Source organism: Leucoraja erinacea, chromosome 8, assembly GCF_028641065.1.
Source record: "Leucoraja erinacea ecotype New England chromosome 8, Leri_hhj_1, whole genome shotgun sequence".
Taxonomy (NCBI): domain Eukaryota; kingdom Metazoa; phylum Chordata; class Chondrichthyes; order Rajiformes; family Rajidae; genus Leucoraja; species Leucoraja erinaceus.
The window spans coordinates 70026679-70170857 of record NC_073384.1 but is presented as its reverse complement, the minus strand read 5'-3'; the positions used below and the strand labels follow the sequence as shown (position 1 = coordinate 70170857).

At 49.1% G+C, this 144179-nt stretch overlaps 3 protein-coding genes across 4 annotated transcripts in view; 2 read left to right on the top strand and 1 right to left on the bottom strand.

Moving 5' to 3' along the window:
* The window catches only part of dnajc27 (DnaJ (Hsp40) homolog, subfamily C, member 27), a 15490-nt gene extending 11846 nt beyond the window's left edge, over positions 1-3644 (top strand). For both annotated transcript variants that reach the window (XM_055639952.1, XM_055639950.1), the window contains one exon: positions 3369-3644. In XM_055639952.1, coding sequence (XP_055495927.1) covers positions 3369-3374 — 6 coding nt within the window. In that variant the 3' untranslated portion in view covers positions 3375-3644. The remainder of the gene's footprint in view (positions 1-3368) is intronic.
* A 25183-nt stretch (positions 3645-28827) lies between these two features.
* Positions 28828-109956, top strand: LOC129699829 (adenylate cyclase type 8-like). Its single transcript, XM_055639949.1, has 18 exons — positions 28828-29960; positions 35038-35187; positions 38536-38660; positions 47604-47715; positions 53985-54112; positions 55553-55711; positions 68270-68597; positions 71642-71836; positions 76192-76292; positions 78550-78751; positions 80972-81073; positions 84095-84261; positions 87358-87439; positions 91339-91497; positions 93269-93415; positions 94602-94697; positions 103028-103142; positions 107173-109956. The coding sequence occupies exons 1-18, from the start codon at positions 29100-29102 to the stop codon at positions 107547-107549; spliced, it is 3606 nt and encodes a 1201-aa protein (XP_055495924.1). The 5' UTR covers positions 28828-29099; the 3' UTR covers positions 107550-109956.
* A 3041-nt stretch (positions 109957-112997) lies between these two features.
* LOC129699215 (uncharacterized) lies at positions 112998-118679 on the bottom strand. Its single transcript, XM_055638832.1, has 2 exons — positions 118148-118679; positions 112998-113819 (listed from the first exon to the last, which is right to left on the bottom strand). The coding sequence occupies exons 1-2, from the start codon at positions 118614-118616 to the stop codon at positions 113305-113307; spliced, it is 984 nt and encodes a 327-aa protein (XP_055494807.1). The 5' UTR covers positions 118617-118679; the 3' UTR covers positions 112998-113304.
* Between the last annotated feature and the right edge of the window lie 25500 nt (positions 118680-144179).

Here is a 144179-nt window from a genome sequence, read left to right as displayed (position 1 = left end):
GAAAAAGGTTTTCCTCATCTCAGTCTTAAATGGCCTATCCCTTATTCTTAAAATGTGACCCCTGGTTCTGGACTCCCCCAACATTGGGAACATTTTTCCTGCATCTAACCTGTCCAATCCTTTAAGAATTTTGTATGTTTCTATAAGATACCCTCTCATCTTTCTAAATTCCAATGAATATAAGCCCAGTCGACCCATTCTTTCATCATATGTCAGTCCCACCATCCCGGGAATTAACCTGGTGAACCTACGCTGCATTCCCACAATAACGTCCTTCCTCAAATTATGAGACCAAAATTGCACACAATACTCCAGGTGTGGTCACACCAGGGCCCTGTACAACTGTAGAAGGACCTCTTTGCTCCTAAACTCAAATCCTCTCCAATGAAGGCCAACATTCTCTGGGAACAAGGCCAACCAGGCAGTGGAGGCCAATTAGATTAGAGATCAACTCGGGAGCGGGATCTTCGAACGCACCGACTGCGGAAGATTCAACTGCCCTTAAGGGGTTGGACAGGCTAGATGCAGGAAGATTGTTCCCGATGTTGGGGAAGTCCAGGACAAGGGGTCACAGCTTAAGGATAAGGGGGAAATCCTTTAAAACCGAGATGAGGAGAACTTTTTTCACACACAGAGTGGTGAATCTCTGGAACTCTCTGCCACAGAAGGTAGTTGAGGCCAGTTCATTGGCTATATTTAAGAGGGAGTTAGATGTGGCCCTTGTGGCCAAGGGGATCAGAGGGTATGGAGAGAAGGCAGGTACGGGATACTGAGTTGGATGATCAGCCATGATCATATTGAATGGCGGTGCAGGCTCGAAGGGCCGAATGGCCTACTCCTGCACCTAATTTCTATGTTTAACATGCCAATAGCTTTCCTCACTGCCTGCTGTACCTGCATGCTTACTTTCAGTGACTGATGTACAAACACACCAAGGTCTTGTTGCACCTCCCCTTTTCCAAATCTGACACCATTCAGTAATAATCTGCCTTTCTGTTCTTGCCACCAAAGCGGATAACCTCACATTTATCCGCACAACACATTTATCCACAATGGCCTGTTTCCTTTATCATCGTTACTTTTTTGCATATCTTTCATTCATTTGTTCCATATCTCTCAAGATCGTCTATATCTCTCGTTTGCCTTTCCTCGGACTCTCAGTCTGAAGAACGGTCTCGACCCGAAACGTCACCTATTCCTTTTCTGCAGAGATACTGTCTGACCTGCTCAGTTACTCCAGGTTTTGGTGTCTATCTCTGGTTTACAGTTCCTTCCTATACAATTCACACAGCTGTCATCTTGACGATGTCAGATGACAGTTATAGAGTTATAGAATAGAATGATAGTGTGTAAACTTGCCCACACCGGCCAACATGTCCCAGCTACACTGGTCCCACCTGCTTGCATTTGGTCCATATCCCTCTAAACCTATCCCATCCATGTACCTGTCTAACTCTTTCTTAAATATTGGGATAGTCCCTGACTCAACTACCTCCTCCGGCAGCTTGTTCCGCACACCCACCAACCTTTGTGTGAAAAGGTTACCCCTCAGATTCCTATTAAATCTTTTTCTCTTCACCTTAAACCTATGTCCTCTGGTCCTCGACTCCCCTACTCTGGGCAAGAGACTCTGTGCATCTACCCGATCTATTCCTCATGATTTTATACACCTCAATAAGATCACCCTCATCCTCCTGCACTCCATGGAATAGAGTCCCAGCCTACTCAACCTCTCCCTATAGCTCAGACCCTCCAGTCCTGGCAATTTCCACGTAAATCTCCTCAGCCTGCTAACATATTTCCTATAACATGGTGCCCAGAACAGAACACAATATTCTAAATGCGGTCTCACCAACGTCTTATACAACTGCAACGTGACCTCCCAACCTCTACACTCAATACTGTGACTGATGAAGGCCAATGTGCCAGATGCCTTTTTGACCATCCAATCTACCTGTGACTCGACCTTCAAGGAACCACGCACCTGTACTCCTAGATCCCTCAGCTCTACAACACTCCCCAGAGGCCTACCATTCACTGTGTAGGTTCTGCCCATGTTAGACTTCCCAGAATGCAACACCTCACATTTCTCTGTATTAAATTCCATCAACTATTCCTCAGCCCACCTGACCAATCGATCCAGATCCTGCTGCAATTTTTCACAACCATCTTCACTATCTGTAAAACCACACACTTTTGTATCATCAGCAAACTTGCTAATCTTTCCGTGCTTGTTCTCATCCAAATCATTGATGTAGATGACAAACAGTAACGGGCCCAGCACCGAAGCCTGAGGCACACCATTAGTCACAGGCCTCCAGTCCGAGAAGCAACCTTCCACCATCACCCTCTGCTTCCTTCCATGGAGCCAATTTTGTATCCATTCAGCTATCTCTCCATGGATCTCATGCGATCTAACCTTGTTGATACAAACTACATTGCTGTGAGTGGGGCAATACTCCATAAAGTCCCAAACTCGCTGTGTTATTCACTGTGTCCTCCACTTAGGGTAGTAAACCTGGTGGATTATGATATTTCATAGTTTCACTTGCATCTTTACAAGTAGCAAATTTATATGTATGTTACATAGAAACATAGAAAATAGATGCAGGAGGAGGCCATCCACAATCAGTACCCCGTACCTGCCTTCTCGCCATATCCCCTGACTCCGCTATCTTTAAGAGCTCTATCTAACTCTCTTGAAAGTAACCAGAGAATTGGCCTTCACTGCCTTCTGAGGTAGAGAATTCCATAGATTCACAACTTTCTGGGTTAAAAGCTTTTCCTCATCTCCGTTCTAAATGGCCTACCCCAAATCTTAAACTGTGGCCCCTGGTCTGGATTCTCTCAACATCGGGAACATGTTTCCTGCCTCTAGTGTGTCCAATCCCTTAATGATCTTATATGTTTCAATGAGATTTCCTCTCATCCTTCTAAATTCCGGAGTATGCAAGCCCAACCGCTCCATTCTATCAACAAATGACAGTCCCGCTATCCCAGGAATTAACCCATTGAACCTAAGCTGCACTCCTTCAAAGCAAGAATGTCCTTCCTCAAATTTGGAGACCAAAACTGCACACAATACTCGAGGTATGGTCTCACCATTTGGGCCCTGCACAAACTCCGTACAGACTACAAACAAACTCCGTACAGACTCTGTGTGCTTCCTTAATCTGAGAATGTTTGATCAATCAGAGTGCCTAACAGGAACATTTCCGGAGTTGTACCTCTGCTGAAATGAGCCATTGCTGTGAATCATTTGCGCGGGAAATAATGGAAGCGTTAGTATGTCAGAGCCGAATGTCCTGTCAGAGCCCAGTAGTTAGTTATTTGCGCTGGTGGACCCTGACATTGCTCAACATTTGCAGGGATGATGTAAACAAGGCGTACCGGAAGCTGGCGATGCTCCTTCACCCGGACAAGTGTCTCGCACCGGGGAGTGAAGATGCCTTCAAAGCAGTTGTCAACGCGCGGACCGTGCTGCTGAAAAACATCAAGTAAGAACGGGGTGATGATTCTGAAACAGAATGAGAAGCATCCTCTCCACCTGCTGTGTGTTAACATTCACTGGAACTAAGGAGCTAATAAATGTCATTTAATGTTTGGCATGAGCGCAGGACAAATAAACATGAACGTTTACGTGGTGCAAGTTTTAGTGATTTGCACAATCAACCTTCACTGATCAATAACCATCAATAAGAGACGAGCAGCAACTGAGTCCTGTAAAGGGACAGTGGTTTGGATGCTGGGCTGATGCAACGTGTCAAAGGTAGGCTTTGAAAATGCCTATTCGGGGCTGACAAAGGTAGGCTTTGAAAATGCACCAGATATGCTAAATGCAAGTACTTCAATTTGAACTGATGAAATTGGGGGTATTGGTGTCTGCTTTCCTCTTCATTTGCAGGCTCATTCCCCTAATTCAAGTCTGTTCTGATGAAAAGTCATTAAGCTGAAACTTTGGTTTTGTTTGTCTCCAAAGAATCTTCCAGTACTTTCTGGTTTTTTTTGGTCAGGTGTTCTGCTTAGCAACCAAATTTCCTTGAATATACAGTACAATCCACTTACCCCAGAGCTACAGTGCTTGAGGTAAGTTCACATCCTGTGCAGAAGGTTTTCTGTTTGTGAGCCACCGTTACAGAGTATAGTATCGGTAACAACATTAGTGGGTTCATGTAACTGTACAAAAGATTGGGAAGATAGATTAAAATGTTGGATAGGAGACAAACAAATAAAAATATTTAAAGAATTATTTCAAAATTCACTAAAAATATGCGTTTAGTTGAGCAAAAGGAAAATCGGACGAAGTTAACAATGCAATTTAAGGATCTTCTGTTCCATAGGCAGTCCCTAGGAATCAAGGATAGTTTGCTTCCACTCTAAATCCATGCTTCTTTGTTGAGTGTTGAGGCCACTGTGAGAACCACATGCTTCCATACAAAGGGTAGGAGGTGCCTGAGAGGGTGGGTGTGGGGAGATTGTGAACTGGTCTCATCCCCATTCATGCTGGTCTTTTATGTGCTCCCAGTCAGTGGACTTGAGGTTCTCCTGCCATCCCAATCACTGTTGTGGACCAGCAATTTCCAGGGTTGGGGATGTTGCTGTTCTCCCAAGGATCCTCAGCATATCCATGAGTCTCCTTTCTCAGCCCTACGCCAGCATATAGGAATAAAGGGTCATCATTAGAAGTTGGGTATTGGGTAGACCCAACAAACTAACTGAGCAACAAACAATCTGCTAGAAGAACTGAATGGATCGAGCAGTATTATGGGGGGGGATTGTCATTGTTTCAGGTCAAGATGCTGACTTCACAAAACATTCTCCGTTACAATTCTCAACACTGGTGACCCACAAGACTCTCATCTCAGCCCCTTACTATGCACTCACGACTTGTGGCCAAATTCTGCTTTAACTCCATTTACAAGTTTACAGATGATACCACCACAGTGGGCCATATTACGAACTGTGACTCGACGGAGTACAGGAAGGAGCATAGTGTCAAGACAACATCCTTTCCTTCAATGTCAGCGAAATGAAGGACTGGTCACCGTTTCAGAAGTACATGCCCTAGTACACATCTGCATCAAAGATGCTGAAGTAGATATGGTCAAGAGCTTCATGTTTCACATTCAAGTTATGGCTAAGAAGGCACACTCAGAGGACTTGGGGAAATTCGGCATGTCTCCAAAGACTTGCTAATTTCTATGGCTCCAATATAGAAAACATCCTATTGGAATGCATCACAGCTTGGTTTAGCAATTGCTGCGCCCAAGACCACAAGATATTACAGTTATAAAGGTAGCCACTCCATCATACAAACCAATCTCCACCCAAAGACTCCATCTATATCACTCTTCCTGGGGAAAGTAGCCAACACTATCAAGGAACATTCAGAGCACAGTCATTCCCTCTTCCCTCTCCCTTCAGACAGAAGAAATAAAAGCTTGAAAGTGTGTACCACCAGATTCAAGAACAGTTTCTTCCTACCTGTATCAGACGGTGAAAGGACCTCTCATTTGCTGAGGATGTATTCCCCATCTCACAATCTACCTCACTGCAGGCCTTGCACTTTACTTTTATCTGCACTATCTCTAGCTGTAACACCATATTCTGCACTCAGTTTATTTTCTCTTTTGCACTACCTGATATACTCATGTATAAATGATTGGCCTGGATAGTATATAAAACAAAGATTTTTCCTGTATCACTGTAATAATAAACCAATACCACATGATTTGTTGTTCCAGAGACCAACGTTTCAGTGTCTTGATTCTCCAAAGCTGATTGAGTGTAACTTGAGTCTCCAAAGCTTGAGTGTAATTAGTCTGGGAGGGGAAAGTGACTTTAGTTTGCATGTCCATCAATGAATTTGCAGGATTTGTGGAGATGGCATTGGTGGTTACTTTCCAATGCCTTGCTACAGGTTGCAAGTCGCTCGAAGTCGGGCAAGGTTCACTACTGCTCAGTGCACTGCATTGTGTATCATGTTTAGGATTGTGACCTTCAAATACTTTTTACCTCAATTAACCAAAGCCTTTCCCCTCCGCATTCCCACACTGACCTGTCTGTTGGTCTCCACAGAAGAGGCGAGGCCAGACGCAAACTAGAGGATCAACATGTCATATTCTGTCTTGGTAGACTGCAACTCAATGGCATAAACATGGAATTCCCTAATTTCAGGTCACCTCGATCCCTCAGATCCTCCCATGCATACCCTTGAGATGCCCCCTCTCGCCCAACTTCTTCCCCATCCATTGCATCACTCCAAACACTCCAATCAAGCCCCTCTTGTTCCCATCTGCCCACCCACTTCCATTATTCGGTCCCATACTCCATCTTCCTTTCCTATCCGATTCCATCATCTCACCGACCAAACGGGTCCCAGCCTCGTGTTTGTTATCACCACCCTCGACCCCCGTCTGATTCCATCCACCAGTGCACACTGGATCCACAGGTCACAAGCCAGCTCCTGCCCCACCGCTTTCACGTCCTTTGCTGGCTGTCCTCCCTCTATTCCAGTCCAGAGGAAGGACTGGGCTGAAACATCATCTCTTCCCCTCCATTCGTTTCACATCCTTCTGTGAATATGCTGACAATGACTTGGAGCTCAGCATCTGAGCATTTATCATCTGCCTAGTGCAGCTCACTCTAACTTGAGGCTGGGGTGACCATAGTTTCCCCACATTTGTTACAAGGACAGAGTCCCCCTTGTCTTCAGCTTCCACCCCATCAGCCGTCGAATGCTGAGTACAATGCTCCAACATTTTCGCCACCTCCAACGGGAAACCACCACTAGCCATAATCTTCCCATCTCCACCGCTTTCTGCTTTCCGCAGAGACCGTTCACTCCGCAACTCCCTGGTCAATTCGTCCCTCCCCACCCAAACCACCCCCTCCCCAGGTACTTTCCCCTGCAACCACAGGAGATGCAACATCTGTCCCTTTACCCCCTCAACTCCATCCAAGGACCCCAACAGTCTTTTCAGGTGAGGCAGGGGTTCACTTGCACCTCCTCCAACCTCGGTACATCGCTGAGACCAAGCGCAGGCTCGGCGATTGTTTCGCTGAACACCTTCGCTCAGTCCGCCTTAACCTACCTGATCTCCTGGTTGCTCAGCACTTTAACTCCCCTTCTCATTCCCAATCTGACCTTTCTGCCCTGGGCCTCCTCCATTGTCAGAGTGAGGCCCAGCGCAAATTGTAGGAACAGCACCTCATATTTTGCTTGTAGACAAAAATGCTGGAGAAACTAAGCGAGTGAGGCAGCATCTATGGAATGAAAGAAATAGGCGACGTTTCACGTTGAGACCCTTCTTCAGACTGATGGTGGGGATGAGTATCTCTAACAATGGGCTGCAATGGTGGGGATGGTGTTTCACTTTGTAACTGTGGATCCAATATCACTGAGGTGTCAACAGCAGCTGCACACGGTGAGATTAGAGTACATTTGTTCATGCTGATCTATTTCCCAGTAGTTCCCATTTTGCTACTGTATTAAGTTGCCAACTTTCACGGGGCCAAGTTTGGCCCCGTTCCCCCAATGCAATAATCCACCACTCACCCGTTCCCCCAATGCAACCCATTTCCACCTCTCACCCGTTTCCCTCAATGCAACCCGTTCCCCCAACGTAATATTCCAGCACTCACCCATAGCCCCCAACATTTGTTCATGCTGATCTATTTCCCAGTGCGCATCCATGTATGAACAACAATGTAATAAATCTCTCATTGCACTGGGTGGAGCTCACCCCAACACTGTTGATTGGCAGCTGAGGTCCCATTGTGATGTCATTGTGGGTGGAGCACTGTTCACGGCAGCTTATGTAAATGAGATCCCATTGTGATTGGAGGACTGTGAGATCCCATTGTGATATCATAGCTGCAAACTGCCAGAATTTCTCATCAACTGCCACAACAGTTAATGTTCTCAAAGAGGGGTTTTGTAAATTTTTAAATGTCAATAACTTGTGAAATATAACATCCATCTGAATGAAACTTGAAACAAACGACCATAGGTCAATGGTGAATAAGGTGGTGCAATAATTTTAGCGCTATCGTGTACCGTTTCATTCCGGGATCACATGGATGCGCACGCACGGATAGATAGATAGAAACAAACAAGATGATAGTTTTAGTAATACATACTAGTCCAAGTGGGACCCGTTGGGTCCATCACACGGGAGGCCTGGTCCCCCAACGCAACCCGTTCCCCACCGCAATATTGCTCCACTAACCCGTAGCTCCCATGGAAGGCCTGTCCCCCAACTCAACCCGCTGCCGAACGTAAAATTCCAGCACTCCCTGCCTTTTCCTACGCTGGACTTCCCCAATTCCAATACCAATTCACCCTCCCCCTCCTGTCCTGACAGGAGCTGGAGTAGGTATTGTATGATGGCAACATTGTTGCAAATGTCGGGTGGAGAACTGAGATATCCCTTCAAGTGAAAAGTTGGTGGAAGCACAGAGTATTGCAACTTTGTATTGAAGTTTGTTGGAAGCTGGCAGGTAGGATTTTAACAGTAAAAATCTTGTTAAAGTTGGCTTTTTTAAACCTTGAAATATCTATGAATTGTGAAATATAACATCAAATGTCAAGAAACTTGATATGAAACAAAAAGCTGAGTAAGATTTTGCAAAAGATTTTGCGCTATAGTGTGCAGTTTTGGCATAGCGCCTGAGATCACAGACAGACAATCAAGTCAAGACTTTTAATATTATACTAGACCAAGTGGGACCCTTTGGGCCCCGTCCCCCAATGCGGGGGGGGGGGGGGGGGGGGGGGGCGGCATGGCGCTCACCCAAGACAGGCGGCCCCTGTCAAGGAAAATTACGGAATTTATGGAGGCAATCAATCGTCCCCACGTTGGGGGTGGGGCGAGGGTGGGTGGGGTTCGCGGGGCACAGGGGGGCAGGGGTTCGGGGAGGGGGGGGGGGGGGTTCCTGCGAATGGAATGGGCACCGACAGGGAGAACCGACCCCCCCCCCCCCCCCGATCGACCCTCCCCACTCCCTGCTTTGTGTCCAAACACCAGGATCGTGGGACTAAAATTCAACCAGAACTTGAGGAGCAGCCCCTTCAGATATTCGTACAGGGGCAGCAACCTCACACATTTATATCTCTCTGTCTCTCTCTCCCTCTGTGTCTTTCTCTCTGTCTCTGTCTCTCTGCCTGTCTCTGTCTCTGCCACACACTAACACCCCCCTTGATATTATATTAATATCTATATAACTAAAAGTCATTTTGACCACTTCCTGTCTGTGCTGTATACTGATTTTATAAGAAACGGTACCCTATATAGCTATGATTTTTGGCCATCTTACTCACTGTCCTCCTCCGCTGCGGCAGCCCCAAGGACTTTTCCAATCGATGAAAATAAAAAAACTTATGAATGTTAAAAAAATCTTGACATCAGCAGATTGGTCCTCTCGCCCGTCAATCACCATGATGAAGTTAATGCCCCTTCCGGGGGGCAGTAGGACTATAAAACCCCGGATGCTTGAATGTGAGTCAGTCACTCTGGAAGATCGCGAGGGAGAGGCCACAACTGTGATTCTGCTGTGTCAACTGAACTGTGAGTCTGAACTGTGAGTCTGCAATGTATTTGCAATAAATGATTTGTTAGCCCTTAATGAAAATAAAATGAGTTGTTTGTCCTGTCCTGTGCTTTTAAACTAAAATGGCAATGGAAATGAAATGAAATGAAAATGAGATGAGTTGTTAGGCCTGCCCTGTGCTTGAAACTGAAATGGCAATGGAAATGAAATGAAATGAAAATGAGATGAGTTGTTTGGCCTGCCCTGTGCTTGAAACTGAAATGGCAATGGAAATGAAATGATATGAAAATGAGATTAGTTGTTTGGCCTACCCTGTGCTTGAAACTGAAACGGCAATGGAAATGAAATGAAATGAAAATGAGATGAGTTGTTTGGCCAGCCCTGTGCTTGAAACTGAAATGGCAATGGGAATGAAATGAAATAAAATGAAAATGAGTTGTTTGACCTGCGCTGTACTTGAAACTGAAATGGCAATGGAAATCAAATGAAATGGAAATGGAAATGGAAATGAAATTAGTTGTTTGGCCTGCCTGATGTCACTCATTTCGGCTCATAAGGCCTCCTTTAGCCAAGAAATCAGTCCTTTTTGCCCAAAATGCCCGTATTAGCCTATTAGCCCGTATTGGCCTAAAAGTCCAGAAAAAGTGCCTTTCACTGAGATCTCATTTCAATATTGGAATTGGTGGCGAAGTGGAATAGCCCTCCTGTGTGAACATGGGACCCAACGGGTACCACCTAGTCTAGTTATTCATTGGCTCCTTTTACCCCATCCCCGCTCTATCCACTGACGCATAGCACTCATCTCACAGGCACGTCTAGAGGGGGGGTGGTAGAGAGAGAGGGCAGAGAGAGAGGTGGTAGAGACAAAGAGGGGCAGAGAGAGTGGGGTCGATTAAGAGAGAGGCAGAGGGGGGGCAGGGAGAGGGGGGTGGAGGGAGGAGTGGTGGGGGGAGGAGAGGGAGAGAGGAGGGGGGTAGAGAGAGGGGGGGAGGAGGGGGGGGGAGGAGGAGAGGGGGAGAGGGGGGAGGGAGGAGGAGGAGAGGGGAGAGAGGGGGATGGAGGGGGGGGGGGGAGAGAAAGGGGGTTATGGAGGGGTTAGAGGGGGGGGGGGTGGGAGGGGTGATGGGGTAGAGAGGAGAGGGGGGAGTGGGGTAGGGGGAGGGGAGGGGGAAAGGGGAGGGGTGGGGATATGGGGGGATGGAGGGCAATGGGGGGGTGAAGGGGAGTGGGGTAGAGGGAGAGAGGGAGGGGAGAGGGGGAGGAGGGGGAGGGGAGAGGGGGAGCGGGGGGGGGAGGGGGGGGAGGGGAAGGAGGGGAGGAGGGGATGGGGGGTAGATAGATAGGGGGGAGAGGAGTGGGAGAGGATAGCAGTGGGGGGAGCGGGTAGCAGTGGGGGCGAAGTGGGAAGCAGCGGTTAGCAGCGAGGGGGAGGAGCAAGATAGGAGTGGGTAGACAATAGATAATAGGTGCAGTAGGCCATTCGGCCCTTCGAGCCAGCACCGACATACAATGTGATCATGGCTGATCATCCCCAATCAGTACCCCGTTTCTGCCTTCTCCCCATATTCCCTGACTCCGCTATCTTTAAGAGCCCTATCTGGCTCTCTCTTGAAAGCATCCAGAGAACCTGCCTCCACCGCCCTCTGAGGCAGAGAATTCCACAGACTCGCAACCCTCTGTGAGAAAAAGTGATTCCTCATCTCCATTCTAAATGGCTTACCCCTTATTCTTAAACTGTGGCCCCTGTTTCTGGACTCCCCCAACATCGGACTCCCCTAACATTGTGTCCAAACCGTTAACAATCTTATATGTTTCAATAAGATATCCTCTCATCCTTCTAAACTCCAGAGTGTACAAGCCAAGCCGCACCATTCTCACAGCATATGACAGTCCCGCCATCCCGGGAATTAATCTTGTAAACCTACGCTGCACTTCCTCAATAGCAAGAATGTCTTTCCTCAAATTAGGGGACCAAAACTGCACACAATACTTCAGGTGTGGTCTCTCTGGGGCTCTGTACAACTGCAGAAGGACTTCTTTGCTCCTATACTCGACTCCTCTTGTTATAAAGGCCAACATGCCATTTGCTTTCTTCACAACCTGCTGTACCTGCATGCTTACTTTCATAGACTGATGTACAAGGACCCTCAGATCCCGTTGTACTTCCCCTTTTCCCAACTTGATGCCATTTAGATAGTAATCTGCCTTCCTGTTTTTGATACTACATTTATCCACATTAAACTTCATCTGCCATGCATCTGTCCACTCCCCCAACTTGTCCAAGTCACCCTGCATTTTCATGGCATCTTCCTCACAGTTCACACTGCCACTCAATTTTGTGTCATCTGTAAATTTGCTAATGTTACTTTGAATCCCTTCATCCAAATCATTGATGTATATTGTAAATACCTGCGGTCCCAGGTACTTGCGGTACCCCACTAGTCACTGCCTGCCATTCTGAAAGGAACCCGTTTATCCCTACTCTTTGTTTCCTGTCTGCCAACCAATTTTCTATCCATGTCAGCACTCTTCCCCAAATACCATGTGCCCTAATTTTGCCCACTAATCTCCTATGTGGGACCTTATCAAATGCTTTCTGAAAGTCCAGGTACACTACATCCACTGGCTCTCCCTTGTCCATTTTCCTAGTTACATCTTCAAAAAATTCCAGAAGATTAGTCAAGCATGATTTCCCCTTCGTAAATCCATGCTGACTCGAACCGATCCTGTTACTGCTCTCCAAATATGCGGCTATTTCATCTTTTATGATTAATTCCAGCATCTTTCCCACCACCGATATCGGGCTAAACTGGTCTATAATTCCCTGTTTTCTCTCTCCCGCCTTTCTTAAAAAGTAGAATAACATTAGCTACCCTCCAATCCACAAGAACTGATCCTGAATCTATAGAACATTGGAAAATTATCACCAATGTATCCACGATTTCTAGAGCCACTTCCTTAAGTACCCTGGGATGCAGACCATCAGGCTCTGGGGATTTATCAGCCTTCAGTCCCATCAGTCTACCCAACACCATTTCCTGCCTAATGTGCATTTCCTTCAGTTCCTCCTTCACCCCAGATCCTCTGGCCACTACTATATCAGGGAGATTGTTTGCGTCTTCCTTAGGTAAGACAGAACCAAAGTACCTGTTCAGTTTATCTGCCATTTCCTTATTCCCCATAATAAATTCACCTGTTTCAGTCTTCAAGGGACCCACATTTGTCTTAATTATTTTTTTCCTCTTCACATACCTAAAGAAACTTTTACTATCCTTTATATGCTTGGCTACCTTACCTTCGTACTTCATCTTTTCTCCCCATATTGCCCTTTTAGTTATCTTCGGTTGCTCTTTAAAAGTTTCCCAATCCTCTGGCATCCCGATCATCTTTGCTATGTTATATGTCTTCTTTTATTTTTATACTGTCTTTGAATCTTTCTTCCTCTTTGGAATGAAATGACCCTGTATCTTCTGGATTATTCCCAGAAATTCCTGCCAGTTGTTCCACTGTCATCCCTGCTGGTGTCCCTTTCCAGTCAACTTTGGCCAGCTCCTCCCTCATGCCAACGTAATCCCCTTTGTTCAACTGCAATACCCACACTTCCAATTTTACATTCACCCTCTCAAATTGCAACTTATCATATTGTGGTCGCTACCTCCTAATGGCTCCTTTACCTTGAGTTCCCTTTATCAAATCCGGTTCATTACAAAACACTAAATCCAGAATTGCCTTCTTCCTGGTAGGCTCCAGTACAAGCTCCTCTAAGAATCCATCTCAGAGGCACTCTGCAAACTACCTTTCTTGGGGTCTAGTACCAACTTGGTTTTCCCAGTCTACCTGCATGTTAAAATCTCCCATATCCGCCGTAGCATTACCTTTGCTGCATGCCAATTCTAACTCCTGATGCAACTTGCAACCTATATCCAGGCTATTGTTTGGGGGCCAGTAGATAACTCCCATTAGGGTCTTTTTACCCTTACAATTTCTCAGTTCTATCCATACTGACTCTACATCTTCTGATTCTATGTCATCCTCGTAAAGGACTGAATTTCATTCCTTATCAACAGAGCCACCCCGTCCCCTCTACCTACTTTTCAATAGGACGTATAACCCTGAATATTCAGTTCCCAGCTCCGATGCTCTTGCAGTCAAATGTCTCTGTAATTCCCACAACATCATACTTACCAATTTCTAATTGAGCCTCTAGCTCATCCACTTTATTTCTTATACTTCGCGCATTCATATACAGTGGCTTGCAAAAGTTTTCATACCACTTGAACTTTTCCACATTTTGTCACGTTACAACCACAAACGTAAATGTATTTTATTGGGATTTTATGTGATAGACCAACACAAAGTGGTGCATAATTGTGAAGTGGAAGGAAAATGATACATGGTTCTCAAATGTTTTTACAAATAAAAAACTGAAAAGTGTGGCGTGCAAAAGTATTCAGCCCCCCTGAGTCAATACTTTGTAGAACCACCTTTCGGTGCGATTACAGCTGCAAGTCTTTTGTGGTATGTCTCTACCAGCTTTGCACATCTAGAGACTGAAATTTTTGCCCATTCTTCTTTGCAAAATAGCTCAAGCTCAGTCAGATTGGATGGAGAGCGTCTGTGAATTTTCAAGTCTTGCCATAGATTCTCAATTGGATTTAGGTCTGGACTTTGACTGGGCCATTCTAACACATGAATATGCTTTGATCTAAACCATTCCATTGTAGCTCTGGTTGTATGTTTAGGGTCGTTGTCCTGCTGGAAGGTGAACCTCCGCCCCAGTCTCAAGTCTTTTGCAGACTCTAACAGGTTTTCTTCCAAGATTGCCCTGTATTTGGCTCCATCCATCTTCCCATCAACTCTGACCAGCTTCCCTGTCCCTGCTGAAGAAAAGCATCCCCACAGCATGATGCTGCCACCACCATGTTTCACAGTGGGGATGGCGTGTTCAGGGTGATGTGCAGTGTTAGTTTTCCGCCACACATAGCGTTTTGCATTTAGGCCAAAAACTTCAATTTTGGTCTCATCTGACCAGAGCACTTTCTTCCACATGTTTGCTGTGTCCCCCACATGGCTTGTGGCAAACTGCAAACGGGACTTCTTATGGCTTTTTTTCAACAATGGCTTTCTTCTTGCCACTCTTCCATAAAGGCCCGATTTGTGGAGTGCACGACTAATAGTTGTCCTGTGGACAGATTCTCCCGCCTGAGCTGTGGATCTCTGCAGCTCCTCCAGAGTTACCATGGGCCTCTTGGCTGCTTCTCTGATCAATGCTCTCCTTGCCCGGCCTGTCAGTTTAGGTGGACGGCCACGTCTTGGTAGGTTTGCAGTTGTGCCATACTCTTTCCATTTTTGGATGATGGATTGAACAGTGCTCTGTGAGATGTTCAAAGCTTGGGATTTTTTTTAATAACCTAACCATGCTTTAAACTTCTCCACAACTTTATCCCTGACCTGTCTGGTGTGTTCCTTGGGCTTCATGATGCTGTTTGTTCACTAATGTTCTCTAACAAACCTCTGAGGCCTTCACAGAACAGCTGTATTTATACTAAGATTAGATTACACACGTGGACTCTATTTACTAATTAGGTGACTTCTGAAGGCAATTGGTTGCACTGGATTTTATTTAGGGGTATCAGAGTAAAGGGGGATGAATACTTTTGCAGGCCACACTTTTCAGTTTTTTATTTGTATCATTTTCCTTCCACTTCACAATTATGCGCCACTTTGTGTTTGTCTATCACATAAAATCCCAATAAAATACATTTACGTTTGTGGTTGTAACGTAACAAAATGTGGAAAAGTTCAAGGGGTATGGATACTTTTGCAAGCCACTGTATAACACTTTTAATTAGGCATTCACCTCCCCTCTCACTCCGGTTCCTATTTCACCTGACCTTACTCTCTTTATCGCTTCTTCAACTTTCCGTCCTATTTATTTGGGTGTCCTTCGTAACTTTTCCTGTATTCTCTTCCCCTTTAACTCTATCTTTATACTCCCAATTGATCAACTCCTCCCCCCCACTATTTAGTTTAAACCCACACGTGTAGCCCTGGCAAAACTGCCTGCCAAAACGTCGGTCCCTCTCCAGTTAAGGTATAGCCCGTCCCTTTTGTACAGGTCACCCCTACCCCAAAAAAGATCCCAGTGGTCTATAAATCGAAATCCCTGCTCCAGCCCCTCAGCCACGCATTCAGATCCCCTATCTCCCTGATCCTGCCCTCACCAGCACGAGGTACGGGAAGCAATCCAGAGATAACCACTAGAAGTCCTGCATTTCAGTCTTCTTCCTAACTCTCTAAATTCACATTGCAGAACCTCCTTTCTCTTCTTCCCGATGTAGTTTGTGCCCACGTGCACAACCACTTCCGACTGCTCACCCTCTTGAACCCTGGCATCAGGGAGGCAACAGACCATTCTCGAGTCTTGCCTGCCGCCACAGAATCTCCTGTCTGCACCTCGGACAATGGAGTCACCCACCACTATAGCTCTGCCTGATGTCGGTCTCACCGGTCGAATCTCATCGCTAGGATTGGAACCACCAACGTGTCCGGCCCTCTGACTGGAAGCTTCATCTACCCCAACAGCTCCCAAGAGGGCGTACCTGTTTTCATTACGCACAGCCACCAGGGTTTCCTGCACTCCACATTTACTCCTCTTTCTCATAGTCACTGTGGTGGATGTTTAGGTTAAAATGTATTATGTGTGTTCTGTTGCTTTTTATTGGTATGACTGTATGGCAAATCAAATTCCTCGTATGTTGCAAAACATACTTGGCTAATAAAGCATGATTATGATTATGTTCCGCAACATACGAGGAATTTGATTTGCCATACCCATAAAAAGTAATAAAACACACCAAAGATATTTTAACATAAACATCCACTACAGTGACTCCTCCACATTTTTCACTGTGATGGAAGGCGAAAAAAAGTTCAACCTCTTCCATTCTTTGTTCTCCCGTGGGTGGGGGCCTCGAGCCTTCTGTTGATGGGACGTTCTTGGCTCCTGTAGCCGGCGGTCGGGCCCTCCGCGTCGGAACGATCAAGCTCATGCATCGGGGGAGAATCTCAGTGCCGGGTGATCAGACCTCGAGTCGGGGCTGGTCTAACCTCATGTGGCTAGGAGCTTCCCGACATCAGTCTCTACCCGAGACTGCGAGCTCCTCAATGTTAAAATCTGCAGGCGTTGGCGTTGGAGCGTCGATCGCAGGCAAGGGATCGCAGGCTTTAATGTTAAGCCCACGGCCCCGCGGTGGGGCTCAAAGTCAGTCCCGAGCGAGGCCTCCAGCTCCATGATGTTAGGCCGCAGAGCGACCAGAGATACGATCCGGAAAACAATCGCATCTCCGGCAAGGTAAGAGATTGAAAAATAGTTTCCCCCGACCGCCTCCCTCATAAATCAAACCAGAGAACACTAACACAAACTTTTTAAAAAACACAAAAAATAACAAAAAAGACAGACAGACCGTTGGCGAGGCTGCCATTTCTGATGGCGCCACCCGGTAGATACTTTATTAAAATAAAACACCATTTAACATTCTCCTGCCACTTGCAGAACCAGTCCTTGCTTTCAACAACTTCTCTTTTGACTCCCATCACTTTTTTCAAGTTAAAGGTGTAGCTATGGGCATTAGTATGGGCCCCACCTATGCCAGCCCTTTTACTGTTTACATCAAATGGTCATAGTTCCAAATATACACTGACTCCTCCCCCAACTCTTTCTCCGTTACATTGATGACTGGATCGGGGCTGCCTCCTGTATCAGTACAGAACTCGGGCAGTACAGTAGCGCAGCAGTAGAGTTGCTGCATTACAGTTCCAGAGACCTGGCTTCGATCCTGACAATGGGTGCTGTCCGTATGGAGTGTGTACGTTCTCCCTGTGGCCGCATTGGTTTTCTCCCGGTGCTCTAGTTTCCTCCAACACTCCAAAGACATACAGGTATGTAGGTTAATTGACTTTTGTAACTTATATTTTGTCCCTAGTGTGTAGGATAGTACTAGCGTCTGGGGTGATCGCTGGTCAGCACAGACTCGGTGGGTTGAAGGGCCTGATACCACATTGTATAGCTACACTAAACTAAACTTGTTTTAATTGACTATTAATTACCATTAACTTCCATCCTGCCTTCAAAGTCACTTGGACTGTGTCTGATACATCTCTCCCCTTCCTCTATCATGGGACAGGCTATCGACTACTGTTTACAATAAACCCGCTGAGTCCCGCAGTTGTCTGGATTACACTTCCTATCACCCTGCCTCTTCGAAAGACATAATCTCATACTCTCAATTTCTCCATTTTAGTCGCATCTGCTGCCAAGATGCGGTGTTACATCTAAGATGTCTTTTCTTCAGTAAACGTGGTTTACCCTTGCTGTCGTGGATGGATTCTTCCCCTGCATCTCCCGTAGTTCTGCCCCTCTTCCCCGCAGACGGGACAAGGATGGAATTTGCCTGGTCCTTTCACCCATCAGCCTCCACATCCAACACATTATCCCCTGACATTTCTGCCACTTTCAGCGTGATCCCACCATTCACATTTTTCCCTTCCCACTCCTTCATGCCTTCTGCAAAGACTGCTCCCTCTGTAATTCCTTGGTTCACATCCCTTCCCACCCAAACCACCTCCTCCCTTTCCTATGCAATTACAGGAGATGTACTGGGTAATACTTGTCCCTAGTCACCAGTGCGAGGGGGGGCGTCATCGAGTGTGGCTGCCCTGCCAGCAGCTGTTAGTCCTTTCACCCTTTTTAAAATTTTTAGTGAGTTAAAAGTGTCTGTTTTGGAGGTCTTCTAGTCTTTTATGTTGTGTGTGGGGGGTGGGGAAGGGGGAAACTTTATTTCCTAGTCCCTACCTGGTCGGAGAGGTGACCTCCCTCTGAGCTGCTTCTTCACCCCCTCCTCGCGCCTACCATCGGACTGGAGCCGCCTTTCCTGTTGGGACCATCAAGAACCCCAGCTTCGGCGGCGGCACAGCGCTGGGACACCATCACGGAGCGGGTGATGCCTTACCCGGGTCGCCGAGCAGTAAGCTCCGGAGTGCTGTGACCGCCGACTCCAACATCCGAGGAGCTGTGGCTGCGGGCGTCCAGCCGCGGGCGGCGCTGGATTTAAGACACCGCGGAACCTGGGATCCGAGATCGCCAGAGTCGGAGCTCCGACCAGCGCAGCCTGAGGACTTTGGGTGCCGCGGTCTCCGCTCCGGACAAGCCGCTGAGGAGTGTTCACCCGACGCCGGAGTTCCATCTTCCCGGCAAGAGGGCCTGGAGCATCAGACTGCCGTAGCGGCTACTGTGGACGCAACAATAGGCCCGACTATGGGTGAACAGGGGACGGGACTGGACTTTGCTGCCTTCCCCCACAGTGGGAACCATTGTGAGGGGATGTTTTTATGTTTATTGTTAAATTCTTTAATGTTGTGTCTTATCTTTATTGGTGTGCTGCATTGGCAAGTCAAATTTCACTACACCAATTGGTATATGTGATAATAAATGTCCTTTGTATCCTTGTATCCTATGCTTCCTCGCTCACATCCATCCAGGGACCGCAGAGTCCTTCCAGGTGAATCTGACGTTCAGATGCACTTCTAACCTCAGCCACTGGATACAGTATTTCCCATGTTGCCCTTTACACCAACAAGACCAAGCATGGACGAGGCGACAGTTTCACCGAACACTTGCACTCGGTCTGCCAAGACCTGTTGGATAACCCCGCGGATAACCATTTTAACTCTACTTCCCATTCCCAGACCAACCTTTCTGTGCTGGGTCTTCCTCATTGGCAGAGTGAGGCCATATGTAAACTGGAGGAACAGTACCTCATATTCCACTCGGGTGGCTTACAACCCAATGATGTGAACATTGAATTATTAAACCCCCCCCGTCCATCCGTCCATCTTCCCTGTGCCCACCTAGTAGTCTTCTCATCTCGAGTCAAGAAGGACACTGGCCCAAAAAGTTGTCCATGTACCGCAGTGTTGCTTCCTGACTCGCTTAGTAAATCCAGCACCTTATCTTTGTAAACTAATCGCATCTGTCTATAAATGGTCCAAATCCCCCTTCATGTTCACGTGTCTAAGTACCTCTTAAACACCACCATCATATCTGCTTCCACCATCTCTGTTGGCAGAATGTTCCAGGAGATCTGTGTAAAACAAAAACTGTCTCTGCACATGTCCTTTGTACATATGTTACGCTGCTGCAAGTGAGAATTTCATTGTTCCATTTGGGGACATATGACAATAAAATATTCTTCACTCTTAAACATTCCCTCACCACTTTAAAGCTCATCCCTCCAGTATCTGACATTTGCACCCTGGGAAAGGAAATATGTCTACCCTGTCTACACCTCATAATTTATATACTTCCATCCTGTCTCTCAACCTCTGACGCTCCAGAGAAAACAATTCAAGTTTGTCCAACCTCTCCTTATAGCTAATTCCCTCTAATCCAGAAGTCGACAACCTTGTTCTGCATAGGGGCCAGGACCCATGTCTGTGTGCGGATGGCAGGCCACATCTATCGCCATAGTGTGACACTTGGTGTTGTTTCTTGCATTAGTTGTCACGTGTTTTTCAATTAGTTTTCTGCAGTTCCCAGGCCCCTCGCGTGCCCCGGGACTGGCTGTAGCGCCCAGGTCGCCTGCATGCCCCAGGATTAGCTGCAGTTTCCAGATCAGTACAGTTTTGGTCTCCTAATCTGAGGAAAGACATTCTTGCCATAGAGGAAGTACAGAGAAGGTTCACCAGACTGATTCCTGGGATGTCAGGACTTTCATATGAAGAAAGACTGGATAGACTCTGCTTGTACTCGCTAGAATTTAGAAGATTGAGGGGGGGATCTTATAGAAACGTACAAAATTCTTAAGGGGTTGGACAGGCTAGATGCAGGAAGATTGTTCCCGATGTTGGGGAAGTCCAGAACAAGGGGTCACAGTTTAAGGATAAGTGGGAAGTTTTTTAGGACCGAGATGAGGAAAACATTTTTCACACAGAGAGTGGTAAATCTGTGGAATTCACTGCCACAGAAGGTAGTTGAGGCCAGTTCATAGGCTATATTTAAGAGGGAGTTAGATGTGACCCTTGTGGCTAAAGGGATCAGGGGGTGTGGAGAGAAGGCAGGTACAGGATACCGAGTTAGATGATCAGCCATGATCATGTTGAATGGCGGTGCAGGCTCGAAGGGCCGAATGGCCTACTCCTGCACCTAATTTCTATGTTTCTATGTTTATGCCCAGTGTCTGCAGTAGTGATGATTCTAGAAGGCAGGTACAGGATACTGAGTTGGATGATCAGCCATGATCTTATCGAAGGGCCGAATGGCCTACTCCTGCACCTATTTTCTATGTTTCTATGAGCTCACGTCCCTGGCACTGGCTCAGTTCCCAGGTCGCGAAAACGAATTGAAAAAAAATACACCTGCGGATTTTGGTTTCCGGGCTGCATGTTGTGACCCCTGCTCTAATCCAAGCAGCATTCTGGTGAATCTCTTCTGCACCCTCTCCAAATCCTCTACATTCTTCCTGTAATGGGGCACACAATACTCTATATTTTGCCGAACCAAAGTCCGAGAAAGCTGCATCATCACTATCTGACTTACTCGATGCCCCGACTGATCCTTTTTCAGCTGTCTTGTTAAAAGTGGGGATGTTTGCTAGTGCTTGCACCATGTTCAAATGTGTTTGCAAGTCCTCAGTTATTGAAGCATGACCTGCACAACATGCAATCGGGGTCTCATGTGGAGAATAATAACTGCATTCCAAAGCGCCATGCAACGACGGAGTCGAACCATTTCCATTGGACACATCTCTCTGGTAGTACATGTCTCATCGAAGCTCAATTGTACTGGCTCTGTAGATGCTGTGCTGGTAAGAGGGTCAGTGACTGGCCACCCAGTAGAGCAGGAACACTCAAGCCTTCACACCAGAAGCTGACATGCCTGGATGAATGCAGCTGCAACAATTCTGATGCTGGCTTCCATCCAGGACAAGGGCAGCAACCTGAACATTTACTTACGTCCTCAGCAGGTCAGACTGCCCGTGATCTCCGCCCCTCCCTACAGGTTCCCCTCCGGCTCTCCCGCCACTCTAATCCCGCCTGGGCCCGAGCTCGCCAACATTGCTCTGGGGGGTCAGTGGTTGAAATGTGAGTCTGCACCACCTCAAGGACAATCAGAGATGGACAGTCACACCCATTTACTACGGAAATAAAATAAAACAACAAGGATTTCAAAACATTTCTTCGACCATACATCATTGTGCATTCTTTGATATTTTCATAAGGGATAGAAGTACAATTAGGCCATTCGGCCCATCAAATCATGGCTGATCTATCTCTCTCTCCGAACCCTATCTGACTTCTCCCCATAACCTCGGACATCTGTACTAATCAATAATCTATCCAACTGCCTTAAAAATATCCACTGACTTGGCCCCCACAGCCTACTGTGGCAAAGAATAATAAGATTAAATGAGAACTTACCAGTTTGAAGTTTAATCTGTATAGTATGAGGAGTTACGATGTTGGATTACGTGAAGATCCCGTCCAGCATGCATGCGCAACATACTTCAAAGCAGTGGTGTGGAATCACAGAAACAACACAGTAATTGAAATAAACATAGTAAAGATAAGGAGAATTAAGTTACCAGTTGATATCTGTAATTGAGGGTGGGAGCGGAGGGCACGTAATCCCTCATCGTACCTCCTCATAAAATACAGATCAAACTTCAAACTGGTAAATTCTCGTTTAATCTTACTATTTTACTTCGGAGTCACGTGAGTGACTACGTGAAGATTTTAAAGCTCTGTGATTTCAATCCGTGTAACAGTTCATACATCATTCGCTGCCGAAGTCATCCAAGGGAGGAAGTATGTTATCGTAATCAACCATGAATCTGTTTATAAAACAATAATGGTATTTATTTTGAAAACAATAACAAAGTAAAATAATGCTCCCCCGGGCTTAAATTATATGTTTGCAGAGTCCAAAATTCTTTCTGCAAATAAAACAGGTTCTGCTAATGGCTTGTCGTAGACAGTTTGGAAGGTTTTCTCCCTGGACCACCCTGCTGTTGCCAAGATGTGGTCTAATGGCATGTTCATTCTTTTTGCCGCCGATGTGGATGCTGCCCTGGTGGAGTGAGATGTGTAAATGTCAGTATCCACTCCAGCAGCTCCCAGTACCTGTTTGAGCCATCTAGAGATGGTTTGGCTCGACACCCGACCATGTGGTTTCTTGTGGCTGACCCATGAAGCTTTTTCTCTCCCTCAGGAATCTTTAGTTGTGTTGATGTATAACAGCAAATGAGTCATGACACATAAACGGGGGTCAGGTGGGTACGCCCGGAAATCCATAACAAGACCTGAAGTTCCTGGTCTGCTTTGTTTTACCAGCTCCTGAATGGTGAATGTTATTTGGTCTGGTGTTATGACCATGTTGTCCAGTCTGAGTAAGTGAAGGGACTGGACCCTTTGTGCTGATACTAACGCCATCAGCATGACCGTTTTCAGGGTTAGCTGTTCCAGAGTGAGGGATCTGGCTGGTGACCATCCCATTAGGTATGTCAGGACAACACTGACATCCCAGATCTTGGTATACCTGGGTCTTGGGGAGTTTGAATTGAAGATCCCAGTCATTAATTTGATCACCAGCGGATCAGACCCAATGGCCTGTTGTCCTGGTGCCTGTCTTAGGTAGGCTGACAGTGCACTTCTAGCACAATTGATAGCGCTATAGCTCAGACCTTCATCATGGTGAAGGCTGGCCGGGAATTCCAGTACATGTGTTATGGTGGTTGATGAGTAGGTTGTCCCTGTTCTCGAGCAATATGTTTCCCATTTTCTTATGCTCGAGAGGTATTGTTTCTTGGTGGAGAGTCGGTGAGACACTGTCATCATGTCCATGGTCCTGTTTGACAGTCCCAGGTCCAGCAAAGGTCTTTTTAGAATCTGCAACCCAGTAGGTTAATTCTGTCATGGCATGGATGACTTTCGCCTGACACAGGGTGAATCAATAGGTCTGGACTACTGGGAATGGTCATTGGTGTTTCAATGACTCTGTCAAGGACCATTGGGAACCATGGCTGTGTAGGCCAGTCGGGTACTACCAAGATGCCTGAAGCAGAGTCCATCTGTATTTTGCGTAGTACCCGACTGATGAGGCAGAAGGGGGGAAAGGCATAGAAAAAATAGTTCCCCAGTCCAGCGCGAATGCATCCATCGCCGCTGCCTGAGGGTCTGGTTCCCAAGAGACATACATTGGTACCTGGTGATTCAGTCGGGATGCAAAGAGATCGATATCTGGTGTGCCATATTGCTTTGTAATTTCAGCAAATACTTTTGGATTTAACATCCATTTGGTGTTATCATTAAACTTGCGTGACCTGGTGTCTGCCACTGTATTTAGCTTACCTGGTAGGTAAGTTGCTGATAGCCAAATATGTTTATCGACACACCATTGTGTTGACCAAATTGTCACATGATATCAATTTTATCCCGCCCATATAGTTAATATAGGCCACCACTGTGGTATTATCAATCTGTAAACAAACATGCAAATGGTGCATATTTGTACAATATGCTTTTAAACCATAGAACGCATCCAACATTTCCAAATAGTTTAGTTATGTTAGCTTTCATAGCAAAAGGATTTGAGTATAGGAGCAGGGAGGTTCTATTGCAGTTGTACAGGGTCTTGGTGAGATCACACCTGGAGTATTGCGTACAGTTTTGGTCTCCAAATCTGAGGAAGGACATTATTGCCATAGAGGGAGTGCAGAGAAGGTTCACCAGACTGATTCCGGGGATGTCAGGACTGTCTTATGAAGAAAGACTGGATAGACTTGGTTTATACTCTCTAGAATTTAGGAGATTGAGAGGGGATCTTATAGAAACTTACAAAATTCTTAAGGGGTTGGACAGGCTAGATGCAGGAAGATTGTTCCCGATGTTGGGGAAGTCCAGGACAAGGGGCCACAGCTTAAGGATAAGGGGGAAATCCTTTAAAACCGAGATGAGAAAAAAACTTTTTTCACACAGAGAGTGGTGAATCTCTGGAACTCTCTGCCACAGAGGGTAGTTGAGGCCAGTTCATTGGCTATATTTAAGAGGGAGTTAGATGTGGCCCTTGTGGCTAAGGAGATCAGAGGGTATGGAGAGAAGGCAGGTACGAGATACTGAGTTGGATGATCAGCCATGATCATATTGAATGGCGGTGCAGGCTCGAAGGGCCGAATGGCCTACTCCTGCACCTAATTTCTATGTTTCTACCCAGTGTCTGCAGTAGTGATGATTCTAGATTGGTCCATCTACCACCTGTGCTGGATATGGTATTAGTTGCTCCCCAGCCTTGAGCACTGGCATCTGTTTGTATAGTTAACGTTGGGTTATTGATGATGATAGGACTGGAACTATGCCAAATGTTCTCTATCCACCATTGTAACTCTGATATTGCTTCAATGGGCAATTTCATGGTTCGGTCAAAATGCCCTGCATGTCGTTTTAACATAGAAACATAGAAATTAGGTGCAGGAGTAGGCCATTCGGCCCTTCGAGCCTGCACCGCCATTCAATATGATCATGGCTTGCATCTTTGCTCTTTGTAAGTTTTGATAGTGCAAAGGTCCAAACTGGGTAGCTGGAAATGCTGCTACTTACTCTTGCCACTTGTCGGATGGTTGGTCGATTGTTAACCATTAATTTGCTACACGATTGTGCCAATTCTGTTGATTTCTCTTTTGGCAACGTTACAGACATGTGGACTGAGTTAATTGTGAACCCCAGATAGTCCATGGTTGTGGATGGCATCAACTTAGATTTATCTGGATGTATGACAAAACCCAGGGTTTCAAATAAATGTTTAGTAGCTAATACAGCTGAATTAGCTAATTCCATGGTTTTGCCTATTATTAAAATATCATCAAGATATGCCATGACAATATGTTTTTGTTTTCTTAATATTGCCAAGGCTGGTTTTAGTATCTTGGTAAACAGTCTTGGGGCTGATGTTAGCCCATTAGGCAACGATTTAAACTGCCATTGTTGCCCCATCCAGGTAAATTTTAGGTATCTACGATGATCCTTGTTAATAGGTACTGAATAGTAGGCATCTTTTAGATCGATGCTTGCCATAAAGTATCCTTTGGAAATCAGTTGTTTGGCAGTCACAAATATTTCCATTTTAAAGTGTATATACTTAACGAAAGTATTCAATGTAGTTAAGTCAATGATGATGCGACATCCACCATCTTTTTTGGTTTTGGTAAAAATATTTGAAACAAATTCCAAAGGTTCATGTTCAGATTTCTCAATGATACCCTTTGTAAGTAACCTCACCAGTTCTACTTGTCCCTCCAGTTTTTCTTTTAGGGAGAGGGTAAAACCCCTTTGGGGTGCATGCTGAACTGGTGGCATGTTTTCTTGAATAAATTCAATTTTGTATCCTTGAATACTGTTAAGTATATAACTATCAAGTGTGATAGTCCTCCATGCTTCCATGAACAGGTGTAGTCTCCCCCCTGTTAGCACAATTCCCCCGCCTGTTATGTACTGGTAGGAACCAGACCCACCTACCTCCATTGTTATCGGTGGATTTATTTCTTCTGTTTCTGGTTCTTTGTCTGTCGGGGTGGTGCTGTGTGGGGGTGGCGCATTTTCCATGGGGTCCGCTCTGGGCCCTGGCCTAAAAAAGGCTTCCGGGGATGGTGTGCGGACCCCGAGCTTTCACCAGTCCCATGGAATTGACGTCGACTGGTGGATGCGATGGGGTACTGCTGCTTTGGTTAAGTGGTTCTGCTCGTTCCGGGTCCTGGCCTCATGAGGCCAAATGCTTTTGATTCCTCATCCAGGTCTTTGACTTGTTTGGGCAAGTCCTTGCCAAATAGCAGGATCTGTGGTTCTGAGGCCGGTGTTCTGCATAGTCCTGCGAATTTCGGATTGAGGGCAGGTCTTATTGCTTCCTTGCGGAGGTTATTAATCTCGTACTGTGTGTTACACAGTAGAGTCAGGGTATCTTGCTGATTAGTTGTCATGTCTACCCCATCCACGGAACGAGCATAGGAGGTGATAGCCGACGTCAGGAACTTCAGTATTCGCTGCAGTTTCAATTCTTGGGTTCTGATACCCTGTCCAATGTACCCCCAGAATTGGCTGTTGACAGCAGGTACATTTAATGAAATGCAGTTTTCTAATAGCGTGTAGAGGTCCTGTTCTTGCAGCGGTTTGAATGAGAGGTCGTCAATGCTGGCCGCCAGTTTTGGCTGTAACGGCCGCCCCGCTCACGGTGTTGCCACGTAGCGGTTCACCACTCCCAGCAGCTCTTCCTGTTCCTGTACCCCATGCATACTCCCGATATCTTCGGCCAGTGACCCCTGTTCTGGACCAGCCCAGTCCTGGTCGCCAACGCTCCCCTCTGCTGAGGAAGATGCGATGGCCAGTGCGTGGTAGTGCACTGGGGCGGGAGTGCCCTGTGCTCCTTTGGCGAGCTTGCCCCATCTCCCGGAGTAAGTCACGCTGGAGCATTTGCTCCATGAGCCTCTCCATTCGGCTCAAACGGCCACCTTTGCTGCTCTCGGGCGGTGAGTCTTCCGTACCAGACTCATCTGAGTATACCGGCCGGTCCGACTTCCGTTTTGCCTTACCTCCAGCCCGCTGCTGATGTTCAGGCTGTGCTAGCGGTGCTGGGCTCGGCTCGGAATTGGTGTCGGTGACTGTGGACCAGGTGCTGCCGATTGCCCCCCACTGATGGAACTCTCCTGTTCCGTCGGAGTCGAACGGGGAATGACCTTTCTTGATTGTTTTCCCTTGTTTATCATTTGAGTATTACAAACAAGAGCAAGGGTTTGGGAAAACACGACCTCAGAGTAAGTTACTTACCTGGAGGTCCCATTTTTAAACTTCTAGCCGGAGCGCCTGTACTCCCGTTCGTCGCTGTTGCACTGCGTGAGACGCTATGTCGCGCATGCATGGTGGACGGGGTCTTCACGTAGTCACTCACGTGACTCCGAAGTAAAATTCCACAGATTCACCACCCTCTGACTAAATACATTTCTCATCTTCTTCCTAAAATAAATTTCTCATCATCTCCTTCCTTTAATTCTGAAACTCTGACCTCTGGTCCTAGACTCTCCCACTAGTGGAAACATCTCCACATCCACTCTATCCAATCCGTTCACTATTCTGCATGTTTCAATCAAAGATCTTATAGCTTCGCTATAAGATCTTTGGTTTCAATGACCCCCCCCCCATTCATAATAATAATAATAACTTTATTTATAAAGCACTTTAAACAACTGCAGTTGCCACAAAGTGCTGTACATGAGAACTCATGGACAAGAAGTTATTACAAACCATTAAAAACCGTAAAACAAAGGACTATAAAACAGTAAAAATTAAAAGACATTAAAAGCACTAAAAACAGGAGCAATGTCTCGGCCAGTGTCGAAAGCCAGAGAATAAAAATGAGTTTTTAGGGTGGATTTGAAGATGGACAGTGAGGGGGCCTGTCTGATGTGCAACGGCAGGGTGTTCCAGAGTGCCGGAGCAGCAACAGAGAAGGCTTTATCCCTTCTGAGCTTCCGCTTAGACCTTATTCATCTAATCTCCAGCGAGTACAGGCCCGGTGCCGACAAATATTCATCACAGCTTAACCTACTAATTCTTGGGATCATTCTTGTAAATCTCCTCTGGACCCTCTCCAGAGCCAGCATATCCTTCCTCGGATATGGTGCCCAAAATTGCTCACAGTACTCCAAATGTGGCCTGACCAGTCCCTCAACATTACACCCCTTTGTATACTAGCCCTCTTGAGTTTGATTTATTTACTACCGATTCGACTTCATCTTGGCTGGTGAACCCGTTACAACTGCGTGTGGATTTATTTCACGTGGACCAGGAACGTCGCTGCAAAGAGGCAGCATCTCCGTCAAGTACACGGCGGACACACCCGCTGAGTTACTGAGTTACTGCAGCACACTTTTTTTTTGTAAACCAGCACCTGCAGTTCCTTCTTTCTACATATCACTCTGTGGAGGTGACTTCAGCTCTCTGCTCCTGACGGGGAAGTTTACTGATCATTGTTATTTCACGAAATCTCAAGTGGTTGGTTGAGGCACAATGTTGAGGCGAGTCATTCAGCAGCGGGCTTCGTGCCGACCTGGGCTTTTGAGCGTCGTGCAGAGTGCTGGACTGAACGATTGAGTGCGTTTAGGGGTGACAGAGAGGTGAGCCAGTGTCGCAGCCGCTCCGGGGGAGGGAGTTGAGGGAGGTTGTGCTGCACAGGCCGGCTCTGTGTGTCAGCTCTCGCCCGTCATCAGTAGGTCGGGTGCGATGCCAACGATAGGCGAGGCCACGGCATTGTGAGCGAACAATACCGGTGAGGTGTCACACTCGCCCAGCGCTGGAACAGAGTAGCGGATGCGAGCAGCTGAACGTTGTCTATGTAATGAGTGGAGCTCGACCCTTGCGTTGATGTTAGTTTACGTTGGCAGCGGTGCCGGGAGAAATGGCGCTCGCCCATAACTTGTCACACGCCCACCGCGGCTGAAGCTGTCAAGATGGACCGGAGCGCGGGTGGTCGTGGTGGTGGCCGCTCGCAGTCTCTCTCAGGCATGGACACCTTAGTCGAGAGCACCGAGCTGGAGGTGCCCATCCAGCAGCTCTCCACCAACTCCGTCGCTCAGCAGGAATTCCATTGGGAGAACATAGTCAAGCTCTTCGGCAAGAAGTCGGACCAGCTGACCGCACCCGACAGCTTCCCCAAGTATAAGTTTTCCATCAAGAATGAGTATATTACCAACATCAACCAACGTATCCTGAACAATATCCGCTCCGAACGCGGTTCCATCCACCCGGGCTCCATGACGGAGGTCATCCCCGAGTTCTTCGTGTCGACTGGTTACAACTGCCGTGGCTTGCTGTTCCCCACCATTAACCACTCCTTCCGATCCCAGGAGTTGGAGAAGCTGTACCAGCGCTACTTCGCTCGCCAGAGGCGCAACTCTGTCGTGGTGATGAACCTGTTGGACTGTTTCACCAAGTTCACAGTGCTGATGGTGTATTTCTTCCTGGTGCCCGACATGATCGAACCCATCAAGAGCGGGCTGACGGGCCTGATCATCTTCTTCTCCACCACGCTGTGTTTCATGGTGCAAGCCGGCAAGGACGCCATCTCGCACAACTACTTGCAGTATATCGGCCTGGCCACCTGGTTCTACCAGACGATGCAGATTCTCCTGAACGTGGGGATGGGCCTGGAGACCAACGAGACCTGGTACATCCTCTTCATCGTGTTTGGCACGTACACCATGCTGCCCCTGCCGCTGCTCTGGAGTATCCTGGCGTGCACCACCTCCACATGCGCCCACCTGCTGATTGAAACATTCCGCTTCACCCACACCCGCGCGATTATTCACCAGGTACCACACCACATTTCCATTCGAGACTTTACACCCCTTCTGTCCTCGGTCATGTATAAAGACATGAAGGAAATATATATGGCGAATGCACCGTTTTTTTCCCGAGGTAGGGCAATCAAGAACTAAATGGCATAGGTATAGGATGAGCGCAAAGGATTGAATAGGAAACTGAGAGGCAACTCTTTACCCCTTCACCTTAAACCTATGTCCTTTGAGTCTCGATTCCCTCACTCTGTATCATGAGACTCTGTGCGCCTACCTGATCTATTCGTGTCGAATTTGGAAAACTGTATAAGATCACCCCTCATCCTCTTGCACTTCAGGGAATAGAGTCCTAGCCTGCTCTGCCAATAGCTCAGGCCCTCATCCTGGCAACATCCTGGTAAGTCTTTTCTGCATCCTTTCCAGCTGGACAACATATTTCCCATAACGTGATGTCCAGAACTGAACACAATATTCTAAATGCGGCCTCACCAACATCTTATATAACTGCACAACCAATTCAACTTCTATACTCAATACTCAGATGAAGGCCAATGTGCCGAAGGCGTTTTTGACCACCATATTAACCTGTGATGCCATTTTCAATGAACAATGTACCTGCACTGCTAGATCCCTTTGCCCTACAGCACTCCCTACAGCTCTCCCATTCATTGTGTAGGTCCTGCCCATGTTAGACTTCCCGAATGCAACACCTCACATTTCCCTGTATTAAAATCCATCAACCATTCCACAGCCCACCTGGCCAATTGATCAAGATCCTGCTGCAAATTTTGACAACCATCTTCACCATCTACAATGCCAATCACTTTTGTGTCATCTGTAAACTTGCTAATCATGCCATGTATGTTCTCATCCAAATCCTTAATGCAGATGACAAACTGCCATGGGACAAACACCGAACCACTAGTCACAGGCCCCCAGTCCGAAACGCAACCTTCCACCATCTCACTCTGCTTCCTTCCATGAAGCCAACTTTCTATCCATTCAGCTATCTCTCCTTGGATCCAACCTTCCAGAGCAGACCACCATGCGGAACCTTGTCAAATGCCTTGCTGAAACACATATGTACAATGTCTACAGTTATGGTGTCTTCAACCTTTTTGGTCACATCATTAAAAAAACTCAGTCAGATTCATGAGGCCTGACCTCCCCTGTAGCGCACCATGCTGACTATCCCCAATCAGCCCTGATCCATCTAAATGCACATATATTATTCCCTCAGAATACTCTATATGAATTATTGGAAGTGGTGGCATTGCCCAAGCAGCTGCGGCTCGCCTGCAGTCTGTCTGTCTTTCTTCTATTTGTCATCTTTTGGTCTTGTTAGATGTATGTTTTAGTCTATTTTCAGTTGTGTATATGTGGGGAGTGGGAACTTTTTAAAATCTCTTCTTTAACCGGGATGCAACATTTTCCTTGCCGTATCTCTGTTTGCGCTGAGGCCTAACATCGCGGAGCTGGGGGCCTCCAACTGGAATCGACCTTGAGGGCTCCGGTGGCAGAGTCTGTGGACATTCCATCGCGGAACTGGCTGACTTCGGAGGTTGTGGTGGCGCTGTGGCTGCGACCCGACTTCGGAGCTACAGAGGCTTCGGCCGTGGGCCCTGTGGACGGTAACGTCGGGAGTTCGCAGGTCCCTGGTTGGTGACCAATTTTCGGGAGCTCCAGCAACAGCAGCTTTGTCTGCCCTGTTCGCAATTTGAATCGGCCTGTTTGCGGGGCCTTTCATCGCCTGGCTCGGCCGGCGGGGGCTTCAACATCGGGAGCCTTGATCGCCTCGACGAGGCTCCCTGACCACAGGAGAAGAAGCAGGGAAGAGATAAACCTTTTGCCTTCCATCACAATGAGGATGTGTCTGGAGGAGATTCACTGTGATGGATGTTTGTGTTAAATTGTGTTAATGGTGTGTTTTGTTGCTTTTTTACTGTCATGACTGTATACTATGAAATAAAGGAAACTTTCCAACCACAGATGTAAGCTCACTGATGTGCAGTTCCCACCCTTTTACCAGCAGCCCTTCCTGAATAGAGGCACTACATTTGCCACCCTCCAATCTTCCAGCACCTCACATATTTAATGACGATACATCAATCTCAGCCAGGACTCCTGCAATTTCCTCTCTAGCTTCCCACTGAGTCCTCGGATATATCGGATCAGACCCAGGACCTACAGCATCTCCTTGACCGTAATACTGACTGCTCTCAAGACACTTACAGTGACCGCCCCAAGTTCCTCGATCCTCCAAGGAGAAAACAGAGTAGAAAGACTCATTGTGGACCTTGTCCATCTTGTTTGGCTCCACGCACAGTTGACCTACAGGGTCCCACTCTTTATCTGGTTACCCTTTATGTACTTATAAAATCTCTTGGGATTATCCTCAATGCTATCCGCCAAGGCAATTACCTGTCCCCTCTTTGCCATGAATTTTTTTAGTTTGCTCCTTAGTTCCCAAAACTGCTCCCAGGATACACTTGACCCCAGCTGTCTATACACTTTGAAAACCATCCCACTCATCAATATCATCTCCAGTCTGATTACATCTCTCTCCTAGGCTTTGAATAATGGCAGCCTGGTGGTCTTAGAATACTAGCCTTACAGCGCAGAGGGGCCTGTCGGCTTGCTTAAGTCATGTCGACATTGATGCCCATGTACACTGATCCTATCTGCCTGCATTACAACATATCCTAGTCTATTTCAGTGTCTGTTTAAATGCCTCTTAAACATAGTAGAACAATCAAGCACAAGCACAGGCTCTTCGGTCCACAATGTCTGTACCAAACATGATGCACACGCCATTTCTTATCTGCCTCAACAACAACAGCTGCTAAGATGGTGCCCAAGCCAGGCGACTCCCTGCATGTTGTTCCCCAAAGCAGTGCTGCAAACATTAACTTTCTGGGAACTATCATCTCCAAGGACCTTAAATGGGGGGCTACCATCGACTCCACAATCAAAAAGGCACAACAGAGGATGTACTTCCTGCGGCAGCTGAGGAAACACAATCTGCCACAATGATGCAATGATGGTCTAATTCTACATGGCCATCGTAGAGTCTGTCCTCACCTTCTCCATCATGGTCTGGTTTGGCTTAGCCACCAAGCACGACACCTGGAGGCTGCAGCGAATCGTCCGATCAGCTGAGAATGTTATTGGCTGCAACCTTCCCTCCATTGATGAACTGTACACTGCAAGGGCCAGGAAGCGAGCGGGCAAGATCATCTCTGACCCCTCTCACCCTGGCCACAAACTCTTTGAATCACTTCCCTCTGGAAGACGACTCCGGACTGTCAAAGTTGCCACAGCCAGGCATAAAAACAGCTTTTATCCACGAGTAGTTGCTCTACTCAACAGCCAAAAATCTGTAGCCTCTTTTTGCTCTGGTATTTTATTCAATTCACATGTTTAATCGATAATGTTTTATTATTAATGTTTAACATTTTATGTGTCATTCCTAACTGTCACTGTCTGTCATGTTGTCACTTGCGGGCGGAGCACCAAGGCAAATTCCTTGTATGTGAATACTTAAATACGATAAAACTTTATTCATCCCCGGAGGGTAATTGGTCTGCCAACTGTCACAACACACAAGGGGCACGAAAAAGTTGGAATTATAAGTGAAAACTAAAAGAAAAGGACAAGCGCCTGTTGTCAGGCTGTTGTGTGCACAGCACCTTCACATGAACAAACACACACAGACTTATCCCCCGGGCAGAGGATTCTAAAACTAGAGAGCCCCCCCTCTCCACCACACAGGGTTCCCCTTTGTTTTCCCACCGTCCCCCATGGCGGTCCCGCCACGCCGGGTCCCCCATTGTTCTTCACAGCGTTCTCCCCATGCCAGGTCCCCATTGCCTTCTCCTCGCGCTCATTGTTCATTGGTGTCCAATCAGTAAAATTAATCAGAAGGACAGTGAAACTAATGGGAGAACTAGGGAGGGGGATGGATGGAGGGAGAGGGAAAATAAGGGATACTTGAAGTTAGAGAAGTCAATGTTCACACCGCTGGGGTGTAAGCTGCCCAAGCGAAATATTTTTTTTTTTTAAATTTTATTTTTATTAGAAGTACGGTAAATTACAATACTACACAACACATATATCTTAATACATTTTTTGTACCGCTTCATTTTTTTTGAGCTTTAAGAAAAAGATAGAAGTAAGGAAAGTAAAGAAAGTGGGCGAGAGTCGTGAAGTGCAAGAGTGTTGGGAAAAGAAAGCCCCTTAGAAAAGAAGTTAGAGAAGGAAGTAAAGTGAGAAAATAGATCCTAGAAACGAAAGAAAAAAAAATAGGAACAATCGCTCTATTATAACATTAAACTCCGCAGAAAGGGGACTACCAACCAAGTCTGTTTTTGTTGTTTTACCTCCCGTTACCAGGTCCTGATACCACTTATTTATTTATTTGTTTATTTAAATTACTATTGCACCTCATACTTGTAAATAGGTCCAGAAACTATTACGCCCAAGCGAAATATGAGGTGCTGTTCCTCCAATTTGCGCTGGGCCTCACTCTGACAATGGAGGAGGCCCAGGACAGAAAGGTCAGATTGGGAATGGGAGGGGAAGTTAAAGTGCTGAGCCACTGGGAGATCATGTATATTTCGGCGGACCAAGTGGAGGTGTTCAGCAAAACGATCGCCGAGCCTGCGCTTGGTCTCGCCGATGTACACGAGTTCACACCTGGATACAGTCGATGAGATTGGAGGAGGTGCAAGTGAACCTCTGCCTCACCTGAAAGGGCTGTCGGGGTCCTTGGACAGAGTCGAGGGAGGGAGGTAGAGTGACAGGTGTTGCAATTATGTACAGTCTTTTCGTTGACTAGACAGCTCTCAAACAAAAGCTTTTCACTGTACCTCAGTACATGTAACTATAATACATAAACTAATCTAAACCAAAGCTTCTGAAACACCTGTAAATCTCCATTGCCCTTTGTTGATGTTCTCAAATTTGAATGGCAATAGGTGATGTTACCTCTCAAATATGTCATACATCTAAAGCGCCCGCAGCATATCAACACTGAAAAACCTGCCTCTGTCCGAGCATTTTCAGAATAGATTCTGGTGTCTTTCCATTGCAGTTGATTGTCAAAGGATTGTTGCTGATCACGATGAACATAGGCAGTCTCTATATCAGTTACCTCACCGACCGAGCACACCGATTGGCCTTCCTGGAGACCAGGCGGAGTATTGAGGGCAGACTGCAATTAGAGGAAGAGAATGAAAGACAGGTAATATCATGGTCAAAGGACATTGGCAGCCACAGACCATGATCTCATTCAGTTCTCTCTGCCCAGTGTCGATACTTTACCATTTCTGTGTCTCCCTATTTGCCTCGAAAACAATACAGAAGTTTCCACTTTTCCTAGACCCGCCATCTCTCTGTTCCCCCACTGCATCTCTCTGTTCCCCCACTCCCACCATCTCTCCATTCCCCCACTCCCACCATCTCTCCATTCCCCCACTTCCACCATCTCTCCATTCCCCCACTCCCACCATCTCTCCATTCCCTTCTCCCACCATCTCTCCGTTCTCACTCCATCTTTCCGTTCCCTTCTCCCACCATCTCTCCATTCCCCCACTCCCACCATCTCTCCATTCCCTTCTCCCACCATCTCTCTGTTCTCACTCCATCTCTCCGCTCCCTTCTCCCACCATCTCTTCGTTCCCTCACTCCCACCATCTCCCCATTCCCCCACTCCCACCATCTCTCCGTTCCCTTCTCCCACCATCTCTCCGTTCCCTTCTCCCACCATCTCTCCCTTCCCTCACTCCCACCATCTCCCCATTCCCCCACTCCCACCATCTCTCCGTTCCCCCACTCCCACCATCTCTTCGTTCCCCCACTCCCACCATCTCTTCGTTCCCCCTCTCCCACCATCTCCCCGTTCTCCCACCATCTCTTCGTTCCCCCACTCCCACCATCTCTCCGTTCCCTTCTCCCACCATCTCTCCGTTCCCCCATTCCCACCATCTCTCCATTCCCCCACTCCCACCATCTCTCCGTTCCCTTCTCCCACCATCTCTCCGTTCCCCCATTCCCACCATCATCTCTCCGTTCCCCCACTCCCCCGTCTCTTTGTTCCCTTCTCCCACCATCTCTTCGTTCCCTCACTCCCACCATCTCCCCATTCCCCCACTCCCACCATCTCTCCGTTCCCTTCTCCCACCATCTCTCCGTTCCCTTCTCCCACCATCTCTCCGTTCCCTCACTCCCACCATCTCCCCATTCCCCCACTCCCACCATCTCTCCATTCACCCACTCCCACCATCTCTCCATTCCCCCACTCCCACCATCTCCCCATTCCCCCACTCCCACCATCTCCCCGTTCCCTTCTCCCACCATCTCTCAGTTCCCTTCTCCCACCATCTCTCCATTCTGCCACTCCCACCATCTCTCCATTCTCCCACTCCCACCATCTCTCTGTTCCCCCACTCCCACCATCTCTCCGTTCTCACTCCATCTCTCCGTTCCCTTCTCCCACCATCTCTCCGTTCCCTTCTCCCACCATCTCTCCGTTCCCTCACTCCCACCATCTCTCCGTTCCCCCACTCCCACCATCTCTCCGTTCCCTTCTCCCACCATCTCGCCGTTCCCTCACTCCCACCATCTCTCCGTTCTCCCACATCTTTCCGTTGGCTTCTGCCACCATCTCCCCATTGCCCCACTCCCACCATGTAGGCGAGGGAGATGGTGTAGAGGCAGGCGTTAGATCTCCGGCAGTACCTGGGGCGGGGTGGTTTGGAAAGGAATGACTGCATCAAGGATGTGCGGACGGAGCAGTCTCTGCGGAAGGTGGAAAGGAGCGTGGATGGGAATTCCCCCCTCACATCTGCCTATCCCTTCCCAGGCTTTGTCCTGCCCCTCCTCTTGTAGCTTTCTGATGCTCGCAACAAGCAGTCTAAAGAAGAGTCCCAATCCAAAAAGCCACTTATCCATGTTCTCCAGAGATGCTGCCTGAACCGCTGTTGCTCAGCATTAAATGTCTCTTTTGATTTCCTTGTATCTCCCGTTCAACTGTCTCTTGATACCGATGATAGACACAAAACGCTGGAGTAATTCAGCGGGACAGGCAGCATCTCTGGAGGGAAGGAATGAGTTTTCTTTTCTCCAGGTCGGATCGAGGCCCTTCTTCAGACTGAAGAACACCTCCTATTGAGAGTGGGTGTTGGGATAGATGCTGTGTGAAGGAGAAATGTATGGAGGGCAAGTCAGGCTTCGGCGAGGAGGCTGAGCAAATGCTGAGCAGAGGGGGACAGGTGGTCAAAGTACAGTCTGTGTGTGATTGTAGGGCTTATTTCCCTCTTGGTTTAGTGCAGTATTGATGGCAGGTAGAATGGTGCAATGTTCCTCCTGCAGGATGTAGGAAGTCAGGGAAACTGCCCATGTCCCAGATGACTACATCTGTGGGAATTGTATCCGGGGCTACTCCTTGAAGACCACGTTAGGGAAGTGGAACTGGAACTGGAACTGCGGTTGGATGATCCTTGGATAGTCCGGGAGAATGAGAGCTTCAGAGATAGGAATTATAGTGAGGTGGTCACACAAGGTCCAGGAAGACAGGTGCCTACTCCTCTAACTTTGTCAGGCAGCCCATCCAGATATGGACCACTCTCTGTGTGAAAAAGTTGGCCCTTCAATCTCCCCCTCTCATCTCAAGCCTATGCCCTCCAATTTTAAAATCAAGTACCCTGGGGAAACAGACTTTATCCATGCCTGTTGTCAACTTGTAAACTTCTAAGACGACGTTACAGTGGGCAAATCTAGAATGCAGGTAAGTTTGTCTACAGTGTAGGTAAGTGGCCAATTAATGAAAGGAGTGTTCATGGCGTGTGTGAAAGGGACAAACAGGGAAGCAAGCAGAGTGAAATGCCGTTGCTCTGCTGGGAGCCAGCATGAACCTGCTGGGCGGAACGATCTTTGTTGGAATGCCTATTGCTGCTCCTATTGACAAAGTTAAGGGGCTGTCCCACTGCGGCAACCTAATTGGCGAGTTTAAAATCGTTTAGGAGAGTTTGAAAAACGTTATGTTGAAGACCTCCTTCGACTGTGTTGAAGACCAGCTTCGACTAGTTTCGGGAAAATTGGACACCGAATAGTGGAGAGTGAAGACGACCTCCTTCGACCTCCCTTCAACCTCCATTCGTCCTCCTTTCGACTATGTTGAAGACTATCCACGACTACCTTCGATTACCTGACTAACATGCTGACCTACTACAACCTACTTCGACTAAACCTACGAGTAAAAAAAGTATCGATTTTTTCCGTGGTGACCTTTTTTTACTCACGGGCATTTTTCAGCATGTTGAAAAATACACCGCCGCCTAGCTGAGGCCTCGAGTACGCGGGGTACTACTCTCGAGCATGAAGGAGAGTTACAAAGACCTCCTAGGACCTCGTGTCGACCAAGCTGCGAGTATGAGTCGAGGGCAAAATCTTCTGAACTCGCGGATTAGGTCGCCGCAGTGGGACAGCCCCTTACTCTGTTTATAGGGGGATGGTGAAAGACACTTGAATTCCTGCTTGTCTCTTCAGATCGCCTTTGTGAAGATAATCATCCTTTATTTGCTTTATTAAGGAAAAGTTGGTACTGTCCGTTCTGCCACGGTTTATGATGCAGGAGATACTCAAGGACATGGCTATAGAGGTGAGAACACTAGGAGGCTTCCACAAGATCTACGCCCATGAATATGCTAACGTCAGGTGAGTCTGTGCACAATGGGAGCAGGGCAGCAGGAATGGGAGCAGGGCAGGTGTGGGAATGGAAGCAGGGCCAGGGGTGGGAATGGGAGCAGGGCAGGTGTATGGGAATGGGAGTGGGATAGGAATGTGGGAATGAGAGCAGGGCAGGATTGTGGGAATGAGAGCAGAGTAGGAGTGTGGGTATAGGATTGGGTCAGGAACATAGGATGGAAGCAGGGCAGGAGTGTGGGAATGGGAGTGGGATAGGAATGTGGGAATGGGAGCAGGACAGAAGTGGGAATGGGAGTGGGTTAGGAGTGTTGGAATGGGGCAAAATTGTGGGAATGGGAGCAGGGCAGGGGCGTGGGAATGGGAGCAGGGCAGGAGAGTGGTAATGGGAATGGGACAGGTGTGAGAATGGGAGTGGGGCAGGTGTGGGAATGGGAGTGTGGTAGGAGTGTGGGAATGTGACCAGGAGTGTGAGAATGGGAATTGGTGCGCGTGGGATTGTGGGAATGGGACAGACCAGTAGAATGTGAATGTGAGCAAGGCAGGAATGTGGTAAAGGGAGTGGGTTGGGGAGTGGGGCAGAAGCGTGGGAATGGCAGCGGGGCCCGAGTGGGAAAATGTGAGCAGCTAAGGGGTGTGGAAATGGGAGTGGGGGCAGGAGAGTGGGAATATGAGCAGGAATGGGAGCGGGGCAGGGGTGGGAATGGGAGTATGGCATGAGTGTGGGAATGGGAATGGGAGTGGTTCAGGTGTGTGTGAATGGGACTGGGGTAGGAGTGCAGGAATGGATGCAGGGCATAAGTGTGGGAATAGGAATGAGGCAGACGTGTGGAGAAGGAATGGGAGCAGGGAGGAGTGTGGGAATGGGATTGGAGTGGGATAGGAGCGTGGGAGTTGGATTTGGAGCGGGGCAGGATTGTGGGTGTGGAAGTGGGAGCGGGATAGTGCTGTGGGAATGGGAATGTAAATTGGAGAGGGGCAGGAGTGAGGGAATGGGAGCAGGGCAGGAGTGTGGGAATGGAAATGGGAGAGGCGCAGGTGTTTGTAAGTGGGATTGGGATCTGGGCAGGAGTGAGGGAATAGGAACGAGACAGGAGTATGGGACTGGGAGCGAGTCAGTACTGCGGGAATGTGAGCGAGGCAGGAGTGTTGAAATGAGAGCGGGGTCAGGAGAGTAGGAGCAAGGCAGGGTGGGGATGGGAATGGGAGCAGGGCAGCAAGTTGGAAATGGGAGTGGGGCAGGAGTGAGGATTGGTGCGGGCGGGAGTGTGGGAATGGGGCAGAACAGTGAAGTGTGAATGGGAGCAAGGCAGCAGTGTGGAAATGGGAACGGGCATGAGTTTCGGAGTGGGTTGGTGAGCGGGGCTGGATTGTGGGATTTTGAGCTGGTGTGGAGATTTGGAACGGGGCGGGAGAAAGGGAATGGGAGCAGGGCAGGTGTGGGAATGGGAGCAGGGCAAGAGTGTGGAAATGAGAGCGGGGTAGCAGAGGGAATGGGAGTGGGCTGGGGAGCGGGGCAGGAGTGGGGATGGGAATGGCAGAGGGGCAGATGTCTGGGAGTGGGATTGGGAGCTAGGCAGGCGTGTGGGAGCTGAGCAGGAGTGAGGGAATAGGAACGGGCAGGAGTGTGGGAATGGGTGCGGGCGGGAGTGTGGGAATGGGTGCGGGCGGGAGTGTGGGAATGGGTGCGGGCGGGAGTGTGGGAATGTAAGCAAGGCATAAGTTTGGGTGCGAGTTGGTGAGCGGGGCAGGAGTGGGAATGGGAGGGGGATTATGGCAGCAGTGTGGGAATGAGAGCTGGGCTGGGATGTTAAAATGGGAGGAGGTCAGTAGTGGGAATAGGACCGGGGCAGGAGTGGGAGCGGGGCAGGATAGCGGGAGTGGGAGCAGGGCAGTTGTGGGAATGGGAATGCGAGCAGGGCAGGAGTGTGGGAATGGGACTGATGCAGGAGTGTGGAAATCGGAGCGGGACATGTGTTTGGGAGTGGTTTGGGGAGCGGGATAGGGGTGGGAGTGTGAGTGGTGCAGGAGTGTGGGAATGGGATGGAGAGAGGGGCAAGTGTCCGGGAATGGGATTCAGAGTTGGGCAGGAGTGGGACCGAGACAGGAGCGAGAGAATAGGAACGGGCAGGGGTGTGGGAATTAGTGCGTGCGGAAGTGTGGCAATGTAGCAGAATGGGAGCAAGGCAGCAGTGGGGAGATGGGAGCGGGCAGGAGTTTGGGAGTGGGTTGGGGAGTGTGGCAGGTGTGGGAGTGGGAACGGGAATGGGGCATGTGTGGGACTGTGAGCAGGGGCAGGAGTGTGGGAATAGGAGCGGGGCAGGTGTATGAGAATTGTGCGGGCAGGAGTGTGGGAGTGGGAGCGGGGCACCAGTGTTGAATGGGACCAGTGCAGGAGTGTGGGAATGGGAGCGGGGCATGAGTTAGGGACTGGGTTGGTGTGCGGGGCAGGAGTGTGGGAGTGGGAGTAGGGCTGGTGTGAGTGAATGGGAGCAGGGTAGGAATGTGAGGTTCCGAGTGGTGCAGGTGTGGTGGAATGGGAGCGCGGCAGGAGTGTGGGGATGTGTGGAGCAGGGCAGGAGTGTGAAATGGGAGCGTGACAGCACCGTGGGAATGGGAGCGGAGCAGGAGTGTGTGTGGGATTAGTAGTGGGAATGGGAGCGCGGCAGGAGTATGTGACTGGGATTAGGGGCGGGGCAGGGTGTGGGAATGGGACGGGAGTGTGTGGGGGGGTCAGAATTGTGGGTGTGGGATTGGAAACAGGTCAGGAATGTGGGAATGGGAGCGGGGGAAAATTGTGGGATTGGCAATCGGAGAGGGACAGGAGTGTGGGAATGGGATTGGGCGAGAGTGTGGGATTGGGAGCAGATGAGTGTGCGATTAGAAGCAGGACAGGAGTGTGGGAATGGGAATGGGGCAGGAGTGTGGGAATGTAATCGGTGCAGACTATCGGAATGGAAGCAGGGCAGGAGTGTGGGTCCGGAGCAGGAATGTGGGATTGGGAGCGCGGCTGGAATGTGAGATTGGGAGCGAGGTAGGTGTGGGAATGGAAGCAGGGCAGGAGTGCGCAAACAGGGCAGGAGTGTCAAATTGGGAGCAAATCAGGAGTGTAGGAATGTGAGCGGGGCAGGGATGTGGGAATGTGAGTGAGGCAGGAATATGGGTGTGGGTGCAGGGAACAGGGCAGGAGTGGGAATGTGAGCAGGGCTGGAGGTTGGGCGTAAGAATAGGGTAAAAATGTGGGAAATGGATCAGGGATGGAGTGAGGGAATGGGACCTAGACAGGAGTGTGGTAGTGGGAATGGGAGCAGGGCAGGAGTGTATGTGTGGGAATAAGAGCGGGGTAGGTGTGGGAATGGGAATGGGGCAGGAATGTGGGAAAGGGAGCGAGGCAGATGTGTGGGAATGGGATCTGGGGAGAATTGTGGGGATCGGAATGGGGCCGAAGTGTGGAGCGGTTACGGGAGCAGGGAAGGAGTGTGGGAGTGGGATCATTGTGGTGGGGCAGTATTGTGGGAGTGGGAATGGGAGCGGGACATGGGTTTGGGAAAGGGAGCGGGGCAGGAGAGTATAGATGTGAGTGGGGCCGGAATGTGGTAATGGGAATGGGAGTAGAGCAGGAGTCTGGGAATGCGAAGGGGAGCGTGGCAGGACTGTGTCTGTGAGATTGGGAGCGGGGTGGGATTGTAGGAATGGGAGCAGGGAAGGAGTGTGGGAGTAGGAATTTGGGAGGGGCAGCTGTGTGGAAATAGGAGTGGAGCATGAGTGTGGGAATGGGAGTGCGGCAGGAGTGTGGGAACGGGAAAGATGTGGGTGAGTGCGAGAGGGGCGTGAGTGTGGCTGTGGATGCGTTGCAAGAATGTGAGAGTGGGAATGGGAGCGGGACAGGTGTGTGGGAATACGAGTGGGAGCAGGATCAGTAGTGTGGGAATGGGATTGTGGCAGGATTGTGGGATTGGGAACGAGGCAGCTGTGTGGATATCGCGAGGGGCAGGAGTGTGGAAGTGGGGTAGTATTATGGGAATTGGTGAGGTACAGGGGTACGGAAGTGGGTTTGGGAGCGCAATAGCAGTGTGGGAATGGGAATGGGGAGCTGTGAGGGAGTGGGAATAGGAATTGGGCAGGAGTGTGGGACTGGGAGCGGGGCAGGAGTGTGGAAATGGCGATGGGCAGGAGTTTGGGAATGGGAGCAAGTCAGGAATGTAGGAATGTGTGCGGGGCAAGGATGTGGGAATGTGAGTAAGGCAGGAGTGTAGGTGCAGGGAAAGAGTGTGAGGTGTGGGTGCAGGAACGAAAATGCGATATTCCAGCATGGATAGCAGGTCGGCTGGATGGCTGAAGGCAAAGAGTGGCAATAAAGGGGGCTTTTTCTGGTTGGCTGCCAGTGACTAGCGGAGTTCTACAGGGCTCGGTGCTGGGGCCACTACTCTTCACGTTGTATATTAATGATTTGGACGAGGGGATTGAAGGCTTTGTGGCCAAGTTTGCGGATGATACGAAAATAGGTGGAGGGGCAGGTAGTGTAGAGAAAGCAGGGACACTGCAGAAGGACTTGGACAGGTTGGGAGAGTGGGCAGAGAAGTGGCAGATGGAATACAGTATAGCAAAGTGTGGAGTCATGCATTTTGGTAGTAGGAAGAAATACTTAGATTATTTTCTAAGGTGTTAGAATCCAGAAATCGGAGGTGCAAAGGGACTTGGGATTGCTGGTGCAGGATTCCCAAAAAGTTAATCTGCAAGCCGAATTAGTAGTAAAGAAAGTAAACTCAATGCTAGCATCTATTTCAAGAGGGCTTGTATACAAAAACAGGGATGTAATGTTGAGGCTCTATAAGGCGCTGGTCAGGACACATTTGGAATATTGTGAGCAATTTTGGGCACCATATCTGAGGAAGGATGTGCTGGCTCTGGAGATGGCCCAGAGGAGGTTTACAAGAATGATCCCAGGAATGAGTGGGTTAACCTCCATAATGTTTGAGACAAAGACCCATAATTTATTTATTTGGGTGGCAGGTTGACAGCTGAAGAAGGGTTTTGCCCCAAAACGTCGCCTATTTCCTTCGCTCCATAGATGCTGCCTCACCCGCTAAGTTTCTCCAGCATTTTGTCTACCTTCGATTTTCCAGCATCTACAGCTCCTTCTTAAACATTTATTTATTTGCCTCTGTACTCCACAGTTTGAGATTTGTAATAGAAAAAAAATCACATGTGGTTAAAGTGCACATTGTCAGATTTTATTAAAGGCCATTTTTATACATTTTGGTTTCACCATGTAGAAATTACAGCTGTGTTTATACACAGTCCCCCCATTTCAGGGCACCATAATGTTTGGGACACGTGGCTTCACAGGTGTTTGTAATTGCTCAGGTGTGTTTAATTGCCTCCTTAATGCAGGTATAAGAGAGCTCTCAGCACCTAGTCTTTCCTCCAGTCTTTCCATCACCTTTGGAAAATGTTATTGCTGTTTATCAACATGAGGACCAAAGTTGTGCCAACGAAAGTCAAAGAAGCCATTATGCGACTGAGAACCAAGAATAAAACTGTTAGAGACATCAGCCAAACCTTAGGCTTGCCAAAATCAACTGTTTGGAACATCATTAGGAAGAAAGAGAGCACTGGTGAGCTTACTAATCACAAAGGGACTGACAGGCCAAGGAAGACCTCCACAGCTGATGACAGAAGAATTCTCTCTATAATTAAGAAAAATCCACAAGCATCTGTCCGACAGATCAGAAACACTCTTCAGGAGTCAGGTGTGGATTTGTCAATGACCACTGTCCGCAGTAGACTTCATGAACAGAAATACAGAGGCTACACTGCAAGATGCAAACCACTGGTTAGCTGCAAAAATAGGATGGCCAGGTTACAGTTTGCCAAGAAGTACTTAAAAGAGCAACCACGGTTCTGGAACAGGGTCTTGTGGACAGATGAGATGAAGATTAACCTATATCAGAGGGATGGCAAGAGCAAAGTATGGAGGAGAGAAGGAACTGCTCAAGATCCAAAGCATACCACCTCATCTGTGAAACACGATGGTGAGGGTGTTATGGCCTGGGCATGTATGGCTGCTGAAGGTACTGGCTCACTTATCTTCATTGATGATATAACTACTGATGGTGGTAGCATAATGAATTCTGAAGTGTATAGACACATCATATCTGCTCAAGTTCAAACAAATGCCTCAAAACTCATTGGCCAGAGGTTCATTCTACAGCAAGACAATGATCCCAAACACACTGCTAAAGCAACAAAGGAGTTTTTCACAGCTAAAAAAAATTCATTTTTTGAGTGGCCAAGTCAATCACCCGATCTGAACCCAATTAAGCATGCCTTTTAGATGCTGAAGAGAAAACTGAAGGGGACTAGCTCCCAAAAACAAGCATAAACTAAAAATGGCTACAATACAGGCCTGGCAAAGCATCACCAGAGAAGACACCCAGCAACTGGTGATGTCCATGAATCGCAGACTTCAAGCAGTCATTGCATGCAAAGGATATGCAACAAAATACTAAACATGACTACTTTCATTTACATGACATTGCTGTGTCCCAAACATTATGGTGCCCTGAAATGAGGGGGACTATGTATAAACACTCTTGTAATTTCTACATCGTCTTTTTTTCTAAATGGCCTTTAATAAAATCTGACAATGTGCACTTTAACCACATGTGATTTTTTTCTATTACAAATTTCAAATTATGGAGTACAGAGGCTAATAAATAAATGATGGGTCTTTGTCCCAAACATTATGGAGGGCACTGTAAGATGAGCATTTATCACCACTGGGCCTGTACTCGCTGGAGTTTAGAAGAATGAGGGGGGACCTCATTGAAACATACAGAATAGTGAAAGGCTTGGATAGAGATGATGTGGAGAGGATGTTTCCACTAGTGGGAGAGTCTAGGACCAGAGGTCAGAGCATCAGAATTAAAGGAGATGAGGAGACATTTCTTTAGTCAGTGGGTGGTGAATCTGTGGAATTCTTTACCACAGGCGGCTGTGGAGGCTTAGACAGTTGATATTTTTTAAGGCGGAGATAGGTAGATTCTTGATTAGTTTGGGTGTCAGAGGTTATGGGGAGAAATAAGGAGAATGGGGTTAGGAGAGAGAGATAGATCAGCCATGATTGAATGGCAGAGTAGACTTGATGGGCAACTAGCATAATTCTACTCCTTTCCCTTATGACCTTATGGCAATGGGAACAGAGCAGGAGTGGGAATGGGAGCAGGGCAGGAGTGTGAGAATGGGAGCGTGTGCAGGAGTGTGAGAATGGGAGCTTGTGCAGGAGTGTGGGTGTAGGAATGGGAATGGCACAGGAGTGTGGGAATGGGAGTTGGGCATGAATGGTAATGTTAGCAGGGAAGGAGTGGGAATGGGAGTGGGGCAGGAGAGTAGAGGTTAGGGTCAGCAAATTGGAAGTGTAAGGGTGGAGTTAAGGCTGTAACGTAACAAAATGTGGGAAAAAGTAAAGGGATCTGAATATTTTCTGAATGCACTGTATATAACACAGTTGAGGCTCCATAAGGTGCTGGTCAGGCCACATTTGGAATATTGTGAACAGTTTTGGGCACCATATCTGAGGAAGGATGTGCTGGCTCTGGAGAGGGTCCATAGGAGGTTTACAAGAATGATCCCAGGAATGAGTAGGTTAACCTATGATGAGCGTTTGTCGGCACTGGGCCTGTACTTGCTGGAGTTTAGAAGAACGAAGGGGACCTCATTGAAACATGCAGAATAGTGAAAGGCTTGGATAGAGTGGATGTGGAGAGGATGTTTCCACTAGTGGGAGAGTCTAGGACTAGAGGCAATAGACTCAGAATTAAAGGAGATGAGGAGAGATTTCTCTAGTCAGAGGGTGGTGAATCTGTGGAATTCTTTGCCACGGAAGGCTGTGGAGGACAAGTCAGTGGATATATTTAAGGCAGAGATAGATAGATTCTTGATTAGGACGGATGTCAGGGGTTATGGGGAGAAGGCAGGAGAATGGGGTTGGGACGGAGCGATTGATCAGCCATGATTGAATGGTGGAGTAGACTTGATGGGCCGAATGGCCTAGACAATAGGTGCAGAAGTAGGCCATTCGGCCCCTCGATCCCGCACCACAATTCAATGTGATCATGGCTGATCATTCCCAATCAGTATCCCGTTCCTGCCTTCTCCCCATATCCCCTGACTCCACTATCTTTAAGAGCCCCATCTAGCTCGCTCTTGAAAGTGTCCAGAGAACCTGCCTCCACCGCCCTCTGAGGCAGAGAATTCCACACTCACCACTGTGAGAAAAAGTGTTTCCTCGTCTACGCTCTAAATGGCTCACCCACCATTCTTAAACTGTGGACCCTGGTTCTGGACTCCCCAAGATTGGGAACATGTTTCCTACCACAAGCGTGTCCAAACCCTTAATAATCTTATATGTTTCAATAAGACTTCCTCTCATCCTTCTAAACTCCAGAGTGTACAAGCCCAGCTGCTCCATTCGCTCAGCATATGATAATAAGATGCCCTCTCATCCTTCTAAACTCCAGAGTGTACAAGCCCAGCTGCTCCTTTCTCACAGCATATGACAGTCCCGCCATCCTGGGAATTAACCTTGTAAACCTACGCTGCACTCCCTCAATAGCAAGAATGTCGTTCCTCAAATTAGGGGACCAAAACTGCACACAACACTCCAGATGTGGTCTCACTAGGGGCCTGTACACCTGTAGAAGGACCTCTTTGATCCTATACTCAACCTCTCGTTATGAAAGCCAACACGCCATTTGCTTTCTTCACTGCCTGCCTAATTCTACTCCGATCCCTTGTGGCAATGGGAAGAGGGCAGGAGTGGGAGTGGGAATGGGAGGGGGGCATGAGTGTGGGAATGAGAGTGGAGCAGGAGTGTGGGAATGGGAGCATGACAGTGAGTGGGAGTGAGTGGAAATCATGAAAGGTTATAACCAACAACCTGTTTCTCTCCAGTATAATATTTGCAGATATCAAGGGTTTCACTAATTTATCGATTCTCCTGGCGCCACATGAACTGGTCCACTTGCTTGATGAACTCTTTGGGCAGTTTGACGAGCTTGCTGAAGTGAGTTGGCTTTGGTTCTCCTGACTGGGGGTGTGAAGGGGGAAATTGGCCTGCTGTTTTCCTCTTGGGAATAGGGGCCTACAGTCACATGGCATGGAAACTGGCCCTTCGGCCCAACTTGCCCATGCAGGCCAAGATCCTCCATCTACACTAGTCCCACCTGCTTCATATTACTGTACCGATCCTATCCTATCCTTGTGTCTGTTTAGACAATATACAATAGACAATAGGTGCAGGAGTAGGCCATTTGGCCCTCTGAGCCAGCACCGCCATTCAATGTGATCATGGCTGATCATCCACAATCAGTACCCCGTTCCTGCCTTCTTCCCATATCTCCTGACTCCGCAATTTTTAAGAGCCCTATCTAGCTCTATCTTGAAAGTATCCAGAGAACCGGCCTCCACTGCCCTCTGAGGCACAGAATTCCACAGACTCACAACTCTCTGTGTGATAAAGTGTTTCCTCATCTCCATTCAAAATGGCTTACCCCTTATTCTTAAATGTGGCCCCTGGTTCTGGACTCTCCCAACATTGGGAACATGTTTCCTGCCTCTAGCGTGTCCAAACCTTTAATAATCTTATATGTTTCAATAAGACTTTCTCTCATCCTTCTAAACTCCAAAGTATACAAGCCCAGTTACTCCATTCCCTCAGCATATGACAGTCCCACCATCCCGGGAATTAACCTTGTAAACCTATGCTGCACTCCCTCAATAGCAAGAATGTCCTTCCTCCGATTAGGGGACCAAAACTGCACACAATACTCCAGGTGTGGTCTCACTGGGGCTCTGTACAACTTTCCAAATATGTCAGCAGAAAGGTTGATGAGAGCAGAGTTGTAGATGTTGTATACATGGATTTCAGCAAAACATTCGACAAGTAGACTGCTCTGGAAGGTTAGATCGCATCGGATCCAAGGAGCGCTAGCTGAATGGATAGAAAATTGGCTCCATGGAAGGAAGCAGAGGGTGATGGTGGAAGGTTGCTTCTCAGACTGGAGGCCTGTGACTAGTGGTGGGCCTCAGGGTTCGGTGCTGGGCCCGTTACTGTTTGTCATCTACATCAATGATTTGGATGAGAACATACAGGGCAATATTAGCAAGTTTGCTGATGATACAAAAGTGGGTGGTTTTGCAGATAGTGAAGATGGTTGTGAAAAATTGCAGCAGGATCTGGATCGATTGGCCAGGTTGGCTGAGGAATGGTTATTCATCGAGTGATACAGTGTGGAAACGGGCCCTTTGGCAGACTTGCCCACACCAGCCAACATGTCCCAGCTACACCAGTCCCACCTGCCTGCATTTGGTCCATATCCCTTCAAACCTGTCCTATCCATGTCTAACTGTTGCTGAAATGTTGCGATAGTCCCAGCCTCAACTGCCTCCTCTGGTAACTTGTTCCATACATCCACCATCCTTGGTGTGAAAAAGTTACCCCTCAGACTCCTATTAAATATTTTCCCCTTCACCTTAAACCAATGTCCTCTGGACCTCAATTCACCTACTCTTGGCCTGAGAGTCTGTGCATCTACCCAATCTATTCCTCTTCCATTAGTAAATTTGCAGATGACACAACGCTGGGTGGCAGTGTGAACTGTGAGGATGATGCTATGAGAATGCAGGGTGACTTGGACAGGTTGGGGGAGTGGGCAGATGCATGGCAGATAAAGTTTAATGCGGATAAATGTGAGGTTATACACTTTAGTATCAAAAACAGGAAGACAGATTATTAACTGAATGGTGTCAAGTTGGGAAAAGGGGAAGGACAACAGGATCTGGGGGTCCTTGTTCATCAGTCTATGAAAGTAAGCATGCAGATACAGCAGGCAGTGAAGAAAGTTAATGGCATGTTGGCCATAACAAAAGGAGTTGAGTATAGGAGCAAAGAGGTCCTTCTGCAGTTGTACAGGGCCCTAGTGAGACCACACCTGGAGTATTGTGTGCAGTTTTAGTCCCCTAATTTGAGGAAGGACATTCTTGCTATTAAGGGTGTGCAGCATAGGTTTACAAGGTTAATTCCCGGGATGGCGGGACTGTCATATGCTGAGAGAATGGAGCAGCTGGGCTTGTACACTCTGGAGTTTAGAAGGATGAGAGGATATCTTATTGAAACAGATAAGATTGTTAAGGGTTTGGACACGCTAGAGGGAGGAAACATGTTTCCGATGTCCAGAACCAGGGGCCGCAGTTTAAGAATAAGGGGTAAGCCATTTAGAATGGAAACGAGGAAACAATTTATCTCACAGAGAGTTGTGAGTGTGGAATTCTCTGCTTCAGAGGGCAATGGAGGCCGGTTCTGTGGATAGTTTCAAGAGAGAGCTAGATAGAGCTCTTAAGGATAGAGGAGTCAGGGGATATGGGGAGAAGGCAGGATGATTGGGGATGATCAGCCATGATCACATTGAATGGCGGTGCTGGCTTGAACGGATGAATCGCTTACTCCAGCACCTACTGTCTATTGTCTCTCATGATGTTATACACCTCTATAAAATCTCCCCTCATCCTTCTGCGCTCCAAGGAATAGAGTCCCAGCCTACTTAACCTCGCCCTAAACAGCAGACCCTCAGGTCCTGGCAACATCCTCGTAAAAGATGCAGAGAAATGATACAGAAAAATATGAGGATTATTGTGATATCTGCACAAAGCATGCAGAAAATTTACTGCACAGAAATGTGAGGTGTTGCATTTTGAGAAGTCTGACGAGGGCAGTGCTCTGGGGAGTGTTGTAGAGCAGAGGGATCTTGGAGTGCTGGTACATAGTTCCTCGAAAGTGTTGCAGGGAGATAGGCTGTTCAAAAAGGCTTTTGGCATATTGGCCTTCCTCAATCAGAGTATTGAGTATAGAAGGTAGATATAAAATGCTGGGGTAACTCAGTGGGACAGGCAGCATCTCTGGAGAGAAGGAATGGGTGACGTTTCGGGTCGAGACCCTTCTTCTGACTGATGTCAGGGGAGAGGGCGGGACAGAGATAGAATGTAGTCGGAGACAGTCAGACTGGTGGGAGAACTGGGAAGGGGGGGAGGGGATGGTGAGAGAGGGAAAGCAAAGGCTATTTGAAGTTAGGGAAGCCAATGTTCTCCCATCCCATTCCTTCTCTCCAGAGATGCTGCCTGTCCCACTGAGTTACTTCAGCATTTTGTGTCGACCTTCGATTTAAACCAGCATCTGCAGTTCTTTCCTACTCATATTGAGTATAGAAGTTGGGAGGCAATGTTGCAGTTATACAAGACTTTTGTGAGGTGGCATTTAGAGTACTGTGTTCATTTTTGGGCAGCGTAACACAGGAAAGATATTGTCAAGCTGGAAAGGGTTCAGAGAAGATTTACGAGGATGTTGCCAGGACTAGAGGGTGTGAGGTTGAGTAGGCTGGGACTCTATTCCTTAGAGCACTGGAGGATGAAGGGTGATCTTAAAGAGATGTATAAAATCATGCAACGAATAGATCACAATCTCTTGCCCAGAGTAGGGTAATTGAGAACCAGAGGATATAGGTTTAAGGTGTGGGGGGAGGGAAGGATTTATTAGGGACGTGCGGGGTGGTGGGTGAATGGAACAAGCTGGCAGAGGAGGTAGTTCAGGCATCGTTCAAGAAATATTGAGACAGGTACATGGATAGGACAGGTTTAGAAGGATATGGGCCAAATGCAGGCAGGTGGGACTAGTGTAGATGGGACACGTTGGCCGGTGTGGGCGTTGGACCCATTTCCATGCTGTATCACTCTGGGACTTTCTTTAATCTGACATTTTCAGGCTCCTCTTGGCCCTTCTAATTCCGTACTTTTGTATAAGTTTGAGAACACTGGAAGTAATGCATGAAAAGACCATACCTGCTCTGCCATTCAATGAAAGCAGGAGGTGGCTTCTTCAATTTCAACACCATTTCCCTCCATCATTCGTAGCCCTTGTTTTACCCCAAAATCCATCTTAAACAGGGTGCGTAAATAGCCTCTATTGTAGCCTGCTGTAGCTACAATTTCGAAGATACATCAACACCTGGGTGAAGACATTTCTTTGTAACTTAACCCCTAGCCCCTTGCAGTGAGACACAAAGCCCTGGTCCAGGACAACTTCGGCCCTCATCCAGCAAGCAGCTTGTGCAGGCAGCTGGGGTTATCGTGTAGGGAATGTGGAGGTCCAATAGGTCATAACATCATAAGGAATAGGAGTAGAATTAGGCCATTTGGCCCATCAAATATAGAAACATAGAAACATAGAAAATAGGTGCAGGAGTAGGTCATCCGGCCCTTCGAGCCTGCACCGCCATTCAACATGACCATGGCTGATCATCCAACTCGGTATCCTGTACCTGCCTCCTCTCCACACCCCCTGATCCCTTTAGCCACAAGGGCCACATCTAACTCCCTCTTAAATATATCCTATGAACTGGCCTCAACTACCTTCTGTGGCAGAGAATTCCACAGATTCACCACTCTCTGTGTGAAAAATGTTTTCCTCATCTCGGTCCTAAAAGACTTCCCCCTTATCCTTAAACTGTGACCCCTTGTTCTGGACTTCCCCAACATCGGGAACAATCTTCCTGCATCTAGTCTGTAAGTTTCTATAAGGTCCCCCCTCAATCTTCTAAATTCTAGCGAGTATGTACTGGCACATTCAGTCATGGCTGATCTATCTCTCCCTCCTAACCCCATTCTCCTGCCTTCTCCCCATAACATCTGACACCTGTACTAATCAAGAATCCACTGACTTGGCCTCCGCAGCCTTCTGTAACAAAGAATTCCACAGATTCACCACCATCTGACTAAAGAAATTTCCCCGCATCTCCTTTAAGCTATGACCTCTGGTCCTAGACTCTCCCACTAGTGGAAACATCATCTCCACATCCACTCTATCCAAGCCTTTCACTATTCTGTATGTTTCAATGAGGTCCCCCCTCATTCTTCTAAACTCCAGCGAGTACAGGCCCAGTGCCGACAAGTGCTCATCATAAGTTAAACCACTCATTCCTGGGATCATTCTTGTAAACCTCCTCTGGACCCTCTCCAGAGCCAGCACATCCTTCCTCAGATATGGTGCCCAAAATTGCTCACAATATTCCAAATGCTGCCTGACCAGCTCCTTATAGAGCCTCAACATTACATCCCCGTTTTTGTATACAAGCCCTCTTGAAATAGATGCTCGTATTACGTTTGCTTTCTTTACTACTTATTTGACTTGCAGTCATAGAGTGATACAGTGTGGAAACAGGCCCTTCAGCCCAACTTGCCCACACTGGCTAAAATGTTCCAGCTACACTCGTCCCACCTTCCTTTGTTTGGTACCTACCTTTCCAAACTTGCCCTATCCATGTAACTGTCTGACTTTTTCTTAAACGTTGGGATAGTCCCAGCTTCAACTACCTCCTCTGGCAGGATGTATAGGAAAGAACTGCAGATGCTGGTTTAAATCGAAGGTAGACACAAAATGCTGGAGTAACTCAGCGGGACAGGTAGCATCTCAACACTGGAAATAGGAAGAACAGCACCTCATATTCCGCTTGGGTAGTCTGCATCCTAGTGGCATAAACATTGAATTCTTCCAATTCCGTTAGCCCTTGCTGCCCCCCCCCTCCCCCCCATCAGTCTGAAGATGGGTTTTGGCCCGAAACGTTGCCTATTTCCTTCGCTCCATAGATGCTGCTGCACCCGCTGAGTTTCTCCAACATTTTTGTCTACCTTCGATTTTCTAGCATCTGCAGTTCCTTCTTAAACATGTTGCCTGCCCCAGCACCGAGCCCTGCGGAACTCCGCTAGTCACTGGCAGCCAACCAGAGAAAGCCCCCTTTATTGCCACTCTTTGCCTTCTGCCTATCCAACCAACCTGTTATCCATGCTAGTATCTGCCCTTTGATACCGTGGGCTCTCATCTTCCTTAGCAGCCTCACGTGTGGCACCTTATCAAAGGCTTTCTGAAAATCTAGGTAAATAACATCTACTGGCTCTCCTTTGTCTGTCCTGCTATTTACTTCCTCAAAGATGCACCTGGACACCCCACTCTTCCTGAAACTGGCGCAGCACAAAGCCAGTGATGATAGTACCGCCCAGTGGGGGAGGCAGGAAGGATCCCTGTGTACTCTGGTAGATCTGGTGGGTCAGATAGCTAGGGAGAATCTGAGCTGAAAGACTCCTCTGTCTCATGTTTAGCAACATTAGACACAGGATCGGAGTCATTAAGGCACAACAAAGCAGTGACTGAATGCAGACTGAGGTTGTGCTGCAGCAGGAATGGGTACTGGGACAGTCGAGTGAGCTCCTCCATCTTCTGCTTCACAGGCGAACTCCTGCTTACGAATTAAGATTCTTGGCGATTGCTACTATGCGGTTTCGGGCCTACCTGAGCCCCGCGCTGACCATGCTCACTGCTGCGTGGAGCTGGGACTGGGAATGATCACTGCTATCCGGTAAGGATGCAAAGCCCCTCGACTGGAATAGCACTCACTCAACACTTGCCTTGACAGCACCAGTGACACATGTCTGTCTGGCCATTTCACTGTATCTGTAAAGTTGCCATTCACTGGGATTTGATTCCAAGGGAAAGATAAGATGTGCATATCCTTCACACCAGAGACGTCCCCAACTGATAAATAGCCAGTGAGTTGCTTTCAAAAATGATTCCAATGTAGGAACAGAAGAAATGGAAGCATTTGGTTGCTCACACTGACCCCACCATTCAACAGGACCGTAGCTGATGGATTGCTCTGACACCCTGCTCCAGCAACAATGACCCAGGTTCTGTCTGGGTGGAGTTTGCAGGTTCTGTCTGTGGCCACTTAGCCTTTCCCCGTGACTGCTCCAGTTACCTCCCACATACCAAAGAGGTAGTCAACATTTCAGGCCGTGACCCAGCATGAGGACTGCAAGTCTAGAAGAGAGATGGGGTACGACAAACGAGCGGTCAGGCAGCAATCAGCAAGCCATTGGTGTGGCGGCAGTGGCAGCGGCAGCGGCAACAGAGAGACCCGAACCGTCGGCCCCGGAACCGTGGCGGCGGCAACGGAGACCCGACTGGGGCCCTGGAACCATGGCGGCGGCAACGGAGACCCGACTCGGCCTCGGAACCGTGGCAGCGGGCAACGGAGACCGACTCGGCCTCGGAGATGGGTACGACAAACCGTGGCAGCGGCAACGGAGACCCGACTCGGCCCCGGAACCGTGGCAGCGGCAACGGAGACCCGACTCGGCCCCGGAACCGTGGCAGCGGCAACGGAGACCCGACTCGGCCCCGGAACCGTGGCGGCGGCAACGGAGACCCGACTCAGCGTCGGAGCTGTGGCGGCGGCAGCGAACACCCGCGGAGCACGGTTGAGCCGCGGGATTTACCATCACTCGGTGGGGTCACAACATCTGGAGCCTGGATCGCCTCTGCGCAGAGGGAGAACAAAGAGAGACGAGACAGAGACTTTAAGATTTTGCCTTCCACCACAGTGAGGAGGTGTTTGGTGAACTCACTGTGGTGGATGTTAAATTTGTGTTGATTGTGTGTTTTTGTCATTTTTTATTATATGTATGACTGCAGGGAAACAAAATTTTGTTCAGACCGAAAGGTCTGAATGACAATAATACGAATCTAATCTAATGATGGATCCATGTTTAGTTCAGTTTAGTTTAGAGATACAGTGCGAACGAAACAGGCCCTTCGGCCCACCGGATCCGCACCGACCAGCGATCCCCGCACATTAACACTATCCTACACACACACACGAGGGACAGTTTACAGATACACCAAGATAATTAGCCTACAAACATGTACATATTGGGAATGTGTTGGGGGGGGTTGGGTCCTGGAACTGTGGAGGGAATGTGGTGACGATGAATCTGACAGCTGCTTCTCTGTTGTTTAGGAATATCCGCTTGTGTTGCCGCTCAGACATCGACATGCGGATTGGAATCCACTCGGGCTTCGTCCTGTGTGGCGTGCTGGGGCTGCGCAAGTGGCAGTTTGACGTCTGGTCACTCGATGTTCACATTGCCGATGAGATGGAGAGCTCCGGCCATCCTGGGTAAATATTCACTTCACTGGGAGCAACAGGAAAGGTGGAAGGGTCACAGTTTAATATCAAGGGGGGGGGGCCATTTAGGACTGAGATGAGGAAAAACGTTTTCATCCAGAGAGTTGTGGAATTCTCTGCCACAGAAGGCAGTGGAGGCCGATTCACTGGATGTTTTCAAGAGGGAGTTAATGCCCCTGTCCCACTTAGGAAACCTGAACGGAAACCTCTGGAGACTTTGCATCCCACCCAAGGTTTCCGTGTGGTTCCCGGAGGTTGCAGGAGGTTGCCGGAGGTTGCAGGTAGTGGAAGCAGGTAGGGAGACTGACAAAAACCTCTGGGAACCGCACGGAAACCTTGGGTGGGGCGCAAAGTCTCCAGAGGTTTCCGTTCAGGTTTCCTAAGTGGGAATTAGATAATCTTAGGGCTAACAGAATCTAAGGTCTAACAGAAGCTTTAGTAGAGCTCCCCTCCCCCACTCACCATCAACAACACCACAGTCACATCTGTGGAGTCATTTAATTTCCTTGGAACCATCATCTCCAGGGACCTTAAATCTTAAATGGCAGGCCACCATCAACTCCACAGTCAAAAAGGCCCAACAGAGGATGTACTTTCTGCGGCAGCTGAGGAAACACAATCTGCCCCAGGCAATGATGGTCCAATTCTACACGGCCATCGTAGAGTCTGTTCTCACCTTCTCCATCATGGTCTGGTTTGGCTCAGCCACCAAGCACGACACCTGGAGGCTGCAGCGAATCATCCGATCAGCTGAGAAGGTTATTGGCTGTAACCTTCCCTCCATTGACGAACTGTACACTGCAAGGGCCAGGAAGCGAGCGGGCAAGATCATCTCTGACCCCTCTCACCCTGGCCACAAACTCTTTGATTCACTTCCCTCTGGAAGTCAAAGCTGCCACAGCCAGACTTAAAAACAGTTTTTTTTTCCCCACGAGTAGTTGCTCTACTCAATATCCAAAAGTCTGTAGCCTCCTTGCGCTCTGCTATTTTATTTAATTCTTCACATGTTTAAATTATAATGTTTTTTTCTTGTATATGGTGTTGTTACTTGTGAGCAAAGCACCAAGGCAAATTCCTTGTATGTGTACATACTTAGCTAATAAAATGTATTCAGTTCAATCAATTCGATTCAATCAGGGGACATGGGGAGAAAGCAGGAATGGGATACTGATTTTGGATGATGAGCCATGATCACATTGAATGGCGGTGCTGGCTCGACGGCCCGAATGGCCTCCTCCTGCACCTATTGTCTATGTTTCTATGTTTCTAAACAGGAGATGCAAGGGTCATCGGGTGCTGGAATCTAGAGTAAAATACAAAGTGCTGGAGAAACTCAGCAGGTCAGGCAGCATCTGTGGAAGGTTACTTTTCCGGTTGGACCCTACCCAGTCGACAGGAGCTAGAGGAGCAAATATGTTGGCAAATGTTGCTTGTCAGAAGGAACCAGTGTGGTGGTAGAGGGTTGGTTCTGAGATGGGAGGCCTCAGGGAACTGTGGTGGATATCCTGCTGTCTGCCATATACATACATTAATGGTTTGGAATGGATGTAGCTTGAATGAGTAGTAAGACTGCAGATGACAGCAACATTTGTGGTGTGGTTAAGAGTGAAGGAAGCTGTCTAAGGTTACATTAAGATCTAAGCTTATTCGATCAACTTGGAATCCAGGCAAAGGATTGGCAAATTGAATTTAACAAGTGCAAAGTGATGTAATTTGGCAAGTTAGAATTAGAATTTAGATGGCGGCTCCTAGTGGCTGCGGCTCGCCTGCCGTCCCTGTCTTTTTTCTTTCTTTCTTTGTCTTATCGTTAATAGTAAGATTAAACAAGAACTTACCAGTTTGAAGTTTGATCTTTATTTTATGAGGAGTAACGTTGAGGGATTACGTGAAGAGCCCGCCAGGACGCATGTGTGTCAATCTTCAAAGCAGTGGTGTGAAATCACAGACAACAGTAAATGAACTGAACATAGTAAGATTAGAGAAATAGGATATCAGTTGAACTTTATGATCGAGGGTGGGCGTGGAGGGCACGTAACCCCTCAACGTTACTCCTCATAAATTAAAGATCAAACTTCAAACTGGTAAGTTCTCGTTTAATCTTACTATTGTACTTCGGAGTCACGTGAGTGACTACGTGAAGATTTTAAAGCTCTGTGATTTCATGCCGTGGAAACGAGTCCAGACATCATACACTGCATCAGTAGGCCAATGATGAGTGAACACTAAGAATGCATTCAGACATGACATAGATATAGACATGTTGATGCTATTAATGAACAATAGTGGCAATAGTAACCTCCCCCTCCCTCAACCTGGAGGAAGTATGAACCATACCTAACATAGAGTTGGCAAATACCCCCTGATCTGGCAATAGGTTTATTCTGAATATTTGGACAGATCAATAGTTTGACCATCCTGCAGCCGCTAGGATGTGGTCCATCCCTGCTGCTGAGGTGTTGCGGTCCTGGTGGAGTGAGACTCAAAATGTCAATGTTCATTCCTGTATATGCCAGACCCATATAACCCTCTGGAGAAGGTTTGTAGTTTCCTTCTAATGAGGTTTTATGTAACTAACAATATTGCTGTCAGAGCATATAAGGCTCTTAGGAACCTTGACATACTGGTGTAGATGCGTGATCACACGCAACCCAAGGTCCATGGTATATGCAACATCTAGTTTGGTCTTATGTCCCTGTCTACTCTGCTTGACTAATCATAAACAAAGCATGTTATTATAGCCCGCAGATATGATCATCCTATCCAGTGTAGCAATGACTAGACCCGTAGCACTGTACTCAGCGCCATGGCATAACCACTAGTAAGTGAGTTTGACCATGGACAGGGATGTTGCTAGTGCCTATCGGCGAAGTGACGTAGCACAATGTTAACAACCCATATCTCTGCGTCCCTGGGCCTGGGAGGTTTTAGATTGACGATACCCTTATAATCTAGATATCAGAGGGTGAGACCGAACAGAGTGGTTTATGGTCTCTGCAGCCAAATGATGATGAGGTATTTCAGGCACTGTAATGGAATATTAACTTAATGTTATAATCCCATAAAACTGAATTTCAATGTGTCAGTCATCCGTGCCGAGTTAAACATAAAGAAGCATAAACAATACTTCCCATCTCCTATGCAGATTTTTGCTATTTGGTGCTATCCCTGCAATCTGCAGTGAGCACTCCTAATGCTTATGGTTTGACAACCCGAACTGCAGGAAACGGTCTCTCAGAGTCTGTAAGTTGATGATTGATTATATCATGCAGAGGATGGTTTCAACATCACAACTGAACCAGCATCTTTTTTATCCGGAAATGACCATGTAAAGTTTTATGCTCATTCCCCGCCTCAGCGGGAGCCATAGGTATATAACCCAGGCAGGCACGATGAAAACCCGGAAGCGGGAATCTTGCTGAATTTTGCAAGTCCCGTCTAGCAAAGGCCAAATAACCATATAACAATTACAGCACGGAAACAGGCCATCTCGACCCTTCTAGTCCGTGCCGAACACATAATCTCCCCTAGTCCCATATACCTGCGCTCAGACCATAACCCTCTATTCCCTTCCCATCCATATAACTATCCAATTTATTTTTAAATGATAAAAACAAACCTGCCTCCACCACCTTCACTGGAAGCTCATTCCACACAGCTACCACTCTCTGAGTAAAGAAGTTCCCCCTCATGTTACCCCTAAACTTCAGTCCCTTAATTCTCATGTCATGTCCCCTTGTTTGAATCTTCCCTACTCTCAGTGGGAAAAGCTTTTCCACGTCAACTCTGTCTATCCCTCTCATCATTTTAAAAACCTCTATCAAGTCCCCCCTTAACCTTCTGCGCTCCAAAGAATAAAGCCCTAACTTGTTCAACCTTTCTCTGTAACTTAGTTGCTGAAACCCAGGCAACATTCTAGTAAATCTCCTCTGTACTCTCTCTATTTTGTTGACATCCTTCCTATAATTAGGCGACCAAAATTGTACACCATACTCCAGAATTGGCCTCACCAATGCCTTGTACAATTTTAACATTACATCCCAACTTCTATACTCAATGCTCTGATTTATAAAGGCCAAAAGCTTTCTTTACCACCCTATCTACATGAGATTCCACTTTCAGGGAACTGTGCACAGTTATTCCCAGATCCCTCTGTTCACCTACATTCTTCAATTCCCTACCATTTACCATGTACGTCCTATTTTGATTTGTCCTGCCAATCAAATGGAGGAAGACATTAAAAAAAATTCCTCCCTAGTGCAGCGAGAATGCACCCTCCAACTGTTGATTGAGCCGGGATGCAAACATCTCAATTGTTAGTGTTCCATCGATCCACAATGTCATTAAATTCTTTGTGATCGCACATTCATTCTGTGTTGTCATTGATTTTGCATAATAATACATCAGTGCTAAATGTGTTAGGTAAAACTATCACCGGATACTTTGATTTGATTGTACCTTTGTGATTAACATATACCACCACCAAAGTGTATCACCTTGGACTTGTGCATGCAGATTATGCATATCCACACATTACAATACAATACAATTTATTTGTCGTTTGGACCCCGTTGAGGTCCAAACGAAATGTTGTTTCTGCAGTCATACATACAAAACGAAAAAGACCCAAGACACAACACAATTTACACAAACATCCCTCACAGCGCATCTTCTCCTCGCTGTGAAGGAAGGCAAAAAAGAAACATATCTCTCCCCTGCACTTCCCTCTCCCCCCCATGTCAGAGTCAAAGACAGAGTCTAAGCCCCCAGTGGGCGATGTTAAATGTCCCGCAGCCATTAAAGCCACGCCGTGTGATGCAAGGCCAAGCACCGGGTCTTGGTGTTGGAGCCCCGGCGGGTGCTCACAAAGTTCCGTGGTAATTCCAAGCCACGTGGGGCAGATATGTAAGGCCCCGCTCTAGGTGCTCTTCAACCCCGCAACTCGGGCGGGGGAAGTCGCCGTTGCGGAAGCCCCGAAAAGCGCTCTCCAACCAGGGACCCGCGGGCTCCCGGTATTTCCGTCCACAGACCTGCGGTAGGAGCTTCCGAATCTCCGGGGGTCGGGCCACAGCAGCGCTCCACTACAGCTCCACCCGCTCCGGACTCGGCCAGCTCCGTGAAGGTGAGTAGGTCCGCAGCTCCGCGACTGGAGCCCCAGGTCGTTCCTGCTGGAGGCCGCTCCACGTAGCAGCCCCAACGACAATGGAGACCCGACAAAGAAAAGGTCGGGGCTCCCGTGCAGGGGAAAGAATTTAGAGTTTCCCCCACGCACATACCCTGCCAAAAAATAATTAAAAACTACATTTAAACGAAACAGAAAATAATTTTTTTTTTAAAGAAAAAAAAGGAGTGCATCCTTTAATGCACAGAATGCACCTGGTGTCCATTGGCAGTTGATACCATGACTGAACACTTGATAACTCATGCTAATCCCATCTGCCTCCGTAACTAGAGATGGTATTGGTAAATTTCCCATCTTTGGGCAATAGCATCAGTTTGGAAATGACTGAAGATTTACGGATGAGAGGTTTTAGTGGAGCAAAGCTGTCCATCATTGTGACTTTGATAGTTTCAGCTGAAAATAGCAGAGGTCTAATCTTTTGTCAGAGCTGATCCCAGACAAATAAATTGATTGATTGTATCCCAATAATTTAAATTTAACTGGACGGGTGAGAACCAATTTCTCAAATATAGCTATGTGTCTGATAAGGCTAATTTAGTAAAATACAGTATGTTCAATATCATCCAGATTGGCCATGCCACTTATTTGTTAGCTCTGTGCAGTCGAAGCACTGATTGTAGTGATTTGGTAAATAATCTGGAAACTGGAGTTAGCCCATTTTGCAACGCTTCTGAGTGTATCGTTGCCTCATCCAGTTAAATTTCAAATATCTTCAACCCTGTGAGTGGAAATGATCACATGGAAGTTATTCAGAAAAGTCTATACTGCACATGCGGGTTGAGGCTGTTGACAATGATCAGTCCACATCCCATTATTGTGAGCCTGCCATACCAACCATACCTATGTGCAGTATAAACTAATCTTATGTTATCCCAAACCAGTGTAAATATTACCAACTTGTATCCGTGACAGGAGACATCATCGATGTGGCTCCATACCTTTATCCGAATGGGAGGACTTATGCAACCCAACCCAGGAGCTGCCTCAACCATGTGTGCATGATTTTGCACTTCTGCTCCTGGGAGGTAGAGGAGCACGAGTACGGGGTTGGCGCATCTTCCAGGAAGGCCGTTCTGGGCTGTGGCCTAAAAAAGACCTTTGTCCTGTTTGTACGGCCTTCAAGCTTTCACCAGCTCCTCTGTGGTCCTTGTAGAAAGGCTTCCATTGTCGGGTTATTTCTCCCCCGAGCTTATTATCCATAGTCCCTTCTAGCAGGGCTTCTCCGCGATGTTCTCCAGTCGGGGCTCCCCCCCCCCCACCCCCCGCCCCTGATCTGGGTATCCCCGCAGTAACTGCAGCCGGGATATCCACGCGGTCCCAATAAAAGGGATAGCCGCGATTTACAAAGTCGGGAAGGAGGTTATCCTGCTTCGGGGGGTGGGGGGTATATGAAGCCACTGGTTTTACCAGCGGCTCGGTAGTCGACTTACCACCGTCCGCTCCCTGCATCCGCAGTCTACGGTGCGGTTTTCCACGTGCCCCCTGCACCAATATGAAGCCGCTGTCTCTACCGCCAGCGGCTCGAAAGCGAATCCACCGCCGCCCGCTCCCCGCATATCGCGTCTTCCGAGCGGGTTCTTCACCTATGTGAAGCCGCTGGTTCTACCGCAAGCGGCTCAAAGGTGAATTCACCGCCGCTCGCTACTCGCTACTCGTCTTCCGAGCGCCTAGGTCCGTGGGCGGAATTCCCCGTGACTGGGGTTCCCTGAAGTTCATGACTGGGGTCTCCCCTCCGTCCCGTCTTCGCCCCGGACTTTTAGCAGGACCTCGAATTAGAGGTTCCTGCAAGAAGATGTAAACCTGGAAAGTTTAAAAAAAACTTACCTCAGGTCTGTTGCTGGCAGGAGAATCACGTCCACCCTGCTAGTCGTAACGCAATGCGATAGACGATGTGGACACGCATGCGTCCTGGCAGGTTCTTCATGTATTCACTCACGTGACTCCGAAGTAAAATGTTAGATATATGTTTTAGTCTATTTTTAGTTGTGTACTAGACTAAGTGGAACCCATTGGGTCCCATGTTCACACGGGAGGGCTGGTCCCCCAACGCAATATACCACCTCTCCACCAATTCCAATATTGATGGCCAGTGGGGGGGTGGGGGGATTTCTGGAGTGCTAGTATGGGTGTTGTGGGCTGAAGGGACTGGTTTCCAGAGGGCTAGTGTGGAAATTGTGGGCCAAATGGATTATTGGGCGGGCAGCTCACTCACAGCTATTCCGTGAAATTCCATTTCAAGCAGGGTGCAAGACCACCAAATTCAAATCCATTTTCCTACCATTTCAAGCAGGGTGCAAGGCCACCAAATTCAAGTGCAGCTTCCATACCAGCTCCATACCACTTCAAGCAGGGAGCAAGGCCACCGAATTGACGTGCAGTTTCCTACCACTTCAAGCAGGGAGAAAGGCCACCAAATTTAAGTGCAGTTTCATACCACTTCAAGCAGGGTGCAAGGCCACCAAATTTAAGTGCAGTTTCATACCATTTCAAGCAGGGTGCAAGGCCACCAAATTCAAGTGCAGTTTCATGCCATTTCAAGCAGGGTGCAAGGCCACCAAATTCAAGTGCAGTTTCATGCCATTTCAAGCAGGGTGTAAGGCCATCAAGTTCAAGTGCAGTTTCATGCCATTTCAAGCAAGTTGCAGGGCCACCAAATTGAAGTGCAGTTTCATACCATTTCAAGCAGGGTTGCAAGGCCACCAATTAATTTTTTCTAAAAATCAATATACAGTGCGAACAGGAAGTGGTTAAGGTTAAAATTATATATATTTTCAAACCATACTTTCATTTTCAAACCAACCACATTTTAATTTACAACCAACCACATTTTCATTTTCAAACTTCATTTTCAAATCACATTTTCATTTTCAAACTTCATTTTTAGAACCACATTAAGGGCACTCACAGGTCAGTAAAACCACGCTGACGGTTTAGTGATCAATGTTATTCACAGCTCAGACTGATAGTCGTGACCTCTCGCTCCCCATCTTGCAAGGACTGAGGCACGTCCACAATTCTGGGTTTTATAGTCCCTCCACCCTCCCACCGGAAGGGGCGTGGCCTTCATGGCATGCATGACAGGAGAGAGAATCTCAACATTTTTTATTAATTCATTTTTTTATTTTTCATCGATGGGAAAAATCCTCTAGCCCTGACAGCTGGAGGGGAACTCTGAGTAAGATGGCGACAAATCACAGCCGTAAGTGGTAGCGTTTTTTCTAAAATCAATGTAGAGTGCAAACAGGAAGTGGTCAAGTTTAGACTTTTAATTATATAGATTACTAGACTAAGTGGAACCCGTTGGGTCCTATGTTCACACGGGAGGGCTGGTCCCCCGATGCAATATTCCACCAATTCCAATATTGGTGGCCTGTGGGGGGGGGGGCTTTCTGGAGTGCTGGTATGGGTTATTGGGGTGGCAGCTCAGTCCCCCAAGCCTGATGTGCTTGCAGCTCACTCACGGCTGGTGGGCTGGCAGTTGACTCATGGCTCTTCCTTGAAATTCCATTTCAAGCAGGGTGCAAGACCACCAAATTCAAATCCATTTTCCTACCATTTCAAGCAGGGTGCAAGGCCACCAAATTCAAGCAGTTTCTTACCACTTCGAGCAGGGAGCAAGGCCACCGAATTCAAGTGCAGTTTCCTACCACTTCAAGCAGGGTGCAGGCCACCAAATTCGTGCAGTTTCATACCACTTCAAGCAGGGTGCAAGGCCACCAAATTCAAGTGCAGTTTCATACCACTTCAAGCAGGGTGCAGGCCACCGAATTCAAGTGCAGTTTCCAACCACTTCAAGCAGGGTGCAGGCCACCAAATTCGTGCAGTTTCATACCACTTCAAGCAGGGTGCAAGGCCACCAAATTCAAGTGCAGTTTCATACCACTTCAAGTTGGTTCCAAGGCCACTAAATTCAAGTGCAGTTTCATACCACTTTCAGCAGGGTGCAAGGCCACTAAATTCAAATGCAGCTTCATACCATTTCATGCAGGGTGAAACCACCATAAAACCACACAAAACACCAAACTCACAGTTCAGTAAACATTCAGTGTGTTCAGTTGATTCACACCTCAGACAGCCATGACCTCTCCCTCCCCCATCATGCAGAGACTGAGCCACACCCACACTTCCGGGTTTTATAACCCCTCCCCCTCCCACCGGAAAAAAGGTGTGGCCTTCACGGCGTGATTGACAGGAGAGAGATTCTCAACATTTTTTAAACACTAATAACACTTTTATTTTTCATTGGTGGGAAGAATCCTCTGCACCTGCTGAGCGGAGGGGGACTGAGTAAGATGGCCAAAAATCACAGCCGTAGGTGGTAGCGTTTTATCTAAAATCAATATACAGTGCAAACAGGAAGTTACCCAAACCACCCAAACCACCATTTGCAGTAGTGCCTTTTAACTTCAAGCCAAAGCACCCAAACCAACATTTGCAGTAGTGCCTTTTTACTTCAACCCAAAGCACCCAAACAACCATTTGCAGGCAGTGTCTTTTTACTTCAAACCAACCATATTTTCATTTTCAAACCACATTAAGGGGACACAGTTGAGTAGACATGTGTTCAGTGTTATTCAAAGCTCAGAGAGACGTAACCCTTTGGCTTCCTCTATCTTGCCGGAACTGAGTGAGGCACACCACTTCCGGGTTTTATAGTTCCTCCCCCCTCCCACCAGCAGGGGCAGCAGAGAGAATGACAATTTAAAAAAACCCATTAATATCTCTCTGATTTTCCATCGATGGGAAAAATCATCCAGTCCCGGAAGGCGGAAGGAGGCTCTGAGCGAGGTGGCCAAAAATGACGGCCGTTGGTGATGGCATTCTCTTGGAAATCACACCACAGCGGGCCAAAAGCGGTCAAGATCAGACTTTTAGTAATATAGATGTGGGGGGAGGGGGGTTATCTCTTCCTTCAACGGGGATGCAACCTTTTCCATGTCGTATCTCCATGCGTGTTGAGGCCTAACATCGAGAAGCTGGCGGCATCCAACTGGAATCGACCTTGAGGACTCTGGTCACAGAGCCTGTGGACTTACCATCACGGAGCTAGCTGACTTTGTAGGTTGTGGTGGCGCTGCGATTGCAGCTGCAACCAGACTTCGGAGCTACGGAGGCCTCGGCCGTGGGCTCTGTGGACTGTATCATCAGGAGTTCGCAGGTCCCTGGTTGGTGACCGATTTTCGGGAGCTCCAGCAACAGCAGCTTCGACCGCCCTGTTCACAATTTCAATCGGCCCGTTCGCGGGGCCTTTCATCACCCGGCATGGCTTAAAATCGGCCACGGGATCTTCCATCGCCCGGCAGCGGCTTCAACATCGAGAGCCTCGATCACCTCGACACAGCAGTTTGACTGCCTGACCGTGAGAGAAGAAGCAAGGAAGAGATATCTTTTTTTACCTTGCATCACAGTGAAGAGGTGGCTGGAGGAGATTCACTGTGATGAATGTTTGTGTTAAATTGTGTTAATTGTGCATTTTGTTGCCTTTTTACTGTTATGACTGCATAGTAACAACATTTTGTTCAAACTTGTTTTTGAATGACAAATATAGAAATTCTAATTCTAATTCTAATATGTATAAATAACACAAAAATTCTAAAAGAAAGAGGGTTGTGCAAAACAAAAAGACAAAAGACTTCTGTGTAGCACTTTGGATACCAGGTTTTGTTTTGCACTAGTATTAGGCTTATTAATTTATTGAATATTTTGCATATGATATATATCCGTGGATTGTCACCTTGTCGTGGTGGCGAAGATTGTGTGGTCCTGAGATCCAGAGAGCGATGCCGTATGGAGCTATGCTCCTGGTAGGGCCACCCATAGCGGTAAGGTCGAGGGGGAGGTCTCTGACAAAGAGCAATCCAACCAAGACCTCAACGGTGGAACAGGCGGAGGACGATGGCTGACCTTAGTGGAGCGTCACAACAGCTGGGAAGGCGGATGGAGGCTGCAGCAGAAAAGGGTCTCCGGTCGTCTTGGACACCATGCCACTGGATCCTGACCCAGATCTGTCAAGGATAGTGTGGTGGCTGTCTGTGCACCAGTCTCCCCACGTTAAACAAAGTCACGCACTGGCGTCCTCCAACCCTGGAGCCACCCATGGTTAACCATGACCGAGGGCGGCCAAAGATAAGAACATATTAACTATGTGTATGGGTTACTGGCTGGTTAAGCTGCTGCACAGAGTAATTTAATTGCTCCGTTGTCAGTACATATGACAATTAAATATTCTTGCCTCTTTAGCATAATTAGAGAAACAAGAGCCGCTTGATATTGTTGACTTTGAGCGAGAGTTTGTTGTTGCATCAACACAACCAAACAACTCTCTCTCCTATCTGTCGTGTTCCATTTTCAATGTACTGTTAGGGTTGGGACTATTCCTATGTGTTGGAACGGTCATACTCATCCAGGGTACTTTCTACAGTGCACCTGTACGTAGACGTTTGTTAGGTATTTAATGACATGCTGGATCTCTTTCACCTTGTGAGAAGGTAGAGGTGCTGGTGAGCCGCCTTTGTGATTGCATCCATGAACTAGGTCCAGAACATTGAAGCTGCTAACTCTCTCCATCGCTGACCCACCAGGTGGCGGTGTGGTCTCTCAACTACCTCTTTCTGAAGTTAATGAGTAGTTTCTTGGTCTTAAGGGGCCGTCACACTTGGGGGTCATTTGTGGGTCACGCAGGAGCCGCGCGAGGATTTTGTAAGCCGCGCGTCACTGCCTACACCACCACGTGCCATGTGCGCGTCGTGACGTGTAAATGATGACGCGCAAATGACGCCCAAGTAGGACAGGCCCTTTAGACACAAAAACCTGGAGTAACTCAGCGGGTCAGGCAGCGTTTCTGGAGAAAAGGAATAGGTGGCGTTTCGGGTCTTGACCCTTTTTCAGTCTGACCTGCTGAGTTACTCCAGTTTTTTGTGTCTATTTTTGTTTTCAACCAGAATGTGTAGTTCCTTCCTTACACAGTTCCTTGGTATGGTTGACTTTATGCAGCGCTTGATACATCACCTCTCAACCAAATGTTCCATCTTTCTCCTATCCACTTACTCATCACCATTAGGGTGGTGAAAGCAGGGCCTTTAAGTACTATTAAGACACTTGGGTAGATTATTGATAAGCAAAGTGGCGATAGGTGACCAGAGATACATTGGGATACAGAACTGAGGTTACAATGAAATTAGCTGTGATCTGAGTCAATGGCAGGGATGTTGAGTGGTCCACTTCTGTTCAACAGACAGACAGATTCAGAACAAAAAAAAGGGCTGAAATAGTGATAAAAGATTCAAATTATCTGTATACATTTGGCAAGAAAATTGAGAATTGATATTGAAGTAAGGGTTAGTTAATAAATATCACCTGTTGTGTCTCAGACGAATCCATATCTCTGAAGCGACCTTGAACTGCTTAGAAGGTCATTATGAAACTGAGGAGGGTTTTGGCAGTGAACGGAATGCAGTGTTGGCAAAGTACAATATCCGGACCTACTTCATCAAGCGGCCATTGGTTTTATCCGTGCCCGAGCAAAGGCAGGCGAGCCTGAAAAAAGAGCCCAATATCCCCCAGAGATTACTGCTTGCTAACAGGAGGACAGAGGCTCTCCGCATCAGTGCCCAGAAGCTTGAAAGTAACCTGCTCAATATGGCCAACGCTCCCTGGAGGCTGGATCACCCCTTCGACAGGATCATCAGCTTGAACAGAGTGAGTAACACGCTGGGACAGGATGGGAGGCACTCACTTCACCCCTAAACTGGCTATGGCATAGAGTGGTACAACACGGTAACAGGCTCCGCGGCCCAACTTGCCCATGCTGACCAACACTGATCACACCTGCCTGCGTATCACCCATGTACATGTCCAAGTGTCTTTCAAATGTTGTTCTAGTCCACTGGCAGCTCATTCCATATACCCACCGCTATCCATCCGAAAAAGCTGCCTTTTAAATCAAGATCCTTTTAAATCTTTCTCCTCTTGCCTTCAATGTATGACCTCTGCTTTCAGACAATATACAATAGGTGCAGGAGTAGGCCATTCGGCCCTTCGAGCCAGCACTGCCATTCAATATGATCATGGCTCATCATCCCCAATCAGTACCCCGTTCCTGCCTTCTCCCCATATCCAATCAAATTTTCAATTTAAAACTTTATTGGCATGATAAAAAAAATTGTTATATTGCCAAAGTATAAAACATGACATACATATTTGAAATGCATAAGTATAAATACAAGTATACAGTATCCACTGACTCCGCTATCTTTATCTCTTGAAAGCATCCAGAGAACTGGCCTCCACTGCCTTCTGAGGCAGAGAATTCCACAGGTTCACAACTCTCTGGGTGAAAAAGATTTTCCTCATCTCCGTTCTAAATGGCCTCCCCCTTATTCTTAAACTGTGGCCCCTGGCTCTGGACTCCCCCAACATCGGGAACATGTTTCCTGCCTCTAGCGTGTCCAAGAAGATAACATCCCAAATACCTGACTCAATACCCTGCGTGATAAAGGCTAATGTGCCGAAGGCCATCTTGTCCATCCCATCTACCTGGGATTATTCAAGGGATTATGTACCTGTACTTGTAGATCCCCCTGCTCCACAACACCTCCCCTGGCCCTGCCATTCATGGTGAAGGTCGTGCCCTGGTGTCAATTTCCAAAATGCAACACCTCACACTTATCTGCATTCAACTCCAGTAACTGTAGCTCTGCCCACTTGCCCAAACGATCAAGATGCTGCTGTCATTTTGATAACCATCTTCACCATCTACAATACCACCCACTTCAGTGTTATGTCCAATATTACTAATCATGTCTTTTACATTCTCATCCAAATCATAGCTCTAAACCAGGAGTTGGCAACCTTGTTCTGCATCGGGGCCAGGACCCATGTCTGTGAGCGGATGGCGGGCCACATCTATCGCAATAGTGTGACACTTGCTGTTGTTTTTCACATTCATTTTCACGTGTTTTTCAAATCGTTTTCTGCAGTTCCCAGTCCCTCGCGTGCCCCGGGACTGGCTGTAGCGCCCAGATCACCTGCGTGCCCCGGTACGGGCTGTAGCGCCCAGATCACCTGCGTGCCCCGGGACTGGCTGTAGCGCCCAGATCACCTGTGAGCCCCGGGACTGGCTGCAGTTCCCAGATCACCTGTGAGCCCCGGGACTGGCTGTAGCGCCCAGATCACCTGCCTGCCCCGGGACTGGCTGTAGCGCCCAGATCACCTGTGAGCCCCGGGACTGGCTGCAGTTCCCAGATCACCTGTGAGCCCCGGGACTGGCTGTAGCGCCCAGATCACCTGCCTGCCCCGGGACTGGCTGTAGCGCCCAGATCACCTGCGTGCCCCGGGACTGGCTGTAGCGCCCAGATCACCTGTGCGCCCCGGGACTGGCTGTAGCGCCCAGATCACCTGTGAGCCCCGGGACTGGCTGTAGCGCCCAGATCACCTGTGAGCCCCGGGACTGGCTGCAGTTCCCAGATCACCTGTGAGCCCCGGGACTGGCTGCAGTTCCCAGATCACCTGCGTGCCCCGGGACTGGCTGTAGCGGCCAGATCACCTGTGAGCCCCGGGACTGGCTGTAGCGCCCAGATCACCTGCCTGCCCCCGGACTGGCTGTAGCGCCCAGATCACCTGCCTGCCCCGGGACTGGCTGCAGTTCCCAGGTCGCGAAAACTGATTGAAAAAAAATACGCCTGCGGGCCAGATGATTTTGGGTTAGGGGCTGATCCGGCCTGTGGGCCGTTGGTTGCCGACCCCTGCTCTAAACCATGGCTTCGACAATATCTACAACACCTTGGGTGGCGGAGTGTCAGGACGGGGATGGGTTTGGGATGGAGATTGTGAGATGGGGACGGTGGGTTTGGGATTGCAACGGTGATGCAGCGCTCCCTCAGTACTGCCCCTCCCACAGTGCGACGCTCCCTACCACTAAGTGGTGGTCGGTGTTGCCTTCCGGTCGCGAGGGGGGCCCCCAGTGGGGTCCGTGTACACAGGGATTCTGCCCCTCTACATCGGGGACCTGGGGTGGAGGGTACTGCATTGAGGTGTTCCCTGCAACCTGTTTCTCTCGCGGTTCACAGACTCGCCAGCCGCCTGCCACTGTTGCTGGCTGGAAGAGTCTGTGTACCACGTGTACATGGAGTGTGTGAGGCTGCAGCCCCTGTTCCAATATCTAAAGGGGCTGCTCCTTGCCTTCTGGCTGCACTTCACACCCTGGGACCATCCTCATCTTTGGACACCCTGTGCGTAGGGGAGAGGGTTTGGGGCTGAAGATGTCCTGGTTGGGTTGCTCCTGGGCCTGGCCAAGCTGGCCATCCGTGAGTCACGGCGCCAGGCGGAAGGAGGGCTCTGCCCGAGCCGGATGCCCACCCGCCCCTTTCCCGGGGTTACGTCCGTGCCCGGGTGGTGTTAGAGAGGGACTACGCCCTGTCCACGGGCACCCTGGGGGATTTCCGGGACTGCTGGGCACCGCGGGGGGTGGAACTCATCCTCGATGGGGATTGTAACATAGTTGTACACGAGTTCATTGTCTGTCTTGTATTATGGTGGTGGTTCTGATTTGTTTTATTGTGTATTGTTAATATTATTTTTAATAATTGATTCAACTATTTTTGGTTAAAACAAATAGTGCGCAGCTCCCTCACCCTCTGTGCCTTGCTGCATCTCCAGCATGCATTGTCTGAAGGCCACCTTGGTTGCAGGCCGCAGCCGTGTTCAGCTGAGCGTTTACCGTCTGTTTGAATCACTCCCCACAGGTGCTCGCCGCCATCTTGAGGAAGCCCAGGCAAACCGTCAACATATCCAGAGCCCTCTCGTTCACTTCGGCCAGATTCTGCTCGGTGAACGTGAGAGTTGAGAACGCCATCGAGCTGCGTAGCAGTGACAGGCTGCGGGCCTGCTACATCAACGAGATCACCTTGGTGTTCAAGGATGAGGACATTGAAAGGAAGGTGAGATGACCCGGTCTTGGTGGGAGCCCTGGAACGGTGTGAATCCAGCGTTAAGGCCAGAGCCACAGGGCCTGAGGCCACACAGTGAGAGGAGGCTGTAGCTCTGCTTTTGTGCTCAGACAGGTTTGCTCACAAATTCACTGGGCTCAGTAGAAATGGCATTTGTGCCATTTTCCATTATCTTTGTACCAATCCCCTCCTCCTTCCCACACCATCCCTCTTTCCCCATCCCAGTGGGCAAGCATTCCCCCCCACCATATCCCACCATCCTCTCCCCTGCTCTGTACGCCCATCTCCCATCCCTGTCTTCCCCATTTCCTATTTATTTCTCCTCTTTCCCCTCCCTCCTACCAACTTCCATCTATATCCCTCCTCCTGGCTTTTCACTCCTCTCCTTACCTGACCCCTTGCATCCCTCGTTCACCTTTAGTCTTTGTCCACTTACTCCACCCACTTGCCAACCCCCCCCCCCCCCCCCCCCCCCCCCCCCCACCTCACACCCCACTCACCCATCCATCACGTGTTGGAAGGAAATGGAACGAGCGGCCAGAAAAAGTGGTAGAGGCAGAACTTGTGATGTTGCCCAGACGTTCTTCCAGACCTTCACCTTGAGCCTAATATCCACACACAGGTTCAACCCTTTAAATACACCTGTGGCAGCTTGTGGTATCTGTGGAGGAATTTGTGGTTCATTGCACAATGTGCTAATCCTGGGATTCAGATTCTAAACAATTCAAAATGATACATTCCTTTAAGAATGCTACCTTACAGTTTCCTGAGTGTCTCAATTATTCTCCCTGTCAACCTCCATTTTCCTCTTCTCTGTCTCTATCCCATGCTACTCTCTCTGTGTTTCTCTGTCTCCTCTCTTTCTCCTTGTCCGTTTTTTCCTTCCACTGATTCTGTCTTTTCACCTCTCTCTCTCTCTCTTTCTCTCTCGCTGTCTCTGCCTGTCTGTATCTCTGTTTCTCTCTCTCTCCACATCTCCCTCTCCCTGCATCTCTGTCTGTCTGTCTTTTTCTCTGTCTCTCCCTCCCTCCCCTTTTTCTCCTTCTTCATAAGGTCATGTCACAGGAGCCGAGTTCAGCCATTCGGCCCATCATGTCTACTCTGCCATTCAATCGTGGCTGATCTATCTTTCCCTCCGAACCCCATTCTCCTGCCTTCTCCCCATAACCTCTGACTCCCGTACTGATCAAGAAGCTGTCTATCTCCAGCTTTAAAAGTATCCACTGACTTGGCCTCCACCCCCTGCTAAATAAATTCCTCCTCATCTCCTTTCTAAAGGTGCGTGCTTTAATTCTGAGGCTAACACTCTTAGGCTCTCCCACTAGTGGAAACATCCTCTCCACATCCACTCTATCCAAGCCTTTCACTATTTAGGAAGTTTCAATGAGGTACCCCCTCATCCTTCTAAACTCCAGCGATTACAGGCCCAGCGCCGACAAACGCTCATCATATGTTCACACACGCATTCCTGGGATCATTCTCGTAAACCTCCTCTGGGCCTTTTCTTTTAGACCCTTTAGAAGAAGCAATGAATATTAAGGCTGATTCACAAAAACTAATATCATACTTTTATAACAATATATTAAATAGAGAATTACCCTCAACAGAAGCACTAAGAGAAGATTGGGAACATGAGTTAATGATAAAGATCTCAAAGGATAGATGGGAAAAGTATCTGATGAACACACATAATTGTTCTATTAATGCAAGACATAATTTAATTCAATTCAAATTATTACATAGACTATATTATTCAAAAACGAGGTTGAATAAATTTTATCCAAACGTCTCTCCCAGATGCGATAAATGTTTGTTTCAAAACGCTAATATAACACACTCATTTGTAGGATGTACAAAGTTGAATAAATTTTGGAGCGATATATTTGATATATTTACAAAGCTTTTTAAGTCCACAATAGAACCTAAAACGGAATGGATTATATTTGGAATAATAGTAGAAGATATCAATTTAAATAAAGACCAAAACGTTTTTTTTAATTATGGATTCATAATTGGAAAGAAATTTTGGAAAAATACAACCATACCAACTGTTAAAATGTGGATTAGGAATATGATGGACATAGCACGCCTTGAAGAAATGAGACTCCGACTAATAGATAAATATGACCAATTCTTAAGGAGTTGGTCTCCTTTCATCGACTTTTTGGAATCATGTGATGCAGCGGTCCCGTAAAGATTGCTGATTTCAGTTCATGCCGTGGATAGATCTACATCTCCGAATACAGATTTGAAAATTTCTCTTTTAAGGGGCCTTCTCTCCTATTTCTACTTTCCACTTTCTCTCTTTTTTATATACACACTTCACGTTTTTCTATTCTCTACCATCTATTTTTTCTCTTTTTCCCCTTTCTATTGTTTTCTTTTTCTTGTCTTGCATTCTTTCTTCTCAAAACATAAAACTAGAGGTTGTACATAGAATGGATTACGGTATGACATAGTTGGCACCTAAAATTAGGTTCCACTGTACTGTTTTGTACTGTAATAAAATAAACAAAACATAAAAAAATAAAAAATAAACCCTCCTCTGGGCCCTCTCCAGAGCCAGCACATCCTTCCTCAGATATGGGGCCTAAAACTGCTCACAATATTCCAAATGCGGCCTGACCAGTGCCTTATGGAGCCTCAACATTACATCCCTGTTTTTATATTCCAATCCTCTCTAAATAAATGCTAGCAGTGATTTGCCTTCCTTCCTACTGATTCGATGTAAATTAACCATTTGGGAATCCTGCACCAGCACTCCCAAGTCCCTTTGTATCTCCGATTCCTGGATTCCCTCCCATTTAGAAAATAGTCTACGCCTTTATTCCTACTTCCAAAAATGCATGACTCCACACTTTGCTACACTGTATTCCATCTGCCACTTCTCTCCCCACTCTCCCAACCTGTCCAAGTCCTTCTGCAGAGTCCCTGCTTTCTCTACACTACTCGCCCCTCCACCTATTTTCATATCATCCGCAAACTTGGCCACAAAGCCTTCAATCCCCTCGTCCAAATCATGAATATACAACGTGAAGAGTAGCGGCCCTAGCACCGAGCCCTGCGGAACTCAGGAAGATGAGAGCCCAAGTAAACAACATCCACTGACTCTCCTTTGTTCGACCTGCTATTTATTTCCTCAATGAATTCCAGCAGATTCTCGTGGCAAGACCTCCCCTTCACAATACCATGCTGACCAGCCTATTTTATCGTGTGCTTCTAAGTACTCAGAAACTTCATCTTTGATACTCAACTCCAGCATCTTACCAACCACTGAAGGCAGGCTAGTGTTTCTATGCTCCACAGTAATACTGCACATCCGATTTCATCTTCCCCCTTTCAATGCAGGTTGAATTTGATCATATCATGGTCAGTACCTCCTTGTGCCCTTAAGCTCCATCAACTAATCACATTTCCACAATAGCATATCCAGATTTGCCTTTTCCACTACAAGCTGCTTTAAGAATCCATCTCAGAGTCACTCTACAAATTCCCTCTCTAGCGGTCAGTACCAACCTGATTTTCCACGTCTACATGCATATGGAAATCTCCCATTCACTCCCACGCACTCTCACATGCTCTATCCTCCTCCCTCCCCCCCCCTCTCCCTCTCCTTCTCCCCCTCTCTCTCGCTCTCGCTCTCTGTCCTCTTCCCCCGCTCTCTCCCTCTCCCTTTCCCTTTCCCTTTCCCTCTCTCCCTCTCCCCATCTCCCCATCTCCCCATCTCCCCATCTCCCCATCTCTCCATCTCCCTATCTCCCCATCTCCATCTCCCCATCTCCCTATCTCTCCATCTCCCTATCTTTCCATCTCCATCTCCCCATCTCCATATCTCTCCATCTCCCTATCTCCCTATCTCCCTATCTCTCCATCTCCCCATCTCTCCATTTCCCCATCTCCATCTCCCCATCTCCATCTCTCCATCCCCCTCTCCCCCTCTCCCTATCCATCTCCATCTCCCCATCTCTCCATCTCCCCATCTCCATCTCTCCATCTCTCCATCCCCATCTCCCCATCTCCCCATCTCTCCATCTATCCATCTCCCCATCTCTCCATCTCTCCATCTCCCCATCTCTCCATCTCCCCATCTCTCCATCGCTTCATCTCCCCATCTCTCCATCTCTATCTCCCCATCTCTCCATCTCTCCATCTCCCCATCTCTCCATCTCCATCTCCCCATCTCTCCATCTCCCCATCTCTCTCTGTCTTCGGTATGGATGGGAGGCAGCTAGTTTTCAGACATGGTTTGGAAGATCCCGTAAAGGATATGCGGATATGTCTGGGAGCATTTGCCTGTGTAGAGTGGTTGCCCTGTGTTTTGACTGCTCCCTTCTTCCTGTGCACAGTATCGCAGGATGCGGGACGAAGTGTTCACTTCCAGCATGGTCTGCTCCTTCATCATAATGCTCTTCATCATTGGAATGCAGATAATGTTCAAAATACCCGAGTAAGTCCCAAACCCTCTGATCTGTTCACATTGCGGTCAGTCCCACACTCACTCACCCGCGCACACATGGTCAGTCCCACACACACAGGGTCAGTCCCACACACACAGGGTCAGTCCCACACACACACAGGGTCAGTCCCACACACACAGGGTCAGTCCCACACACACAGGGTCAGTCCCACACACACAGGGTCAATCCCACACACACAGGGTCATCCCACACACACACAGGGTCCCCACACACACACAGGGGTCAGTCCCAGGGTCAGGGTCAGTCCCACACACACAGGGTCAATCCCACACACACAGGGTCAGTCCCACACACACACAGTCCCACACACACACAGGGTCAGTCCCCACACACACACACAGGGTCAGTCCCCACACACACACAGGGTCAGTCCCCACACACACAGGGTCATCCCACACACACAGGGTCAGTCCACACACACACAGGGTCAGTCCCACACACACAGGGTCAGTCCCACACACACACAGGGTCAGTCCCCACACACACAGGAGTCAGTCCCCCACACACACATGGTCAGCCCCACACACACACAGGGTCAGTCCCACACACACATGGTCAGTCCCACACACACACAGGGTCAGTCCCACACACACACAGGGTCAGTCCCCCACACACAGGGTCAGTCCCACACACACAGGGTCAGTCCCACACACACACAGGGTCAGCCCCACACACACAGGGTCAGTCCCACACACACACAGTGTCAGTCCCACACACACAGGGTCAGTCCCCACACACACAGGGTCAGTCCCCCACACACAGAGTCAGTCCCACACACACACAGGGTCAGTCCCACACACACAGGGTCAGTCCCACACACACAGGGTCAGTCCCACACACACACAGGGTCAGTCCCACACACACAGGGTCAGTCCCACACACACAGGGTCAGTCCCACACACACACACAGGGTCAGTCCCACACACACACAGGGTCAGTCCCACACACACTGGGTCAGCCCCACACACACAGGGTCAGCCCCACACACACAGGGTCAGCCCCACACACACAGGGTCAGTCCCACACACACTGGGTCAGCCCCACGCACACAGGGTCAGTCCCACACACACACACAGGGTCAGTCCCACACACACAGGGTCTCCCTCCCCCACACACACAGGGTCAGCCCCACACACTCCAGGGTCAGCCCCACACACACAGGGTCAGCCCCACACACACAGGGTCAGTCCCACACACACACAGGGTCAGTCCCACACACACAGGGTCAGTCCCACACACACAGGGTCAGTCCCACACACACAGGGTCAGTCCCCCACAGAGGTCACTCCCCACGCACACAGGGCTGCACACACAGAGTGCACACACAGAGTCAGTCCCACACACACTGGGTCAGTCCCAGACTGTGAGGCTGTGGAGGTCCACAACATCTCTTCCCTCCCGTCATCTCCTTCCACTCCAAGCCCACCCCTACACCACCCCTCTGCCCACCTCTACTCCTCCTCCTCTCCTCGTCCCTGACCCAATCCACTTTCCAGTCATTACCCCACCCTCACTCTGGATCCCTCCCTCCCTCCCTCCCTACTCCACCAGAGACCCATCCTCCCTCCCTCCAGTCCTCAATCCTCTGCCCCCCTCCCTCCTCCTCCCTCCTCCCTCCTCCTCCTCCCTCCTCCCTCCTCCCTCCCTCCCCTCCCTCCTCCCTCCTCCACCCTCCCTCCCCTCCCTCCTCCCCCTCCTCCCTCCTCCCTCTCCCCTCCTCCCTCCTCGTCTCTCCCTCCTCCTCCCCCCTCCCTCCCTCCCTCCCTCCTCCCTCCCTCCCCCCCACCCTTCCCCCTCTCCTCTCCCCCTCCCTCTCTCCCCCTCCTCCTTCCCCTCCCTCTCCTCCCCCCACACCTCCGTCTTCTCTCCCTCTCTCTCTCCTTCACCTCCTCCCTCACTCCCTCCTCCTCCCTCCTCCCTCCCCCTCCTTTCCTCCTCCCTCCTTCCTCCTCCTCCCTCCTTCCCTCCCTGTTCCGACCTCCCCCTTATCCTCCCTTCACCGTTTCTATCCTTTGCTTTTCTTGGCCTCATCTTCCCATCCTTCCCGACTCTCCACTCCATTCGTGCTGGCTTTCCACCCTGCCTGTTCCACGTACCTTCCCTCTGCTGCTCCTGGCTATGTTGGCAGAGGCCACCAGGTCTCCTGCACATGTCGCAGTCAGCAGCTGGAGTTGATGGTGTTGTGATTGCTAAAGAGACAGATCTCCCTCTCCGATCTGTCCCCAGGTGGACCATGCGGCTGGGCCACTTCATCTGCATTGTACTCATCTACTGTTGGCTCCTGCTGTGCACCACTGCCGAGGGCTTTGCCTGCCTGCCGAAGGCCATGCATCAGCTGTGCGGCTGGATCCACGAGACCTACAGTGTGAGGACCTCCATCATGCTCATCGCCATTTCTGCCAACTTTATCTCCTCCATATACGACATGGTGCGTGCCAGCTGGCCCAACACCACCGTCTCTAAGTAACCATCCATCGCTGCTGGACGGTAGGGTGGGCATGAGGACGGGGCAGAAACCGTGAAGCAGGCAGGGCTCAGATAGTTCATGGGACGGACAGTTGTGCATTGGGCTGATTAGGATTCGTGCAGGGCAGGGCCAGGACTGTAACTGTGGCAGGGGTGGGTGTGAAGTGTGAAGTGAACCAAGCAGTATTATTAGAAGACACACAATGCTGGAGTAACTCAGCGGGACAGGCAGCATCTCTGGAGAGAAGGAATGTGTGATGATTCGGGTCGAGACACTTCTTTAGACCCTCAGTATAGCTGAGTGACTCCAGCATTTTATGTCCATCTTCAGTTTAAACCAGCATCTGTAGTAACTTCCTACGCAGTATTATTGGTAAACCGGCTTAGAGCCTGGATTAGTGCGCGGAACTACTGTGAGGGCCACTGCAGAGACTTGGCTGGTGGCGCATTACAGTCACTAGACAATAGACAATAGATGCAGGAGTAGGCCATTCGGCCCTTCGAGCCAGCACCACCATTCAATGTGATCATGGCTGATCATCCCCAATCAGTACCCCGTTCCCGCCTTCTCCCCATATCCCCTGACTCCGCTATTTTTAAGAGCCCTATCTAGCACTCTCTTGAAAGCATCCAGAGAACCTGCCTCCACCACCCTCTGAGGTAGAGAATTCCACAGACTCACCATTCTCTGTGAGAAAATGTGTTTCCTCGTCTCTGTTCTAAATGGCTTACCCCTGGTTCTGGACTCCCCCAACATCGGGAACATGTTTCCTGCCTCTAGCGTGTCCAAACCCTTAACAATCTTATATGTTTCAATGAGATGCCCTCTCATCCTTCTAAACTCCAGAATGTACAAGCCCAGCTGCTCCATTCTCTCAGCATATGACAGTCCCGCCATCCCGAGTCACAGAGTGATACAGCGTGGAAACAGGCCCTTCAGCCCAACTTGCCCACATCGGCCAACATGACCCAGCGACACTAGTCCCTCCTGCCTGCGTTTGCTCCATATCCCTCCATTGTTCCAGAGGTTTGATGTTTTAGAGCTGGCAGAGGGAGACTTCAATACTGACAGGGCACATTGTCACTGCTCTCAGAGGACTTCCTGAGGGGCTCAAACAATGAGGCAAAATGGGTATAATTCAGCATTAGGAAAGGTGCAATCACTGTGAGGGGGGTATATTATTGGCCTCCCAATAGCCGACACGAGATGTAGACAGTTTATGGAAAGATGGAACGCCAACAGGAATGTTGTCACGGATAACTTCAATAATATTGATAGAGACTCCCTGTTGTCCAGGGGTTTAGACTGGGCAATATTGGTTCAGTACATATAAGGAGGATTGCTTGACATAATTTGTCGATAGTACAGGCAGGGAAGTGTTCCTACCGGAACACAGAAGGTAGTTGAGGCCAGTTCATTGGCTATATTTAAGAGGGAGTTAGATGTGGCCCTTGTGGCTAAAGGGATCAGGGGGTATGGGGAGAAGGCAGGTACAGGATACTGAGTTGGATGATCGGCCATGATCATATCGAATGGCGGTGCAGGCTCGAAGGGCCGAATGGCCTACTCCTGCACCTATTTTCTATGTTTCTATGATCTTGAGTTGGGAAATGAGCCTGGCTGGGTGATCAAAGTTTCAGTGGGAGAGCGTTTTAAGAACAGTAATCATAATTCCATACGTTTTGGGATAATTATGGTAAGGATAATACTGAACCTTGGGGGGAAAGTGGCAAATGGTGAAGGTTAATTTCAGCAGTGGTGGGCAGGAGGTGGAGAAATTGATTGGGATCAGCCATCCCAATTGGTGTCAGATTAGGAAAAGGGGAGGTGCAACGAGACCTGGGTGTCCTTGTACATCAGTCACTGAAAGTAAGCATGCAAGTACATAGATACAGTGCATTCAGAAAGTATTCAGACCCCTTCACTTTTTCCACATTTTGTTACGTTACAGCCTTATTCTAAAATGGACCCAATGATTTATTTTAACATCAATCTACACACAATACCCCCTAATAAAAAAGTGAAAACAGGTGTTTAGAAATTTTTGCAAAGTAACATATTATGGAATATGGAATATATTACAAATGATATTTTACAAGAATATTTGACAAATTTTACAAGCGGTCCAACTTGTCAAAGCTCTATCATGTTCTGGTTGTTTGATTTTGCTATTTCTTGTAGATTTGGTGTCCTAGGTTGAACCCATATGCAGAAACTGATAATAATGGGAGCACATGGGAAAATCCTACCATTTGGGCAGCAAGCATCTGCAACGAGCCTGAGGTGAGTACTGCTGTGAAATGTACCCTACGGCAAGGTCTAGAATCTCCCACAGGAAGAACCATCCTCTCCACATACAGCCACTCACCGTACTCACTCGCCTCAAAGCCAGGAATAACTCTAGACTATCTGTGCCTTCAGCAGCAGTGTTGGACACGCACTCATCTGTTGAAACATTGAAACATAGAAAATAGGTTCCGGAGTAGGCCATTCGGCCCTTCGAGCCTGCATCGCCATTCAATATGATCATGGCTGATCATCCAACTCGGTGTCCTGTACCTGCCTTCTCTCCATATGACACTAAGGTGGGTGGCAATGTGAACTGCGAAGATGATGTTCGGAGGTTGCAGGGTGATTGGGACAGGTTGAGTGAGTGGGCAGATGTAGTAGAATGTAGATAAATGTGAGGTTATCCACTTTTGCGGCAAAAACAAGGAGGCAGATTATTATCTCAATGGTGTCAGAATAGGAAAAAGGGAAGTGCAACGAGATCTGGGTGTCCTTGTGCACCTATCCCTGAAAGTTAAACATGCAGCTACAGCAGCCAGTGAAGAAAGCCTGTTGATCTTCATAACGAGAGGATTTGAGTATAGGAGTAAAGAGATCCTTCTGCAGTTGTACAAGGCCCTGGTGAGACCACATCTGGAGTATTGTATGCAGTTTTGGTCTCCTAATTTGAAGAAGGACGTCCTTGCTATTGAAGCATAGCATAGGTTCACAATGTTAATCCCCGGGATGGCATAGAAACATAGAAAACATAGCAAATAGGTGCAGGAGTAGGCCATTAGGCCCTTCGAGCCAGCACCGCCATTCAATATGATCATGGCTGATCATCCAACTCAGTATCCTGTACCTGCTTTCTTTCCATACCACCTGATCCCTTTAGCCACAAGGGCCACATCTAACTCCCTCTTAAATATAGCCAATGAACTGACCTCAACTACTTTCTCTGGCAGAGAATTCCAGAGATTCACCACTCTCTGTGTAAAATATGTTTTTCTCATCTCAGTCCTAAAAGACTTCCCCCTTATCCTTAAACTGTGACCCCTTGTTCTGGACTTCCCCAACATCGGGAACAATCTTCCTGTATCTAGCTTGTCCAACCCCTTAAACATTTTGTAAGTTTCTATAAGATCCCCACTCAATCTTCTAAATCCTAGCAAGTACAAGCCGAGTCTATCCAGTCTTTCTTCATATGAAAGTCCTGACATCCCAGGAATCAGTCTGGTGAACCTTCTCTGTACTCCCTCTATGGCAAGAATGTCTTTCCTCAGATTAGGAGACCAGAACTGTACGCAATACTCCAGGTGTGGTCTCACCAAGACCCTGTACAACTGCAGTAGAACCTCCCTGCACAAATTCTGTATCGCCTACTTTTTCCATTTTGTCTGTTTACACCGAAGATAGACACAAAAGGCTGGAGTAACTCAGCGGGACAGGAACTCTGGAGAGAAGTCTAGTCACCGTTTTTCAGCGACCTCCCCCCCTATTCTACGACTATGACAGTCGCCGGTAGTCGCCTAAAAAATCGCCTATGTGGGACAGGCTCTTTTCACCTCCAGCCTTTGCCATTTACTCCATCCATCTGCTACTCACTCACCCCCCCCCCCCCCCCCATCTGTATCCCCCCACCACTTCCCAGGCTTTGTGTTACGCCACCTCTCTTTCTCCCCCCTCCCCCCCCCCACTCCCCACACTCCATCAGTCTGAAGAAGTCGTCCTTAAAATACAGGAGAGGTGCCACGACTTTCGGTTTGGGACCCTTCTTCAGACTTTGTATAGGTGTTGCCTGGCCTGCTGATTGCTTACAGATTCTTATAATTTTGCTTTAAATTCCTACAAGCATCTATTGTTTTGATTTTCATGAGAACAGTTGAAATTCCTTCACCTGAAGGACAATGAATCATCAAAGTTCTCCCCCAGAGATGGTTTTTCTGAATGCTCAGCCATTGAGTATATTCAGGACCCACAGCTCAATACTGGGAATTTGTTTTCATGCATGAGCTTAGATTCATAATGCATCCAAGAGGTGCATTTGGAGCTGTATGTAGCGAGTCCTAACTTGGAGGGGACTGTACTCCCCCATCTCAGCTGGGCCCGTTACTGTTTGTCGTCTACATCAATGATTTGGATGAGAAAATACAGGGCAAGATTAGCAAGTTTGCTGATGATACAAAAGTGTGGTTTTGCAGATAGTGAAGATGGTTGTGAAAAATTGCAGCAGGATCTGGATCGATTGGCCAGGTGGGCGGAGGAATGGTTGATGGAATTTAATACAGAGAAATGTGACAAGACCTACACAGACCTACACAGTAAATGGTCGGCCTCTGGGAAGTGTTGTAGAGCAGAGAGATCTAGGAGTACAGGTGCGTGGTTCCTTGAAGGTGGGGTCACAGGTAGATCACATTGGCCTTCATTAGCCAGAGTATTGAGGATAGTTCCCAAAATCCATAAACACACTGTCTTGGTTGTTTCTTTGTTTCTTACTCTGCCTACTCCTGTCCCACTGAAATGATTTCCATGTACCTTGACTCCATCCGATCTCCCCTGGTCCAAGCTCTCCCAACCTATGTCTAGGATACCCCATACGCCCTTTGTCTCTTTAGTAACTTTCGTTTTCCGAACCCCCGCTCCCTCATCTTTACTAAGCAGTCCAAAGAGATGCTGCCTGTCCCGCTGAGTTACTCCAGCTTTTTGTGTCTGTCTTCGGTTTAAACCAAGCATCTGCTTTACCTTCCTACACTATTGAGTATAGACGTTGGGAGGTCATGCTGCAGTTGTATAAGGCATTGGTGAGGCCGCATTTAGAATATTGTGTTCAGTTCTGGGCACCATGTTATAGGAAAGATGTTGTCAAGCTGGAAAGGATGCCGAGAAGTTTTACGAGGACTAGAGGATCTTGTCCTTGGTCTTGAGATAGGCGGCTAGTCAGCCAGCCAGCACAGGCCACAGAGGTAGGTAGCCGTGCGCGGATAATGGGCTTGGATAGAGCTGTCCTAAAGCTGACCCTGTTTCTTCCCTCAGTTCTTTCTGCTAATTAGTGTGTTACCCATGATCACCTCGGCTATCTTTCTCCATCTCCACTCGGTTGTGAAGATGTTGTGCCTCACAGTGATGATGATCATCTACATCTACATCGCTGAGGTCACGCTGGAGAACACCGCTCATTCCACTGAAATATCATTGGAAAGGTAATGGCGCCGGCTTTCAAATTAACTTTCAATCAAACTGCCACGCGCAACATACAGCAATGGGCCCTTCCTCTCACAAGGTTTGTGCCAACTTAATGCCTATTTAAACTGATCTCACCTAACCCGTGTCGTGGTTTTAAGACACAATGTTGGATAAGATGACACAGACACGGTGAATTCTTCAAGAAGACGAAAGCCTTTATTTTAGAAATATTCGGCTGGAACATTCAGAGATGACACCACCAGTCCGTTCTCTAATTGCTCTCTGATCCACAGAAACAGGCAGCTCTTTATTACAGTTTTTCAGCCTTATCTCTGCTACATTATCTTTCATGCTGTACTCCTTTTTGCATCAATCTGTCTTAGATTCTAGTATTCTCTGTCTCGCCACCATTAACTTCTGCCCTTGGTTCAGTCTTTCCCCTCATAACTCTTCATCTGTCGGCAGCCCTCAAATTCCAAACTATTGCTGTTAATCTCCAAGCTATGTCTTTAGCTGAAGCCAAGGTTACACACACCATTTTATACTGTTACACACACCATTTTATATTTAATACAAGGACATAAATGTATTTATTAAGAATACAAAAGTATAATACAATAGTAAAAATAAGTAACTTGTTTAGATAAATTATTTAATTAAGTGCTGCTATAACTTCCATACCTGCCTGCACTATCCCCTAATCCCTACACTTTCCATGTGCTGATCTAAAATCCTCATTAACGCCACTATTGCATCTGCGAAGACAGACACAAAATGCTGGAGTAACTCAGCAGGACAGGCAGCATCTCGGGAGAGAAGGAATGGGTGACGTTTCAGGTCAAGACCCTTCTTCAGACTGACTGTCAGAGGAGGGGGAGTCTAGAGATGGAAGGGTAGGGTGTGAAAACGACAGATAATAATGAAATGTGGAATGATTCATTGTTAGCAGAGGGGAAGGTGACAAGATGCATACAATTAGTAAAATGAACCAGGACAGTGAAACTAGTCGTGGACCCATGCTGGGGGAGGGATAGAGAGAGAGGGCAAGCAAGGGTTACAGGTAAGTAGACGATGGTGAAGAAGGTGTTTGGCATGTTTACCTTCATCCAACTGGGCACTAAGTACAGGAACGGGACACCGTGATACACCTGTACAAGTTGTCGGGCTTTTTCTGGACCCTGGCTTTAGGGAGGCAGTGATTAAACGAGACAGAGCGCAGAGAAGATTCATGAGGATGTTACTATGCATGAGGAGCTTCAGCTACAAGGAGAGACTGGCTAGATTGGGACTGTTCCTTGAAGCTCAGCAGGCAGAAGGGCAGTCTGTTAGAGGTGTATGTTCATGAGGGGATTAGATAAGGTAGACGCCAGGCACTTGCCATGAGTGATTACTCAGGGTAGGCAGTCAGACGGCTTTTAAAAAAACATCTTAAACCTCTTGTTCTCCTCTATGTAAAAATAAAGACAGTAACAATTCAATTTGCCCAAGGCTTCCGAATCTACTTCATTCTGAATTACTGAATGGGTGGGGGATGGAGGATGACGGCAGGTGGAGAGATGGTGGGAAAAATGGGAGCAGCACCGGGACGTTGAATCGGTTGTCATCTTATTGAATGACAATACTTGTTCCAGGACCAATTGGGGGTAGAGTTCCTTTCACAGCGTGTGGAGAGTCTGACCAGGGGGATAGTTGCGGGGAGGGCAGGAGCGTTGAGAAGGAGGGGGTCGGGGATCATGCCAGTAACTCACTCACTCACCGCTGCCGTGGCGCTCCGGGCGCGGAGAGACACCGCATTGTGGCCGGGGAGGGAAGCAACTCGGGTGGTTACGAGCGGCCGCCGGGACCCGACAGCAGAACTGGCCGCCACCTCAGCGCCTTCTGCCGGTCCGCTCACCTCTGGCAGTGCTCTCTGTCTGAACATCTCTCACCTGCCACTCGCCGGCTTCGCTCATGTCGGCCGTTTCCCGCAAATCCTTAAATTCCCACAGCCGAGTAACCTCAATTGGTCCCTTGATCTCGGTGTTGGAATTTAAGGATTTGCGGGAAGCGGCTGACATGAGTGAGGCCGGGAGAGGCAAGAGAGAGGTTTTCAGACGGAGAGCACTACCACAGGTGAGCGGGGGGCCGGCAGAAGGGGCTGAGGTGGCGGCCGGTTCCTCTGTCCGCACCTGGCAGCCGCTCACAGCCACCCGAGCTACTCCTCCCCCCGGCTTCAATGCGGTGGCTCCGTGCCCGGAGCGTCGCAAGTGGGTTACTGGCACGATCCCCAACCCCCTTCTTCTCAACGCTCCTGCCCTCCCCACAACTTTACCCCGGGCCACTCCCCACACGCTGTGAAAGGAACTCTTCCCCCCAACACCCCTGGAAATACGGTATTTAAAAACATATAGCACCAAGAAATGTACTTACCACATTATCGGTACACAAACTCCATTCTTCTCTTTGTTTCCCAAGATAGTCTTAAGATTTAGGCAATCCGTACTTGGAAAACCCGCCAAGAAACTTGCGCAGTACTGCAAAGGCAGAATTTCAGCTGCCTCCGGCACCGCTGGTCATTGACGGCTTGAAGCAGCGCCGACGGCACGTGGGCTGCACAGACCTTCGCGTGTTACAAGTGCTGTGGTTGAAAGGCACGGAGAATTATGCCGACCTAAGAGATCGATCTCTTACATAGGCATAATTCTCCCATGCCTTTACTATTTATATTTAATAATGACCATTTTATAATTTTAGTCGGGGTAGGCAGTGCTTACCTTGCCCAACCTGACGGCACGTGCACAGGTAATCTTTCACCCAGAGCAGGGGAATTAAGGACCAGAGAACATGGATTTAAGGTGAGAGGAGAAAGATTGAATAGGAACCTGAAGGGCAACTTTTTCACAGGTGTATGCAATGAGCTGCCAGAGAAGGTACAGTAACAACATTTAAAAGACAGGTGCATGGATAGGAATGTTTTAAATGGATATGGGCCAAACCCGGACAGGTGGGACTAGTGTAGATGGGGCATCTTGGTTGGCATGGGCAAGTTGGGCCGAAGGGTCTGTTTCCGTGCCGTATCGCTCTTTGAGTGATTCGTTGCAGAAGTGGCTGATTCTGTGTTTCTGCCTCCACAGTGCCTACTACAAGTGGCATCAAGGGATCATCTTCTTGCTGATGTTCATGTTTGTTGTAACCGTCGCTTACCATGCACGACAGGTAAGCCACCTTTTTTTTTTTAAATAATCCAAAATGCTTTTATTCAATTTAACACAATTACAGAGTAGTAACAAAGTCAAGACTGCCTATATTGGCCAGTGTTCACGGAAGGCCTCCAGTCCCCGTGGACATAGAAACATAGAAACATAGAAAATAGGTGCAGGAGGAGGCCATTCGGCCCTTCGAGCCAGCACCGCCATTCATTGTGATCATGGCTGATCGTCCCCTATCAATAACCCGTGCCTGCCTTCTCCCCATATCCCTTGACTCCACTAGCCCCTAGAGCTCTATCTAACTCTCTCTTAAATCCATCCAGTGACTTGGCCTCCACTGCCCTCTGTGGCAGGGAATTCCATAAATTCACAACTCTGGGTGAAAACGTTTTTTCTCACCTCAGTCTTAAATGACCTGCCATTTATTCTAAGACTGTGGCCCCTGGTTCTGGACTCGCCCAACATTGGGAACATTTTAACTGCATCTAGCTTGTCCAGTCCTTTTATAATTTTATATGCTTCTATAAGATCTCCCCTCATCCTTCTAAACTCCAGTGAATACAAGCCTAGTCTTTTCAATCTTTCCCCATATGACAGACCCGCCATCCCAGGGATCAATCTCATGAACCTACGCTGCATTGCCTCAATCACAAGGATGTCCTTTCTCAAATTAGGAGACCAAAACTGTACACAATACTCCAGATGTGGTCTCACCAGAGCCCTATACAACTGCAGAAGAACCTCTTTACTCCTACACTGAAATCCTCTTGTTATGAAGGCCAACATTCCATTCGCTTTCTTCACTGCCTGCTGTAACTGCACGCGAACTTTCAGTGACCGGTGTACAAGGACGCCCAGGTCTTGCTGCACCTCCCCCTTAACTAACCTAACCCCATTGAGATAATAATCTGCCCCCATGTTTTTGCCGTCAAAGTGGATAACCTCACATTCATCTATATTATACTGCATCTGCCATGCATCTGCCCACTCACTCAATCTGTCCAGGTCATTCTGCAACCTCCTAACATCCTCTTCACAGTTCACAGTGCCACCCAGCTTTTTGTCATCCGCAAACTTGCTAGTGTTGCTCCTAATTCCCTCTTCCAAATCATTAATATATGTGGTAAACAGTTGCGGCCCCAACACCGAGCTTTGCGGCACTCCACTCGCCACTGCCTGCCATTCTGAAAAGGACCCCTTCACTCCTACTCTTTGCTTCCTGTCTGTCAACCAATTTTCTATCCATGACAACACCCTACCCCCAATACCATGTGCTCTAATTTTAGTCACCAGTCTCCCGTGCGGGACCTTATCAAAGACTTTCTGAAAGTCTAGATAAACTACATCCACTGGCACCCCTTCATCCATTTTACTTGTCACATCCTCAAAAAATTCCAGAAGATTAATCAAGCATGATTTCCCTTTCATAAATCCATGCTGACTTGGACTAATCCTTTTACTGCTATCCAAATGCCCCATCATTACATTTTTAATAATTGACTCCAGCATCTTTCCCACCACCGAAGTCAGGCTAATTGGTCTGTAATTCCCTGTTTTCTCTCTTGCTCCTTTCTTGAAAAGTGGGATAACATTAGCTATCCTCCAATCCACAGGAACTGATCCTGAATCTATTGAACATTGGAAAATGATCACCAATGCGTCCACTATTTCTAGAGCCACCTCCCTGAGGACCCTGGGATGCAGACCATCAGGCCCAGGGGATTTATTATCCTTCAGTCCCATTAGCCTACCCAATATGATTTTTCACCTAATGAAAATTTATTTCAGTTCCTCTACCCTCTTAGATCCTCTGTCCTCCAGTACATCTGGGAGATTGTTTGTGTCTTCCTTAGTGAAGACAGATCCGAAGTACCTGTTCAACTCTTCTGCCATTTCTTTGTTACCCATAATAATTTCACCCGTGTCAGCCTTCAAAACAGATCCCAGTGATCTAAGAATCTAAATCCCTGCCCCCTGCACCAGTTCCTCAGCCACACATTCAGGTCCCGTATCTCCCTGTTCTCGCCAGCACGGGGAACTGGAAGCAAACCGAAGATAACAACCCTGGAGGTCCTGCTTTTCAGCATTTTCCCGAGCTCTCTAAAGTCACGCTGCAGAATATTCATCCTCTTCTTTCCGACATCGTTTGTGCCGACCTGCACTATCACTTCCGGATGTTCACCTTCGCCCTTGAGGATTTTCTGCACTCTGTCCGTGACATCCTGGATCCTGGCACCAGGAAGGCAGCACACCATCCTCAAATCCCATCTGTTGCCGCAGAAACCCCTGTCCGTACCTCTCACAATGGAGTCTCCCACTACAATGGCGTTGCCTGACGTTGGCCTCTTTGGTTTTGACTCAACAGCCCTTTTTGCTTCGCAAGCCAGTCCGCCGCTCAGTGTGATAACATCTTCTGTCCCGACAGCTTCTAAGTGGGTGAACCTGTTCACAAGAGGTACAACACCCGGGGACGTTTGCATTCCATGTTTCCCCCCCCTTTCTCACCGTCACCCACCTTCTCTCTTCCAGTACCTTAGGTGTAACAATCTTACTGTAGGACCTGTCGAGGAACGACTCCGTTTCTCAGACTAACTTGTGGCCATCCACTTGCTTCTCCAGTTCCCCAACACGGTCCTTCAGGAGCTGTACCTGTACTTCTCACATTTGTAGCAGCCAGAGGCGCCAGCAGTGTCCTTGACCTCCCACATACTGCAAGCATCACACTGAATCAGCTTGCTTGACATCTCCTTATTTTACATCTCCCTCTCCAGCGTTTTGCGTAGCCTCCTCTCCTCAGCCTCCTCGCCGAAGACTCTTGAGCCAAAGACTCGCACTTTTCTCACAGGGCACTTCCCTCACAAGGCCGCTCCCTCACTGCCGCTCCATAAGAGCCGTTCTCAGAGCTCCCGTGGATTTTGAAGCAACAGCAACAAAGCGAAGCAGGAGAAAGCACTGATTGGGCTCTAGCCCGAGTGGGAGGAGAGTTAGAAGTGAGTCAGAGGGGGAAAACAGTTTAAAACTGAGGAATTTGGTTTGTAAATTGGTAAATTAGGCAATTTATCAGTCAATATAAGCAGGACACCGCGTGTTCCCTCTCCAGGGACACGCGGGTATGAACATAGGCCCAGAAGGGGGGCAGGCAGTCAACCCGGGCAGAAACTTCGACTGCCCGCTGTCTGGACCGGCGAACAGGTAAGCCACTGTGAGATCCGCTCGGGTCTCTCCCTGTCTCTGGGCCCAGGCCTGGTCTCCAGTCCCTCCCTGGCTACATTGACTGCAGTTTTTGCACCTATTAGCTAGTGTAGAATGAGGTTGTGTTCTGATGTACCTCTGGCCACTTGGAGCCTTTGAGAGGAATATCAATGCCATTGGGCCACATTTTTTTCCTTTTTTTCCCCTTTTTTTTTAACCAAAAATAATTGACTCAATTATTGAAAATAATATTTACAGTACAATATAAAACGAAACAAAACCCACCACCATAAAACACGTCAAACAAATATACCAAATAAACTCCTAGACAACTCTATTACAATCCCCATCGAGGATGTGTTCCTCCCCCCGCGGTGCCCAGCAGTCCGGAAATCCCCCCGGGCGCCCGTGGACAGCGCGTAGTCCCTCTCTAACACCACCCGGGCACGGACATAACCCCAAAAAGGGGGAAGGCAGCCGGCTTAACAATCGACCGCCCGCTGCCTGGAGCAGACCGACAGGGAGATCAACCCTCCCCACTCACTGCCTTGTGCCGAAATACCAAAATCGTGGGACTAAAATGCAACCACAACTTGAGAAGCAGCCCCTTCAGATATTCATCCAGGGGGTGGGCCTTGCATTGTGTGTGGGCCTTGCATTGTCCTCGAGGCAATGCAGAGACTGAGTGCCCGTGTTGGTCCCGCACGCTCACAGATCGAGTCAACAGCACGACTGGACTTCCTGTGGAGGCTGCTGGCCAAGAGGGAGATGGAGGAGATGGCAGAGTTACGTCGGCACAACGAGAGTCTCCTCCACAACATCCTGCCTCAACATGTGGCTCATTACTTCCTCAACAAGGATCCCGAAGATGAGGTACAACCCGTTGTGTGCTCTAACTGAACTGCCGTGTGCTCTAACTGAACCCGCTGTGTGCTCTAACTGAACCCACTGTGTGCTCTAACACTGACCCCGCTGTGTGCTCTAACACTGACCCCGCTGTGTGCTCTAACTGAATCCGCTGTGTGCTCTAACACTGAACCATCTGTGTGCTCTAATTAAACCGGCTCTGTGCTCTAACTGAACCCGCTCTGTGCTCCAACTGAATCCGCTCTGTGCTCTAACTGAACCCACTGTGTGCTCTAACTGAACCCGCTGTGTGCTCTAACTGAACCCGCTGTGTGCTCCAACTGAACCCGCTGTGTGCTCCAACTGAACCCACTGTGTGCTCTAACTGAACACGCTGTGTGCTCGAACTGGAACCGCTGTGTGCTCTAACACTGACCCTGATGTGTGCTCTAACATTAAACCCGCTGTGCTCTAACTGAACCCGCCGTGTGCTCTAACTGACCCCGCCGTGTGCTCTAATTGAACCCGCTGTGTGCTCTAACACTGACCCCGCTGTGTGCTCTAACTGAACCCACTGTGTGCTCTAACTGAACCCCCTGTGTGCTCTAACTGAACCCCCCTGTGTGCTCTAACTGAACCCCCTGTGTGCTCTAACTGAACCCACTGTGTGCTCTAACTGAACCCACTATGTGCTCTAACTGAACCCACTGTGTGCTCTAACTGAACCCACTGTGTGCTCTAACTGAACCCACTGTGTGCTCTAACTGAACCCACTGTGTGCTCTAACTGAGGTACACCCGCTGTGTTGCTCTAACTGAACTGCTGTGTCTCTAACTGAACCCGCTGTGTGCTCCTAACTGAACCACTGTGTGCTCGAACTGAATCCACTGTGTGCTCGAACTGAATCCACTGTGTGCTCTAAATGAACCCGCTGTGTGCTCTAAAACTGACCCTGCTGTGTGCTCTGACACTGACCCCACTGTGTCCTACAACACTGACCCGCAGTGTGCTCTAACATTAAACCTGCTGTGTGCTCTCTCACTGACCCCGCTGTGTGCTCTACCTGAACCCTCTGCGTGCTCTGAACCCACTGCGTGCTCTAACTGACCCCGCTGTGTGCTCTAACTGAACCCGCTGCATGCTCTAACTAAACCCGCTGTGTGCTCTGAACCCACTGTGTGCTCTAACTGAACCCGCTGTGTGCTCTAACACTGAACCCAGTGTGTCCTCTAACACTGACCCCGCTGTGTGCTCTAACACTGAACCCACTGTGTCCTCTAACACTGACCCCGCTGTGTGCTCTAACACTGACCCCGCTGTGTGCTCTAACACTGACCCCGCTGTGTGCTCTAACACTGACCCCGCTGTGTGCTCTAACTGAATCCGCTGTGTGCTCTAACACTGACCCTGCTGTGTGCTCTAACTGAACCCGCTGTGTGCTCTAACACTGACTCCGCCGTGTGCTCTAACACTGACCCCGCTGTGTGCTCTAACACTGACCCCGCTGTGTGCTCTAACATTGAACCCGCTGTGTGCTCTAACACTGACCCTGCTGTGTGCTCTAACACTGACCCCGCTGTGTGCTCTAACACTGAACCAGCTGTGTGCTCTAACACTGACCCCGCTGTGTGCTCTAACACTGACCCCGCTGTGTGCTCTAACACTGAACCAGCTGTGTGCTCTAACACTGAACCAGCGTTGTGCTCTAATGAATGCAAGAGCCCTTTTTGGGGATTATTTGAATCTTGTGACAGCTAGATTGTAACGTGTGTTGTACTTGTCTGCCCGCGGTGGCCAGGACGTCTACTTTGAGTCGCACAACGATGTGGGCGTCCTGTTTGCCTCCATCCCGGAGTTCAACGCGTTTTATTCACAGGCGGAGGGCAACAAGCAGGGGATGGCGTGTCTGCAGCTACTCAACGAGATCATCGCAGACTTCGATCAGGTGGTTATTGTGCCGTACCATCCCATGCATGCGTCCCCCACACCCCCAGTGGCCAAAACCCTCCTAAACCATACCCCCCACAACGTCGTCTCCCCCAAACCATCCCCCCCCTGACCCAGCTGTGTGCTCTAACTGAACCCGCTGTAGAGCACACAGCGGATTCAGTTAGAGCACACAGTGGGTTCAGTTAGAGCACACAGCGTGTTCAGTTAGAGCACACAGTGGGTTCAGTTAGAGCACACAGTGGGTTCAGTTAGAGCACACAGCGTGTTCAGTTAGAGCACACAGTGGGTTCAGTTAGAGCATACAGTGGGTTCAGTTAGAGCACACAGTGGGTTCAGTTGGAGCACACAGTGGGTTCAGTTGGAGCACACAGTGGGTTCAGTTAGAGCACACAGCGGGTTCAGTTAGAGCACACAGCGTGTTCAGTTAGAGCACACAGTGGGTTCAGTTAGAGCACACAGTGGGTTCAGTTAGAGCACACAGCGGGTTCAGTTAGAGCACACAGCGGGTTCAGTTAGAGCACACAGTGGGTTCAGTTAGAGCACACAGTGGGTTCAGTTAGAGCACACAGTGGGTTCAGTTAGAGCACACAGTGGGTTCAGTTAGAGCACACAGTGGGTTCAGGGTTCAGTTAGAGCACACAGCGGGTTCAGTTAGAGCACACAGTGGGTTCAGTTAGAGCACACAGGGGGTTCAGTTGGAGCACACAGTTCAGTTAGAGCACACAGCGTGTTCAGTTAGAGCACACAGTGGGTTCAGTTAGAGCACACAGTGGGTTCAGTTGGAGCAGCACACAGTTCAGTTAGAGGCGTGTTCAGTTAGAGCACACAGTGGGTTCAGTTAGAGCACACAGTGGGTTCAGTTAGAGCACACAGTGGGTTCAGTTAGAGCACACAGTGGGTTCAGTTAGAGCACACAGTGGGTTCAGTTAGAGCACACAGTGGGTTCAGTTAGAGCACACAGCGTGTTCAGTTAGAGCACACAGTGGGTTCAGTTAGGGCACACCATTACCCCCCCCCCCCCCCCCCCCCCCCCCCCCCACACCATCCCCCCACTGACCAACACCCCTCCACACCGCCCCCCCCCCCACACCATGCAACCTGGCTCCTACAGTGGCTTTGCCGAGGGTGAACATACCTTGACTGATGGGCTGACCTAATTTTGCTCTGTCTCCACTCTGCAGGCTATGAGTGAAGAACGCTTTAACAATGTAGAAAAGATTAAAACCATTGGGAGTACGTACATGGCAGTATCTGGTCTCACCACGGCGACGGTGGAGGTGTGTACACTCACACTTCACGCACTCTGCACCACATTGCTCACTGCCCAATGCACTTGCCAACCACTTTGAAACACGACGCACACTTTTTCGGTTTAGCTATCGATGACCAAATCACAGCAAGTCAAGCCACGACATCACTACTTCACTCATCCTGGCTTCAATCTAGAGTAGACCTTGGTTGCTGCCTGTGTGGAGTTTGCACGCTCTCCTGCATGCAATGTTTTTCTCACTTCAGTCTTAAATGGCCTCCCCTTTATTCGAAGACTGTGACCCCTGGTTCTGGACTTGCCCAACATTGGGAGCATTTTTCCTGCATCTAGCTTGTCCAGTCCTTTATAATTGTATACATTTCTATAAGATCCCACCTCATCCTTCTAAACTCCAGTGAATACAATCTTTCATCATATGACAGTCCCGCCATCCCATGGATCAATCTCGTGAATCTACCCTGCACTGCCTCAATCACAAGGATGTCCTTCCTCAAATTAGGAGACCAAAACTGTACACAATACTCCAGATGTGGTCTTACCAGAGCCCTGTACAATTGCAGAAGAACCTCTTTACTCCTATACTGAAATCCCCTTGTTATGTGGTATTACATCCCAATTACTGTGGTCAATATACTGATCAATGAAGGCAAGCATGCCAAACGCCTTCCTCACTCCCCGTCTACCTTGGCTGGGGATTTCACCCCGTCTTGGCATTGATCATGGCATCTTGTCATCCCCGAGATTCAAGGCAGAGAATCCCCAGCGTCTCCCTCCATATCAGATGTGGTCTCACCAGGGCCTGATGGTCTGCATCACAGGCTACTCAAGGAGGTGGCTCTAGAAATCGTGGATGCATTGGTGATCATTTTCCAATGTTCTATAGATTCAGGATTAGTTCCTGTGGATTGGAGGGTAGCTAATGTTATCCATCTTTTCAAGAAAGGAGCGAGAGAGAGAACAGGGAATTATAGACCAGTTAGCCTGACATCGGTGGTGGGGAAGATGCTGGAGTCAATTATTAAATAAGTAATAATGGTGCATTTGGATAGTACCTGTAGTAACAGGATTGGTCCAAATCAGCATGGATTCATGAAGAGGAAATCCTGCTTGACTAATCTTCTGGAATTTTTTGAGGATGTGACAAGTAAAATGGATGAAGAAGAGCCAGTGGATGTAGTGTATCTGGACTTTCAGAAAGCCTTTGATAAGGTCCCACACAGGAGATTCGTGGGCAAAATCAGAGCACATGGTATTGGGGGTAGGGTATTGACATGGTTAGAGAATTGGTTGGCAGACAGGAAACAAAGAGTAGGAATAAACGTGTCCCTGTCAGAATGGCAGGCAGTGGCGAGTGGAGTGCCACAAGGCTCGGTGCTGGGACGAGTAACATTAAAAGTAACATTAGCAAATTTGCAGATGAGACTAAGCTGGGTGGCAATGTGAACTGCGAAGATGATGTTCGGAGGTTGCAGGGTGATTGGGACAGGTTGAGTGAGTGGGCAGATGTAGTAGAATGTAGATAAATGTGAGGTTATCCACTTTTGCGGCAAAAACAAGGAGGCAGATTATTATCTCAATGGTGTCAGATTAGGAAAAAGGGAAGTGCAACGAGATCTGGGTGTCCTTGTGCACCTATCCCTGAAAGTTAAACATGCAGCTACAGCAGCCAGTGAAGAAAGCCTGTTGACCTTCATAACGAGAGGATTTGAGTATAGGAGTAAAGAGATCCTTCTGCAGTTGTACAAGGCCCCGGTGAGACCACATCTGGAGTATTGTATGCAGTTTTGGTCTCCTAATTTGAGGAAGGACGTCCTTGCTATTGAAGCATAGCATAGGTTCACAATTTTAATCCCCGGGATGGCATAGAAACATAGAAAACATAGCAAATAGGTGCAGGAGTATTCCATTAGACCCTTCGAGCCTGCACCGCCATTCAATATGATCATGGCTGATCATCCAACTCAGTATCCTGTACCTGCTTTCTTTCCATACCACCTGATCCCTTTAGCCACAAGGGCCACATCTAACTCCCTCTTAAATATAGCCAATGAACTGGCCTCAACTACTTTCTGTGGCAGAGAATTCCAGAGATTCACCACTCTCTGTGTAAAAAATGTTTTTCTCATCTCAGTCCTAAAAGACTTCCCCCTTATCCTTAAACTATGACCCCTTGTTCTGGACTTCCCCAACATCGGGAACAATCTTCCTGCCATCCCAGGAATCAGTCTGGTGAACCTTCTCTGTACTCCCTCTATGGCAAAAATGTCTTTCCTCAGATTAGGAGACCAAAACTGTACGCAATACTCCAGGTGTGGTCTCACCAAGACCCTGTACAACTGCAGTAGAACCTCCCTGCCCCTATACTCAAATCCTTTTGCTATGAATGCTAACATACCATTCGCTTTCTTCACTGCCTGCTGCACCTGCATGCCTACTTTCAATGACTGGTGTACCATGACACCCAGGTCTTGTTGCATCTCCCCTTTTCCTAATCGGCCACCATTCAGATAATAGTCTACTTTCCTGTTCTTGCCACCAAAGTGGGTAACTTCAAATGTATCCACATTATACTGCATCTGCCATGCATTTGCCCACTCACCCGACCTATCCAAGTCACCTTGCAGCCTCCTAGCATCCTCCTCACAGCTGACACTGCCCCCCAGCTTCGTGCCATCTGCAAACTTGGAGATGTTGCATTCAATTCCCTCGTCCAAATCATTAATATATATTGTTTGGAAGTGCAACGAGATCTGGGTGTCCTTGTACACCAGTTGTACAAGGCCCTGGTGAGACCACATCTGGAGTATTGTGTGCAGTTTTGGTCTCCTAATTTGAGGAAGGACATCCTTGCTATTGAGGCAGTGTGGCATCGGTTCACAAGGTTAATTCCCGGGATGGCGGAACTGTCATATGAGGAAAGATTGGAAATAGTGGGCTTGTATTCACTGGAATTTAGAAGGATGAGAGGGTATCTTATAGAAACATAGATAAGCTAGATGCAGAAAACATGGTCCCAATGTTGGGGGAGTCCAGAACCAGAAATAGTCTATGAATAAAGGGGAGGCCATTTAAAACTGAGACGAGAAAAAAAAAATTCACTCAGAGAGTTGTGAATTAGTGGAATTCTCTGCCACAGAGGGCAGTAGAGGCCAATTCACTGGATGAATTTAAGAGAGTTAGATAGAGCTCTCGTGACTAGTGGAATGAAGGAATATGGGGAGAAGGCAGGCACGGGGTTACTGCCTTTGTCATAACTCTTGTAAGCTAGAATCCCACTGGGGTCAAAGAGAATGCAGTGCTACTCAGAGGGACTATACATACAACTAAGCTGTGATGTGGTTACAGCAAGCAATGACATTGGTTTATTGCTGTCACGGGTGTCCAGACACATTGACAATAGCATGTTAGCTATGGAGATTAGACCAGGCATGAGTACAATCAGGTTTTACATGTAGGAAAGCTAACAGATCATTAGTTATTGCGAGGGCAATTGAATGCAAACATGTGCAGGTAGCAGGGATTTAGATTCTTAACGGCCTGTCCCACTTAGGCGATTTTTTCAGCGACTGCCGCTGACTGTCACAGTTGTAGCAGGTCGCTGAAAAAACAGTGACTGGACCTCCCCCACTCCCCCACGATAATGTCTACGACAAGCTACAACCGACCACCTAGTCGACGTCAAGCTACTGACAACCAGCGACCCTATAGGACGTCCACCTACGACCACACCTGTGACAACCTACGGACACATAGGCGACAACCTACGCCAACCAAAGTCAACCTACGTCCACCCGCGACAAGCTACGACCCTGTCGTAGCCTGAGGAGATGACCCACGACCATACAGGCGTCACCCCGCAACCATGTAGCGACAGCCTATCCGCCTGTAGGCACCGAAAAAATCGCCGGTGGAACAGGGGCTTTAGACCACTGGGATCTGTTTTGGGGTAAGGGTGAATTGTACAAAAGGGACGGGTTGCAAAGGGATAGGGGAGTATGGCCAAGTGAAATAGGAATTGATGTGAAAGGTGAGGTGAGTAATGGATTAAAAGTATTATATATGAATGCGTGAAGTATAGAAAATGAAGTGGACGAGCTTGAGGCTCAGTTAGAAATTGGCATGCATGATGTTGTGGGAATTACAGAGACATGGCTGCAAGAGGACCAGGGCTGGGAACTGAATATTCAAGGGTATACATCCTATCGAAAAAACAGACAGGTGGGCAGAGGGGGTGGGGTAGCTCGGTTGGTGAGGAATTAAATTCAGTCCTTTGCGAGCGGTGACATTGAAACAGGAGATGTAGAGTCAGTATGGATGGAACTGAGGAATTGTAAGGGTAAAAAGACCCTAATGGGAGTTGTCTACAGGCCCCCAAACAGTAGCCTGGATGTCGGGTGCAAATTGAATCAGGAGTTAAAATTGGCGTTGTATGGTAATGCTATGGTGGTTATGGGAGATTTCAACATGCAGGTAGACTGGGAATATCAGGTTGGTACTGGACTCCAAGAAAAGGAGTTTGTGGAGTGCCACCGAGATGGATTCTTAGAGCAGCTTGTATTGGAGCCTACAAGGGAGAAGGCAATTCTGGATTTAGTGTTGTGTAATGAACAGGATTTGATAAAGGAACTCGAGGTAAAGGAGCCATTAGGAGGTAGTGACCATAATATGATGTTTTGATTTACAATTTGAGAGGGAGAAGGGTAAATCGTAGGTGTCAGTATTACAGTTGAACAAAGGAGAATATGGAGCCATGAGGGAGGAGCTGGCCAAAGTTGACTGGAAAGATACCCTAGCAGGGATGACAGTGGAACAACAACGGCAGGTATTTCTGGGAATAATACAGAAGGTGCAGGATCAGTTCATTCCAAAGAGGAAGAAAGATTCCAAGGGGAGTAGGGGGTGACAGTGGCTTACAAGGGAAGTCAGGGACAATATAAAAATAAAAGATATAACATGAATATAACATAGCAAAGATGAGCGGGAAGCCAGAGGATTGGAAAACTTGGAGGGTAGCTAATGTTATCCCGCTTTTTCAGAAAGGAGGGAGAGAGCAAACAGGGAAATATAGACCAGTTAGCCTGACATCGATGGTGGGGAAGATGCTGGAGTCAATTATAAAAGATGAAAGAGTGGCATTTGGATTGCAGTAACAGGATCGGTCCGAGTCAGCATGGATTTACGAAGGGGAAATCATGCTTGATTAATCTTCTGGAATTATTTGAGGATGTAACTAGGAAAATGGACAAGGGAGAGCCAGTGGATGTAGTGTACCTGGACTTTCAGAAAGCATTTGATAAGGTCCCACATAGGAGATTAGTGGGCAAAATTAGGGCACATGATATTGGGGGTAGGTTGCTGACATGGATAGAAAATTGGTTGGCAGACAGGAAACAAAAAGTAGGAATAAACGGGTCCCCTTCAGAATGGCAGGCAGTGACTAGTGGGGTACCGCAAGGGTCGGTGCTGGGGCCACAGCTATTTACTATATACATTAATGATTTAGATGAAGGGATTAAAAGTAACATTAACAAATTTGCAGATGACACAAAGCTGGGTGGCAGTGTGAACTGTGAGGAGGATGCTATGTGGATGCAAGGTGACTTGGACAGGTTGGGTGAGTGGGCAGATGCATGCAAGATGCAGTTTAATGTGAATAAATGTGTGGTTATCCTGTTTGGTGGCAAGAACAGGAAGGCAGATTATTATCTGAATGGTGTCAAGTTAGGAAAAGGGAAAGTACAACGAGATCTAGGGGTCCTTGTTCATCAGTCAGTGAAAGTAAGCATGCAGGTACAGCAAGCAGTGAAGAAAGCAAATGGCATGTTGGCCTTCATAACAAGAGGAGTTGAGTATAGAAGCAAAGAGGTCCTTCTACAGCTGTACAGGGCCCTAGTGAGACCACACCTGGAGTATTGTGTGCGTTTTTGTTCCCCTAATTTGAGGAAGGACATTCTTGCTGTTGAGATAGTGCAGTGTAGGTTCACAAGGTTAATTCCCGGGATGGCGGCACTGTCATATGTTGATATAATAGAGCAGCTGGGCTTATATACACTGGAATTTAGAGGGATGACAGGGAATCTTATTGAAACGTATAAGATTATTACGGGGTTTAAGAGGGAACTGCAGATGCTGGAGAATCGAAGGTTACACAGAAAAGCTGGAGAAACTCAGCGGGTGCAGCAGCATCTATGGAGCGAAGGAAATAGGCAACGTTTCGGGCCGAAACCCTTCTTCAGACTGATCGGGGGTGGGGGTAGGTGGGGACAAGAAAGGGAAAAGGAGGAGTAGCCAGAAGGCTGGAGGGTGGGAGGAGACAGCAGGGGAGCTGAGGAAGGGGAGGAGACAGCAAGGACTAACAAAATTGGGAGAATTCGATGTTCATGCCCCGGGGGTGCAAACTCCCCAAACGGAATATGAGGTGCTGTTCCTCCAATTTCCGGTGCTGCTCGCTGTGGCCATGGAGGAGACCCAGGACAGAGAGGTCGGAGGCCGAGTGGGAGGGGGAGTTGAAGTGCTGAGCCACCGGAAGGTCAGCTTGGTTATTGCGGACCGAGCGGAGGTGTTCGGCGAAACGATCGCCCAACCTCCGCTTGGTCTCACCGATATAGATCTGCTGACATCTAGAGCAGCGGACGCAATAGATGAGGTTGGAAGAGATGCAGGTAAACCTCTGTCGCACCTGGAACGATTGCTTGGGTCCTTGAAAGGAGTCGAGGGGGGAGGTAAAGGGACAAGTGTTGCATCTCGTGCGGTTGCAAGGGAAAGTGCCCGGGGAGGGGGTGGACCGAGAGGGAAGGGAAGAATTGACAAGGGAGTTATGGAGGGAGCGGTCTTTGCGGAAGGCAGATATGGGGGGAGATGGGAAGATGTGGCGAGTAGTGGGGTCACGTTGGAGGTGGCGAAACTGACGGAGGATTATTTTTTGTATGTGACGGCTGGTGGGGTGAAAGGTGAGGACTAGGGGGACTCGGCCCTTGTTGTGAGTGCGGGGATGGGGAGAGAGAGCAGTGTTGCGGGGTATGGAGGAGACCCTGGTGCGAGCCTCATTTATGGTGGAGGAGGGGAACCCCCGTTCCCTGAATAGTGAGGACATTTCAGATGTCCTGGTGTGGAACGCCTCATCCGTGGAGCAGATGCGGCGTAGACGGAGGAATTGGGAGTAGGGGATGGAGTCCTTACAGGAAGCAGGGTGGGAAGACGTGTAGTCCAGATAGCCATGGCAGTCAGTGGGGTTTGTAGTGTATGTCGGTTAGAAGTCTATCACCTGCAATGGAGATAGTGAGGTCAAGGAATGGTAGGGAAGTGTCGGAAATGGTCCAGGTGTATTTCAGTGCCGGATGGAAATTAGTGGTGAAGTGGATGAAGTCAGTCAGTTGTGTGCGGGTGCCCCTACTCCCAATTCCTCCGTCTACGCCGATGGAAAAACCCAAGATTATTACGGGATTGGACACGCTCGAGGCAGGAAACATGTTCGTAATGTTGGGGGAGTCCAGAACCAGGGGCCACAGTTTAAGAATAAGGAGTAAGCCATTTAGAACGGAGATGAGGAAAAACTTTTTCACCCAGAGAATTGTGAATCTCTGGAATTCTCTGCCTCAGAAGGCAGTGAAGGCCAATTCTCTGAATGTTTTCAAGAGAGAGTTAGATAGAGCTCTGAAAGATAGCGGGGTCAGGGGATATGGGGAGAAGGCAGGAATGGGGTACTGATTGTGGATGATCACGTTGAATGGCGGTGCTGGCTCAAAGGGCCGATTGGCCTCCTCCTGGAGGTCTCTCAAGTTCTATTTGTATTTTAGTCCCACGATCCTGGAGTTTGGGCACAGGGCAGGGAGTGGGGAGGGGTGAGACCTCCCTGTCGGTATGCTCCTGGGCCTGGCTAAGATACCATAACGACTGCTTGATGTGTTGTGACCATTGAACGTTGATGTACGTTTGCTACACATGCAATGTCATATGCAATTGTTGAATAATGTCCCTGGAATGGAAAATAGAAAGGTTTATAGGATGAGTGAGTTGCACACAGTGCTGGAGTAGCTCTGCGGGTCAGGCAGCGTCTGTGGAGAGAATGGATGGGCAATGTTTTGGGTCAGGCACCTTCTTCAGACTGAAACGTTGCCTGTCCATTCCCTCCACAGATGCTGCCTGACGCCTGACCCACTGAGTTCCTCCAGCACTTTGTGTTACTGGTTGGGGGGGGGGGGGGGGGGGTGTTATCCATCTAGAGCAAGCCACCTTTTTGTGTCATCTGCACACTAGCTACTCATTAGGAGAGGGCTGGGCTGGGTGTGCGTGAGGGTGGAGTGGAGTGGTACCAGTTAACATGCGCTGTTGTTGCAGGGGAACGACGATGAATGGCAGCACCTGTGCAACCTGGCAGACTTTGCGATCGCTCTGGAGAGTATCATGGCTCAGATCCAACACCACTCCGACATTGACTTCAAGCTCCGCGTGGGTGAGTCTGGGCAGCACGGTACACACAGTGGGCACCAGAGTCCATGCGGCATGCAGGGCACCAGCGCAGCAACACTGCTATATAGACCTGCAGGTGCTGCTTTAAACCGAAGATAGACACAAAAAGCTGGTGTAACTCAGCGGGTCAGGCAGCGAGCGTCTCTGGAGAGAAGGAATTGGTGACGTCTGAAGAAGGGTCTCATAGACATAGAAAATAGGTGCAGGAGTAGCCATTTGGCCCTTCGAGACTGCACCGCCATTCATTATGATCATAGCTGATCATCCAACTCAGTATCCCATCCCTGCCTTCTCTCCATACCCCCTGATCCCTTTAGCCACAAGGGCCCCATCTAACTCCCTCTTAAATATAGCCAATGAACTGGCCTCAACTACCTTCTGTGGCAGAGAATTCCAGAGATTCACCACTCTGTGTGAAAAATGTTTTTCTCATCTCGGTCCTAAAAGATTTCCCCCTTATCCTTAAACTGTGACCCCTTGTTCTGGACTTCCCCAACATCGGGAACAATCTTCCTGCATCTCCAGCCATTTCCTGAGCGCCCTGAGCCAGCAACATGTCCCGGGACTGATTCACACCAGGAGCCAGCAAAATTGTCCCATGTGGGGAGGTTAGAAGACCAGACGGAAACACAAGGTGCTGGCATCTCCAGTAAACACACAGTGCAGGAGGAACGCAGTGGGTCAAGCAGCATCTGTGGAGGGAATGGACAGGTTGGGACCCTGCCTCAGTCCAGACCCGCATTACCATCTGGGTAAAGGCATTGGTTTAGTGACAGGAATCAGAGGGGAGTTGTACAGAGTGGGAGCCTGTAATCCATTGTTATAGAGTCATACAGCATAGAAACAGACCCTTCGGCCCAACTCCTCCATGCCAGCGAAGCTGTCTGAATGTCTTTTAAGCATCACCATTGTAGTCACCCCGACCACTTCCTCGGGCAGCTCGTTCCATACACCTATACACTGTCCTCTGTGATGATATTACCCCTCAGGTACCTTTTAAATTTAACATCTAACATCCAATTTAACAAATTTAAATCCCAACATTTAAGAAACAGACAGGTATATGGATAGGACAGGTTTGGAGGGATATGGACCAAATGCAGGCAGGTGGGACTAGTATAGCGGGGACATGTTGGCCATTGTGGGCAAGTTGGGCTAAAGGGCATTATGACTCTAAATCCACTTGTATTTACATCACTGTGTCTGGCTGAATGAAATTCCAACTGTAACTTCTTGCCCCATTTTCTCAGTCGCAGAGTTATACAATGTATCCATGGCGACCAAGATGCTCATCTCAGCTTGTCCCATTTGCCCACTTTATGCTCCTGGCCAAGCCCTATGCCGCATGGGTGACCCAGGGACATGCATATCTCCCATTAGTTCAGGCCCATGATTCTCAAATCTCTCTGTAATCTGCTGCTTGTTCCCGCTGGCTGTGTATACGCCTATGTATGTATACATGTGTGTGTAGCCGTGTTTGCGCCTGTGTGTGAGTGCAAGTGTGTATGTATGTGTGAGTGTGTGTATATGTGCATGTGTGACCGTATATGTGTGCGTGTATGTGTGTGCATGTGCGTGTGCACGTGCGTGCGTGCATGTATGTGCGTAAGTGTGTGCATGCATATGCACGTGTGTGTGTTTACGTATGTGTGCATGCACATGTGTGTGTATGTGTGCGTGTGCTGTGTGCATGTATATGTGTGAGCATGTGTACGTGTGTGCGTGTGCGCACGTGTGTACGTGTATGTGTGTGCGTGTGCCTGTGCACGAGTGAGTTTGTGCATGTGCGAGTGCGTGTATGTGCGTGTGTCTGTGCATGTTCATGTGTGCATGCATGTGTGTGCATACATGTGTGTATGTTTACGTGTGTGTACATGTGTGTATGTTTATGTGTGTGTGCGCATGCATGTGTGCATGTGTGTGCGTGCGGTGTGTGTGTGTACATGCTTGCGTGTGTGTGTGCTTGTGTGTGCATGCGTAAGTGTATGTGTGTGAGTGTGCGGGCACGTGTGTACGTGTGTCATTGAGCCTGCGTGCGTGTACACATGTGTGTGTGCATGTATGTGTGTGCATGCCTGCCTGTGTGTGTGTACGTGCGTGTGTGTGCATGCATGCATGTCTGTATGTGTGTGTGTGTGTACATGTGTGTGAGTGCGTGTATGTATGTCTGTGTGTGTGCATGCGTATGTATGCATGTGTGTGTATGTGTACTTGTTTGGTGCGTGTGGTGTACATGTGTGTGAACGGATGCGTGTGTGTGCATGTGCGTTTGTGCATGTGTGTGTTCGTGTGTGTGTGTGTTTGTGTGTACTTGTGTGTTCATGCATGTTGAGTACGTCTGTGTGAATGTGTGCGTGTATGTGTGAGCGTGCGTGCATGTGTGCGTGTGTGTATATGCGTGTGCGTGTGTGTATATGCGTGTGCGTGTACTTGCATGTGTGTGTAAGTATGTGTGCATGCGTGCATGTATGTATACACGTGCGGGCATTTGCGTGCGTTTGTGCATGTGTGTTCGTACATGTATGTGTACGTGTGTGTATGTGTGTGCTTGTGTGTTCATGCATGTGTGTACGTCTGGTGTGAATGTGTGCGTATATGTGCGTGCGTGTGCGTGCAGGTGTGTGCATGCATGTGTGTGTACGCATGTGTGTGTGCGCACGTGTGTGCATGCATGTGTGGGCAAATGTGTGTGTGCGTACGTATGTATGTGTGTACGTGTGTGCATACGTGTAGACGTATGTGTGTGTGTGCGAGTGTATGTGTGTGTACGTGTGTGTGTGCGTGTGCATGTGTGTGTGCGTGCATGTGTCTGCATGCATGCGTATGTGTGTACATGCCTGTGTCTATGCATGTGTGCGTGTGTGTACATGCATGTGCATGTGTGCATGCGTACTTGTGTGTGCATGTGCATGCATACTTGTGTGCATGCGTGCGTGTTTAAGTGTGTGTGCGTGCGTGTGCATGTGTGTGCATGCGTGTGTCTGTGCGTGTGCGCATGTATGCATGTGTGTGCGCATGTGTGTGCATGTGTATGCATGTGTGCACATGTGTACGTGTGTGTGCTCTTGCATGCCTGTGTATATGTATGTTTGTGTGCGTACATGTATGTATGTGTGTACATGCGTGCATACGTGTACGCGTATGTGTGTGTGCGAGCGTGTGCATGTGTGCATGTGTGTGTATGTGTGTGTGCGCGTGCATATGTGTGCATGCATGTGGCTGCCTGCATGCATATGTGTGTAGATGCCTGTGTGTGTATGTGCGTGCGTACGTGTGTGTGCATTTGTGTGTGTGAATGCGTGCGCACGTGCGTACGTATGCCTGTGCCAGCGTTTGCCAGCCTGTGCCACTCGTGTACGTGTGTGTGCGCATGCATGTATGTATGTGTGTGTGTATGCGTGTGTGTGCGTGCCTACCTGTGCATTCGTGTGTGCATGCATGCGTGTGTATGCGTGTGTGCATGTGTGTGCGTGTATACGCATGCGCGTCCGTGCGTGTGCATGTGTGTGTGCATATGCATGCCTGTGTGTGTGTGTGGGTGCGCGCGTGTGTGTGAATGCATGTGTGCGCATGCATGCCTGTGTGTGTGCGCATGCATGCCTGTGTGCGTGCACGCATGCATGCCTGTGTGCATGCCTCTGTGCGTGTGTGTGTATGCATGCCTGTGTGTGTGTACGCATGCATGCCTGTGTGTGTGCATGTGCGTGTGAGCGCATGCATGCCTGTGTGTGTGTGTGTGTGTGTGCGTGCGGGCATGTGCGTGCATGTGTGTGTACGTGTGTGTGCGTGCGTGTGTGTGTACGCGTGTGTGCGCATGTGTGGGCAAATGTATGTGTGTGTGCGTGCATGTGCGTTGTGTGTGTGCGCGCATGCATGCCTGTGTGTGTGTGTGCGCGTGCGCGTGTGTGTGGGTGCGCGCTTGTGTGTGCGTGAGTGCGTGTACGCGCGTGTGTGTGTGTGTGTGCGCGTGCGCGTGTGTGTGCGTGTGCTGACGGCTCTGGCTCATGTTGCAGGATTCAGCCATGGATTTGCGATCTCAGGAGTGATTGGAGCAAAGAAGCCTCAGTTTGACATCTGGGGCACGACAGTGAACATGGCGAGTCGCATGGACTCCACGGGTGTGAGTGGGAGGGTGCAGGTGCCCGCTGATACCCAGGTGGTCCTGTCCCTGCGCGGCTTTGTGCTGGAGTACCGGGGAGCCATTACCATTAAGGGCTTCTCGGAGACGCAGGGCAAGATGGATACCTACTTCCTGTTGGGGAGAGCGAAGGAGATTGTGAAGCATCACTGGATGAGGCGGATGAGTTCCCAGCAGACGCTGTCCGCCTTTGTGTCTGGTCTGGTGCAGCAGAAGAACACACCGGCACCCCCCAACAACAGGGATAACTAGTGCCGTGCCCAGCACTGCCTGGCCCACATCGGCACGGCTCAGCGCCACACATCCTCCTCCATGGAGCAGGCGCTAATGTGATTGTGTAATAATGTAGTGCAGTGAATTTATAGAGAGATGTAAGTGGTTGCTCAGGTTGAGGAGAGGCTGTGTATCAGCACAGCGGCAGCCTCCGTCCAGCCTCCGTCTTGAGCCCAGACACGCTCGCCGCCGCCAGTGTGGTGAGACCCATGCCTGGCTTCGTCTGCTCGAGGCTCTGACCTCCAGTCGTTGCCCACTGTGGGACAGACAAGCAGCAGTCCCAGCTAACCCTAACCCTAACCCAATGAAAACCTTAACCCTACCCCCATCCCAGCATCAGTGGGCTGGCACCAGAGCAACACACAGTAATGCAGGACTCAATATTAAATCTGATCTCAGCTGAAACTGATGCTGTGTGTGTGTGTGTGTGGAAGTCATTTATTTCATTCCATACCCACTTGCTCATCATTCCTCCCACATTCACACCCAGCTTGTTAATATACACCACAGGCAGCCCGCCCACCAGCACCCATCCCTGTCACACACAATAGTGAAAGGCCCAGATAGATAGATGTGGAGAGGATGTTTCCACTAGTGGGAGAGTCTGGGACTAGAGGTCATAGCCTCGGAATACATGGACGTTCTTTTAGGAAGGAGATGAGGAGGAATTTCTTTAGTCAGAGAGTGGTGAATCTGTGGAATTCATTGCCACAGAAGGCTGTGGGGGCCATCAATGTATATTTGTAATGCAGTGATAGATAGATTCTTGAGTGTGGTCGGTGGGATCTTACCAACGCCTGCCTTTGGGTAGACAGTGTGTCCTTGGTACCAGGCAGCAGTGGTTGGTATTTCAATTACAGTTGAGTTTATTGTCACGTGTACCGAGGTACAGTGAAAATAATTTGTTGCGTGCTAATCAGTCAGCAGAAAGACAATACATGATTACAATCAACCCATTTACTGTGGTAGATACATGATAAAGGGAATGACGTTTAGTACAAGGTAAAACCAGTAAAGTCCGATCAAGGATAGTCCGAGGGTCACCAAAGAGGTAGATAGTAGTTCAGGACTGCTCTCTGGTTGTGGTAGGATGATTCAGTTGTCTGATAACAGCTGGGAAGAAACTTTCCCTGAATCTGTAGGTGTGCGTTTTCACACTTATGCCCAATGGGATTTGATAATGCTGCTGACCTTGCCGAGGTAGCGTGAGGTGTAAATGGAGTCAATGAAAGGGAGACACAAAAAGCTGGAGTAACTTCGTGGGACAGGCAGCATCTCTGGAGAGAAGGAATGGGTGACGTTTCAGGTGGAGACCCTTCTTCAGGGCCAGGGAGGTTGGTTTGTGCGATGGTCTGGGCTGTGCCCACAATTCGCTGCAATTTCTTGCAGTCTTGGATGGAGCTGTTCCCAAACCATGCTGCGGTGCATCCTGACAAAATGCCAATTTTTGTTTCCCGTGGGATATGGTTTAGTTTAGTTTAGAGATACAGCACGGAAACAGGCCCTTTGGCCCACCGAATCCGCACCGACCAGCGATCCCCGCACATTAACACTAACCCGCGCCCACTAGGGACAACGTACATTTATACCAAGCCATTAAGCTACAAACCTGTACGTCTTTGGAGTGCGGGGGGAAACCGAAGATCTTGGAGAAAACCCACGCAGTTCACAGGGAAAACGTACAGACAGCACCCATAGTCAGGATTGAACCCGGGTCTCTGGCTGCAAGCGCTGTAAAGGCCCTGTCCCACTATACGAGAGTTCTACCGAGTTTAAAAAAATAATCAAACTCGTAAGTATGTAGAATGTACGTAGCGGGTGCGTCGGAACTCGGGACGTCTCTTAGCGGCTCGTAACGCTAACGGCAGGTACTCGGGAAACGCGGTAAGCTCGTGAAGGTTTGCCGAAAGAGTGTCCACGAGAGTCCCCGAGTACCTACGAATGGCTATTACCGTAATTCTCCGAGTTCAAATCAGGGGAAAGTCGGGAGAACACGTGAATGACCTCGTACAGTGGGACAGGGGCTTAAGGTAGCAACTCCATTGCTGTGCCACCATGGGTTGTTCCAGCTTCATCCACCCTGTATGAAAGAAACCCAGCTGCTCTCCGGGGGTGACTGGCACTCTGTTCTTTTTTTTTTTAATTATTATTTTTATTAGAAGCAATTGTACAAGAATATAACATTCGGCATGTAAAATTATACTATTATTGTACAGCTTCACTTTTAACCTTTTAACCTGAAAATGAGAGAAAAGAGAGAAAGAACAAGAAAGGGAAAAAGTGAAAAGATAGGACCCCTAGACTACCAAAGTAGTGTGGCCAGAGAGCGAATAAAGATATCAGAGAGGAAAAGGAAAAAGAAAAGGAAAAAGAAAGATAAAAGAGGAGATATGCCTGCTTCCCCCCCCCCTGCTCCTGCCCACCTCACCCAACCCAGAATCGGATTTAAATCTAAATTTGTGTTGTGCCATACTATCCTTGTAAGAATTCGGTGAATATCCAGACATGTCTTGAAAAATTGATCTGGTTTTTTTCTGCCAAGCCAAGCCTAATATTTTCCAAATGTAGTGCCTCGGACATATTTGTAATCCACATCTTCACAGTAGGGGCTGTTGTGTGTTTCCAAAATGTAACTGTAAGTATTAGTGTTTTTGCCGTTATCAGGCCATAGTTAAGGAGACGTCTTTGAAATAATGTTAGCTCAGAACAAGCTTCTGACGTACCTGGCAGTGTGTTCCACTGTGATGGCTGATCCACTCTTACCATTTACAGTGCTGAATTCACCACTCTCCCCCTCTCACACGTATCCTGTTTGTCTTGATGTTATTTTCCAGTTTACTCAAGGTTCTCCTGACGTATTGTTCCCCACGACCAACCTCCTCCCTCCGCCAAGTCAGTGCCTCTTAAACCAAGTTACTCCAGCTTCATAACAAGAAGATTTCAGTATAGGAGTCATTGGGGGGGGGTGCACTAGGTGGAACCGCACCCCCCCCCCCCCCCCCCCTTTTTTCCCCAGAGTAAGAAAAAATCCCCAGAATTTTATTTTTAAATCGCCCGCAATTCTGGCTCCGGCCGCTGGGGGAGAAACTAATGCGCCCATCCGCGCATGCGCAGTTGGGGAAGCGAGCGACGCAAAATGGCGCCGCCTATCCGCGCGTGCGCAGTGGGTCCGGGCCGGGATCAGACCGTCAGTTGGCCTTCACCCATTGAGCGTCTACTCCAGGTAAGTGGTGGAGGGGGTGCGGTGTCCGCCCGCCCGCCCGGACCAGCGTTTCCATCCGCGGCGTCGGTGCCTCGCCATTGACCGTCGCCGGGCGGGAGCGGCTGTGACCTCAACAACAAACGCCGCTGCGGCGGGGCACAAATCATCTTCCGCCGCGCCACCCCTCTCCCCTCCCCTCCCCCATCTCTACCCCTCCCCTCTCCTCTCCCCCCTCCCCTCCCCCCTCCAACCCTCCCCCCTCCCCCCTCCCTCTTTCCCCCCCCCCCTCTCCACCCCCCCCCCCCCCCCCCCCCCCCCCCTACCCCCTCCCCCCCCCTCCCTCCTCCCCCCCCCCCCCCCCCCTCCTTCCCCCCCCCCCCCTCCCCCCCCCCTTCCCCCCCCCCCCTCTCTCCCCCCCCCCCCTCCCTCCCCTCCCCCTCCTCTACCTCTCCCTCCCCTCTCTCCCCCCTCCCCTCTCCCTCCCCTCCCCTCTCCCCTCCCTCCTCTCTCTCTCCCCCCCCCCTCCCCTCCTCCCCTCCCCTCTCCCCCTCCCCCTCCCCCCCTCTCTCTCCTCTCTCCCCCCCCCCCCCCCCTCCTCCCCCCCTCCCCCCTCCCCTCCTCCTCCCCCCCCTCCCCTCCCCCTCCCCTAGGAGTAAAGAGGTTCTTCTGCAGTTGTATAGGGCTCTGGTGAGACCACATCTGGTGTATTGTGTACAGTTTTGGTCTCCTAATTTGAGGAAGGTCATCCTTGTGATTGAGGCAGTGCAGCGTAAGTTCACGAGGTTGATCCCTGGGATGGCGGGACTGTCATATGAGGAAAGATTGAAAAGACTAGGCTTGTATTCACTGGAGTTTAGAAGGATGAGGGGAGATCTTATAGAAAAATATAAAATTATAAAAGGACTGGACAAGCTAGATGCAGGAAAAATGTTCCCAATGTTGGGCGAGTCCAGAACCAGGGGCACCGTCTTAGAATAAAGGGGAGGTCTTTTAAGACTGAGGTGAGAAAAAACGTTTTCACCCAGAGAGTTGTGAATTTATGGAATTCCCTGCCACAGAGGGCAGTGGAGGCCAAATCACTGGATGGATTTAAGAGAGTTAGATAGAGCTCTAGGGGGCAGTGGAGTCAAGGGATATGGGGAGAAGGCAGGCATGGGTTATTGATAGGAGATGATCAGCCGTGATCACAATGGCTCGAAGGGCCGAATGGCCTCCTCCTGCACCTATTTTCTATGTTTCTATAAGCTGTGCCCCCCATTACAAAGAGGAGCCTAAGCCGGAATGTGTTCTGTACAGGAATACCCAGGTGAGGGTGCAAATATCAAATACCAAAGGCCATAGGTTTGAGGTGAGAGGGGCAAAGTTTAAAGGAGAAGTGATTTTACACAGAGGGTGGTGAGTTCCTGGAGTGGTGCTGGAGGCAGACACCATCGTTTCTGCAGCCTTCAGATGGCCACATGTACATGTATATGCAGGGAAAGGAGAGGTATGGATTGTGAGCAGATGGATAAGAGTTTGTCTTGGCATCATGTTTAGTTTAGTTTAGAGATACAGCGCGGAAACAGGCCTTTTCGGCCCACCGAGTCCACACTGACCAGCGAGCCCCGCACATTAACACTATCCTACACGCACACACACTAGGGACAATATTTTACAAATACACCCAAGCCAATTAACCTATAAACCTGCACGTCTTGGGAGGAAAACGAAGATCTTGGAAAAAACCCACGCGGTCACGGGGAGAACATACAACTTCCGTGCAGGCAGCACCCGTAGTTGGGATCGAACCCGGGTCTCCGGCGCTGTGAGGCCGATAGTTACTCTACCGTTGCACCACTGTTGGGCACAGACATTGTGGGCCGAAGAGCCTGGTCCAGTTGGTGTATCCTGATGGTGCCTGCACCAGGACAATGTCTCCTGCACCCAGGTGGTGGTAAGTATACTGAGACTCTTGTCCACAGACCATGCTTCACATACACGAACGGTGCCTCAATACCCAATCCAGCTTGGCTCCAACATGTGAATCGGAAGATGGATCTGAGGAGAGGTCTGATGATGAATCATTTATCTGACTCTCTCTCTCAACCCCTCCCCCCCCCACACACGACCCACAAACTCTCCACCGTTCTGTTTAATCTCAGACTCCAGCAGCCACAGTGTTTGTCATTTCCTTTAATAGTTCCAGCGTACACCATGTCACAGCAACAGGGGGGGGGGGGGGGGGGGGGGGGGGGGCAGGGTGCCAGGGCACTGTGGTGGCATCTTCTGAGGGTGGGCATGAGGGGAACGGTGTCTCCCCACAGATATGCCAGGTGGTGGGCAGTGGGTGGCGGGGCATTATCGATCACGCAGTCTGCTATCATCTTGTGAATCATAGGCGCAAGGTTGGAGGGGTGACCTTTCCTTGGGGTCAATGACCCCTGCCCTCCCTGACCCTGGGCTCGGTGATGTGGATGGGTGGGGTGGGTCATGGGGTCAAGGGTCAGGACCCCCATCACTCTCTGACTCTGGAGCCGGTGGTGAGGGGGTCAGTCATGGGTCATGCACCCCCGCCCCCCCACCACTCTCTGAGCCTCCAGTGCTCGGCCCATTGCCGTCCAGCAGAGTGAGTTTACTGAGCACTCGGGGATCTGCCAGGAGCTGGAGGCTGAAGCTGTGTCCGTGCAGGTGGGAGAGGAGGGAGATGAGCCGGCCATGGATCAGCTCGTACTCGGCGCATGCATCCTGCCCACAGCGGGTGGTCAGCACGTCCAGCTGGGCTTTGAGTTTGCTGAGATGGGCCACCTCAATGTGTACCTTCATCCTGGAGCTGATTAGCTGCTCCAGTGCATGGTGCACCATCTGCACCTTCCTCTGCCTCTCCCGCAACTCATTGTCCACCTCCAGCCTGCGGTGTTGCAGCTCCTGCAGCTTCTTCCGGCACAGGTCCAGCTCCAGAGATGCCTGATCAAGCTTCACCTTCACCTCCGCCTTGTCCTTCACTGCCTCCTCAATCAATGCCTCACAACGAGACATTTCTCTACAGGATCCCAAAACCAGAGGGATTCCTGGTGACAGAGGAAGGGAGGTTAGTACATAGAACAGGCGCTTCAGCCCACAATGTCCGTACCATCTGCCTACAGAGAATCTGTATCCCTCCATTCCCTGCTTATCCATGCGCCTATCCACAGTCCCTTAAACACGATCATCACTGACTCCTGTGGTACTCACTGCAGCCACTCACCAGACTCTGTATGGCAACGTTTGATGTTATTTTCCAGTTTACTCAATGTTCTCCTGAAGTATTTTTCCCTGTATCCAACCTCAGCCAAGTCATTGCCTCTTAAACCAAGCTGTTAAACCTATTAAACGTTAAACTTTCCCCCTCTCTCCTAAAGGATAGGATTTACTCAGCATGGTTTTGGACTAATGCCCCTGTCCCACTTAGGAAACCTGAACGGAAACCTCTGGAGACTTTGCGCCCCACCCAAGGTTTCCGTGCGGTTCCCAGAGGTTTTTGTCCGTCTCCCTACCTGCTTCCACTACCTGGAACCTCCGGCAACCACCTGCAACCTCCGGGAACCGCACGGAAACCTTGGGTGGGGCGCAAAGTCTCCAGAGGTTTCCATTCAGGTTTCCTAAGTGGGACAGGGGTTACTAACTTGATCCAGTTTTCTGAGGAGATGACGAAGGTGATGAATGAGGCTCGTTTGGCGTAGTTTAGAGAAGTAGCACGGAAACAGGCCCTTCGGCCCGCCGAGTCCGCGCCGACCAGCGATCCCCGCACATTCACACTATCCCACACACAGTGGGGACAATTTACACGTATACCATGTATACAAAGCCCAAGCCAATTGTGGGAGGAAACCAAAGATCTGGCAGAAAACCCACGTGGTCACGGGGAGAACGTACAAACCCCGTACAGAGAGCACCCGTAGTCGGGATCGAACCTACGTCTCTGGCGCTGCAAGCACTGTAGGGCAGCAACTCTACCGCTGCGCCACAGTGCCGCCGAAGGTAAGATGGTGGATGTTGTCAACATGGATTTTAATTAAGGCATTTGATAAAGAACTGATCGGTTGGCTGACCCACATGGCATTCACGGTGACTTTGTCGTATGGATTCAGAACTGGGTTACTGATAGAAGACAGAACTGCAGATGCTGGTTAATACACAAAAGGATGCAAAGTGCTGGAGTAACTCGGTGGGTCAGGCAGTATCCATGAAGAACATGGATAGGTGACATTTTGGCTCGAGGCTCTTCTTCATTCAGACCTTTATGGAGATGTGATCATTATCCCCAAAATGCTCTTCCAGTGAATCACCAGACACCGGGCCAGCCTCATTTCCCAACTCAAGGTCCAGTTTGTTTCCTTCTCGGGTTGGACTATCCACGTACTGTTTCAAGAAACCCGCATGGATACGTCTCACAATTTCTGCCCCGTCTACGCGTCTAGCTCTAAGCAGGTCCCAGTCAATGTTGGGGAAGTTTCAAGTCACCCACTAACACAACCCTGTTGCCCTGGCAACTTCCAGTAATCTGTCTCCATCGCTCCATCTACCGCTTGCTATTGGGGCCTCTAGTGCAATCCCTTAGAGCGCTCGCACCGTTCTTATATCACGTTTTTTGAAGAAGGGTCTCGGCCTGAAACATCATGAAGAAGGGTCTTGACCCGAAAAGTCACCCATTCCTTCCCTCCCGAGATGCTACCTGTCCCGCTGAGTTACTCCAGCACTTTGTGTCTATCTTCGGTATAAACCAGCATCTGCAGTTCATTCCTACTCCTACTCTCTGACCCACTACCCTAGTTCCCACCCTCTGTCTATCTAGTTTAAACCCTTCCAAGTAGCAATAGTGAACCTGCCTGCTAGGATACTGCTTCCCCTCCAGTTCAGGTGCAACCTCATGCAGGTCATCTCTGACCCAGCAGAGATGCCAACAGTCTGCAAATCTGAACCCCCTGTGTCCTGCACAAACTCCTGAGCCTTGCATTCATCTGTCCTATCTTCCTTATTTCTATCCTCACCACCACTTAGTACCGGGAGTACTCCAGAGCTTCCTTCCCTCGGGAACCTGCTTTTTAATCTGCCCAGCTCTCCATGTTCATTTTGCCGCTCCTTGGCCCGTTTCCTGCTCATGGCGTTGGTGGCATCGTACACAACAACCCCCAGCTGCTCCCCTTCCCCTAGAGGATGCCATGCAGCCGCTCCGAGACTTCCTAGACCCTGGCACCAGGGAGGCAGCATCACCATCCTACAATCTCCACTGCTCTGCTGCTGATGCATAATCTTCTGTCCACACCGATAACTAACGAGTCCAACAGCACCATCACTCTGCCTGCCTTCATGTGCAGTCAGTGTGGAAGCTGTACATGACTGCTCAAACCCCTCACCTCCCTCCCCTCATACACAACCACACACACACACACACCCTCACACACCCCCAGACCTGATACCCCTCACACCCACCCCAAACCCACCCACTCACACACACACACACACACACACACACTCACCCCCAGACCTGATACCCCTCACACCCACCCCACACCCACCCACTCACACACACACACCCACACACACCCTCACACACACACACACCCTCACACACCCACACACCCACCCACACACACACACACACACACACACACACTCACACACACACACACACACACACACACACACGCACTCACACACACACACACACACACACACACACCCACACACACACACACCCACACACACACACACCCACACACTCACCGCCCACCCTCCACACACACACACACGCCATACATCCACACAGACACACACACCACACCCTCACACACACACCCACACATACTCTTTTTTACATCCACCCCAAACCCACCCACTCACACACACACACACACCACACACACACACCCACACACTCACCCACACACCTGATACTCCTCACACACACACACACACACACCCACACACACACACACACACACACACACACACACACACACACACACCCACACACACACACACACACACACACACACACACACACCCACACACTCTCACACACACCCTCACAGCCACCCCACATACCCGTCACCCCGCTCACTACCGTCAACCCCTCACTCCCGTGGACCCCCTCTCCCAAAGAACCTACATCCCCCCTCCCCCAAACACATTACCCCATACCTTATTAGTGAGAGACCCATTTCCCCTCGTCTCTCAGTCCTTTCCCACACTCCCTCTCTCGGTTCTTTCTATCAATCCATCTCGGTTCTTCCCCTCACTCTGTCCCTCCATTCCCTCCCTTTCACTATTCCCTCTCTCTCTCCTTCCCTCTCTCTCTCTCCTTCCCTCTCTCTCCCCAACTCTCCCTGCCCCCTCTTGGTTTGCCCTCCTTTCTGTTCTCCTACTTTCCTGGGTTCTCTCCTTTCTCTTCTGCCACCTTCTTCTCACTCCCTCCCTCAGTTCTCCTCCTCGTTCCTTCCCTTGCTTCTCTCCTCTCTCTGTCTCCGTTCTCTACCCCTCTCTCTCCCTTGCACCAATCTCTCTGTTTGCTCCCTCTCTCCATCCTCTCCCTCTCTCCATCCTCTCCTCTCCCTCTCTCTGTCCTCTCCTCTCCCTCTCTCCAGCTCTCTCTGTTCTGTCCGTCTCCCCGCACTCACTGGTCCCCCCCCACAGTTTGCTGACTTCTCCCACCTGCCCAGCACTGCAGAGCTCAGGCAATTTTCCAAGCATTCCCAGCTTGGGAGCCCTGCTGTTTTTCAAGGGAATGCCACTCCTCACCGTCCCGATTGGTTGGAGATTTGTCAGAGGATAGGGATATAGACACAAAAAGCTGGAGTAACTCAGCGGGACAGGCAGCTTCTCTGGAGAGAAGGAATGGGTGATGTTTCGGGTCGAGACCCTTCTTCAGAGATGCTGCCCGTCCCGCTGAGTTACTCCAGCATGTTGTGCCTATCTCCGGTTTAAACCACCATCTGCAGTTCCTTCTTACTTCTCTGCAGCGTAATCAGATCTATATAACTCACGTAGTTGAGAGTTGAGACAAGAGGTGCCCCGAGTGAAAGACTCGTGGTTGTGTACGAGATTGCAAGTGTATGATCAAGAGTTTAACCGAGTTCCCACGGGTATGACAAGTTTGCCGTTTACTTGTCATTTCTGCGATGTTCCAAGTTCGTCTCCAGAGTTACTCTTGAGCCAATCCTGATTGAAGGTTTGTTTGATTTTTTGCAAGTCGACAAGTTACACGAGTACTTGCCGTTAGCGCCACGATGCACTACGTTGCGTCCACGAATGCCGTACGCTAATCGTACGTTATTACCACGAGGTTTAACTCTGGTTACCTCTTGTGTCAACTCGCAACGTGAGAATGGCCAACAGTTTAGTACGATTGCCAGCTTACCCACGAAGGGCAGGATGCCCAGCCCGATGCCCAGGTTACGCGATGTCTCCTTCTCTGCCCTGCGGGCATTCTCCGTATCCTGGGTGTGCTGAGCATGTCGCATCTCCAGCTGCCATCTCTCCACATCATCTCTGACCACCTCTCTCCTGCTCTCCTCACTCACCATCTGCTTGTCCAGCTGTAGAAGCTGCTGCTTCACGTTCCCCATCTCTTGCTCACAGCTCCTCTTCTCCTTGACTGCGTCCTCCACCTCCTTGTCCAGGTCTTCCAGCACCGCCCCAGCCTGTGTTGCAGCCTCACTGACGTGTGAGTGAGCTTCCCTCACTGCCGTTCCCAGCGCGGTCTCCTCGCTGGGACACAGTTGTTGCTGGCTGCCGCGGCTGGAGATGTCGTTCAGGCTCAGTGCTGAGGTGAGCATCTTCAGGTAATGAGGCAGCACAGTACGCTTGAATCTCAGCTCGTGTTCCATCGCCCACCGCTCACCAAGACTGTTGTCAACCAACGTGCTGGCTGCACCCGTCCGTCCCCTCTCTTGCTCTCTCCCAGTGACGACAGCTCACAGGATGTGGTGGGTTGGGAGGGGCACCAGCAGGTGTGGGGACCTCCTTCCCCACACCCATCAGGCAACCTCAAACAAACCATGAACTAACTATAACGACCTATTTGCACTATCTGTTTAATTAAAAAATATATTTAGTGTGTATATATGTGTGGTCTATGGTATACGGACACACTGATCTGACCTGTATTTATGACTACAATATCCTGTCGGGCTGCAGCAAGCAAGAATTTCATTGTCCTATCTGGGACACTTGTCTTGAGGAGGGGGCATCCTGGGGACATGCCCTCCACTCTCCTCACTCCTGCCACTCTCCTCAGTGCCAGCCTTGCCCACTGCCCCCATGGGGCAGGTCCCACAGACTCGCTGACCCTTCAAGCCCACAATGGCAGAGAGGTCCCAGGAAGGTGTTGCAGTCGGAGTTAACCTTCCCACCATATATATACAAGTCTCAGACACTCACACCACTCAGCCCAGCACCCCACCGCCCGGCCACAGTCCCACTGCCCCCTCTCACCTTGCAGCTGTCTGTGGCCCCACCATCTCCAGCGATGAGGAGAGGGCGATGGGAGGAGAGAAGGTGAGGACGTTCGGGGAGGGGAGGAAAGAGCAGAGGATGGAGGGGGAATTAGGGGAGAGGTGAGGGGAGGGGAAAGAGAGCGGAGAAGAGGTGCAGAGGTGGAGGGAGAAGTGAAGGGAGGGGAAGAAGAGGAGAGAATGTCAGGGGAGGGGAGAGGAGGTGAGGGAAGGGGAGAGGAGGGAAGGTGAGGGGAGGGAAGGTGAGGGAAGGGAAGGGGAGGGAGGGAAGGGGAGGGGAGGGGAGGTGAGGGGAGGGGAGCGGAGGTGAGGTGGGGAAGATGAGGGGAGGTGAGGGAAGGTGAGGGGAGGAGATGAGGGACATTGACCATGCCTGATGTATGTCCCACTAGCAGAGCAGAGGACAGCAGGGTGAACAAGGTGTCTCGGTTCTTCCAACATGGTGGATGGCAGGACAGTCCGGCATGTTCCCATCCTTCTCTTCCCGAGAAACGTGCTGCTTCCCAGCGTCGCGTCGACATCCAGCTCTGTCCTGTCATCCCCGCCACATCTGAGGCAGAAGGTTTCCGTAACCCAACCGCACACTGCCTCAAGGGATCTCCCTCTCTTTTGTGTCCCTGGGAAGTCAAAATGCCAGCGGCATCTGGATAGGCAAGGCACTCAGATGAGGACACACCTAATGCAGGTAAATGGGACCAGTGTATATGGAAGAGTGGGTGATAAAGGGAGTGATGGGCTGAAGGGCCAGGACTGTGCTGCCCCACTCTGTCCCTGTTGCCACACAGATATCTACACAAAACTAATGGACTCTGGCTTTGATCAGTGCTGCAAGTTTAGCCAACGCTATGACTACTCCTCCAATGTGTTTGTATGGGATGGGACCCAGCTGTGGGGTGCCCCGTGGTGACTTGGTGTCCCTGTAATGAGGCTACATATATCTATCTCTTCACCACAACATCCGTTCCCAGCTGTAGTCATATGTTCCAGGATGAACAATGTTTACTACGGAGACTCCGGAGACTGCAGGTGCTGGAATGTGGAGTAAAGATGCAGGCTGTCTTGGGTTGCAGCAGGAACGTGAGCAACTGAGAAAGTGTGCAAAGGCATGGCAGATAGAATTTAACATGGACAAGCGTAAGATGATGTTAAACCCAGGGCCCAGGACTTAAGTCCTGGAGAGTGTTGAAGAACAGAGAGACAGAGGGGTAGGTACATAGTTCCAGGCGGACGGGGGTGAGGAGGGCGTTTGGTCGCTTGCCTTCATTGGTCATAGAAACAGAAACAGAAAATAGGTGCAGGAGGAGGCCATTCGGCCCTTCGAGCCAGCACCGCCATTCATTGTGATCATGGCTGATCATCCCCTATCAATAACCCGTGCCTGCCTTCTCCCCATATCCCTTGACTCCACTAGCCCCTAGAGCTCTATCTAACTCTCTTAAATCCATCCAGTGACTTGGCCTCCACTGCCCTCTGTGGCAGGGAATTCCATAAATTCACAACTCTCTGGGTGAAAAAGGTTTTTCTCACCTCAGTTTTAAATGACCTCCCCTTTATTCTAAGCCAGTGGCCCCTGGTTATGGACTCACCCAACATTGGGAACATTTTTCCTGCATCTGGCTTGTCCAGTCCTTTTATAATTTTATATGTTTCTATAAGATTCCTCCTCAGCCTTCTAAACTCCAGTGAATACAAGCCTAGTCTTTTCAATATTTCCTCATATGACAGTCCCACCATCCCAGGGATCAATCTTGTGAACCTACGCTGCACTGCCTCAATCACAAGGATGTCCTTCCTCAAATTAGGAGACCAAAACTGTACACAATACACCAGATGTGGTCTCACCAGAGCCCTATACAACTGCAGAAGAACCTCTTTACTCCTATACTGAAATCCTCTTATGAAGGCCAACATTCCATTAGCTTTCTTCACTGCCTGCTGTACCTGCACGTCAACTTTCAGTGACAGGTGTACAAGGACGCCCAGGTCTCGCTGTACCTCCCCTTACCTAACCTAACCCCATTGAGATAATAATCTGCCCCCTTGTTTTTGCCGCCAAAGTGGATAACCTCACATTTATCTATATTATACTGCATCTGCCACACTTTTGCCCACTCACTTAACCTGTCCAAGTCACCCTGCAACCTCCTAACATCCTCTTCACAGTTCACACTGCCATCCAGCTTTGTGTCATCCACAAACTTGCCTCTCCCTCTTCCAAATCATTAATATATATGGTAAACAGTTGCGGCCCCAACACCGAGCCTTGCGGCACTCCACTCGCCACTGCCTGCCAGGTTGAAGGGTGAGCATATGGAGCCATATAAAATAGTAAGATTAAACGAGAACTTACCAGTTTGAAGTTTGATCTGTATTTTATGAGGAGTTACGATGAGGGATTACGTGAAGACCCCGTCCAGCACGCATGCGCGGCATACTTCAAAGCAGCGGTGTGGAATCACAGGAACAACACAATAATTGAATAAACATAGTAAAGACAAGGAGAACTAAGTTACCAGTTGAGCTCTATAATTGAGGGTGGGAGCGGAGGGCACATAATCCCTCATCATAACTCCTCATAAAATACAGATCAAACTTCAAACTGGTAAGTTCTCATTTAATCTTACTATTTTACTTCGGAGTCACGTGAGTGACTACGTGAAGATTTTAAAGCTCTGTGATTTCAAACCGTGTAACAGTTCATACTTCACTCGCTGCCGAAGTCATTTGAGGGAGGAAGTATGTTATCGTAATCAACCATGAATCTGTTTGTAAAACAATAATGGTATTATTAACAATAACAAGACCAAAATGCTCCCCCTGGCTTAAATTATATATTTTTTGCATATTCTAATACTTTTTCTGCAAACGATACAGGTTCTGCCAGCGGCTTGTTATAAATGTTTGGAACGTATACTCCCTAGACCACCCCGCTGTAGCCAGGATGTGGTCCATAGGCACATCCATCCTCTTAGTCACTGATGTGGATGCTGCCCTGGTGTAGTAAGATTTATACACATTATAGCAACTCCCAGTACCTGCTTGAGCCACTTGAGATAGTTTGGCTCGTCCCCCGACCATGAGGTTTCTTGTGGCTGACCCATAATGCTTTTTCTCTCCCTCGAGGATTTCTTATTGTGTCGATGTAGTTCAATAAGTGGGTCATGACACATAACCGTGGTTCAGGTGGGTATGCCTGGAATTCCATGACTGGACCTGATGTTCCTGGTCTACTCTGTTTGACCAGCCCCTGAATGGTAAATGTAACACGGTCTAGTGGTATAACCATATTGTCCAATCGTAGTAGATGGAGGAACTGGACTCTTTGTGCTGAGACAAGGCCATCAGTATGATCGTCTTCAGGGTAGGCTGTTCCAGGGTGAGGGACCTGGTTGGTGACCATCCCTTAAGGTACGTCAGGTCCACACTGACATCCCAGATTTGGTTGTACCTAGGTCTGGGGGATTAGAGTTGAATATGCCTCTCCTGAATTTGATCACCAGCAGGTGGTACCCTATGGCCTGTTGTCCTGGTGCCTGAGTTAAGTAGGCTGACAGAGCACTTCTGGCTGTATTGATGGCGCAGTAGCTGAGTGCTTCATTGTGGTGAAGACCTGCCAGGAGCTCCAGTACAGGTTTTGTTGTAGTTGAATATGTAGTTCCTGTATTTGAACAGTATCATCCCACTTGTTGATGTTCGCCAAGTATGTTCCCTAGTGGATATGTGGTGGGATGCTGTCATCATGTCGATAGTGCTGTTTGACAATCCAGGCCCAGCAGTGGTCTTCCCAATTCTGCAACCCAGGCCCAGCAGTGGTCTTTTCAAATCTGCAACCCAGTAGTTTAATTTATCGTGGCATGGGTGGCTTATGCCTGAAACTGGGTGAGTTGATAAGTTAAGTAGCTGGTAATGCTGCTACCAATTCCCAATTACTCTTGCCACTTTGTTGAATGGTTGGTTGATTGCTACCATTAATTGTTACAGGTTGTACCATACGCTGACTCTCCTTATGGCAATGTTATAGATGAGTGGGTAGAGTTAATTGAATACCAGATAGTCCATAGTTGTGGACGGTGTCAACGTAGATGTATCTGGATTGTATGACAGAGCCCAGGCTAAATAGGTTTTAGTAGCTAATGCTGCTGATTAGCTATTTCCATGGATTTGTCTGTCATTAATATCATAAGAGACATGCCATGACGATATGTTCCTTAACAGTGTCAGGGCTGCATTGAATATCTGGAAACAGTTTTGGCTCGTATTAGCCATTGTCAATAATTTATACTGCCATAGTTACCCCATCCAGGTAAATTGAGGTATCTCCGAAAATCTTTATGAATGAGTACTAAATAGTATGCATCTTTTAAGTTAATGTCTACCATAAAGTATCCTAGGAAATCCATGGTTAGCAGTTACAAGTTTCCATAAGTGTATAACCTGGTGAAAATACTCAAGTGGTTAAGTCAATGATGGTGCGACATTCACCATCTTTGGGTTTTTTGGTACCAAAGGTTCATATTAGGCTTCTTTATGACCCCACTGTATATCTTCTCCAGTTAGCTAGTCCCTCATGTTATTTTTTAGTGAGAGGGTAGACCCCTTTGGGGTGCATGCTGAACTGGTGGTAGGTTTCTTAATTCAATTTTTAACCTTGAATGCTTTTGGTATATAACTACCAAGTGTGATAGATATTCATGCTTCCAACCCAGGTGTGACCCCCCCCCCCCCCCCCTGTTAGTACAAACCCTTCACCTTTTATGTGATGGTAGGAACAATACTTATCTGTCTTCACTGTTGTTTAGTGGTGTGTTCATTTCTTCGGTTTCTGGTTCCTTGTCTGTAGAGATGGTGTTGTTGGGGGTGGCGCATTTTCCATGGACCCTGGGCTGAAAAGGCTTACGGGGGTTGGCATGCGGGCCCCGAGCTTTCACCAGTACCATTAAGTAGACGCTTACTGGTGGACGCGTGGAGGTACTGCTGTCTGGTTTTGTGTGGTGCTCATTCCAGGCCTCTTGATGCCGAATATCTTGGACACTTCGTCCAGTTTCTTAGGCTTGGTTTAGTAACTTTGCCAGATAGCAGGATCTGTGGTTGTGAGGTCGGCGTTCTCGCAGTCCTGTGAATTTTTTAGGTTGAGGGCAGGTTTTAGAAGTTGCGGAGCATACTGTGAACAGTAGGGTCAGGTGTTTTGCCATACTACCCTGCCCCTCTGGAATGAGCATGCAAAAATGATAGCCGACCACAGGGGTATCAAATGCAATTTGAGATATTTTGGTTTTTAAAATGCCATGCTCAATGTATCCCCCAATAATGGTGGGCACTTTGAGTAAATGCAATTTTGGGGAGGCGTGATGAAATCCAACACCTCATGACTATCTGTCTTGGAGAGGTTTTTTTTAGAAGAACAGGTAGTAAGCTGGCCGTCAGTTTAGACTGTAAAGCCATCTCGCTAGTGGTGTAGCCACGTAGCGGACTCACACCCAGGAGCTCTTCCTGATCCTGTACCTCAAGCATACTCCTGATGTTGTTCAGCCACTGTTGTCACTGATCCTGGGGGTGGGATGGTGACAGAGGAGGGACTGTGTGATGTGGCTGAAATGCCCACCTCACAGGGAGGGGTGAGTGAGGCGGCTGAGAGTAGTAACCTTCCAGACTCGGGCTCGGACATTGAGTGCGAGCAGGAGGGGTACGCGGAGTCCATCCACAGTGAGTTAACGGATTGCTCCACCCGCGGCCCCGTGTCTCGACTTGTCGAAGTCTGAGAACTTCGGAAGTTCTTAAAGGACACTAGAGGGAGTAGGAACAAGGTAGATTTGGCTGTCAACCGCTGGCCGGATCTGAGTGCGCCCATGCAGTCCATTCATGCCATCCTTCAGAAGAAGGGGAATGCGGCGGGGCTAATAAGAAATGAGAGGCGCCAGTTCCAAGAGCTTTTTAAGACCCTAAAGAGAGGGCAGAAGGTTAGGGGCGGCTCCAATCCTTCACCGGGGGCGGGTAAAAGATCTAGTGTACTTTCAAAATGAAGCTCACTATAGCCAGCCTGAATATCAATGGGGGCAGGGGGTCTCTCCGTAGGTTTCACCTTCTCTCAGTGCTCAGGGACGGGAGGTATGCGGTGAGCTTCCTGCAGGAAACACACACTGTGGCTAGTGATGAACCCACCTGGCTCCTGGAGTGGGAAGGGGGGGTCTACATGAGTCATCTCAGCTCCAATTCGAGTGGAGTGGCCTTCCTGTTGGCCCCGTCTTTCCAGCCAGAGATCCTCAAAGTGCAGGACATTGTACCAGGCCGTTTGCTGTATCTGGCCGTGCGCTTGGATGGCGTGCCATTACACTTCATTAATGTGTACGCCCCCAAGATCGGCGTAATGCAGACGCGCTAAACATTGGAAGTGACCACGTTGTTGAATACTATCGACCGTGGGGAGTGTGTTTTCCTTGGGGGAGATTTTAATTGTACCCTCGAGGCAAGAGATCGCACTAGCATTCAGCGTGCAGTAAAGACTTTAAGGGAGATGGTGGACTCTTTTGAGCTGGTAGATGCTTGGTGGAATTTCCATCCCGACTCTAACGCCTTCTCGTACAGGTTTGAGGGTGGTGGTTCCCGTATTGATCATTTATACGTGTCCAAGGCCTATGTCTCCTGTGTTTCGGCGGCCTCCATGCAGCCGGAACCATGCTCGGACCATTGCCTGCTGCGAGTGGATTTTATCCCGATGCGCACACGGGCTGGGTCCGCGTACTGGCATTTTAATAGCCAGCTGTTGGAGGATTGCCGATTCCGGGATTCATTCAGGCAGTTCTGGGCGAGGTGGAGGGAGAGGCAGGGGCGTTTCCTTTCCCTAAGACAGTGGTGGGACGTGGGGAAGGCCTATGTCCGTTTGTTTTGCCAGGACTATGCGAGAGGGTTGACTAAGGGGCGAGACTCCGAGATCGGACGGCTTGATAGAGAGTTGCTCGACTCGGAGGCACGTCTGGATCGGACTGGTGGGGCTTCGTGTGAGTGGGAGGAGTACCAGGAGAAGAAGGGAGCACTGAGGGACTTGCAGCTTAGGAGGTCCCGGGGTGCGTATGTGAGGTCGCGAGTCCAGATGTTGCACGATCTGGACCGCGCCTCCCCCCTTTTCTTTTCTCTGGAAAAGGGGCGAGGAGCCCGCAGGCAGCTTGTTGAGTTGCTTGCGGATGATGGCTCCTCTGTCACAGATCCAGAGAGCATTGGTGCCTCGGTTGGGTCTTTCTACAAGACTCTGTTCTCGGCAGGCACATCGAGTGGGGAGGCGCAAGAGGTCCTGTGGGAGGGCTAACCTGCTGTGTGCAATGATGTGGCTGAACACCTGGATGATCCCCTAACTCTGGAGGAGAAGACTGGTGCCCTGCACCAGCTCAAGGGGGGCAAGTCTCCAGGGCTGGATGGGCTGACTGTGGAGTACCTTAGAGCCTGGAGTGGGAGTGTCATGCTCCCTTGGCGAGCTTGCCCCTGCTCCCGAGGCAAGTCTCGCTGGAGTGTTTGGTTCCATGTCCTTACTCTAGGCTTGGAGAACAGACACTTCCTTGCTCTCGGGTGGTAGTTTGATGTGCCGGTTCCATCTTCCGTGTCTGTCTCCAGCCCGAGGTTTGGTTCTGACTTTGCTGCTAGAGGCTGCCTGCCGTTTTCGGGCGGCATTTCTGCGGTTCTCGGGCCGGGAGTCTCTTTGTCGGGCGAATGCAGGGATTACTGGCCGTCTTTTTGAATTTCCCTCCAGTCCGCTGCTGTTGGTCAGACAGCTCTTAGCGGACTGGGCAGAGGCTCAGTACCCTGACTGTGGACCGCAGCGTGTGCGGTCCCGGTGCCGTCTCTCCCCCCTCCACTGACGGAACGCTCCTTCCCTGGAGTCGAACGGGGGCCGCTTCCCTCTGTGCTGCTTTGCTGTCTCCAGTTTCCCCTGGAGCAACAAAGAGGAGCAAAGTTTGTAAACTCGAACCTGTGTGTAACTACTTACCTAACGGTCCGTTCTTTCAGGCTTGTAGCGGGAGCGCCCGTACTCCCGTTTGTCGCTGTTGCAGATGCGTGAATGCTCATGTCGCGCATGCGTGCTGGACGGGTTCTTCACGTAGTCACTCGCGTGACTGCGAAGTATAATTACAAAGACGCTGAGATCGTCACAGAGGAGTCTAAAACTAGAGGGCATAGGTTTAAGGTGAGAGGAAAAAGTTTGAAAGGAGATCTTAGGGGCAACTTATTCACAAAGGGTGTTGTGTACATAAAAACTGCTGCCCGAGGAAGTGGCAGTCACCCAGCACAGGAATAGGCCCTTGAGTCCAATGTCCATGCTGACCAAGATGCCCCATCTAAACTAGTTCCATTTGTTTGTGCCCGGCCCATATCCCTCTAACCTTTTCCATGTACCTGGCCAAATGACATTCAAATGTTATAATGCCTGCCTGAACTGCCTCCTCTGGCAGCCCATTCCATACACCCAGCACCCTCTGTGTGAAAGAGGTGGTCCTCAGCTTCCTTTTACATCTTTCCATTCTCACCTTAAAACCTTCATGTGGTTCTTGATACCCATACTCTGGGTAAAAAGACTGTGCCCTCACGATATACATCTCCTCATGATCTCACACGGCTCTATAAGATCACCCCCTCAGCATGTGTCGGATAGAACTGCAGATGCCGTTTCAAATCGAAGGTAGACACAAAATGCTGTAGTAACTCAGTGGGACAGGCAGCATCTCTGGAGAGAAGGAATGGGTGACATTTTGGGTCGAGACCTTTCTTCCGACTGATATCAAGGGAGAGGGCGGGACAGAGATAGAATGTAGTAGGAGATAGTGAGACTGGTGGGAGAACTGGGATGGGGGCAGATGGAGAGAGAAGGTTAACAAGGGCTATTTGAAGTTAGAGAAGTCAATGTTCACACCGCTGGGGTGTGAGCTGCCCAAGCGAAATATGAGGTGCTGTTCCTCCAATTTGTGCTGGGTCTCACTCTGACAATGGAGGAGGCCCAGGACAGAGAGGTCAGATTGGGAATGGGAGGGGGAGTTGAAGTGCTGAGCAACCATGAGATCAGGTAGGTTTAGGCGGACTGAGCGTATGTGTTCAGTGAAACGATTGCCGAGCCTGCGCTTGGTCCCGCCAATGTAGAGAAATTGACACCTGGAACAGCGGATACAGTAGATGAGGTTGGAGGAGGTGCAAGTGAACCTCTGCCTCACCTGGAAACAGTCGTACGTTGATGTATTGTCACATACATCAATTGGTGTAGTGAAATTCACTGGCCAGGTCAGTCATACAATTAAAAGCAACAGACTCAAATAAACACATTTTAACATAAACATCCACCACAGTGACTCCTACACATTCCTCACTGTGATGGAAGGCGAAATAAAGTTCGGGTCCTTCCTTGTGTTCTTCCTCGGTCGTGGACCTCGAGCCCCACGTTGACGGGGCAGTCTTGACTCCCGTAGCCGGCGGCGGTCTGGCCCTCCGCATCGAGGCGATCGGCTCCCGCATCCGGGGGAATGCCAGCTCCCCCGGGCCGGGCGATCGAACCACGGGTCGGGGCTGTCGAACCTTCTGCAGCGTTGCTCCCGACTAGCCTCTCCCGAGACTGCGAGCCCTTGATGGTAAGTCCGCAGGCACTGGTGGGAGCGATCGCAGGCAAGGGGTCCGCTCCGATGTTAAGTCCACGCCCCGCGGTGGGGCTCACGACAGTCCGAGGGGGCCTCCAGCTCCAGCGATGGTAGGCCGCAGAGCCCGGAGAATGTGATCCGAAAATTGATCACATCTCCGGTAAGGTAGGAACCTGGAAAAAATGTGGTGGAAGGTGTGAACAAGGGGGACTCTGTCCCCGTTACGAGTGGGGGGAGGGGAAGCAAGAGCGGAGCTGCGGGATATCGAGGAGACCCTAGTGAAAGCCTCATCTATAGTGGAAGAGGGAAACCCCCATTCCCTAAAGAATGAGGACCTCTGATTCCCTGGTGTGGAACACCTCATCCTGGGTGCAGATGCGGCATAAACGGAGGAATTGGGAGTAGGGGATGGAGTCTTTACAAGATGCAGGGTGGGAAGATATGTAGTCTAGATAGCTGTGGGAGTCAGTAGGTTTGTAGCAGATGCCGCTCAATAGTCTGTTTCCTGTGATGGAGACGCTGAGGTCTAGAAACGATAGGGAGATGTCGGAGATGGTCCAAGTGAAGTTGAGTGCAGGATGGATATTAGTGGCGAAGTTGATGAAGTCAGTGAGTTCTGCGTGGGTGCAGGACATAGCACCAATGCAGTTGTCAATGTAGCGGATGTAGAGTTTGGGGGTAGGGCCAGTGTACGCCTGGAACAGGGATTGTTCGAAGTACCCTACAAAGAGGCAGGCAGAGCTGGGGCCCATGCGAGTGCCCATAGCTACGCCTTGGATCTGGAGGAAGTGGGAGGAGTGGAAGGAGAAGCTGTTGAGAGAATGGACCAGCTCTGCTAGGCAGGGAGAGTATTGGTAGATGGAACATGGCTGGTTCTGCAATTGAGGAAGAAACTGAGGGCTTAACAGACAATAGGTGCAGGAGTAGGCCATTCAGCCCTTCGAGCCAGCACCGCCATTCACAGCTGATCATCCACAATCAGTACCCCGTTCCTGCCTTCTCCCCGTATCCACTTGACTCCGCTATCTTCAGGAGCTCTATTTATCTCTCTATTGAAAGCCTCCAGAGACCTTCCTGGTGGGGGATGGACGTGTAGAGTGACTGGACATCCATGGTGAAGATGAGGGAGTGGGGGCCTGGAAAACGGAAGTCACTGAGGAGACGAAGAGCGTGTGAGGTGTCTTGGACATAGGTAGGGAGGGATTGGACTAGTGGGGATAAGATGGAGTCGAGGTATGTGGAAATTAATTTGGTGGGACACGAACAAGCAGAAACAATGGGTCTGCCAGGGCAGTTCTGTTTGTGGACATTGGGGAGAAGGCAAAATCGGGCCGTGCGGGGCTGGGGAACGATAAGGTTGGGGAGCAGGAAGTGATGAAATCAGTAATGGCGCTTGAGATTAAGGCCTGGTGCTCGTCTGTGGGGTCATGGTCCAAGGATAAGTAGGAGGAGGTGTCTGAGAGTTGTCGCCTGGCCTCAGTCCACCTGGTGAGGGATGGAGGTGTAGAGTGACTGGACATCCATAGTATGTCTACTACCCCCTAGCATCTTGTGCTCCAATGTATAAAGTCCTAGTCTGCCCAACTGTTCCCAATAACTCAGGCTCGAGTCCTAGAAATATCTTCATTAATCTTCTTGCACTCTTTCCAACTTAATGATAACTTTCCTATAACAGGGTGACCAATACTGAACACAAACCGGAATACTGAACCGGAAGTGGCGGCACTGGTGAACGGCTGCGGCTCGCCTGCAGTCCGTTTGTTTTTACTTTTTTGTGTTGTTTTTATCGTTTTGTTTAGCTAAGTTTTTGGTTTTTGGTTGTGTTTGTGTGTGGGGTTTTTGTCGTATCCCCCTTCTCTGCCTCCGTCTGCGCTGAGGCCTTAATGGCGGAGCTGGCGACCTCGAGGCTCCGGAGACAGCCTGTCAGGACTCGCCCTGGACTCGCTCCCGTCGGGGCGGCCCAGCTCGAGGGTAACGGCCCAGCTCGAGGGTAACGGCGCTCCCGTCGGGGCGGCCCAGCTCGAGGGTAACGGCGCTCCCGTGGGGGCGGCCTGGCGCGGGGCCGAGACGCTCACGTGAGGGCGACCCGGCTCGGGGCTGGAACGGTGCTCCGGTGGCTGTAGTGGCGTTCTGGCGGAAGCAGCCTGAGTCCGGGGTTCGGCCACCGGCCAATGGACAACGTCGTCAACAGCTGTGTCCGCTGGACTGGAGGACGGCAGCTTCGACCACCCCGGGCCGCAGTGTTTGAACCGGCCCGTTCGCGGAGCTCGGTGAGCCACGGGACTGATTTACCATCGCCCGGTGGGGTATCGCCTCAGCGCAGAGGGAGTAGAGGAGGGAAGAGACTGCAGCCCTAAGATTTTTGCCTCTATCACAGTGAGGAGGTGCTTGGTAGACTCACTGTGGTGGATGTTAATTTGTGTTTACTGTCTGTTCTGTTGTTTATTATTGTATGTATGGCTGCAGGTAACGACATTTCATTCAGACCATAAGGTCTGAATGACAAATAAAGGATCTAATTTCTAATTTCTAATCTAATTTCTACAACACTCCAAATGCAGCCTCACCAATGTCTTGTACAACTGTAACATAACCTCCCAACTTCAATACTCAGGAGGACACAAAGCGCTGGAGTAACTCAGTGGGACAGGCAGCATCTGTGGAGAACATGGATAGGTGACGTTTCACAGAGTGCTGGAGTAACTCTGTGGGACAGGCAGCATCTGTGGAGAACATGGATAAGTGATGTTTCACAGAGTGCTGGAGTAACTCAACAGACAATAGACAATAGGTGCAGGAGTTGGCCATTCGGCCCTTAGGGCCAGCACCGCCATTCAATGTGATCATGGCTGATCATCCACAATCAGTACCCCGTTCCTACCTTCTCCACATATCCCCTGACTCCGCTATTTTTAAGAGCCCTATCTAGCTCTCTCTTGATAGTATCCAGAGAACCGGCCTCCACTGCCTTCTGAGGCAGAGAATTCTATAGATTCACAACTTTGTGTGAAAAAGTGTTTCCTCATCTCTGTTTTAAATGGCTTAACCCTTATTCTTAAACTGTGGCCCCTGGTTCTGGACTCCCCCAACATCGGGAACATGTTTCCTGCCTCTAGCGTGTCCAAACCCTTAATAATCTTATGTTTCAATACGATCCCCTCGCATCCTTCTAAACTCCAGAGTATACAAGCCCAGCTCCTCCATTCTCTCAGCATATGACAGTCCCGCCATCCCGGGAATTAAACTTGTAAACCTACGCTGCACTCTCTCAATAGCAAGAATGTCCTTCCACAGATTAGGGGACATAAACTGCACACAATACTCCAGGTGTGGTCTCACTAGGGGCCTGTACAACTGCAGAAAGACCTCTTTGCTCCTATATTCAACTCATCTGGTTATGAAGGCCAACATGCCATTTGCTTTCTTCACTGCCTGCTGTACCTGCATGCTTACTTTCATTGATTGATGACAAAGACCCCCCAGATCCCATTGTACTTCCCCTTTTCCCAACTTGATACCAGTTAGATAATAATCTGCCTTCCTGTTTTTGCTACCAAAGTGGATAACCTCACATTTATCCACATTATACTGTATCTGCCATGCATCTGCCCACTCCCCCAACCTGTCCAAGTCACCCTGCATTCTCATAGCATCTTCCTCACAGTTCACACTGCCACCCAGCTTTGTGTCATCTGCAAATTTGCTAATGTTACTTTGAATCTCTTCATCTAAATCCTTGATGTATATTGTAAATAGCTGCGGTCCCAGCACCGAGCCTTGCGGTACCCCACTAGTCACTACCTGCCACTCTGAAAGGGACCCGTTAATCCCTACCCTTGTTTCCTGACTGCCAACCACTTTTCTATCCCTGTCAGCACTCTACCCCCAATACCATGTGCCCTAATTTTGCCCTCCTGTGGGACCTTATCAAATGCTTTCTGGAAGTCCAGGTACACTACATCCACTGGCTCTCTCTTGTCCATTTTCCTAGTTACATCCTCAAAAAATTCCAGAAGATTAGTCAAGCATGACTTCCCCTTCGTAAATCCATGCTGACTCGGACAGATCCTGTTACTGCTATCCACATGAGCAGCTATTTCATCTTTTATAATTGACTCCAGCATCTTCCCCACCACCGATGTCAGGCTAACTGGTCTGTAATTCCCTGGTTTCTCTCTCCCGCCTTTCTTAAAAAGTGGGATAACATTAGCTACCCTCCAATCCACAGGAACTGATCCTGAATCTATGGAACATTGGAACTCAGTGGGTCAGGCAGCATCTGTGGAGAACATGGAAGGGTGCCTCTTCGGGTCAAGTCCCTTCTTCAGGCTGGTTGTGCGGGGAGGGGAGAGTCCGGACAAAGTGTGGCAGGTAATAGTTGGGAAAGGTGCGTTGGCGGTTTTTGATATGGGACCAAAGTCAGAGATAAAAGCAAAAAGGTGTGAGACAGAATTGAAGGGTGCACATTGTGAAGCCTGACGGGCCTGTCCCACTTACGTGTCCTTGGCACGCAAATTGCGCGACCTCGCGGTCGCGTTGAGGCACGAAGGTCCCGCGAAGGTCGGGCGCGATTACATGCGTACGCACAGCCGTCTGGAGCGTGTGATGTCATTTGAAGATGAACACAAAGCTGGAGTAACTCAGCGGGTCCAGCAGCATCTCTGGAGAGAAGCAATGGGTGATGTTTCGGGTTGAGACCCTTCTTCAGTCTGAAAAAAGGGTCTTGACCTGAAATGTCACCCATTGCATCTCTCCAGAGATGCTGCCGGTTCCGCTGAGTTACTCCCGCATTTTGTGTCTATCTTCAATTTTCTTGGCCCCGTTCCGGGAGTAGAAGTGGGGGCGGATCCGGACCGCAACGGCCGTGAACTCCAGGCCGAGCTCAGCGAACGTTTGCCTGCTTCTGCTGCTGTTGGAGGTGAGACGTTGCGTCGCGCCAGGGTCTTGGGCCTGTCCCACTTTGGCCGTCTGTTACGCGACAGGCCGTTGGCGAGTGAAGATTTCGTTCACTACAAAAATTTCAGAGCCCCGCGCGATGTCACGCACAACTACATACCCCTCCGTGCGTCTCAGTGGGACCGGCCTCGCGCGGCCACATGATGCCCGTGCGCCTCAACGCAACCACGAGGTTGCGTAATTTGCGTGCCAAGGACACGTAAGTGGGACAGGCCCTTGAGTGAGGGGATGACTGATGAAAACCAGCGTCCCAAACACCATCAACCCATCTACCTGTGTTGCCCTTCAGGAAAATATTACCTGTACCCCTAGGACTGGAGAGGTGATAGCATCTGGAGAAGAAAATTTGAATTGAATGCTTTATTGTCACAGTGACAAGTCACATGTGACTTCTTGACTTGCATACACAGGATATGCAAATAGCCGCAAATAATCATCATCATAATCATACGTTAATAGCCTGTTTTACATGGTTTGTTTTACCTAAGTATGTTTTACATATGAGGAACCTGCTTCCACCACCCTCAACTGCAGGCAGAGAAATCCAGACACCATTCTCTGTGTGAAAAAGTATTTCCTCAGCTCCGTTCTAAATGGCTTACCCCTTATTTTTAAAGTGGCCCCTGGTTCTGGACTCCTCCAACATGTTTCCTGCCTCTAGCGTGTCCAAACCCTTAATAATCTTATATGTTTCAATAAGATCCCCTCTCAATCTTCTAAATTCCAGAGTATACAAGCCCAGCAACTACATTCTCTCAGCATATGACAGTCCCGCCATCCCGGGAATTAACCTTGTGAACCTACGCTGCACTCCCTCAATAGCAAGAATGTCTTTCCTCAAATTCGGAGACCAAAACTGCACACAATACTCGAGGTGTGGTCTCACTAGGGCCCTATACAACTGCAGATAGACCTCTTTGCTCCTATACTCGACTCCTTGTTATGAAGACCAACATGCCATTCGCTTTCTTCACAGCCTGCTGTACCTGCATGCTTACTTTCAGCGACTGATGAAGAAGGACCCCCAGATCCCATTATACTTCCCCTTTTCTCAACATCACCATTTGGATAATAATCTGCCTTCCTGTTTTTGCCACCAAAGTGGATAACCTCACATTTATACATAATAAACTGGATCAGCCATGCATCTGCCCACTCACCCAACCTGTCCAAGTCACCCTGCATTCTCATAGCATCCTCCTCACAGTACACACTGCCACCCAGCATTGCATCATCTGCAAATTTGCTAATGTTACTTTTAATCCCTTTATTTAAATCATTAATGTATTTTGTAAATAGCTGCGGTCCCAGCACTGAGCCTTGCGATACCCCACTAGTCACTGCCTGCCATTCTGAAAGGGACCCGTTAATCCCTACTCTTTGTTTCCTGACTGCCAACCACATCACTATCCATGTCAGCACTCTACCCCTAATACCATGTGCCCTAATTGTGCCCATTAATCTCTTATGTGGGACCTTATCAAATGCTTTCTGAACGGTCCAGGTACACTACATCCACTGGCTCTCCCTTGTCCATTTTCCTAGTTAGATCCTCAAAATATTTCACAAGATTAGCCAAGCATGATTTCCCCTTCGTAAATCCATGCTGACTCAGATCGATCCTGTTACTGCTATCCACATGTGCCGCTATTTCATCTTTTATAATTGACTCCAGCATCTTCCCCACCACCGATGTCAGGCTAACTGGTCTATAATTCCCTGTTTTCTCTCTCCCGCCTTTCTTAAAAAGTGGGATAACATTAGCTACCCACCAATCCACAGGAACTGATCCTGAATCTATAGAACATTGGAAAATGATCACTAATGCGTCCACAATTTCTAGAGTCACTTCCTTAAGTACCCTGGGATGCAGACCATCAGGCCCTGGGGATTTTATCAGCCTTCAGTCCCATCAGCCTACCCAACACCATTTCCTGTCTAATGTGAATTTCCTTCAGCTCCTCCGTCACCCTAGTACATCAGGAAGATTGTTTGTGTCTTCCTTAGTGAAGACGGATCCAAAGTACTTGTTCAACTCATCTGCCAATTCCTTGTTCCCCATAATAGATTCACCCTTTTTGGTCTTCAAGCGTCCAACTAATTTTTTGTCTTAACTAATTTTTTCCTCTTCACATACCTAAAGAAGCTTTTACTATCCTCCTTTATATTCTTGGCTAGCTTACCTTCGTACCTCATCTACAATACAATACAATACAATACACAACAATACGGTTTATTTGTCACATTGCACATAAGTGCAAGTGAAATGAATATGTCAGCAGCGGTACAATTATAAAGAACACACACAAAAACACAATAAAAATGTAACATAAACATCCACCACAGCATTCATCACTGTGGTGGAAGGCACACAATTTGGCCAGTCCCCCTCCATTTTCCCCCGTGGTCGGGACCTCAACCCTCCGCAGCCGTTGCTGCGGGCGTCCAGATGGTAAAAGGACAAGGTACAAGTTCAGGTAAGTCCAGGATTGGCTCTTCCCCACCGTAGACTGCGGCTTTAAGTTGGTGTAGGGCGCAGGCCGGCGGTCGAAGATTTAAAGTCCCCGCCGCGCCGCAGCCAGAAGCACCGCAGACCGCAGGGCCGACGGTCGAAGCTCCCCTCCAGGGGTGATGGTAAGTTCACGCCGGGCCCGCGGTAGAAGTTGGCCGCGGGCCGGCAGTGATGGCTTCTTCCCCCGGGTCCCCCACGAGGGAACCCGGGCTGTAGACGCCGCGCCAGCTGGAGCTGTGCAGACCGCGCGGGGCTTCAGGCTGCCGGCTGCCCCGGGCCAGCGAAACGGAGCGGTTCCCTCCAGCGAGCCCCAGCGAGGGCTCACATGCTCCACGCCGCTGAAGTCCCGAGCGCGTCTCCGGGAAAGGCCGCGCCGATCCTTGCTGTTAGGCCACGGGGAGGCGACCTGGAAAAAGTCGCCTCTCCATGGAGGAGGCGACCGAAACGGTTTCCCCCTTATCCCCCCACACCACCTCCCACACAAAGAAACATTAAAAACATACTTTAAAACATACTAAAAAAATAAAAAAAGTTGAAAAAACTAACGCGCTGCTGATCTTTGCTCCCCGCATTGCCTTTTTAGTTATCTTCTGTTGGTCTTTAAAAGTTCCCCAATCCTCTGGCTTCCCGCTCATCTTTTACTTGTTCTATTTTATTTTTATACTGTCCCTGACTTCCCTTGTCAGCCACGGTCGCCCCTTACTCCCCTTGGAATCTTTCTTCCTCTTTGGAATGAACTGATCCTGCACCTTCTGTATTATTCCCAGAAATACCTGTTGTTCCACTTCTTCTTATCGAGTCCACATACAAGATTAGAGGATGTTCAGCCAGACACTTCTCGGCATCTGCACAATGGTGTCTATCGTGTGCTCCTTGTGCGTGGTGGTGGAAACATGGCCGCGACGTGAACGCTCTTACCTTGATCCCATTGTTCCACTGTCGTCCCTGCTAGGGTATCTTCCCAGTCAACTCTGGCCAGCTCCTCCCTCATGGCTCCATAGTCCCCTTTGTTCAACTGTAATACTGACACCTCCGATTTACCCTTCTCCCTCTTAAATTGTAGATTAAAACATCATATTATGGTCACTACCTCCTCATGGCTCCTTTACCTCGAGTTCCCTTATCAAATCCGGTTCATTACACAACACTAAATTCAGAATTGCCTTCTCCCAGGTAGGCTCCAATACAAGCTGCTCTAAGAATTCATTGCGGAGGCATTCCACAAACTCCCTTTCTTGGGGTCCAGTACCAACCTGATTTTCCCAGTCTACCTACATGTTGAAATCTCCCATAACAACCACAGCATTACCTTTGCTACATGCCAATTTTACTTCGGAGTCACGTGAGTGATTCCATGAAGAACCCGTTCAGCACGCATGCGCGGCATTACGTCCAGCAGAGCAACAGCGGCACAGCGGGAGTCGGGCTCTCCCGCTATGGGGGTGAAAGAATGGACCGTCAGGTAAGCTGACGTCAGTTTCCTTCACAGGGAGCCTTCTGCTGTCCGGCAGAGAAGAAAGGCTCTGCAACAAACCTGTCCCCCACTCGACTCCACGGAGGAGCCTTCCTTCAGGAAAAGGAGCACGCGGTGTCCATGGGGACTGTGGAGGCCTTCTGTGAACGCTGGTCACCACAGGAGGTTGAATATATTAGAGATAAAAATGTTAATATTTTAATTTGATAATTTTGTTCAAGTGTTTTTTAAATTGCTTGAGCTTCTTCTGGGTCTACGTCCGTGCCCGCCTGTCCCTGGAGAGGGAACAGGCGGTGTCCATGGGGACTTTGGAGGCCTTCCGTGAATGCTGGTCGCCGTTGGAGGTCGAGTGTTTTGTTGATAAAGTTGACGTTATATTAATTTGATGATCGTTTGTTTGTAAACTGTCAACATTGGCAGTCTTGGATTGTGTTAATACTCTATGTTTATTGTTATTTTTTGAATAAAAGTAGTTTCATATAAAAAAAAAGAAAAAAAAAAGATGTTGTTCAGCCAGTGACCCCTCTTCTTGACCAGCCCAGCCCTGGTTGCCACCGATCCCTCGATAAGGGAGATGGCCAGTGCTGTAGTGCACTGGAGTGGGAGTGTTATGCTCCCTTGGCGAGCTTGCCCCTGCTCCCGAGGCAAGTCTCGCTGGAGTGTTTGGTTCCATGTCCTTACTCTAGGCTTGGAGAACAGACACTTCCTTGCTCTCGGGTGGTAGTTTGATGTGCCGGTTCCATCTTCTGTGTCTGTCTCCAGCCCGAGGTTTGGTTCTGACTTTGCTGCTAGAGGCTGCCTGCCGTTTTCGGGCGGCATTTCTGCGGTTCTCGGGCCGGGAGTCTCTTTGTCGGGTGAATGCAGGGATTACTGGCCGTCTTTTTGAATTTCCCTCCAGTCCGCTGCTGTTGGTCAGACAGCTCTTAGCGGACTGGGCAAAGGCTCAGTACCCTGACTGTGGACCGCAGCGTGTGCGGTCCCGGTGCCGTCTCTCCCCCCTCCACTGACGGAACGCTCCTTCCCTGGAGTCGAACGGGGGCCGCTTCCCTCTGTGCTGCTTTGCTGTCTCCAGTTTCCCCTGGAGCAACAAAGAGGAGCAAAGTTTGTAAACTCGAACCTGTGTGTAACTACTTACCTAACGGTCCGTTCTTTCAGGCTTGTAGCGGGAGCGCCCGCACTCCCGTTTGTCGCTGTTGCATCTGCGTGAATGCTCATGTCGCGCATGCGTGCTGGACGGGTTCTTCACGTAGTCACTCGCGTGACTGCGAAGTATAATTACAAAGACGCTGAGATCGTCACAGAGGAGTCTAAAACTAGAGGGCATAGGTTTAAGGTGAGAGGAAAAAGTTTGAAAGGAGATCTTAGGGGCAACTTATTCACAAAGGGTGTTGTGTACATAAAAACTGCTGCCCGAGGAAGTGGCAGTCACCCAGCACAGGAATAGGCCCTTGAGTCCAATGTCCATGCTGACCAAGATGCCCCATCTAAACTAGTTCCATTTGTTTGTGCCCGGCCCATATCCCTCTAACCTTTTCCATGTACCTGGGCAAATGACATTCAAATGTTATAATGCCTGCCTGAACTGCCTCCTCTGGCAGCCCATTCCATACACCCAGCACCCTCTGTGTGAAAGAGGTGGTCCTCAGCTTCCTTTTACATCTTTCCATTCTACTGGAATTCCTGGCGAACCTTCACCACAATGAAGGACTCAGCTACAGAGCCATCAACACAGCTAGAATTACCCTGCCTGTCTATTTAAAACCAGCTCCAGGACAACAGGCCATGGGGTCCCACCAGCTGGTGGTCAAACTAATGAAGGATATTTACAACTCTAACCCCCTAGACCAAGGTACACCCATATATGGGATGTCAGTGTGGTCCTGACATACTTCAGGGGTTGGCCACCAGCCAGATCCCTCAACCTGGAACCATCTATGCTCAAAACACTCATGTTGATGGCCCTTGTATCTGCACAGAGGGTCCAGTCACTACACCTATTGCGACTGGACACCATGCTCACAGCTCCAGACCAGATCTCTGTCGTTATCCAGGAACTGATCAAACAGAGCAGACCAGGAACACCTAATCCAGTCGTGGAATTCCGGGCTTACCCGCCAGAAACACGGTTATGTGCCATGACCCACCTACTATCCTACATAGACACAACCAAAATATTCGAGGGAGATGAAAAGCCTTGTGAATCAGTCGTAAAAAACCTTATGGTCGGGTGACGAGCCATTTCGAGATGGCTCAAGCAGGTGCTAAAAGCTGCTGGGATAAAAACTAACATTTGCAAATTTCATTCCACCAGGGCAGCATCCACGGCTAAAAGAATGGACGTGCCTATAAACCACATCCTGGCTACAGCAGGAATAGTGGGTGGAAAGACCGTTCAGAAATTTTATAATAAGCCGTTGGCAAAACCTGTTTTATTTGCAGGAAAGATTTTACAGATTTTGCAAATATTTAATTTAAGCCCAGGGGAACAATTTAATTTCTTTGTTGTTATTGTTAAAAAATGCCATTGTGTTTTTCTACGAACAGATTCATTGGTTGATTACGATAATACACTTCCTCCCTCAAAGACTTCGGCAGTGATGTGGTAATAACTGTTACATGGTTTGAAATCACAGAGCTTTGAAATCTTCACGGAATCACTCACGTGACTCCGAAGTAAAATAGTAAGATTAAATGAGAACTTACCAGTTTGAAGTTTGATCTATATTTTATGAGGAGTTACGATGAGGGATTACGTGCCCTCCGCTCCCACCCTCAATAATATGGGTCAAATTCATAAACTGATGTCTCCTTATCTTTACTATGTTTACTTCAATAACTGTGTCTATCTGTGATTCCACACCGCTGCTTTGAAGTATGCCGCGCATGCCTGCTGAACGGGTTCTTCACGTAATCCCTCATCGTAACTCCTCATAAAATACAGATCAAACTTCAAACTGGTAAGCTCGTTTAATCTTACTATTTTAACTCTTGATTCAACTTGCACCCTATGTCCAGGCTACTGGTTGGGGGCCTGTAGATAAGTCCCATTAAGGTCTTTTTACCCTTACAATTCCTCAGTTCTACCCACACTGACTCCACATCTCCTGATTCTATGTCACCCCTTGTAAGGGACTGAATTTCATTCACCAACCGAGCCACCCCACCCCCTCGTCCCACCTGTCTGTCTTTTTGATAGGATGTATACCCTTGAATATTCAGTTCCCAGCCCTGGGCCTCTTGCAGCCATGTCTCCCTTGCAGTCATTCCCACAACATCATACTTGACAATTTCTAACTGAGCTGGAAGCTCGTCCACTTTATTTCTTATCCTTCGCGCATTCATAAACAACACTTTGACTTTCATCTCCCCTCTCACTCCGGTCACTATTGGCCCTGACCTTACTCTCTTATCCCTTCTCCAACTTTCCTTCCCATTAATTCAAGAGACTTTTATAATTTTTTCTGCACTCACTTCCCCTTTAAATCAGGGCTGGAAATCGCTATCAAAACATGGGGGGAGGGGGGGCACGATTTGTGGGGCATGGTTTCTTGGTGGCCGCTCGCGCGCGCACACACACACACACACACGCGCGCACAAGGCTTCGGCCGTGGGCCCTGTGGACGGTAACATTGGGAGCTGACCTGGTTGGTGACCGACTCCAGCAACAGCAGCTTCATCCGCCCCGAATCGTGGGGCTTCAATCGGCCCGTTCAAGGGGCCTTTAATTGCCCGGCGCAGCTTAAAATCGGCCGGCGGGGGCTTCAACATCGGGAGCCTCGATCGCCTTGACACAGCAGCTGGGCGATGAAAGGCCCCGCGAACGGGCCGATTCAGCCCTTAGAAAGTGTCTGATACCCGCTTGAATCTTTCAAAAGCTACAATGAGATAAATAACACTTAAACAAATAAAACAGAAGCAAACAGAAGAACCAACCTTGGAGGGGGGAGAGAGATGGGGGGAAAAAAATCGACGCTGGACACCTCCCTGCACCAGTGAGGGAACTGGATCCTCATTGCACCCGCACTGCTGGACAACCTCTCTGCACCCTCATCGCTGGACTACCTCTACACCTGCTCTGCTGGACAACCTATCTGCTCCTTCAATGCTGGACACCTCGCTGCATCTGCACTGCTGGTCAACCTCTTTGCTCCCTCACTGCTGGATACTCTCTCCACCTGGCACCTGCACCGCTGGACACCTCTCTGCACACCTCTCTGCACCCTCACTGCTGGACACCTCTCTGCACCCTCACCATCAGAGACAACCTCTCTGCTGCTTCCTGCAGCTGCTCGGGCTCCTCATCATGCTCAAATACTCAACTCTGCAACTGATTGGTCTCTTCAACAACTACATCCCATCCTGCATCCAAGTCACTAAACAGCTTAGACTTCTACGTCGACCCCGTTTCATCCACAGAGGCTCTCGGCGCAAGCTTGCTTACTTCAACCACAGACATTCCATTCCATCCATCTGCTCGCTACCCCACTCTACCCCCCCTCAACTGCGTCACCCCACCATCCCAGCTGACCGCACGCACTGGCAACCGGGACGACCTCAGATCTCTCCAGCCTGCCCCCATCCCTCCACCCTCTCATAATGCCAACTTTGCCCTCCTCAACACCAGGTCGCTCAACAACAAAGCCCTTGCCCTCCATGAACTAATCCTTGACAACACTCTGGACTTCCTTCTGCTCACTGAGACCTGGCAACAACCCAATGTCTTCCTCTCCCTCAATCAAACATCCCCACCTGGATTTAATTACATCTCCAAACCCCGCCCCTCCCGCCATGGAGGTGGCCTCGCTGTTATTTTCAACCAGAATTTTCGTATCACTGAACTCACCTTCCCCCCAGTAGCATCATTTGAATTCCTCGCCTTCAAAGCCCTTTCCTCCATGACAGTCATCCTCATTTACCGGCCACCTAAACCAAACCCCTCCTTCCTATCTGACTTCACTGAACTCCTCACACTTGCCTCATCCCTCTCCCCGCGTCTGCTGCTACTTGGTGACTTAAATATTCACATGGACTCCCCCACCTGCAAGCTCGCATCTGAATTTGCCTTTTTACTTGACAACTTCTCTCTCACTCAGCACGTCACCTTTCCCACCCATGACAAAGGTCACATCCTTGACCTGGTCTGCTCCACAAATCAACCGGTACTCGACCTCCATCCATGCCTCTTCCCCCTCTCTGATCATAAGCTTATACGGTTCACCATCCCTTCTCCGACACCTCGCCCCCGCTTGCTCCGAGAAATCACCTTCCGTAATCTAAAATCCATCAATCCCCACCATCTCTCTGACCTGCTCTCCACCACTCTCCCCCTGGACTCAACCCCCATCTCACCTGATGATCTCACAAACCATCTCAACTCCACCTTGTCTACCTCCCTTAACACTATGGCCCCCCTCAAAACAAGAACCGTAGCTTTCAACACATCTTCACCCTGGTACACACCTGCACTTCGTAAACTGAAACAGACTGGTCGCCGACTTGAACGACTCACAAAGAAATCATCTCTCACAGTCCACCATGAAGCTTACAAACTCCACCTCACTGCCTACAAAGATGCCCTCATTGCTGCAAAATCTGCCTACCTCTCCTCCATATTCACCGACCCCTGCCTAAACCACAGAACCCTCTTCTCCACAGTGGGCAACCTCCTCAAGCCTCGAGCCAACACTCTCCCTACCTCTACTCCGGATCTCTGCAACTCATTCCTCCACTTTTTCGCTGATAAAATCAGCACCATCTATCAATCTTTATCCCCTGTACCCGACTCCCCAGCATCTACTCCACCACCTACCAAGGCCCCTCCTTTCAACATCTCCACTGACCTCCTTACCCCTCCTCCACACTGCTTCCTCTCCCAGTTTGACCTAGTCACCCCTACTGAAATCTCCAAACTCATCAGCTCTTCCAAACCCACTACTTGCTCCCTCGACCCTCTCCCCACTCCCCTGCTGAAGTCCTGCCTCCCCGTTCTCTGCCCCTACCTCACTAATCTCTTCAACTCCTCATTGTCCCAAGGAATTGTCCCCTCCGCTTTCAAAACTGCTGCTGTCACACCAATCTTAAAGAAACCTGGTCTTGATCCCTCCTCTCTCATTAACTACCGCCCAATCTCAAACCTCCCCTTTCTTTCAAAAACCCTGGAGCGTATCGTTGCGTCGCAACTTCATTCCCACCTCCTTGCGTATAACCTACTTGAACCCCTCCAATCTGGCTTTCGCCCCCTCCATAGCACAGAAACTGCTCTCCTCAAAGTCCTCAACGACCTCCTCACCTCTGCTGACACTGGTTCCCTCAACATCCTCATCCTCCTCGACCTGAGCGCAGCCTTCGATACAGTGAACCATAACATCCTGCTCACCAGACTCAAA

What these genes read in the sequence shown, in the direction of transcription:
- LOC129699215 (XM_055638832.1), bottom strand. Translation starts at nt 118,616, where the DNA reads ATGGAACACGAGCTGAGATTCAAGCGTACTGTGCTGCCTCATTACCTG. An exon ending in GGGCATCCTGCCCTTCGTGG is followed by an intron (nt 113,820 to 118,147) that starts GTAAGCTGGCAA and finishes CTCTGTCACCAG; the next exon opens with GAATCCCTCTGGTTTTGGGA.
- LOC129699829 (XM_055639949.1), top strand. Translation starts at nt 29,100, where the DNA reads ATGGACCGGAGCGCGGGTGGTCGTGGTGGTGGCCGCTCGCAGTCTCTC. An exon ending in TCTCCTCCATATACGACATG is followed by an intron (nt 78,752 to 80,971) that starts GTGCGTGCCAGC and finishes TATTTCTTGTAG; the next exon opens with ATTTGGTGTCCTAGGTTGAA. An exon ending in TCATCGCAGACTTCGATCAG is followed by an intron (nt 93,416 to 94,601) that starts GTGGTTATTGTG and finishes TCCACTCTGCAG; the next exon opens with GCTATGAGTGAAGAACGCTT.